Source organism: Lepisma saccharinum, chromosome 17, assembly GCF_977018435.1.
Source record: "Lepisma saccharinum chromosome 17, izLepSacc3.1, whole genome shotgun sequence".
Taxonomy (NCBI): domain Eukaryota; kingdom Metazoa; phylum Arthropoda; class Insecta; order Zygentoma; family Lepismatidae; genus Lepisma; species Lepisma saccharinum.
In genome coordinates, this window is record NC_139245.1 from 44,384,884 (window position 1) to 44,508,155 (window position 123,272).

Sequence of the window (123,272 nt, forward strand, 5' to 3'; positions counted from 1 at the left end):
TCAGAGCCTCTATCTAATACAAATTACGAATCAACTAATTTATTCTGTGACATTGTTACGAAATGCACCACAGCCACGGTCATACAATTTTTTGAGTCTTACACTGTGTGGCTAGTGGATAGCAACTTAAGCAGCTTGGATATATATGCTAACACCACCAAACATGGGCTCCCTAACGTACTCACGTGTGCATACAACGACAGAAATAAACATGTGAATACATTAGGCTTGTTAGGTTTTGTTTATTTCTGTTATTAAATGAATAGGTCAGTAGGTTAGGTAGGTAGCCGGTTATGTGGCTAGATTCACAGCATAATGTTGTATGGTGTTTACATAATTCAAATTCTAATTTTGCGATACAGAATGGAATGTTGCTTCATTAGAATTTCGATATCTTGAAGTGTATGAAAAAAAAAGTTACTGTTTGGCACAATTATTTTGTTTACAGTTCGTTTGCTAACTTAATTTTGTTGTTTATAATTGTCAGAATTTGTTTAAATATGGAAGATACAACATTCACCAAACTCAATACTTGGCAGATCAGCTCTCGTTTGGTTGCACAAGCTATCAAGAATAAAATTAGCCTATGAAAAAACCTTTAATACTATATCAAATGAACATAGCAGTCATAATCAAAGTTCTGTTTACATTGAAGTGCAATTATAAACAATACAGACATGGTACTGGCTTTAAAAAAACCCAGCCCTCTGAAAGTGACAGTATGCCATGACTACTAGTAGTGTCACAGTGCCCAAGCTATCAAGCTAGTGTTTATATAAGTATTTTTACCTATCTCATTATCCACTATAATGTGAGAAATTCTTGTTATGAAATACATGAAAAATCAGAAGAGATTTTGTTGTATACTTTAATTTTTTAATGCTGCTTATCAGGTTAGGTAGATTATATGCAAAACTAGCTTTTCCAATATTTCCAGCCATCAATCACCACATGAGTAACTTTTTCTGTGACAAAACTTAATTCCTAATTATATTACTCTCTTAATCACTTGTTAGATTACTCACTTAAGTTAATCACCTCTCTCTCTCTCTCTCTCTCTCTTATGTAGTCTTGTTTCTCATGAGGCTTGTGATGCCCTCCATATACTTTATTCATCATTTCTTCGTAATTAGGTAGGTAGAATTATAGATTATTGACAAAAATAAAAGGCTAAAATGTAATTATGATATTGCACAAGTTGCAGATGTTGTATATAACTTGACATGCTAAAAGAAAGATGAAACATGATTTTTTTCTGCGGAATGCCGAGAAATTTTCTAAAATAGTAGATGGCAACACTGATTTTCACTAATATTAACGATTTGGATGTTACAGAACATATTGAGCATTCACTAAAAATCTTTTTGCCAGTTCTGAGCAAATAATATATAGTAAAAGCAATTTCTTTTTGCCAAAATTCAATCGGTTTTACGGCATTCTCTGTGGTTACTTTTATAAAGAAACTGAATGGTGCTGATATGAAGAATGTAAATTCTTGATGTTGCATTGCAATTTTCTTCAAGGCTAAGATGTTTATGACTCCAACAATTAGTTTTTATGCAGATTTAGCAGTAATTCGGTATTTTCGGCTGATTTGAGATTAGGTCCTTTCGCAAGTATGATCATTTTTGGACAAAATTTGGATTTGAAGTTACAATAATCCAAAACTATGAAACAATACAAGTTTAAGTTTCAAGAGCTAAAAAAATGGTGATATTTAGTTGCTTTTATGCTAAAAATTCATTCAATCATCATTTCTTCATAATTAGGAAGGTTGAATTATAGATTATTGACATGTAACATATTTGAAACCATGTTGTGCTGTATGGGATACAAATATGTTACGGATACGTAACTCGTGAAACATTGTAACATTGCAGCAACATTGCGAAACATTACTGTGATGTTTCAGGTATGTTTCAGCAATGTAAAAATGTCCGCGAATCTAACATAACATTCGTAATGTTACAGAAACATGTCAGTGCAACATTACAGGAATGTGTCAATGTAACATTGCAGAAACATGTCAGTGTAACATTACAGATACATTTCCGTAAGGTTTTGTGATATTTCAGCTACGTTACAGTGATATAATTTTACATTACGGTTATATTGAATGGAATCAGTACTGTATTCACGAGTGAAATATTGAAGGGGGCCTATTGGAGTTAAGCCCCTTTATTTCAATATTTATTTGTAAATCATTTGCTGAAAATAAAATTCACAATGTTTGATACCTAATTAGGAATGATATTTAATTATATTTATTTTACCTCTCCTCAAATGACCACGTATCTCAATTGCTACAATTATTCTCGAGGGGGGGAAAAGTGCATAAAAGTACGAAATACACATTCATTCACACCAGATAACAGTTACAAGTAAAAAAAAAAGAAAAATACTCGTATTCGCCACCAAATCCTAAACTACCTTCAAATGTGTGTAAAGTTTTACATGCAATAATAAGCTCTCCATGGTTTGTTGCACCCTGTCACAAAGAAGGTGGGATTTGAGAGATGTGATCAGCATAATGCTCCCGTCCCCTCTACTAATAGATGAGAGGATGGAAGCATTTTAGTGTTCTATGATATTCATTCATGATTCTATGAGTCACGGTCATCTGAAAATTCTACTCTAATGTCATATCTGTGTGAATGAAAACATTCTTCCTGGACAGAATACATGTTCCACATGTATGGTTTTCAACCTATATGGTGTTTGAACTTTCAGAATTACACAGCAATATTCCAAATTAATTTCAAACATCACAAATTGAGCACATGTCTTCAAATATAACTTTCGGATACTAAAATTTACTATGTGACATTCTCACCTTTTACTTATCTCAAATAAAAATTCAAAATGAATGTAATAATATCCTATATACTTACATAATTGGAGAAATGTAGATACACTTTGACCACAAAATAAATTCAGTAAATGAACCAGTAACCAGAACTGGGAATTCACAAGTGCAAAGTGGAGACAAGCTAAACTTTAGCAATTTTTAGGCAGTAACAATACGAATAATATAATTGAATAATAACTAAAAATTTATAAATCAATGAAAAGTTTTGACATTCTCTATAATATTAAATGTGCAGTGTGTATCAGAGGTTCTGGTTACTAGTTAGGAAATTTAATTCTCTTAATGTTACTTGTGAGCAATTTCCATTGAATTATTACTTCAAAGATATAATTATATGTTCTCATTTCTATTATTTTTTAATCATTTATATTTCACCCATGTTTCACTTTCAACGTTGTTATGGTGGTTAGGATGGGTTGGTCAGTTTCAGAATACACTGAGAAATTGAATTAAGCTCCTTGTAATAAAGGGATTTCTGGTTCGAAACTCTGGTAGAGGCACATTGCAGTGATACGGATCACATTTTGAATTGTAGGTCTAGTCCCGATTAGCCTATTTGTGCATAAAGTGGACTTAAAACATCAATTCAAAGAACCAAATAAATATAAATAAGCATACTTTGATACATTTTTTTACACCAGCGAGTGATCAGACACTATCAATGTCACCATTGAACTCTGAAAATTGGACATGCATCACTTCAAAGAAAAATTATTATAAAAATAATATTTTTTCATAAAATATATTCTTATTTGTCTAAATTTGTCAAAATACAATTGCTTCTGTTCTGTTAAGAAGTATTTCATTGCAGGTTCTCCGCTATAACCTCTTGTTGGAGTGCAGTAACATCAATTTTTTCCTGAAAGGAAATAATGTCATAATATCAATTCTGGCCAGAATTTTCATTTCAAAAAAACAATATTTTGCACAAGTAAATTAAACATCTTAGCCTTGAAGAAAATTGCAAAGCAACATCAAGAATTCACATTCTTCATGTCAGCACCATTCAGTTTTTTTTTTTATAAAAGTAACCTTGGAGAATGCCGTAAAACCGATTGAATTTTGGCAAAAAAAATTGCTTTTACTTCATATTATTTGCTCAGAACTAGCAAAAAGATGTTTAGTGATGCTCAATATGTTATGTAACATCAAAGTCGTTAATATTAGTGAAAATCAGTGTTTCCATCTACTTTTTTAGAAAATTCCTCGGCATTCCGCAGAAAAAAATTCATGTTTCATCTTTCTTTTAACAAGCCAAGTTAAATACAATATTTGCAACTTGTGAAATCGTGCAGTATCATAATTTGATTTTAACCTTTTATTTTATTTTTGTCAATAATCCATAATTCTACCTACCTAATTAGGAAGAAATGATGATTGAATGGATTTTTAGCATAAAAACAACTAAATATTACCAATTTTTTACCTCTTGGAACTTAATAATAACAATTGAACCACAAATGACCTAAATCAAGTATATTAAACTTGTATTGTTTCATAGTTTTGAATTATTGTAACTTGAAATCCAAATTTTGTCTAAAAATGATCATTCTTGCGAAAGAAACTAATCTTAAATCAGCCATATAATACTTAATTACTGCTAAATCTGCATAAAAACTAACTGTTGGAATCATAAACATCATAGCCTTGAAGAAAATTTCAAAGCAACATCAAGAATTTACATTCTTCATGTCAGCACCATTCAGTTTTTTCATAAAGGTAACCTCGGAGAATGCCGTAAGACCGATTCAATTTTGGCAAGAAAAATTGATTTTACTTCATATTATTTGCTCAGAACTAGCATAAAGATTTTTAGTGAATGCTCAATATATCATGTAACATCCAAATCATTAATATTAGTGAAAATCAGTGTTTCCATCTACTTTTTTAGGAAATTCCTTGTCATTCCACAGAAAAAAAATTCATGTTTCATCTTTCTTTTAGCATGTCAAGTTAAATACAACATCTGCAACTTGTGCAATCGTGCAGCATCATAATTACATTTTAACCTTTTATTTTATTTTTGTCAATCTATAATTCTACCTACCTAATAACGAAAAAATTATGAATATAGTATATGGAGGGCAGCACAATCCTCGTGAGAAACAAAACTATACAAGACTACATGAGAGAGAAAGAGAGAGATGTTTAACATAAGTGAGTAACCTAACAAGTGATTAAAAGAGAAATATAATTAGGAATTTAATTTTGTCACACAAAAAATTACCCATGTGGTGATTGACGGCTGGAAATATTGGAAAAGCTAGCTTTGCACATTATCTACCTAACCTGATAAGCAGCATGAAAAATGAAATTATACAACAAAATCTCTTCTGATTTTTCATGTATTTCATAACAAGAATTTCTCACGTTAGAGTGGATAATGAGACAGGTCAAAATACTTATATAAACACTAGCTTGATAGCCTGACATAGCTAGTAATTTTTTTTAAAATATACACTGTCTAGTCATGGCACTGTGACACTACTAGTAGTCATGGCATTCTGTCACTTTGAGAGGGCTGTGTTTTTTTTTAAAGTCAGTATCATGTTTTTTTTATAATTACACTTCATTGTAAACAGAATTTTGATTATGACTGCTATGTTCATTTGAGCTATTATTAAAGGTTTTTCATAGGATAATTTTATTCTTGATAGCTTGTGCAACCAATCGAGAGCTGATCTAACAAGTATGACCGTGGCTGTGGTGCTGCCGTAGACTTTCATTACGTAACGATGTCACAGAACAAATTAGTTGATTCGTAATTTGTATTAGATAGAGGCTCTGAACGTAACAACTTACGTGGTATTCTACGCCTCTTCACTACGCACAGGGAAGTGAGAAACAACATTTTTTAAAAAGAGGACAAATTTTGTGCAAAATTTAGGGGGGAGTCATATACCGTAAACGAAAACTATATAACTATTTTTAACAGTATAAACATGCAGGGAAATACTTTGCGTCTAGACCATTCACTTTTTCACTACACACAACGCAGGCAACTTATTTCTCGCGATTATAGTTTCATGAGGTGGAGAAGTTCAGTGCTTCTTTACGTCCACATATTTTAATTAAACAAACAAAACAAAATACTTCTTTAAACACTGGCTTGAACTGCCTTGTTTCCACTCACTTTTTCACACACGTTACACAACACAGATTAAATATATAGCGTGCATAAGTATAACACAATTAAACACACTTTTGGCATTAATAATATTCAACTTACCGCTCAATAAACAACATTATTCTTCATAAGATGTGCACGACTCCCAGTCAGCGTTGAAGGTAACAACATGGCCGCCGCAGAAAATGCCCCGGATGGCCGCCACACATGCATGCGAGGACGGAATCCAAGGTTGCGGAAATGTCTCTGAAACATTTCTCAGAGATGTAAGAAAAATGAGACGTTGCAGAAACTAGACAATGAAACTATAACATTGCAATGTTTCAGAAACAAAACTGGGACTTCATGTGATGCTTTCTGTAACGTCAACGCGAAACCAGAATGTTAGAAACATAAATGAAAGATTGTAACATTTCTGAAAAATGTCTGAAACTTGGTGTGCTGTATGGGATGGGAGTGACTCTGAGAGTAGAATATTCCCAAGCCAGACATTCAAGAATGTTAGTCATTAGTGTCCGAAAAGTCACGCAACCCGGTGTTTACGACCGTATAACGGAATAGCGAAACGGAATGAGAAGAAACTCTTTCTGCCAAGAGAATGCCCTGTATAGGGTCAAGTGCCCATATTTCGGATACTTAATTTCAAATTAGATTTTCAGTACCTAAATGTAAACAAAATAAGACATAAATGTGTTGATAAACATTGAACATATATTTATTAATGTTTCTGAAAGTTATATTAACATTTATAAGAAATACTTGGTATATTTTATGAAACAAAGAATTGTATGCATATTTTTAGTCTGACAAAAAGGTTGCCTAATGTCGGATAGGGTACTTCCTAATTTCGGATAGGGTTACTAATGAGTATTTGGAAAGGGTGCACAATTTCGGATAGTCGAAATTAAGTACCCGTGTAGCATCCGAAATTAGGAAACCCAGTCGCATATTCAATATGGCGATTCTGTGCGTTCCCCCTCTGAAATAATGTGACTGAAACTACGTAATAATGTTTGCTGAATCTTTCAAGATTATATAAAATTTAGACAGAAGTGAGTAAATACTAAACTTCCAGTTGTAGGCCTTAAGTTTGGATGGTGAAATATTACATCAAAACTCCGGAAAAGTCAGAAATATCAGCCATGCACTAAAGAAACATTGCTCAAGGTCACGCACAAGGGTGAAACTTTGGGACGAAGTAGCGTATTAGTTGGCACTATCTGCACTTCGGCGCTGCTGTTCTAAGGTGGAAATTTCTTGGTATCCGAAATTAGGAACCTATCCGAAATATGGGCACTTGACACTATTGGGAAAATTTAGAGAGACAAACATATGTAAGAACATGCATGTTTTAATAACAAATAAGCAAAGTGTTGCCAAAGGCGGAAAAAAAATATTTGCAAATCGTGTATATTGATGCACAGAACTCACTGAGATAAATTATTGGAACATTTCACAATACCAACGAACAATTTGGATGGCCATCTATTGAATTTGACAGAAAAAGAACTTTGACGAAGTTTCAAAAACATTGCAGAAGGGAATAAATGGGCTGTTCCAAAAATCGATGTTTTCACAATATTACGAGGGACACTGGCAACACTGTTGGTGTCACGTGTCACTAACAGACGTGTTACCTCAGGCTATCACACTAAGGCACTTTTAACGACAAAGGAGAAAGTTGGTTATTCTCGAACATATGCAATAAATTACATACACCTTGCAACCCTGAAATGTGGGTATCCCTAAATGCTTCTCTTACGCAAGAATACGAGTATGACGATGTTCGGATATAGTCTTCAACAATAAACACTCTTTCCTGTGTAGAATATGGCATTTTAAAAACACACACACGACGTCAGCATAAGTACACACAATCTGGAATGCCGTTCGCGGCAAACAGCAACCACCTAAGGCACAGAAAACATAACAATTGATACACGTCAGGGACGTCGTTAGAGGGGGGCACGCGGTGGCACTGGCCCCGGCAAACGTCTGCGTGGCCCCGGGAAACTGTTCTGTATTTGCTGGAAATTTTACTTTGATGACAAATATTGCAAAATAATTCTTCAGTAAATTTTGTTTGCAGTTTGAAACACTTCTTCAATTTTCAGTAGCACGAACCAAAGCAAGGCATTTCTTTCTTATTTCCCTATTTCTTGCTTCTTGAACACGAACATTTGTATTGAGAGGGGATGCAGTTAATGGTTTTGTGGTCCGCCCCGGCCAGGGAAGTCTGAGACCTGTTGAAAATGCACTTTTCCTCCCTGCTGCACACCGGATCCAGGATCCCCCCAAAACCCGCACTTAATCTTCATCTGGCCCTGAACTGGCTCCATGTGCGCCGAAAGGACGACACAAACCGGAAGATTTAGCTACGGGTGGCTAGAACTTTCTACGCTAATTATGTTATGGTTCAGAAAAGATATCCCCATGCGTTTCAAATTCCAAGAACAGAATTCTATTGCTTATCCCTTTTTCGGCACGGGAATGAATGACATAGCGGTTCTTCTCACATGCGCTCAACCCTCCTGCTAATGACCTGCCCTGCAAGGAGGGAAATGCCACTTTCTGAAAATTCGGAGAAACATCGAAGCCAGGCACGTATCCAGAGGGGGGCTTAGGGGGCTCGAGCCCCCCGAAAGTTTTAGGTTTACACTAGATAAAAAGAGGTTTTTGATTTCTTGTGGTGTGAAATAAAATAATGTGACAATAATTTAAGGAGAGAAATAATTATCGAGGCAAGACGGAGAATGTTCCGTAACCCTGTTATTGATAATAGCACGTATCCAAGATGGGGCACAGGGGCTAGACCCTCTACCCAGGAAATTTTTCAGTTTACGTTACATAAAATTAGGTTTTTGGCTTCTTAAATAATGTGAAAATAATGTAAGTAGAGAAATAATTATCGAGGCAACACGGAGCATGTTTTATACCCCTGTTATAGTTAATGGCTCGACCCCCCCCTCCTCAGGAAATTTTTCAATTTACACTAGATAAAAATAGATTTTTGGCGTCTTGAATAATGTGAAGATAATAAATTTATAAATCTGAGAGAAATAATTATCGAGACAAAACGGAGAGTATTCTATAATCCTATTATTGTCAATAGCACGTATCCAAGGTGGGAATCAGGATGCTCGAGCCCCCCTTCAGGAATTTTTTTCTGTTTACACTAGATAAAACTAGGATTTTTTCTTCTTGAATAATGTGATGATAATTTGGGAGAAATAATTATCGAGACAAGATGGAGAATGTTCTATAACCCTGTTATTGTTAATAGCACGTATCCAAGCTGGGGTTGAGGTGGCTCGAGCCCCCCCAGGAATGTTTTTTATTTTACACTAGATAAAATCAGGTTTTTGGCTTTTTGAATAATGTAACGATGATTTAAGGAGATAGACAATTATCGAGGCAAGACGGAGAATGTTCTATAACCCTGTTGTTGATAATATTGCACGTACACTTTTCTTGTGCTTTCGGTGTTCTCGCAGCGCACTTGAGCACTATGTAGATACTTGTCAGCATTTGGAAGCTGCACAACAAAGGTAGCGCCACACTTAGGGCGATTCGTTGTAATTTCTAATCTCTGGAAGGCGGGAAGGGGTACGTTCTTGAATGAGAGAAGGAGTCAACTACTGGCGATATTAACGAATCGTTTTATCTGCGGAACGTTCTAGAATATAATGAGGATATAAATACGAGGATTCAATTTTTCGGTTGATCTGTACAAAGAATCGGTTAATGAGATTTCAGAGGTAAGTGTGACAATTAATACAGTCGTTGGTGATCAGATCAGTCAGCGTCCTCTGATTACTTTATAAGGTACATAGTGATTCGAAAATGAAGACATTGACGACAGCAGAATTTCCGGGGCTTCAGTGTAGTGCTAGTTCGGTTCGAGGGCCGAAGAGATCAAAGGTCTCTCTCTAAAGTGAATATTTCAGCAGTACCGGATATTGGAGTGGTTTATTAAAACAGAAATAAACTCCATAGATCAACTGAAAAGCAAAGTTTTGAGTGATGATTTAGTTTTGCCGAACTAAATTTCATATATGCAGTCCGAGAATTTCATGGTATAAAAAATACTTTTGTTTAAGCCTACTGGGTTCGAAACACATTCAAACACTACCATAAAGAGACAGCCGAAAATTTTATGAATGTCGAGAAGAGAAAGCAAGAAGATGTTGCAAATGTAGACATTTTAGGCGGAAATTGCAGGCTCTACCAGGACCCGAATCAGGGCTCTATCAACTGAGCCACCTAGCCATCCTTGACTTCAACCGATTTTTCGTTAAAATGTCTACATAGTACATGTCCTGTGTATATCAAATCGTAACAAGCACAGAAAATATAGGAGAGAGAGAAGAAAACTGAGGAGCATTATCACCGGTTGAGGATATTTTTTTCTATGGTCAACAAGAGCTACTACTTCGAGGTGACAATGACAGTGGCCTAATAAGGGAGATTTCACACCCTTTCGCCTGAGGATTTCACAAATCGAAATTAGGTTTGTGCGGCCTTTTGTATCGCTACGGTGTGAAACGTTGTTGTTGATTGGCCCATTCCAATCGACATGTATCGCGTGTCCCTTTGGTCTGAAACTTTCCTAAGTCTTGAAAATCCAAGTCACAAGGATGGAAAATTAGGGCCTTGTTAAGGTTAGGTGTGAAGGCAGGCAGACGACAGCACCCTAAAGGATCATATCCAAACCTGCAGAAAGAACGCATCTTACTTCAATCTACAATACGATGATAAAAACTTCTGGTGAGTTGATTTTAAAAGATGTCCGAGATAAAGAGAGGCGTGCCCAGGATTTTCGGAAGGGAGAGGGGGAATACTGGGTCAAATGGGGTTATTACCTCACCAAACCTCCCTTGGGCACGTCACTGGAGATAAATGAGTAAGCGGAGGGGTTTTCACTGTGCATTAATTGTTTCGTGATCCACCTGTATTCGAGAAGACTTCCTTTTTTTCATGCCGATATATGACAAGACAGCAGAAGCTGTGACAGGCATTTTTGAACACTTGTGAGTGCTAAGGCCTGAATGTGAACAATTTGGTGGGTTTCGGCTTTTATAAAAGCTGAAAAATGGGAGGACAAGACACGTTAGTGGTGTTCAGGCTCGAATCAGAGAGAAATATTCGAGAGCTGTCTGCGTCCAGTTCGCAGCCCACAATTTGAATCTCGCGTCGTCGAGTGGATTGTCCATCCCGTGCATGTGTAACAGCTTAGTCAAAACACTCAAAGACACCATAGATGTTTTTGTGTCTGATAAGATGAAATGGACAAACACACATACTGAGATGGTTCCGGCACACAATATTAATGCATGGAAACAGAGGAGTCGAGTGGTAAAAAATGTTCCGATTTCACGTTCTGATTAAAATGACAGCCTTACAGTGGCAACGATTTAAGAGATAGTTGTTCCCCATTTTTTATTTTTTTGCCTCAACATTATGACCTCTTAATGTTAAGCCTTGGCTACCAAGAGAAAGTAAACTTTCCTTGCAACACCCTCCGCACCCCCGCACCCCCCCGTTTTGGAACCCAATTGCCACCTCTGGTCTTAAACACACAATTGTGAGGTTCTTACTATACCCCTTAAAAAAATGGTGTTGAGCCCCCCCCCCCCCGAAAGGAATTCCTGGATACGTGCCTGATCGAAGCGGTCGGTTCATCTGTTGATTTGGTGGACAATTGATATCTGTCAGAGAGTTTGAAGTAGGATGTGTTGTCCGAGCGGTGGTAAACTTCTATAAACTCGAGAAGATATCATCACGAAGTATTTGTTATCTCGTTTTCCTACATCGCGAGTAAAATGTCGAATGAGAAGCTGCCAGATTGTCTTCCTCTGGAAACAATGGATCAGAATCGACTGATCGACCAAATATCCAACATATTGGCATTCTAAAAGAGATTCTGACTACCACGACTCCCAGAGTGGTTGATCTCATGTATAATGAAGAATAAACCACGTTTCAATTAAGGAAGGAAACTAGGTATGTAGCAATTGTTTTTACAGCCCTCTGCATGCTCTATAAGTATTATGTTACAAAATTTGTATATATATTTCTGACTTTCTGTAATTTTTCTTCGTTTAGCCTCTACCTGCAAATGCGGAAGCTGCTGCTGCTTAGGTTGCAAGGTTGGCAAGACATACAAATATAATTAAATCCTAGTCAAACAGCGAATAATACTTATAATATAATCATGAGTTATGGAGAAGCAAATAAGTTATCAAGCATTTTCTGTTTCTATTTGTTATGCAGTGGTTAACAAGGTGTACTACGATGCCAGGTGTCCTGGGTTCGAATCCCGAACTGCGCGTGTGTGTTCTTTATGATGGTCCTCTCATCAATTTCACATCACTCATTGTTATCTTCATCTTCACGATTAGCGAAAAAGTGTCAGCAAATCGAAGTTAAATAAACCAAATCATTCATTTATATATATTTCTATATTTCGCCGCTTTTCTACCTCTTGGGTTAAATGGGACGATGAGGATGAATGATGAGCCGAAGGAATGGCGATGGGACAGACATGATACAACCATACCTGTCCAAAGTCCGAACCTTGGACCTCTGGTTTCGTAGCGTGTTATACTCAGTGGAATTCTTAGGAAGAAAAACTGTAAAAGTGAAAAGGGTGAAAAGATGCAAAGTTGTACGATGCATAAAAGCCATGTTTAGTTCTTCTAAAAACCTTCCAATTATCGAGTTCGTGTTTTAAGTCCACTGTATTCACAGTAAGGCTAATCGGGACTGGACCTACAGTTTAAAGTGTGATCCGAACAACTATGTGCCTCCATCGGGAATCAAACCCGGAACCCCTTGATTACAAGGCGACGATGCTACCATGCGCCACCGAGGAGGCCCTTAATTCTTTTCTTTCCATGACTATATATATATATATATATACATATATATATATATATATAATATATATACACACACACACACACACATACATATATAATGTATGTATACATCATAGGCGTATATGGTGTATAAATAGTTTGTTAATTTATAATAGTTTGATAGAAAAAATCTTACGTTTGGGCCCCCCAAACTGATCAACCTAGCTACGTCCCTGATACACGTTCTTCTGTACCCACATTTCAGGGTTGCAAGGTGTATGTAATTTAACAGTTGGGCTGAAAAGTTCGTAGGCTGACTCATAGATGGCGTTACTAGAATTAAATCCATGTGATTTTTACTTAGTACTAACCTTCAAAAGATACGTGTATAAATTTCACAGCTGCCGGATAATTAGTTCGTGAGATATAGCATTGTGAGTGAAGCAGCTTTTGTTATTGTGAAAAAATGGATAAAAAAGAATTTCGTGTGTTAATAAAGCATTGCTTTTTGGCGAAAAAAAATACTTTTGAAGCCAAGGCTTGGCTTGATAAACATTATTCGGACTCTGCACCAGGAAAATCAACCGTTGAGAAGTGGTTTGCTAAATTTAAACGAGGCGAAATGAGCATCGAAGACGATGCACGCAGTGGACGCCCCAAAGAGGCTGTTACCGACGAAAACATCAAAAAAGTCCACAAAATTATTTTAAATGATCGTAAAGTGAAGTTGATCGACATAGCTGAGATTATTACATAGCGTTGTTGGAGCGTGTAAAGGATGAAATCACGAAAAAACGGCCCCATTTGAAGAAGAAAAAAGTGCTGTTTCATCAAGACAATGCACCGTGTCACAAATCAATGAAAACGATGGCAAAATTATATGAATTAGACTACGAATTGCTTCCCATCCACCATATTCTCCAGATCTGGCCCCCAGTGACTTTTTCCTGTTTGCAGACCTTAAAAGAATGCTCGCTGGAAAGAAATTTAGCACTGATGAAGAGGTAATCGCCGAAACTGAGGCCTATTTTGAGGCTAAAGAGAAATCGTACTATAAAAATGGCATCGAAAAATTGTATGACCGCTATAATCGTTGTATCGCCCTCGAAGGCAACTATATTGAATAATAAAATCGAATTTTGTCAAAAAATATTTTTTACTATGTTAGCCTACGAACTTTTCAGCCCAACTGTTATTGCATATGTTCGAGAATAACCAACTTTCTCCTTTGTCGTTAAAAGTGCCTTAGTGTGATAGCCTGAGGTAACACGTCTGTTAGTGACACGTGACACCAACAGTGTTGCCAGTGTCCCTCGTAATATTGTGAAAACATCGATTTTTGGAACAGCCCATTTATTCCCGTCTGCAATGTTTTTGAAACTTCGTCAAAGTTCTTTTTCTGTCAAATTCAATAGATGGCCATCCAAATTGTTCGTTGGTATTGTGAAATGTTGCAATAATTTACCTCAGTGAGTTCTGTGCCTCAATATACACGATTTGCAAATATTTTTTTTCCGCCTTTGGCAACAGTTTGCTTATTTGTTATTAAAACATGCATGTTCTTACATATGTTTGTCTCTCTAAATTTTCCCAATATACAGGGCATTCTCTTGGCAGAAAGAGTTTCTTCTCATTCCGTTTCGATATTCCGTTATACGGTCGTAAACACCGGGTTGCGTCACTTTTCGGACACACTGTAGTATGAGGATTTAGAATTCGTAGCATGATTAGACAATTTGCTACATCTATGAATTAGCTAAATCCACCAGAAGATATGAAAATATAGCTTAATTTTAGTCCAAATAGGCTATGGTATCAAACGAGGTCGTCCGTAGAAACAATCAACTTATTCTACTACAATACAATACAATATTACAATAATGATTTCTATTTGAGGTGTTAATGTATGTGCCAAAAGGAATATTTCTACTTATAAATTCAGTATTTTCCCCCTAAGTATCCTACTAAATTATATATTTAGAAGTAGTCCTTCGCTATACGTCTAGAAGTTGTTATTGTTCCATTTGATTAATTCTGTCTAAGATATGCTGATAGGCAATCGTTTCACTTCTGTAGTACAAGTATTTGATTCATTTATGTTTTGCTGCCTGAGAGGTATAAACGCAATTTATTGTTAATGTGGAGATCCTGTTAAATTGGCATTTTGGGTAGTCATTTTTCTATTACTTGTGATCTGTATGCAAGTAATTAAGGAAAATATTATTTTCGTAAGTCTCTGCCATCTATGTATCGGATTTCGAAATTACAAACACACACACACACACACACACACACACACACACACACACACACACACACACACACACACACACACACACACAGACAGAGGTTAAAATTGATTGCATTAAAAACAGAAAGTCTATAATGTAAATTCTTTAATGCATCAATTCCATAGAAAATATTTTTTAATATATATATAATTCAAAAATTTATACAATTTCAGGAAACAGACATTTATATCCAATAGATTTGCACAGCACATGATTTTTTAAAAAAGAAAAATCTATTTAGCAACAAGTATTTCTTAAAATGTAATGCACCTATTACAAAATACATTTTGCCAGCGGTTGTCCAAGATGGATAGTTCCCCTTAATTCAGCCAGATGTCGTCACGAGCACTTCGTATTCAGGGAAACCTAACTCTTCGCCTGCGTAAGATATGTAACAGACTCCATGGCTTGGATGAACCTGAAACATTAAAAGAACGAAAATTGTTTGATACGAAAAGGAACTGGTAAAAATCTTACATTAATGGTGATTTTAAAAATAATATATTATTTTCAGTTAGAATTGAAACCATGAACGGTGTCAGAAAATTATAATGCAAATATTGATTAATTAGGATAGACAAGCATAGTTGTCAGGTTTGTGTGGGAAGAAACACTTTCTACCCTCCCAAAATATCCGTAAGGGGAGTAGTCAGGAGTGTTTCGCCTCCAGGGTTTAATCATTTTTATTTTAAACCTATGGAGAAAATATTAATAAAATATTGATAAATTATCTTCCGCTAAAGTATCTGCTTCGACTAATAGATACATATATCAACGAGGTAACACTTCCAGAGATATAGGAGGCAGATCAGAACAAAATACCATAGCTGACGGACAATTTCATATCAATAAATGAGTGAACGAAATGAACTTCCTTTCAGGTGAAATTATTTCCACGGCAATTTTTTCATTTCTTTTTTTGTTCGCTAGCACACAACTCCTTTCTCTTTCCTGTTTTGTTATTTATCTATTGCTATCATGCTTTCTTTACTCCTGCGTATAGGCGTAACTTGGCGGGGACAAGAAGGGGGGGGGGGAGATTTATTAAAATTTACAAGTTAACTTCCTCAGACCTAAAAGGCAAAGTAATTAATATTTTTTTATCATTCGCAAATGGTAACAATTATTTAGCAAAATGGTCCTCTACACTATTTTTATGGGGAAGGAAACTTTTTGATTCCCCCACCAAAGTTAAACCCCAATTCCGATTCTGCCCGCCCCAAATTTAGGTCCTAAATTACGCCCATGCTCATGTGTGTCTTCCCCTTCCTCTCTCGCGCTCGAAACTATCACACTCTCAATCTTCAGCACATATATTTTCTTTCTCTTTCCCCTTCTTATCCGCCCGACCCTGTGGCCGAGTGGTTAGCACATCGCGCTGCGACGCCAAGGGTCCCGGGTTCGAATCCTGGTCGGGCTTGGTTGTTTGTGAATGTCCATTCATCAATTTCATCATTTCATCACTCATCCCCATCTTCGCAAATTAGCCAAGAGGCACAAAACGCGAAGTAAAATAAACTAATTCAATCAATCAATCAAACCCTTCTTATCCTTGCTTCAATTATTTTTCGCCCACCAGGTTTCAAGATTCAAAGTCAAGAAGAAAATAAAACTAGAAATTCACATAAAGCCGAATCGAATTAGATTTTCCCCATGATTATCCCACTGAAATTGTAGAAGGACTTCATGTACACCCTGTACATGCGCTGATTGCACCATTTCGCATACCTTGCCAACGGTAACTGTTCCCTCGTGAGGGACACGTCCAACAAACAGTGGTTCACCTTCCTCAGTCTTCCCAGAAGGCATTGCTCCTTCGGGGATCTCCCCATTTGAAGCAGCGACCCATTCGACTCTGCAACCACACAGCACCTACAAATGAAACAGAGCATTGTCAAAGATTAAGCATTTTTTCATAGAATCTCTCAAGAACAGCCCTAAGAAAATTTTCGTAATTGGGAGGGGAGGGAGCCAAAATCTTAGAGGTCAGGTCTTACGTCAGCAGGCACGTATCTAGAAATATATTTGGGGGGAGTGCGAAACAAGTGTCTCAATAATAATAATAATAATAATAAATGTAAATTAAAATTATTAAGTTATAATTAAATTAAATGCTAATTAAAATATGTAAAATTATTATTATATTTTTATTATTTCATGAATACATAAAGAGATTGTATAAGAATATAAACGTAATATCACATATATATTATCTAGCTTACGTGTACTTAAGATTGCCAAATTTTGCATAAGAAACAAGGAAAATTAATGTCAAATAGATAAAAAGTTGAATATTTATCGAATTATAAAAAAGGATGTGATCCAGTTGACGTAAAGTAATGTTCCTGATTAATATTTTATGCATATTATCATTAGTAGTAGTGTGCATAAATCTTCCTAAGCAGTATGATCCAAATAATAATAATAATAACCTTTGCATTCTAAGTTCATACAAAATAAATAACCATTTATTATAGTACAATCGAGTTTAGCATTATGCTGAAAAGTACATTTTCAATATTTTATTTTAGTACTTGGTAAGTCTTTCGGGAGGGGAGTCCGGACCCCACCCCCCCTAAATACGTCCTTGTACGTGAGACAGTATTAACGTCGTGGAAATATGGGCTAAGAAAGCCAGGAATTCAACTAAGATAAAGCAAGCTATATATTTTGAGAGATCTTACTTACAATATTTAATTTATTAATTAATACAAGATTGGATTAAAAGTAATTAATTCTTGGGCTGGAGTGTCTTCCTAAAAAAGGCTCTACCGGAAATGGCACAAATAACTACGTAAGAAACAGTGTAAAAAAAAATATAATGGCATGATGCAGTGGCGGCGATTGGGTTCCAAAACCAGGGGGGCAAGGTCCCTAAACTGGAGGGTGGGGGGCAAAGACATTTATTTCCCTTTGTAGATAAGTTTTAGCATAGTACGGTGGCAAAAGTGGAGTAAAGTGGGGGGGGGGGGCAAATTGCCCTCTCCTAATCGCCGCCACTGGCACGATGTGTATTATTCTGATTTAATTATATACATGTATATATGCATATACGTACATATCGAAATATTTTACGCCGGGGCTTTAGTGAATTTTGTAACTCACGTACTGGCAACAGTGCTCCCCCTTTTTAGTTTGAAACTGTTGTCTGCACAGGTTACAGTTTGTTCCCCGTGACACTTCCATTTTAGCCCAGTCAATGAAGGCCAAAAATGGCCAATGTCGGGAATAATTCCGTAAAAGCTGAATTTTGGTCAGTTGTTAGAACACTACTAGTAGCACAAAATCCCAAAAGTCCCCGCCCCTCCTCGCGGTGCTTCCCCCAGCCCCCCCCCCCGAACATTAATTTCACAGACTCTCAGTTATTGACCTATATCTCCGTATCGATCATCGTAGGCAGGTAATCTTTTTTTAGTTTTAATTCTCATTAGATGGGCTACAGAAACGATGCTGTTTAATTTTTCCATAATGTCGGTAGTTTTGCCGTAATTTAAAATATAATCTTCAAAAGGTGAATTTCTTCTAGTACTTTCATAAGTCGTTGCCTTATAACTTTTGAACAAATTAAATGACAAAAAATTGTTTCGAATAAAAGTTGTAGCCTAATTTATAAGCTTTAAAACTATATCAGTTTTAATATATTTTAATGAAAGGTGCGCCATAAAACGTGTGTCCAAATGGAGAACAACACCAAAAAAGTGTCTTTATCACAGTCCGGCGGTAAAGTCTGGAATCATTGACTTTTCGATAAAAGCATGATACTTGGTGTTGTTATACAACTTGAGACATGTTCAGTCGAGTAGCCAATCGCCATCTGCAAGCTGATGGCAGCCATCTTGAAAAGAGTCCGCCATATTGGATATTTTTTATTTGTTATATCTCGGTAACTGTTGTATCTGTCAACTTCCCGATTTTTCAGAAATGCTCCAAATAGTGTAAACTTTCATAATATATCAATAAATCTATTTTTGAAAAATAAAAATAGTGGTCTTTTAGAAAAACTCACTAGAATACTTTATGTGAATAATTCAGAGTTAAAAGTCTTAATAATTCTCAAACCATACATGTATATTTGGTAACGTTACGAAGGTTTGTTAGAAGACTTTTGATGAACTGAACCTTTAAAATACTATTTTTTGTGTTTATAAATTTACCTTAAATAACATTTCTAAGAGAAATACGAGATATACATATATAACCCAATTTCATTTCTGAAAATAAGAATGAAAAAACAACACATTTTCATTGTAACTGATGATACGAAAATAGTGAAAAATGTTTAGAAAATATTTTGCTATGAATTTTTCATCTTTGATCAGATCTCAAAATCGTATCCTTCCCATTAGCATAATGTAGTGGAGGCAAGATTTTTCCATTGAAAACTTGGAACGTAGAGTTCACTGTTAACTTGATTTCTCTCTAGTTATCATCCGCAAATACATACATACATTGTCATCCACTGGCGTATCCAAGGACCTCTGTCCCTTTGTACCCCTTAATCAGAAATCAGCAGAGCTGGGTTACAACAAAGTCCCTTACAAAGATACCAGTCCTTGACTATAAGTGCTGGAGGTTATTTCATGACACAGACATTTTCTTATTCTAACATCCTCATGTTGACAAATTTGGATCACAATATCCCATTAAAACCATGTCAAAACGAGTAAAATCGATTGGGATATTTTCCAATAACTACACATTTCTCTTCATAAACTTTTATCCTCTCGCATAATATCAATGAGACAAAGTTAAAATTAACAAAAAAGAGAGTAATTTTGCCTGTAGTATTGTATGGATGTGAAGGTTGGTCCAATGCATTGCATTAAAAGATGAACATAAATGAAGAGTATTTGAACATAAAATCCTTAGAAAAATATTTGGACCTAACAGGGATGAGGAGACAGGTGACTGGAGAAGGTTACATAATTTAGAATTGTATAATTTGTATTCATGTCCAGATAAGTATTATAAGAATAATTAAATCAACAAGACTTAGGTAGGCAGTTCACGTGGCCCGAGTTGGAGAGGAAAGAAGAGTTTAGAGGATTCTTGTTGGGAAACCTGATGGTAAGAGACCTGTAGGAAGACGAAGACTGAGGGATAACGTTGAGATGGACCAAGGAAATCAGTCAGGATGGAAAAGATTGGATTGATCTTGCCATGGGGAAGGCTTGTGTTGCTCCAGCCACAAACCCTCTGGTTTAGAAATTCTAGAGAGTGAGTTAGTTACTTGAGCTGAGAACGTTTCAGAGAACTTGCAAGTAAATAAACTACCTGTTGCTGACATGTTATGAACTAGATAAGTTGATAGGAATGAGTGGATACCCAAACTTCCACCCATTCACGTGATGTAACAGCACTGCTGTTTTTATTTGTTAATGACTAAATAAGTCCTAATGATGTGACATGGGTTTGACGTCACTCAAAAAACCGTAAATCTTGTGAAAACAATACAGTTCCAACTTTGGCATATTGATATTAAATATACGTACCGTACATATACAGTGCGTCTATTTCGATCTTCAGCCGAGAGATCGGGAGAACCGTGGCGCGCGGCGCTGACTGAGATGCCGACATTTGCGGCCTGTAATGCCCGCTTATTTTTATGGACATATCCAGACATTTATATAAATATTGCAATACGAGCACTAACCTGTGTTATTATTTATCATATGTAATTCATCCAAGTTCTGCCCTTATATACACAAATAAATACGCTTTAGAAACTATGTTAATGAAACATTTTAATCATAGTTTTGACCTGCTTAAGTTTATATCCTTGAAAGAGTTTTGTGTCGATGGGGATCGTTTGGAGGTTTCGAATGTGCAACACTGTATCAAGATTATGCTGCAGACGAAACCGTTAAAAGTGAATGGTTTTCGTGAGCTTCCTTGCAATCCGAAATCTCCGAGCTCGAGTTTTTTTTGTTCCTTCACGACTAGATGAAGACAGAGCTGTGAATATAGTGGCGAGGAATGTAAACCAAGAGCGTGTTAATTTCGTACTGTGCGCAAGAGTGTTATTCTTGGTTACTTGCAGTTACTTGTTTGTGTTATTGCAGTGTGTATGTGTGTTGTGTCAGTTAGACGATTGGAATGCCAGCCGCAAGGTTCACGTTAGAACAAAGATTTATTATGTATGACACGTGCATGAAAACAGACTCATGTCGAGACGTGTGTAGGCAATTTGTACAGAAATTCCCAGGCGTTTCAACTCCACACAGAGATACGGTTAGACATCTTGTCCTTAAATTACGAGAAACTGGATCGTTAAATTTTAAAACACCTAAGCAAAAACAACGGATTCTAACCGAAGCAAAACTCGATGATATTGGTGCAGCGTTAGAACGTTCTCCAAACAAACCTCTACACCGTGTTTCACAAGAGGTGGGTGTGTCAAAATCATCGGCACATACAGCCACTAAGCTACTAAAATTAAAACCGTAATCTTATAACACAGGTTAGTCCTCGTTTTGCAATATTTATATAAATGTCTGCATATGTCCATACAAATAAGCGGGCATTACAGGCCGCAAATGTCGGCATTTCCGTCAGCGCCGCCCTCCACGCTTCTCCCGATCTCTCCGCTGAAGATCGAAATGGACGCACGGTACATGTATTCAAAATATCGAACTCAGTTCAGTGGTTCCCGGTCAGACAACTATATGAAGACGATAGGAAAGTCATCATGTTGGGAGGCTACACCTTGAAATGACTGCCTTAAAATGCATGGCGTTGTTCTTACTGGAGGAGCATGGATATAAACTCTGGAGCAAACCAAAATTCTTTCTTATTTGGCACAAGGGATTCATTTAGTAAAGCTTGACATGTGAGGAAAACAGCACATGCCCATCAGACTAAAACGTATGTACTCTACAAACTGCATAAGGATGTATACCTTGTCCATTGTAACACAGAACCTGACTCAAGATATCTCAATTTGGAAGACTAGTGCATGCAAGAAACTAAAAATGCCCAAAACTGTCAGTGTAACAACTTAAATTGAGAGAGAACTTCACATTGTTCACCTGGGAAAGAGCCTTCGTGAAAAAAAAAAAACTTCTATTTATACATCAAAACTTTGTGCAATCTTCAGTGGGTTTTTCACACTCAAGACCATTACAACCAAGATCAGAGTACTATACTCTGTCCCAGGAATCTATGGAACAAGCGAACTTAAGTCTGCCCAAGAGGGGCTAGAACAACGAAATTTTGCGAGGAAACGGGATTGCGTGGACGGGCTAAAGGGACTGCAGTTATCAGCGGTTTGCATCAGCGTGTACAGCTTTGTCACTTTCTCCCCTTCTTTTCCATTATGTGCGGGATTGCTCCAGAGATTCCAAGGATATAGTATAGATGTTTGGTGTTGAATGGGAAATCTTGCCTGTATTATATTATCCAAATATGGAGGATTTGAAATTAAAACCTGATCAAAAAGGGAACCGATGTAATGAGAAATTCATTAAAAAATATTTTGTAGAACAAAGTCAGTATTTTCGTATCCTCAATTACAATTTCAAATAATAAAATAATTTAATAGAATTTCAATTACTTCTACTTTCATAAATCAAATTGGGTTGTACATAAATTTAAGGTTAAGGTAGATTTATAAACACAAAAAATTGTATTTTATGGGTTCAGCTCATCTAAAGTATTCTAACAAACCTTTCGTAACGTTACCAAATATACATGTATGGTTTTAGAATTATTAAGACTTTTAACTCTGAGTTATTCACAAAGTATTGCAGTGAATTTTTCTAAAATACCACTATTTTTATTTTTCAAAAATAGATTTATTGATATATTATGAAAGTTTACACTATTTGGAGCATTTCTGAAAAATCGGGAAGTTGACAGGTACAACAGTTCCCGAGATATAACAAATCAAAAATTTCCAATATGGCGGACTCTTTTCAAGATGGCGGCCATCAGCATGCAGATGGCGATTGGCTACTCGACTGAACATGTCTTAAGTTGTATAACAACACCAAGTATCATGCTTTTATCGAAAAGTCAATGATTCCGGACTTTACCGCCGAACTGTGATAGACGCTTTTTTGGTGCTGTACTCCATTTGGACACACGTTTTATGGCGCATCTTTCATTAAAATATATTAAAACTGATATAGTTTTAAAGCTTATAAATTAGGCTACAACTTTTATTCGAAACAATTTTTTGTCATTTAATTTGTTCAAAAGTTATAAGGCAACGACTTATGAAAGTACTAGAAAAAATTCACCTTTTGAAGATTATTTTTTAAATTACGGCAAAACTACAGACATCAAAAAATTAAACAGCATCGTTTTTGTAGCCTATCTAATTAGGGTTAAGACTACAAAAAGATTACCTGCCTACGATGATTGGTTATGGAGACATAGGTCAAGAACGGAGAGTCTGCGAAGGATCAGCTAAACGCCAAGTACGTTTTCCAATAATAGTGAATACTGTGATATTTAAGCATGCCACAAATTGCATTTTGAGTGCGTGTTACAGAATAACAACAGGCTGGAAACAGTTATCAGTTCACATTACAGTAACTGCAATTCTTATCACGCTGAATGCTATGATTTGAAGTGCCGTTTCAAGGTTTTCCAAACACCTAACACCGTTGTAAGGTTGATAAGCGGTTCGAATACATCACCGACGTTTGAAAGCACGTCTTCTAAAACCAGTTAGGCTTGAGTATATGGGGTTGTAGGCTAATAGGGACTAAACCTATAGATTAAAGCTGTATCCAAACCACAGTGCACGTGCCTCCACAGGAAATCGAACCCGGGACACCTTGATTGCAAGACAAAGATCGTACAGTGGGATCCATGAGTATTTGCCGTGCAAATTGTCCATCACCATGCTCGTGCACTTTATTTGACCCAATAAGAGCTTCAAGAATTAAAAGAAAACTCAAAACAAGCTGTTGACAACTTCTGCACCAGCATACATAGAATCAATCGCTTAAAAATGCATATGATGTAAGAGAAAAAATTATGAAAATAGTCATGGACAATTTGCAGAGCAATACTAGTGGATCCGACTTAACACTACGCTATTGGGGATATAGGCTAATCGGAAGTGTGAGTGTGATAACAAAGTGCAATATGTCTCCACGAGGTATCGAACCCAGCACATTTTGATTGAAACAATATCGAAACAAATATGTCTACATTAATTTCAAACTGGTTCTTCCCATATTGTGGTCGACCATCTTGTATGTCAATTGTCTTCAACCGTGGCGCATTCACCTCCCTGTGCCGTTCTCAACTGGTTTAATGTCGTGCGCCACATGATGGTACGAGCCGAGCCGTGTGAGAGGGTTTCTTAAACCAGAGTCTGACTAATGCCGTTCCCTTGGGCTTTTTTCTTGGTTATCTTCCACTCTGTCCAACGAAATTTTCTTGTTAGTTAATGCAGGGGAGAGGGAATTGCTTAATTGAAAACATCAATGGAATAAGCTGGGTACAATCTTCCTTTTCTCCTATGTTAGTGAAGTTTATTGCTGTCGTGAAAATGGAAGTGTTACATACAGTGTCAGACTCGAATTTACTGAGGAGGGGGGACCGTACAGCTCCGTGTACCCATGTTTTGAAAATGGTCACGAAATGTCAAAAATGAGATGTGAAAATGTTACAAAACAACTGTGGGGTAGGTGTCCGAGTGCATTATGTTGTAGACTTTCGATTATGTTTGAACTTTCCGGGTTCGAGTCTCGACCTTGGCATGGCTGTTCTTTGCGGCTGTTTCTTCAGTAATTTCATTTAATCATCACTCATCCTTATGATCGCAATAGCCAAAACTGTCAGAAAAGCGAGATAAAATAACAAAATTGATTGATTTTGCTTTATTTTACTTCGCCTTTCGTGCCACGTGAAGAAATTGAGGAATGGACACACTCAAACATCCATTACCAGGCCAGGATTCGAACCCGGGACCCCCGTATATATATAAAAAAACAATAACGTTGTCAGGAAGTTATAAAATTGTGTACAGAGGAGTCTCAAGATGTTAGCCCCAGGCCTGTACAGTGTTACTGCAGGTGTGATTTTTGCATGCCTAGTGGGTTGATGGGGTTCATAAGCCCCCGTCCTCTTGGCGAAAAAAAAAATCAAAGTAGGAAATAAGTAGAATCCACTGGAGTTAGAACCTAACAATAGACCCTTTAATTGACATTAATGGCTTTTTTATTCATTATCGAGGGGTGACGCTATTGTTATTTAATCCAGCGCCACGTGGCGACACGTGTCGGGGGTGGAGGAGGAGATGAGTCATCGATGACTCATGCACACGTGTGAGTTTGAAATTAATGGTTTTCCATTAGTGCACAAAAGATACTATTATGTATTCCGTTTTTGACCTAAGCTAACCTTTTGTTGTATATTATTAATGCGTTTCTGCCGGATATGAGTCACAGATGATTTATACTGACGTTGGAGTTTGGAATTAATGGTTTCTCCATTAAGGTAGAAAAGACACTATTATGGAGTTCGTTTTCGGACTATTCTAACACTATTGTTGTATTTTATTAATGCGTTTCTGCCGGATATGAGTCATGGGTGCTTTAGGCACACGTGGGAACTTGGAATTAATGGTTTTTCCATTAATGTACAAAACACATCCGGCCATTTTGGCGTCGGTGGTGAGTTATATTTGGTATAATTAAGGATCCGGATTTACCCGAATTCAACCGGTGTCGATGCGTTCGATCGGAGGTAGAAGATATTATAACACATGTTCGCTTTAAAGGCGAAGAAATTGAACGATGTATTCTATATGAAAACGAAGTATGCGAGCGGAATCCATGTTATTAATATTAACCTGTTACGGAAGAACCTGTTATGTGCTTGCATTGATCGGCTCCCTCAAACCGCGCGCGTTCATGGACACGCGCGGCAGGAAGAAAGGGTCGCCATTGTTACGGCCCCCTTCGTTTGGTGTTCTTCCGAAGTTGAATGGAAGGCAAGTGTCGCCAAATTTTTACACACGAGTATTGATTTTCTTTGAGGTTCCAATTTTATTTGGTGGAAGTAATCTACGCGGTATTTCTGCCGCCTTTCGTAACATTGCAAAGACTATTTGACCAAAACCGTAAGGAATTTGGCTGAACTAGGAACATTCAGTTCCAGTATCTACAAGTTAAAGTGGATGGCATCCACTATTTGCCCTTATTTCTGGGTTGCGAACCACAGCCCATTTGATTATTGGGTTATAAACATCAGGATTCATGTAAAATTGACCAGATGTTTTTACTGTTAGAGACAATATTTCGCATTTTTGTGTATTTTTACTCAGAAAACGCTATTTGAACGATTCAAGCAAGAGTTCGCATGGCAATTTAGACACACAAACTGTGTTTCTTCAACTTTAGTTGAAGTTTAGGTTTATTTTTAACTCTAATATCACAATTTCTTGTATTCAGGCAACATTTTTTATTAAATTTTGGACTCACAAAGACATTTTTCAACTTTTAACTTGCTATTTTAAAAGTTTATTTCCATTTTTTACTCTAATATCACAATTTCATCTATTCTGGCAGGAGTGTTTATTCCAGTTTAGACTTGCAAAGATAATTTTTTCAACTTCTTTTATTAATTTTTATATTTATTGCCTTTTGTATCTTATATTTTTTAATTCTTAACTTTGAGTTTTGTTCTTTATTTAAAAAATTTCTCTATCACTAAGGAAGAAGTACTTTTAAGTAAAACTGTACCCACAAACTTTATTATTACTATTATTATTAGTATTATTATTATTATTATTATTGTTGTTTTTGTTTTGATGTAGTTGTTGAATCTTGTTGTTGTTGTTAGGGTTTATTGACTTCCACTACGCTATTTTTGGTTTGGTTCGTAGGAAAGTTTGCTTATTTTAGAGTTTCCTAGGTATTTTCTTACTGTTAGGGTAGGTAAAGTTTCCTAAATATATGAGTAGGGTTCCATATATTCTTGTTCTTGCATGTTTTTCATATGATGTGATCACCACAACTCTCCAAGGGCTTTTACTGCATGTTTCCATTTTTATTGAGGCTTAGTGATTCCTAGAGCCACTTTATGCATGAGAGAAAGCTTGAAAATTTTGATCTCAGATAGCCGTCAACCTTATGTCAGAGTATTTTCGAGTATATTTTAGTCTTATTATGGCCCACTAGAATATCACGGCTTGCTTTTTTTTTAAGTATGTTGCGCAGTTATTGTATTTTTGCTTTTGCTTTCTAGATAAACTGTATGAAATGTTTAATATTTGTACTTTTTGCACTTATAAGAGGCCAAACTTTTACTGTAACTAAAATTATTATGTCTCTAGGCACTGAAACCCCTTTACCAAGAGTACTATAACTGCATGTTTATTAATATTGTTTCTTTCATCCCTCAAATATAACAATTTAACAATATAATGACTAATCACAGGACAAGTCGATGTTAGCAGATGACTACGTGGCTCTTAAGTCCACCTGCCAAACTTTTCTTACCATGCTATTTACCCTTATAGTCTTTTATTCGGGGTACATTTCAAGTACTACTTGACTTTTTGAGTGTTTGATTAACACCAGGGGTTATTTGTATCTGTTATGCTGTATTATTTGAGGCTTCTTTTTTATTCTACAATCACTATATGTCCATGAGAACTAAATTCCACTGACTGAAGCTTAAAGCTTACGCTCTGCAGCATGTTGAATGGTTAAGCACTGGTCAATATGAATTTTACAGAGGCTAGTAGGAGGCATAGGAACACATGCCAGAGCATTATTAGAGTGCAACCAGTTACACAGCCAATATTTGCTATTTCAAGTAACTACATGTACCAGAACATTTTACAGCCCAACACTAACTAGACTTCAATTTATACTATATTAGGGGCTAAATGTAGCAAGAACACTGATTGTACATATTTTTGAGAATCCAACTATATCAGGATTTTTTCTATGTAAGTATATTTTTATTGATTACTAACTTTAACAGACCAATCAGGAAGACAACAAAATTCACTAAACTTAGTACTATAGTGTAGGTGATTGCATGAAAAGTAGAAATTATAACATCCAGAAGATTTCGCTTTTTTTGCTTTTGTGACTAATCGTGACGCGGAGGATGAATGGATGGCCAAAAATCTTAAGGACTGGATGTATTTTACCACTACAGACGCCTATGTAGAAACACTAGAGTACTGTTAGCTTTCAAAATTGAGGATATACTGTACTGTTTCTTAAATATTTTGTACTTGGCACGTTACAGTTATATCCATTTCAGGACAAATATTGCTAAAACTCTCAAATTTACTGGTACAAGTTGATATTTCTGCTATCAGAGGAATTAACAACCCTATTTTACAAACAAATGGTATTGTTTACACTTTATTTACTTCAATCTGAGACTAATATTTTACAGTAATTGAATCATTCAGCCCTAGTCAATACTTTACTGCATCAGAAAGTTTGTTATTAATCTAATAAGTATGCTATTTTGGGATATTCTAATGCAAACGTTGTTTAATTCACTGGTTATAATGCAAACTTTTGCACAAATTCGATATATTCACTACCTTCAAACCAAACAATTGTACTTATTTAGCGCATTTTATTTATATTTCTTGTAATTAACTTATGTTTCTTATAATTAACAAACTAAACTAATTACTTTGGCATGTTAAAAACCTTATTTTTTACTATTTCCTATTCTATCAGGTTCTATATTGCTGTTTTTATCAATTATGTAAGACCACACTCTGGTAAATGCCTATATATTCTCTTTTATACACACGCACGCACGCTACACACACACACACACACACACACACCCCCACACACACACACACACACACACACACATTTACACACTTATACGAACATACATCTGACGTTTTTCAATATTTTGCTATGAAGTTTGCATCCACGCTATTCAAACAAGGGCAGGCAATGTAGTATTTATGAGTATTAGTAATCTCAAAGTGGTGTTTTTGGTGTCCAAGTTCAGATGAGAGTCTGCTATGTGCCTTTTGCAGGGGATTGCATGTGAAGTGTATGCATATTGAGCATTATTGAGTGTGTAGGCTTCCAAGTTTTGCTGTTATTTTCCTATAATTCTGCGAGACTGTAGAGAGTTCTCCCTTTTCAACCAGTTTTCTTTCATTGATTGGATACTTTTTGGGAACTTAGCAGTTTTTTATGTTATGAAGCAGATTGTTGTAGAATATTTTGCATGGTCATTTGTGATATTGAGTGCCTGCTGTAACGGAAGTAAGTATCTTTCCTTCTTGTGTTGATGTTCTCGTGTAGGTTTCCTATTTTCGGTCAAGTTGCAGTAGGGAACTTAGCAGTTTTTTATGTTATGAAGCAGATTGTTGTAGAATATTTTGCATGGTCTTTTGTGATATTGAGTGGGTGCTGTAATGGTAGTAAGTATCTTTCCTTTTTGTGTTGATGTTCTTGTGTAGGTTTCCTATTTTCGGTCAAGTTGCAGTACTTAGAATAATCGCTATTGTCTTATTGATCTACGAAGCTCCTTTGAATAATCATTTGCATGTGACCCTATACTCCACGCTGTACTTTGTTCTGGGAGCTATCTTTTGAAGCCTTGGCATTCTGCTAGTACAGTATTATTAGCGTAGAGGTAAATTAGTTCGTGAAAATATGTATTTTTCTGATTAACTATAGTCGCTTAGTTGTTCTAGCAGGTATAAGTAGTTACTGCTGATGTTGTTAATTTTCTATTCGCAGGGGCTATGTATGATGTAGCGTATTTGTGTTGGCTGTCCCTTTTATGCCTATGTTGTTGAGTTTCTCCATAAGCATGTCCTGTATTACTCTATTCTATGCCTTGTTGCTGCTAGATATCTGAGGTATGTTGCTGGTTCATATCTGATGTAGCTTGTTTGACTATCTATTATTTTTGCTATGGCTGTGGCTATTGATGTCCCTTTCTGAATTCCATGTTGGTTTCTGTTTATCCTTGTTGCTGCTTGTTATCTGAGTTAGGTTGTTTGACTTCAGGACTATCCTTTTTTAACTTTATTGTTGATTGCTGTCTTGTAATATTATTTACTATAGTAACAAAATTATTTTTAAAAATTGATATTTATCAACATACTTGTATATTTCTTGTTCAGTATTTGTCAAAGTTTAATTTATTTTGTCCGCTATCTTTAGCAAGTAACACTATTTTGAAATTTAATATATAAATTCATGAAAATTTACTGTAATTTTATATCAACTATCATATTTATTTTAACAACAATAACAAAATTGTACAAAAGTTCAAATAGCAGAAGAATTGTACTCTTAAATTATTAACTTTGAAAGAATAGTATTTTTAAAACATTAACTTTGTAAAAATTGTACTTTTAAAACATTCACTTTGAAAAAATTGTACTTTTAAATTATTAACTTTGAAAAATTGTACTTTTAAAACATTCACTTTGAAAAAAATTGTACTTTTACACCAGAAATAATCAAATATATGGGAAAGAAGGAGAAGTTCTGTTGCTCAGAATAATAAATGTGGGATGGAAGGAAAATAATTTTGTTACTATAGTAAATAATATTACAAGACAGCAATCAACAATAAAGTTAAAAAAGGATAGTCCTGAAGTCAAACAACCTAACTCAGATAACAAGCAGCAACAAGGATAAACAGAAACCAACATGGAATTCAGAAAGGGACATCAATAGCCACAGCCATAGCAAAAATAATAGATAGTCAAACAAGCTACATCAGATATGAACCAGCAACATACCTCAGATATCTAGCAGCAACAAGGCATAGAATAGAGTAATACAGGACATGCTTATGGAGAAACTCAACAACATAGGCATAAAAGGGACAGCCAACACAAATACGCTACATCATACATAGCCCCTGCGAATAGAAAATTAACAACATCAGCAGTAACTACTTATACCTGCTAGAACAACTAAGCGACTATAGTTAATCAGAAAAATACATATTTTCACGAACTAATTTACCTCTACGCTAATAATACTGTACTAGCAGAATGCCAAGGCTTCAAAAGATAGCTCCCAGAACAAAGTACAGCGTGGAGTATAGGGTCACATGCAAATGATTATTCAAAGGAGCTTCGTAGATCAATAAGACAATAGCGATTATTCTAAGTACTGCAACTTGACCGAAAATAGGAAACCTACACAAGAACATCAACACAAAAAGGAAAGATACTTACTACCATTACAGCACCCACTCAATATCACAAAAGACCATGCAAAATATTCTACAACAATCTGCTTCATAACATAAAAAACTGCTAAGTTCCCTACTGCAACTTGACCGAAAATAGGAAACCTACACGAGAACATCAACACAAGAAGGAAAGATACTTACTTCCGTTACAGCAGGCACTCAATATCACAAATGACCATGCAAAATATTCTACAACAATCTGCTTCATAACATAAAAAACTGCTAAGTTCCCAAAAAGTATCCAATCAATGAAAGAAAACTGGTTGAAAAGGGAGAACTCTCTACAGTCTCGCAGAATTATAGGAAAATAACAGCAAAACTTGGAAGCCTACACACTCAATAATGCTCAATATGCATACACTTCACATGCAATCCCCTGCAAAAGGCACATAGCAGACTCTCATCTGAACTTGGACACCAAAAACACCACTTTGAGATTACTAATACTCATAAATACTACATTGCCTGCCCTTGTTTGAATAGCGTGGATGTAAACTTCATAGCAAAATATTGAAAAACGTCAGATGTATGTTCGTATAAGTGTGTAAATGTGTGTGTGTGTGTGTGTGTGTGTGTGTGTGTGTGTAGCGTGCGTGCGTGTGTATAAAAGAGAATATATAGGCATTTACCAGAGTGTGGTCTTACATAATTGATAAAAACAGCAATATAGAACCTGATAGAATAGGAAATAGTAAAAAATAAGGTTTTTAACATGCCAAAGTAATTAGTTTAGTTTGTTAATTATAAGAAACATAAGTTAATTACAAGAAATATAAATAAAATGCGCTAAATAAGTACAATTGTTTGGTTTGAAGGTAGTGAATATATCGAATTTGTGCAAAAGTTTGCATTATAACCAGTGAATTAAACAACGTTTGCATTAGAATATCCCAAAATAGCATACTTATTAGATTAATAACAAACTTTCTGATGCAGTAAAGTATTGACTAGGGCTGAATGATTCAATTACTGTAAAATATTAGTCTCAGATTGAAGTAAATAAAGTGTAAACAATACCATTTGTTTGTAAAATAGGGTTGTTAATTCCTCTGATAGCAGAAATATCAACTTGTACCAGTAAATTTGAGAGTTTTAGCAATATTTGTCCTGAAATGGATATAACTGTAACGTGCCAAGTACAAAATATTTAAGAAACAGTACAGTATATCCTCAATTTTGAAAGCTAACAGTACTCTAGTGTTTCTACATAGGCGTCTGTAGTGGTAAAATACATCCAGTCCTTAAGATTTTTGGCCATCCATTCATCCTCCGCGTCACGATTAGTCACAAAAGCAAAAAAAGCGAAATCTTCTGGATGTTATAATTTCTACTTTTCATGCAATCACCTACACTATAGTACTAAGTTTAGTGAATTTTGTTGTCTTCCTGATTGGTCTGTTAAAGTTAGTAATCAATAAAAATATACTTACATAGAAAAAATCCTGATATAGTTGGATTCTCAAAAATATGTACAATCAGTGTTCTTGCTACATTTAGCCCCTAATATAGTATAAATTGAAGTCTAGTTAGTGTTGGGCTGTAAAATGTTCTGGTACATGTAGTTACTTGAAATAGCAAATATTGGCTGTGTAACTGGTTGCACTCTAATAATGCTCTGGCATGTGTTCCTATGCCTCCTACTAGCCTCTGTAAAATTCATATTGACCAGTGCTTAACCATTCAACATGCTGCAGAGCGTAAGCTTTAAGCTTCAGTCAGTGGAATTTAGTTCTCATGGACATATAGTGATTGTAGAATAAAAAAGAAGCCTCAAATAATACAGCATAACAGATACAAATAACCCCTGGTGTTAATCAAACACTCAAAAAGTCAAGTAGTACTTGAAATGTACCCCGAATAAAAGACTATAAGGGTAAATAGCATGGTAAGAAAAGTTTGGCAGGTGGACTTAAGAGCCACGTAGTCATCTGCTAACATCGACTTGTCCTGTGATTAGTCATTATATTGTTAAATTGTTATATTTGAGGGATGAAAGAAACAATATTAATAAACATGCAGTTATAGTACTCTTGGTAAAGGGGTTTCAGTGCCTAGAGACATAATAATTTTAGTTACAGTAAAAGTTTGGCCTCTTATAAGTGCAAAAAGTACAAATATTAAACATTTCATACAGTTTATCTAGAAAGCAAAAGCAAAAATACAATAACTGCGCAACATACTTAAAAAAAAAGCAAGCCGTGATATTCTAGTGGGCCATAATAAGACTAAAATATACTCGAAAATACTCTGACATAAGGTTGACGGCTATCTGAGATCAAAATTTTCAAGCTTTCTCTCATGCATAAAGTGGCTCTAGGAATCACTAAGCCTCAATAAAAATGGAAACATGCAGTAAAAGCCCTTGGAGAGTTGTGGTGATCACATCATATGAAAAACATGCAAGAACAAGAATATATGGAACCCTACTCATATATTTAGGAAACTTTACCTACCCTAACAGTAAGAAAATACCTAGGAAACTCTAAAATAAGCAAACTTTCCTACGAACCAAACCAAAAATAGCGTAGTGGAAGTCAATAAACCCTAACAACAACAACAAGATTCAACAACTACATCAAAACAAAAACAACAATAATAATAATAATAATAATAATACTAATAATAATAGTAATAATAAAGTTTGTGGGTACAGTTTTACTTAAAAGTACTTCTTCCTTAGTGATAGAGAAATTTTTTAAATAAAGAACAAAACTCAAAGTTAAGAATTAAAAAATATAAGATACAAAAGGCAATAAATATAAAAATTAATAAAAGAAGTTGAAAAAATTATCTTTGCAAGTCTAAACTGGAATAAACACTCCTGCCAGAATAGATGAAATTGTGATATTAGAGTAAAAAATGGAAATAAACTTTTAAAATAGCAAGTTAAAAGTTGAAAAATGTCTTTGTGAGTCCAAAATTTAATAAAAAATGTTGCCTGAATACAAGAAATTGTGATATTAGAGTTAAAAATAAACCTAAACTTCAACTAAAGTTGAAGAAACACAGTTTGTGTGTCTAAATTGCCATGCGAACTCTTGCTTGAATCGTTCAAATAGCGTTTTCTGAGTAAAAATACACAAAAATGCGAAATATTGTCTCTAACAGTAAAAACATCTGGTCAATTTTACATGAATCCTGATGTTTATAACCCAATAATCAAATGGGCTGTGGTTCGCAACCCAGAAATAAGGGCAAATAGTGGATGCCATCCACTTTAACTTGTAGATACTGGAACTGAATGTTCCTAGTTCAGCCAAATTCCTTACGGTTTTGGTCAAATAGTCTTTGCAATGTTACGAAAGGCGGCAGAAATACCGCGTAGATTACTTCCACCAAATAAAATTGGAACCTCAAAGAAAATCAATACTCGTGTGTAAAAATTTGGCGACACTTGCCTTCCATTCAACTTCGGAAGAACACCAAACGAAGGGGGCCGTAACAATGGCGACCCTTTCTTCCTGCCGCGCGTGTCCATGAACGCGCGCGGTTTGAGGGAGCCGATCAATGCAAGCACATAACAGGTTCTTCCGTAACAGGTTAATATTAATAACATGGATTCCGCTCGCATACTTCGTTTTCATATAGAATACATCGTTCAATTTCTTCGCCTTTAAAGCGAACATGTGTTATAATATCTTCTACCTCCGATCGAACGCATCGACACCGGTTGAATTCGGGTAAATCCGGATCCTTAATTATACCAAATATAACTCACCACCGACGCCAAAATGGCCGGATGTGTTTTGTACATTAATGGAAAAACCATTAATTCCAAGTTCCCACGTGTGCCTAAAGCACCCATGACTCATATCCGGCAGAAACGCATTAATAAAATACAACAATAGTGTTAGAATAGTCCGAAAACGAACTCCATAATAGTGTCTTTTCTACCTTAATGGAGAAACCATTAATTCCAAACTCCAACGTCAGTATAAATCATCTGTGACTCATATCCGGCAGAAACGCATTAATAATATACAACAAAAGGTTAGCTTAGGTCAAAAACGGAATACATAATAGTATCTTTTGTGCACTAATGGAAAACCATTAATTTCAAACTCACACGTGTGCATGAGTCATCGATGACTCATCTCCTCCTCCACCCCCGACACGTGTCGCCACGTGGCGCTGGATTAAATAACAATAGCGTCACCCCTCGATAATGAATAAAAAAGCCATTAATGTCAATTAAAGGGTCTATTGTTAGGTTCTAACTCCAGTGGATTCTACTGAAATAGAAAAGAATCCCTTTAACTAGTGACATGCATATTTAGTTTTAGACGAAAACACGAAATGTGAAATAACACATTGTAGTGTTAATTTTTTATGTTTTTGAAAGGTGTGAGATGCATGTTTTGTCACAACGTGATGCGAAATGAACTGCAAAATGGGAAATAAACTCTTAAACACGAATTTTAGGGTTTATTTACCGACGCGATTCTTTTTTTAGGTCTGAATTATCCTGCGAATTATGCAAATCACGGAAAATTTATTAATTCTGCTGTAAATATTTGAGAAGCAAAAATGGACTTATTTATACACGAAAAAATTTAATACTCTGATTAACTATATAAATGTGCTTTTAGAAGTGAAATGTTAATTTTGTGTAATAAGTATAGTTTTTAAATCAAATGTTGATTTTTTCACCATTTTAACATCGAAATGCTATTTGTATATACTGCTTTTGATCCGAAATATGCCAAGTTTCTGTACCGAAATCTTTTATTCACCATAAATATGTGGATCTACCTGTAGTGGACAATCTTATTACCACAGATAAATATCTATATCTTTATCTGTGGTATTGCCGTACAGTGGGATGCATGAGTATTACCGTGCAAATTGTCCACGACTATTTTCATTAAGTTTTCTCTTACATCCTGTGTGTTTTTAAGCGATGGATTCTTTATGTACGCTGGTGCAGAAGTTGTCAACAGCTTGTTTTGAGTTTTCTTTTAAGTCTTGAAGCTCTTATTGGGTCAAATAAAGTGCACGAACATGGTGATGGACAATTTGCACGGTAAGACTCGTGGATCCCACTGTACTAACGAGATTTGATTTCATGTTTTATGTCAACTTTATGCACAGTAAGGAAAATCGTGACTGGACCTACAGTTTAAAGTGGGATCCGAACCACTTGTGCCGCCACCGGGTAACGAACCCGGAACCCCTTGATTACAAGGCAGCGAGGAGTAACTAGGTTTGTGGACACGCTAATGGATAGAAATGCTTTCTTCATTCCTCACCTGGTACTCCTCCTTGGCGTGCTCGCCGCCTGCCCAGGCGATGTAGCACACCTTGTGGGCTGGAACTACTTTTCCCGGGATCACAGCTCCTTCGTGCCTCGCGCGGCCGATGTAAATCTCACAGTCGTGGTCCTGGCCTCCTACGATGGCGCCAGGTGGCAGTTCGCCGTAGCTAGCATCCACCCAACAGGCGGACTGGATAGGCTGCACGACGCCGATGTCGCCATCTGTTGAGAGGGAAAAGAACTAAGCATTCTGGGTAGGGCTGTTAAAGGGACAATATAAAATGCTTTTTCGAAACACGTGCATGTAGTAATACACAAGAATACATTTGGAGACAAATCTGAAAGAGCTCATATCTGGAACATCAAGCAATCAAAGTTAGGGTTGTGCGACTTTTAGCACACCCTGTATTTTATTATGGCACAATACATTTCAATGTAAGTTTTATCAGTTTATTTTAATGGAGAAGAAAAGGCAATATTTTAATAACACCTTCATATTCTTTACATGAACGATAAATGCAATCATTAACCATAACAACTTGTTATTTATCTGTTAAAATTTGATGCATCTTTTGAGAACTTTTCCGTCTTGCATACAATGAACTCTGATAACGCAGTTTCTAATAATGCAGTTTCAGTATCTTCAACATCATCCAGAAAATTCATGAAACGCTATAAAATCATATTTTGTAGTGGTAGACATTAAATAATGTTGAACATTATATATTCGAATTGATTACTCATATTTGGATTAGTAAGAAAATATGCAAATTTAAAGAGTTTAATTGCATTTCTCTGTACTTATAAACAAGATGCACAGTGTTTTATTTCCTTCCTTCTAATATTCGATATGAAAAATTCACAAAATTGCAGTATTCACAGAATTTTCCAATTTTAAAATAAAGACAAATCAACTAGTGAGGAAAAAGTATGGTTGAATTTGAAATTGCAAATATTATTAATAAAATAGGATATTAAAATAGTATGCAGCAGCATAAAACAAACCAGACAACACTAATGGGACAAGCGACATGCAAAAAAGAAATAATCTTACCTCAAAACAAAACCATCCATTATCTCCTCGAAAGCTAAAGAAAATTGTTTTCTTTAAAATCACATTCTTTCTTGTAATGTATTATTTATTCATGGGAAAAGGGGGCAACATACAAAGAACATTTTTTAAAGTTAGTATGACATGCACAGGATACTATTAACTTTATATGGTAAAAGATTACCGACATCAGACTGGCAGAGTATGCAAACAGTAATCTGAATGGAATGTCGACATCACAGAGAAATGTTTTACACTAGTCAAGTGTGATTAACTTTGCCATATATTGTAGTATGTGTTTATTATCTTCCATAATGTTAGAGAGCTAAAGCGATACGATTATTGTGTCTGTGTACATATTACATATATATGTGCATGTTCTAATTTACGATGTTAGGCACTTTGAACATACTAAGCTTTAAGCTCTCGCTATATTGCAAATTCAGGAACTCCACTATATTTTTAAAATGCTGATTAAAAAGCTGTTTTCATCTCAAAAAAGTTTTGCGCTATTGCTAAATGCCCGCTACTCCTATATAATTTCAGACCTACATATATGAATGCAAATAGCATTATATTTTGTTATGGCACATAATATGTTTCAACTTTTGAAATTTTAGACAGCACCGAAAGCAAAAGCATCACAATATTTCAAGAAGCTGATATTAAATTGCAGTCTGCTATGTTCCTTTAGTATCACCTCCATCCTATAAAGTGGAATTGTATTTGTGTGAAAATATACAAGATATTCTAGTCCCAAGTATACAATTTTATAGCTACAAAAATTAATTCAAGGCACAATGCCACTTATTCGTCTTTTTTCTCTTTCTCCTTCTTGTCCTTTTTATCTTTCTTCTTATCCTTCTTCTTCTTCTTCTTCTCCACCGAGTCCACTTCCTTCCCGGATTCATTGCCTTCCTTCTCGGAACCACTGCCCTCTGATGAAGACGACGATGAAGATGATTTTTCACCCGAATCTACATGCTTTTCTTCTGTTCCTTTTGAAATTGAATTTAGTGGAAACCAATTGTTAGAAATGGGGCATGATTGTTGAAGATAACAATGATCCCATTTCGGAAGCCATGCTGCAGAACGCTCAAAATTTAAAATAATTTTTGCTGCTGTGATTGCATTGTACGTTTTTTAAAGGAAAGTCCTGAGTTTGTCCAGAACTTCGTCTAACGTTGATTTGGTTTAAGTATGCTACAAAGTATGATATGAAGATAAATAGGGGTACGTATTTCGTAGTGAATATTATTGTCTTCTGTTCTAAGAATAGTAGAATTAACACCTTAGTATTTTAGGAATATCATACTGTACTGCCAATCTATATATTAACTAATTCCGAGAAAAAAAATCTGAAATTTTGAGCAACAAACTCAATCGTTGATTCCTGTCTCACATTTCAACTCCACGTGCTTGTATACAAAACGTTTTTCAGAAAATTTGATGTAATTTCACATTTCTAGAGAATGAAAACAGTGCAATATTTAATAGATGAAATCTGTAATAAATGAAATCCCAATACTCTCTATAGATTCTTCAAAGTGTTAATTTCATTGCAATGTTCTGACAATGAAAGTAAAAGATAGTGGACAGGTGACTTCGAATCATAGAATATTCAGTGTAAAAGTAGCTAAGATACACTTAAAAGTTTAGTAATCTAGGTTCAGTTACTTATTATTTTTTACTCTTTGCAAAGAAGTATATAAGTGTCATTTCGTGTCAACACGGCTTAGATGTAAATAACATGATTTGAATGGATTGTATTCTAATTTCATATAACTTTTCCTTCCTCGTCCTATTTTTAAAGCACTTTGATCTTTTTGTGCAGTGAAATTCTTTATTCTTGTTCACCAGACGTCTGATTATTCACTGCTTACTAGTTTCAGACAATATTAGCAAAATTGCCTCCAATAGAATACAGCTCACCGCTCACGAGAAGATACCCAAACGAGGGGAGACGGGGAGCGGGTGTGAAGGACCGGTCCATTTGCAGATTTTAGGGGTAGCAGAAAGCCTTCCGCTCCGGCTTTTCGAAGTGCGTGGGAGTTGATTTGCGTCAAGCACGCAGAGCGTGTGTCCGCAGCAACAGTTTGCTGCTTTTCTTTCAGTGGCCAGAATACTTTTGTATTGCTTATCCTGTGCATTATTTAGACTGTATTTCAAAGAATTTTAAAATAATATACGGCAACGACTTTAGGGTTACCAGATGACAAACTTTAAAAAAGAATACATTTTTAGATTGCAAAATGTTGTTAACTTTAGACGAAGACACACGTTTTGTGCTTACTGGTGTATGTACTATGCTCCTAATATTATACGGTTGTGAAGCTTGGTCTCTTACTTTAAAAAAATGGCATAAATTGACATTCTGCCTCGGAGTTTTTTTTCTTCCAGGCCTAAAGTCACGAAACCGTTTTTGTAAGACGTCACTAAAAACACATTTGCATTTTGGCATGGTTCAGATTGCTGATCGACAGAATTTCACTACTCCACTGCCATGGAACAACAAAAGTACGGCAGTTAAAAAATACTGTTTATTTCTGAATTCTGCCATGAAAGTCAAATCAAAGTAAGCCGCGGCGAATTGCATATTCTTACCTATTGTCAGAAACTTGCTGCTCACCAAGAGCCGCGGCAGATGTCACAAATGGTTTGAAATCAAAATCTCACTCGGCGCGGCGGTGACAACAGAAGAGACGCAAAGGTCCAACAATTTTTCTTTGTTGCAAGAAAAGTTTATTGTCTTTGCGCTTGCAACTGAGAGTGTTGTATTTCTTTACTTTGAAATTGAAAACGGAAACAATATTAATAATTGTTTACAAATAACATTTTGTTACTAATCTTATAAGCAGCTGTCTATACCCCAAAAAATAGGATATTTCCAAATTTTCTTAAAACCTGCCCGGAGCATTTTTAGTACCCGAAAAACAGGATTTGTCCGGGTAAAAGAGAACTTCTGGTAACCCTAAACGACTTGAGTCTCTGCACCGGTTACAGCGAGCCCACATGTGTTTTTCACTCAGGGTGCACACCCCCGACCCTAATAGTGGAGTCGCCTGCTGCTACGTCACTTCACTTCCGTCAGGGATCTTCTCCTGAGCGGTCAGCTGTACTTTGAGATTACTCCAAGTATTGCTGCATTAAACTGGGCAATTATCGTGTTGTGAGCTCTTATAACTCACATTAGTTTTAGTTAGGAATTGACAATATATAAGTTCCTCCGAGTCAAATATCAATAATGTTTTTCACTTGCATCTTGCAGTTTCAATACGACATTACTCCATTGTACATTAATAAATATGTCACTGTATTATATGCAGAGTTCGGTAAATTGACTAGCAGTGATTTATTTATCCACAATTTCTTCCACGGTTTAATTAATGGTCATGTTTGACTGTCACACCACTCTAAAAGTTGTTTTTACACCCCTCTCTCTTCAGATCCAGGTCCCATCTGGGTAATCATTGGTTTTCATGTGTCCCGCCCGAGTACTTATAAAATTGAAATTAGAATGTTATGCATCATCTTTAGTGTAAGCAAATTGTAATATCATATAATTACCGGCTGTTCAATGTTCAAGATTGCTGTCATGAGTCGGCAAGACAACAGAAAAACTTATAACATTTGTGGCAAGACTGTAGTGCCGAACGTCAAGTTAGCAGTCTGTGAAGTGAGTTGAGATCGAAGCTGTGCTGAGATATATCGTAGCCCTACCTAATTTGTGTACAAAGCAACGCAATTTAATTTGTTATAGTCTTTCTATTCTGTGTTAGTTTAAAACAATTACAGGGACATGTTTTGCTGGGCTAAATTTGGATATAATACAAATACAAATAATATAATATATGTGTGTGTCTAGGTAGTATTGTATATCCCAAAGTACAATAGCTAGAAAAGATTAAACAGCATGTGATGAATAGGCAAAGTTTTCTGAATAAATAATTTGAGGTTTCTTTAAATATTAAAATGAATTTTCCTCTAAGCCACGGGAAATTGGAGGGGGCATATGGAAGTTTTGGAAGGGCCAGTGAGCCACGTCCCTGAGCTACTTACAGACTGTGTCCCGCAAGTACATTTGTTTATGTTGATGATGAAGCGCGAACACTAACTCTCCATGCAAGAAAGTTTGGACACCCCTGCTCTAGACTAAAAAAATGTGTGGTTGAAAGTTTTGAAAATTCCTGCTCTAGACTAAAGATTATGTGGTTGATGTTGAATGATATGATCTATCCGTGTTAATTTTATTGGAAGATTCACACAACATGAGTCTAACTACATTAGAAGTTAGTCTGAAAGCTCAGTATGGTTACAGCGTGCAAGAAGGGACAACTCCTACCTTTGACCTTCCACTGTCCCTGTGCGCCCCATGCGGTCCTCACGCCGAAATGGGTGATGCCGAAGGGTGCAGGGTCGTCCCAGAACAAGAAGGGCTCGTCCTCGCCCCCTCGGGTCACCGACAACCTCCCGTTCTTCCACCTGAAGATGAACCTTCTGAGTTCGCCGTCGCACATTATGCCGGGGGTCTCGGCTTGTGCCTTGTCGGGTTTCTCCCTCTTGTAGCGGATGGCGGAGCGGGCGTTCTCCCAGCCGCCCAGGAAGATCTCGTACATGGGGTCGGTCTCCTCGGGGGCGGAGGTCAGGGCCACGTGGGCGTCGTGGGCGCAGGAGACCTCCACCTGGAGCAGCCCGGCCGTCACAGGGAGGAACGTGTACTCCAGGCTGTCGTCTGTGGCCAGCTCGTCACCATCTGAGGGTGAAACGAAACATCAGTTACAACCATCGGATGAATATGAACCTACTATAGAACACACATGGTTGACTTTCTGGATTCAATTTTGAAGCAAACTGCCACTATAGTCGTCGATCGTTTTAAATGTCCTTTTTCCCAATCTGAGAGCCGACTGGATGCCCCAAATACAAATATACAACTCGAAGGAGAGGGACACGTTCAACTGGAGACAATATCGCGAACTGGACGAGACTGTCCCAAGGTAAAAAGGTAATTAACACACCTTCCAAAATACCGTGAAGGCACATGGGGGGGATGAGGAGGTAGGACCCCACATATTCACAATCTCCACCATTTGCGGAGGTGATGCGATCAGCATCACGCTCTGGTCGCCTTTACCTGTCAGGCTTACCACCTCCCTCACCATTTATGAGAGATTGGGTGAACCCAGAGTCGCTTCATCCAGGGACATTGCTAATAAATTCCACACCTGAAATCACTCACGTCCCGCGTGACAGTAGATGCCCTACAATACATCAACGTGGCTCCTCATTCTTTAACTTAGCATTCATCAAATAAAGATTGCTTTACATCAGGTATAGACTTAACAAAAGTCCCTTGCCTTCATAACATGCCCAACAATGGAGAAGAGTGTGTAATCCAATCATTGTTAAACTTCTTCAACCATTCTAACACGACTAACCGACACTTCGTATTTCAAAACATGAACTTGGAAAGAAAAAACAGGACTTATACTAACATGGTCATATTGTGGATATGTAATGTTTGTTCTACGCTGAATGACGTGTACCAGTACTTGCGTAACAGCCCATCTCTTTACTGAAATGTCAAGGCGTTGACGTCACCAGATATTTCAACATTCTTAAGCAATTAACGGTTCTTGTACAATTGCTTGGGAAAGCCTCTTCTGGAACAGTTTCTTCGTTCGGTGAAAACATTAGTAAAATTTTCATTATTGGAAGAACCTACTGAGAATGTAATTGGAGTCCCTGTTATTGTGTGGTGAGCGAGAAATAAATATGAACATATGAACAAGAGGTGGCTGTTTGATTAGACGCACCGTTTCAACTCCAGCAGTTTCCTTCCTTTCAACTATAACTCAAAACATCAATACAAATCAATGGAGAAACAGGCTGTTTGTCCACCATTTAAGAGTAAATTTGGAATTTGAACTGTTGAGTCATAACAAGCAGTAACTGAAGTGGTGATAGGAAAGTGTGTTCGGTGTTATGCTAACATAACCTCTCTTTCTGTGTCGTGCAACACGTGTGGTTCAAAGGTGTCAAAATGCAACTAGTGCTACCGGCAACTGTTAAGTCTGCATTGTTACACAGTTTATAACCACTGAGTAGCGCTGAGTAGCTACGAATGAAATCTCTAGTAGAGTCATCGTGTACATAGGTAATAGTTTGAGCTGTATTTTTGACACTGAATTTGTAACTATGTACGATCACCAGCAAAGATTTAACAGCAAATTATCCATCGCTATTGATTAAAACAGAATGAACGACCATAATGATGGACAATTTGCCTACTATTATATTTGCCGCCGACTGTACAAAAACTTATATCCTACTTCCTACATATGTCAAAGTGGTAAGGGCAGTCACATGAATCTAATGCCCTTTACATTTTATGATTTTTTTTTTCATCGTATCACAATAAATATTGCAGTTTGAATAGAATTAGTATAATTATCACCTAGTTCTGCAGTATGGCTTCCGAACCTGGGAAATATTTTTGAAGAACGGCAACGTTCATATTGATATCTGGCTTTGGTTATCTGTTAAATAGACAACAATACGTAAGAGCAGATGAAAGGACTAACACAGAGCTTACAACAAAAGCACACAGTCTCCGAGTCATTTCCTTACTAAATTTGAGTCTACAAAGCGTGAATCACTGGGCAGTATGATATCAGTGAGAACTTTGCCTTTCGTCTTTTAAAATATCAAAGCAGCATATTAATTACTGATACAAATTAATTATATTTATAAGCATTGTAAAATACATAATAGAAAACTAGCTATACTAGTACACACATCAGACATGGCATAAGAACTAAGCATGACCAGACACTTAAAAATTTGACTACGATTTCAGAAATCCAGAATAATTGGCCATCCTTAGTGAAAAGAAACTTATAAAAAGTATAACTAAGGTGACCGGTTTTTAAAACAACAAAATGGGACATTTTCATATTTTCCTAAAGGAAAAGCGGAACGGGAAAATGTACATATTTTAATATAAAAACTGTTTCGTCATAAATACTTATGTTTGAAAACTAATTAATTAAACAAATAAATAAAAATACTGTTAAAACAACTAACATAACGTGCTGATATGCACTGCACTCCAACGAAGCATTCCTTTAGAATTAGAAGTAATTAATTGGTATTTTGCCGATGAATGAATCTTCTTCAGTTCATCCTTCTTTCCAAATAACATTTTGTAAATGTTTACACATATTAATCAACATAGCTTTCAAAATTTGTACTAAAAGAGCGTTCTTGTCACTTCATGTACGAAAACACTCGCTGAGTAGTGGCATTACTATCGGATTAGAAATTATAGATACTAGAGTTTAGACTGCAATTAAAAATTAACCTGTAGACCTACAACAAAACTAGTTACATCAAAATAACTTATTCAATTTTGCGTTAATTTATGCTAAGCTTCTTTTTTTAGTATGCCTTATATTTTTAGCGTTGTGAGAACGAAAAACTTGATTTTTTTTTTTAGTTTTGCAAGCGTTTGCTCATTTTGAAATTCTATAAATCAAAAACTGGTTCTCCAATCGTGATGAAATTTTGGTATGGTGCAGGCAGAAAGGTTTTTAAACAAATCTTAATTTTCAGAGTTTTAAAATTTGTCAAAAAAACCTTTATCATCAATTTTGCGAAACAACATTTCCTTAGTATTGCGTAGTCCTACGAATACAATATTGGTCTTATTTGGAAGTTCTTTGAATCTGTTCTTAAAATCCATTATCGTTGTCAAATCACATTGAGAAAAGATTTTATACATATTTTTAATTCAGCAGATTAAAGATGAGCCGCGAAACGTGGCAACACGGCACACAGCGATATTAGTTAAACCGTGGAAACTGCATGCTGGCTGGCACTGCGAGCGGTGTTGCCACGCGTACAGCTTTACTTCGCTGAATAAAACTCTGTATAAGATCTATAGATAGTAGTTCCAGGTGAACAGCTTAAGAAAATTTGAATACGTCACATTGTTGACATTGAAATTTTACCCAACAATGCCATAGTTCATAGTTTACCCCACATTTGAACACTACGACAACCTAATATATGCAAGTCGGTTTACAAAGCTATGTCATAGAAGAACCTTACAGGAAATAGTATTCTTGTGGAAGTTGTTAAACCACGAAGTAGATGCTGAACATCTACTCTTGTCAGATTAATTTTCGAATCCCATCGTCGAAAACTAGACTCAAGAATGTAGTTTTTCTTATAAAGAAGGCTAGATCGGAAATTAAAAAGAAATCTCTATTGTGGAGAATGTGCACCAGTTACAATAAATTGGTAATCAAGAATAACACCATTGACATATTTTCTATGAACCTAAGGGACTTCAGTAAAGCCACTATTAACGCAATGACCTAAGTTTAAACACAATTTCCTAGTGAAATTATGTGATAAAGTGTATACATATAGGAAATAATTTTAAATGTATTTTTATATGTGGATATATATGGATGTGCGTGTATGTATGTATGTATATATATACATACATACATACACGCACACACATATATATCCACATATAAAAATACATACATATTTCTATCTATATTACAGAAATATATGTAATTATATTCACTATGTATCCTTCAGGTGGGTTCTGTAATAAGGTATGTACCTGTTGAGTTCAATAAATAAATAAATAGTAGAGAAGGTGTTTGTATTGTTGCAGTAATTCTATGCCGATAATTCATTGTCACAAAAAAAGGTACATTTTGGCGTCTCGTTTTTCGTTCCAAGAAAATCGGGACAGATACAAAATAATACAGGACGTCTAGTCACCTTGTAACATGCAATAGAAACGCAATAAACTATTGCTTTGCATAAGCCATGTAAACACAATTCTGGACTGTAATTTTTTAATTCTATGAGCATATAATTGCTGCAACTTCATAAACACAAAAAATGAAGTAATCGAATGAATCACTTCGAGTTACCCTGATTAAGAAATTTACGGTCGAGGTCAAAGTTGACTAAGACTAACAATCCATAAATACACAGCAGTGTGAAATTAACAATTGAGATAAGTTGTCTCAATAATTTTCTCCAGTGTCTACAGTGTGAATCATTTAGGATAATTTCACCTCAGAAAAACTTGTTGATTTAAAAGGAACAAAAAACTTTTCAAATCCTTTCACATTCGATTAATTTCACTTCGTTATTAGATATCTACGGGTTTAGACTTCTTCCTAGTACTGCAAGGAAGCGAGACCGACGACGTGTGCTTTGTCTTGAGATTCACGTGCCGAGCCAGGGTATTTGAGCATTCTGGTCGCTTGCCAGCTGCAGTCTCGATAAGACTCGCTTCATGGCAGCTTCCGATTACGGAGTCCTAGCGTCGGGGAAGGAAATTGCCGAGTAATAAGTTTGCAGGTTATTATGACTGGCAAATCTTTGTTTTACCTGTAGTTGGTTGCAAGGGTGCCCGCAGGACTTTTTTCAGGGTGGGCAGCAGTTTTCAAAGTGGGGGAAACGTGTAGTGATGCTTTCCATAATCTCAAAGCATCTCCCCTCCCAATCGTATAAGTTGCATATGGTCGTCCCACCCATTGCATTTTCCCCATGTTGATCCAAACAAGCATTCTCTCCCCCCTCCTCCCTTCTAGGAACATCCACTTCAAGCACTGGGGGCAGAGTTAGATTTTATATCTTGCCCTTCAGTTATAAAAAACTCATTTTATCATTTTATTTATTTATATTATTTTAGAAACTATAAAACTGAAATTGAATTTAAAACACCTTTGATAAATAAACAATCCATGTATTTAGGAAAGCAGTGATAAAAGTACTTCTGGGGCCTTCCCGATGGGGTAGTTGTAACATCGTCGCCTTGTAATCAAGAGATCCCGGGCTCGATACCTGGTGGAGGCACATAGTGGTTCGGACCACAGTTTAAACTGTAGGCCCAGTCCCGATTAGTTCTTCTGTGCATAAAGTAGACTTAAAAACAAACCCAAAAGTACCTCTGACTGAGAATAGGACAAAGTCTCTGCAAGTGCCATTGGAATCAGCACACTTGCATGGAAATGATATAAAGTTCACATGGCATATTTGAATGAGAAGTGAATAACTTGATTTGCGTGATGGAGGTGTAAGGGGTGGTCCGTACTGAGGATGCCCAAATGTGAGCCTCACTTCCACATAGTACACTCCGGACTGTATTTTGTAGACTACAGAGGATATGGACCCACGAGCCTCACTTAACGCACCAAACTCCAACACCTTGGTCAAGCCCCGTATTTAGTCTTCTGACGTCAAGTATGCTTTCGTTGTTAGGATAAATGTAGTGTATTTATGCTAAGAGATTTAAACCTAACCACGAAAGCATTCCGCGCGTATGGCAGATGAAATACGGCGCTTGACCAAGAAGGTGTTTGAGTTTAGTGCGATGAGTCCTACCACTGGACTCTCAGCCAGCATAATTCTCTGTGGGTGTGGAGTTCGTGTTGTATAGTCTCTAAATGTTTACGATTGTCCCTTCATCCATCACATGAACAAGCATCCTCATATTCGCGATTCGCCAAAAGTAGCAGAAAAAATAGATTGATTGATTGATTGATTTTACTTCGCTTTTTGTGCCACTTTTGACCAATTTGCGAAGATGGGGATGGGTGATGACATGATTACATTGATGAATGAACACTCGCAAAACATCCATGCCCAGGCCAGAATTCGAACCCGGGACACCTGGCATCGTAGCGCGATGTGCTAACCACTCCGCCACAAGGGCCGGCAATAGCAGAAAAGAGAATTAAAACAAAGCAAATCATGCTTCATAGGGAGGACGTTGAGGCTATTACACACAGAACTAGTGTTGCCCACGAGACGAGACTTTGGCCTGTCTCGTCTCGTGGAAATGCTGTGAAATGCTGTCTCGTCTCGAAAATATTCGTTTGTCTCGGGACACATGATCAATCTCGTCTCGTCTCGAATTTTTAAAAGCCTGTCCCGTCTCGTCCCGTGGGCAACACTACATAGAACTCAAAACGTGTCAAGTAGCACATATATTTTGACTTCAATATCACATTAACGTGCATGAACTGCAAATGATGGATGCACTTTTTGGTGTGACAAAATACACAGAAATACATAAAGAAGCACTTATCAGCTGGTGTTCCGTGTGATGCACTAAAATGCATCATTTGGGAAGATAAACGAGTTCATTTCAAAGATAACAAAATTATATATTTAGCTGTGTCAGTTGATGCATTAAATGTGAAATTTTGTTATCTTTGAAGTGATCTCGTTTGATCTTCCCTGATGCATTTTAGTGCATCACACTGAACACCAGCTGATAAAAGTGCTCCTTTATGCATTTGTGTATTTTGTCACCAAAAGTGCATCATTTGCAGTTTATGCACCATAATGTATTATGGAGTCAAAATATATGTGTCAATTGACATGCTTTGGGTTCTGTGTATAAATCAAAGGTATGACCTTGAATGGAGTTAAATAACCCTGTCTCGTGTATATAATGTGTAATAAGACCGTTAAAACAGTGTAGCTGGATAAGACAAGGTCCTCTGGAAAGCCGCTGAGGCGAGTCTCTGAAATCTCAGATCGACTTACTCTGCACAGGTGGTCGTCTCAAGGCGCAATCGATGCGAAAAAAGGCATCGCCAACCAGAACCAGTACTGCGCTCTCAGTGTTGCCAAAATCAAAGAGTACAATTTCCCTTTTTACAAGTTCAAAATTTCCCTCTGTCTATTTTTCCTTCCTTAGAAAAATGTAAATCTGCTATCACAAATTCTGCCTCATCAGCTATTACAGTATTATTGTTAGTGAACCCACAGAAAGCACCACAGAAATACACTGAGTGATTGAATGAATGAGTTTGAAGGCCACTTCTATGTACTAATTAAAACTGGACCTACAGTTTAAAGTGGGAGCTGAACCACTATGTTCCTCCGGGACCACTTAATTACAAGGCGACGACGTGACCACTACGCCATCGGGGAGGCCGATTGAATGAATGAAAATAACACAAATTGAAGATTACTGATATAAAATTCTCCATTTTAGGAAAATATACAAAACATGAAAATTAATAATAATAGTTACTATGAGGTTTATACTAGTGGTGTAATAATTTCAAAGGTTGGATAAATGGGAGGTACTAACTGTTCCAAAGCCAAGTATAAATTATTACGCTTTTTGATAGGAATAATTTACTTGGCTAAAGAAGTTTTCTATCGAAAAAAATACCATGGCTGATGTTAAATTATTAACACCTATTACGTAGTTACCCTAATTAATGCAATTTTAATGAATTTTAGTTTTAAAATATACAGTAAAACCTTGTTAATACGGACCTCGATAAGCCGCACTTCGCTTAATCCGGACAGGCAAGAGGAGGGAAAAAAAGCAGAATGCAAGGTTTTAAATGTGGCTAGAAGTTAACAAGAGAACTTCCCAAAGAAAAGACAGTGAACCACTTATGAAATTCTGTTTACCGCAGACTTTGTACTGTACAGTATAGTGTATTTAGGCCTAAATACACCATAATAAACTTGTTTTGTTGCTATGTACCGAGTTTTAATACACTTTCTACTGTTCTTTTAGGTTATTTCAGTTAATCCGGACTTTCGTTAAACCGGTCAACTTATCTCCCCATTAGTCCGGATTAACGAGGTTTTACTGTATTTATGGTGGACTCAACTGCAATTTATAACATCAATCTTTATTCACGATAGAATAATCAAAATAAAATATGAAAATAGTTGCGCGGTTTTGATAAAGTAACAACCAGATTGCTCAAATTTACAGGTAGAATATTGAAAGCTTCAAAACTTCCCTGTAATTTTGATATTTTTTTGCGAAATTTCTCCTTTCTCTTTTGACTTGTTTCATCTGAATTTCCCTTGGGTGTGGCAACACTGCACTCTGCGTGAAATCGTTGACTTTGTCCCTCTAAGGCCAAGGTCAGACGAAGCTTAGAGGCACCGTCATCGAGAGGGTTGCTGATGCTTTATTCCTACTTTTTATTTCTTCTCTCAGCGAGATTAAATATCTTTTTTTCGCTCTCTTCTTTCTTTCTGTTGATGTACTTTGAGCAGTCATTTTGAGTTGTGTATTTGTCACATTACCCATCCTCATCTTCGCAATTAGCTAAGAGTGGCAGAAAACCGAAGTAAAATGAAGCAAATCAACCAACGTATTTTGCATCGCATTCTTTCAATAACTGTTACTAGAAGATACACCTGGATACGGCGGTGGACAGTTTGGGTATATGAACTTGCACCCACAAAGCAGGCAGGTCATCACTCACAGTTTCATCCTTCAGTGACTTATATACACACACCCCAACACACACCCCTAAAAACTTTTCACAAAGGGTAAATTCATAGTAATTTTGGTTCAAAATTGACCCTTAGCCCCGAAGCATTTCCTTTAACATTTTTGGTAGCATAAATGCTATGTAAATGCTTCCAAATCTTACAGATAATACTTTACACGGAAGCATTTCGTGGAACATTTCGGCTAGCTTTTTCGATTACAATGTATAATATATACAGCATGAAAGGCACGTCAAGTTACACCATCTATGGTAAGCGCACGGTGTTTACAATTGAAACAACTGGAATATTCTTCCATTCGTGTACAGTAATCTCTATAGAGTATGTATTTAAGCAGCGCCATTGCTTTGTACCTAAAACCATTTAATACGAAACGTTATTCCTCTTGGTTGAATAGTTATAGTCTTTTTAAAATGTGAAGTGATACATTGTTTACATCTCACGCGGCGGCCATTAAACCTGCACTCGTGACCTAGAGGTCGCTTCTGATTGGTTATGCTACGAAAAATGCTAGCTCCGATTCTATCAAGTGAGAAACCCATGAAATATACCATGGCATAAATTCTAAGAAAAATGCTCTCGTCTAAAGCAGACCTTACTCTGGATAAAACCCTGTCACCCTTGCTTCAACTTACCTTCTACAATCCATCTCCCCTCCGCGCCCCAACCTGTCCGTATCCCGTAGTAGCCAATGGGGAACGGTTCGGGGTCCTTGAAGCTGAGGAAGGGGGAGTCCTGGCCGCCGAAGCCCACGCTGATGACGCCTTCGTCCCACCTGATCCAGAACCTCTTGTACTCGTCGTCCGTGAGGATGCCAGGGGTCTCCGCCGACGCCTTGTCGGGCTTCGTCCTGTTCTTGCGGATGGCGGACCTCGAGTTGTTCCAGCCCCCGATGAACACCTCGTACATGGGGTCGCTCTCCCCTGGGCTGGTGGTGAGCGCCAAATGGGCATCGTTCTTGGCTTTCACCTGGAAGTGGAGAGCGCCTGACGTCAAAGGCAGAAAGGTGTATTCGAGCTTGTCCTCCGTTTGCAATTCTGGAACGAGAGAGAACAATTATCTTTTCAGTACAGTGTTAAAATTATACTATTCCTAAACGACAAATATAAACACAGGGTTATTAAATTAGGCGGGTGGCAGAAGTTGCCAATAAAAGCAGGCAAGTTGTCTATCATGATTTTTTCTTGCGAAAAGAGTACTTCCGGTTCTTATAAATCCAGATATTTGGAAGAAAGAAAAAATAGATGTCGATAGAAATTTGCGGAAAGCTGTTGGTAGGGTATGGGTTTGTCACTGGATGGTTTTTAACAAGGGCCTCTCCCTTACTATCCACCTCTCTTTATTTCTATCTAAGTTCGCTTTTGTACAGTCACAGACACTGCCGGGTTGTAACTATTCCAGTGAAAGTCAATGTATTCATTACAACCCGGCAGTGTCCGTGACTGTACACTAACCAGCAATAAAAATGAAACACTTAGATCCTGAAATACTTGCATGTCTGCAAGGAGTTATGTGTGTTATATTACTCTTGGGCTATGAGGGGATTTTAATAGAAGATATTTACTGGCAAATTCTACCAGTATAACGCCATGCAGGGAAGAGTATATCAGGACCTAGGTGTTCCATTTCTATTGCTGGCGACACTGCGTTCCTAAGAACTGATTAAATAGATTATGGAACACATACACATGCCTATCCAAGGTCGAACTCCAGACCCCCTTGCACCAATATGCAAACTACTCTATTCTTGATTAGAGTACCCAACATTTTCAATAGGGTAAGGGAGGGGTTCAAAATTATCATAAATTTTAACATTCTACAACATTTTAGAAGGGGCCTCCACGACGGCGTCCCGTTGCGATTAAGGAGTCCCGGGTTCGATACCTGGTGGAAGCGCATATTCGTTCGGATCCTACTTTAAACTGTAGGTTCAGTCCCGATTAGTCTTAATGTGCATAAAGTGGGCTTAAAATCAATAAATCAATCACGTAAACAAGATTTTTGGAGGGTGCTGAACAAACATTTTGCGACAGGAACTACAAACAAGCTACATTAAATGAATCAACGAACCATGATGTCGGTACAACGGGGTGTGGGTTTGAGCCCTGCACAGCTCAGACCTACTTGTTCTTAGAACAAGGTGGAAAGGAGCAGAGAGTAAGCAGATAACAATGTTACCAGATGCACGAAGGCGAATCCCCGGTGCACGCATCGCCATATTTGTTGAAGCGTGGGGGACGGGGAGCGAAACCCACTCTGACGGCTTTTGTGTTGAATCATCGACTGGAACCTTCGCTCTCAGGCATTCGGGAGGCGTATCCCGTTTAATTCCAGACAATGTCTTTCGTCCGAGTCTTTAGAGGCAGACCGATTTAGCGAGAGCGGCCAAAGGTTCTCTTCTTCCATTCAAAACGGCTGCCGTTTACATTGGCACATCGAGGAATATTTGTATACAGTAGGTAGAGCTACGTATAGACCCATTGCTAATTCCGTCTATATTACAAAATATAGACACTATCACAACATGAAATATTATAATACCCCCATCAGGAATAAAATTACACAATGAATCTATCATAATAATAACGATAACAGCAACATATTAATAACATTAATAGCAATTGTGAAAATTACCTGATTACCACAAGGCCCATTAAAAACAAGTAAGTAATTTACAAATGACAGCCAACACGACCATATTATAACCCGTGGCTCGACAGCCCGACAAGCCTACCTAAACTCTGTACCAGCTAACTGTAGACCAGGCGAACGACAACAAGTCTCTGCGCAAGTAGCGACGCGAGACGGCTCCACCAATGAACAGTGAGAGAAACGGGATTGTGTAATGGGCGTCGGGAGTTACCTGATTTCCTCCTAAGCGTTGCAAACTTTTGAGGAGGATAACACCGAACGCACATGGCAAACGGACCGTATTTTTGTCTCCTGGTCCGTACGATTGGTTTAAGAATTTCTTAGGGAAATATTAGGGATAAAACTGCAACAGCAAATTTTCACAAGCCATGCATTTAGCGTACGGACTAAGGTCTGGACCGTACGTCCGTACATGTACGGTCAGGACCGTACGGTTGGCAACACTGCGCTATCACCACTCGATTTTTCTCATCCTCCTCTGCCGATATGCGCGGCCCTGCTCTACAGTTAGCTGGGACATGGTATAGAGGTGTGGAGATCTTCAACCGGCAATGGGGTGACGTGGGGTCAGCACGTCGAACCCCCAGCCGTTATAGGAGTTTTCCGAGACCGGGTTACGCTACTCACTCGTAGCTCCCCAATTTCCTCACGATGGTGGGTTGCCACAGGTCATATACACAGGCCGAGAACCCAGATTTAACCCAGGTGGATATTACCTCTAATTAAAAGAGCGAATACAACCTTAGTTTAGCCTCCCCGTAGTGGTAGCGTCGTCGCCTTGTAATCAAAGGGTCCCGGGTTCGATACCCGGTGGAGGCACATAGTGGTTCGGATCACACTTTAAACTGTAGGTCCAGTCCCGATTAGCCCTAATGTACATAAAGTGAACTTAAAACACCAAATCAAGAAAACAGACTTAGCCAGCTCCATTAACATCTCCTACTGATGAAACAGTCATTACTTGTGTTTTCTATTGTGTGCCACCCGTGACACCAAAAAACAATTAACTTCTCCTTTAACTATTACATTTCCCCTTCAACTCCCCTAGAATATTCAAAGGTCAATTACCTTCTACCTTAATTGATTTTTCATCATTCACAATTCACAGAAATAAAAATAAATTTCTTAATAAATGAAGACACAATTGTTCACTCATAGATATAAATCTTGGAAAGTATTCTAATGATATTTATGTTTTATCAACAGTGTTTACTTTCATAATTCATTACACAGACACTAAGAAAAATGTTGCTTAACTATCAGAATAGTTTTTTAATATGAAAAATGTAGTCTCCGCGTCCCACCCGTGAAGATGGAATGCTCCAAGGTATAACAATTAGATCAAGTTTTCCATGTTTGTGGACCATGGAAACTGATGTAGCTAGGGAATTTAAGGAAAGGTTGTTTTCATCCCAAAGCTACGGTAAGTGTGTTATACTTGAATTTTCGTATTTCAAAATTTGAGAGTCAGAATTTAAGCAAAGTAGGAATTTGCGGTAAGAATTGACAATATAGAGAAAGCCTGTAATTTTGTTAATTTTCGGTATACTAACTAATTTTGGCCTCCTAATCACTAATCTGTTGTAAAAAACCGAGGGTCACGTCTGGAAATTGTACATTTTGATGAAACATTGTTCGTTAGCCCCAAAAACCATCCACGGGTAGCCCCACAAACCATTGACGTTAGCCCCAAAAACCATCCTCAGGTAGCCCCACGAACCATTCGCACGAGGTTAGGTTAGGTTCCATTAGCACTCATTTCACCCCTAAATTCATCAAAAAATAGGGTTCCTACTAAAATTGAACATCATAAATCATTTTCTTGTAAAAAACGGCGTGGTTGGAAACAATGACAGGAAATTACATTTTCGTTCGTAAAACTACGCATATACACCTATATATATAAAAAAATTCAATCGGCTTTTTTCTAAGATTCCAGACGTGACCGCCGTTGTTTTACAACAGTTTCGTGAATAGGATGACAAAATTAGTTAGTATACCGAAAATTAACAAAATTGGAGACTTTCTCTATATTGTCAATTCGCTCCGAATTTGCTTATAATGATGGAAAAACAATAATTTTTCAATTATTAAAAATTTGAAAATGACAAAAGTAAATATTGCTTTTCCCAATTTAGTGTCACTGTGTAAGGTATATTGCAACATTCTATACAATTGATTAAGAAAAAGGGACGATATTTTCGATAATCTGATCCCCCTGCAGGCTGGTTTCAGGTCCAAGTACAGCATGATAGATAATGCTCTTGTCTTGAACACACCGATTCAAAGCAAATTGAGAAAGAGGGAAATTATACTGCTGTTTTGTTGATTTTGAAAATGCTTTTGACTATCAATAGGCAAATGCTATGGGGGAAGTTATGGCACATGGGGGCCTCGGCTACCGTGCTCAATACGCTTGTAGGTACGTATGTACAGAGGGGTCAAATTCTGTGTCAAATGTGGGCAGCACGAAAATACGGTCGTCGTCAAACATGGTTGCATTCTTTCACCATTACTATTTATTTTATTTATTAATGATATTGCTAGCTACGTGGGAGAAGTGAGTGCAGAAGCACCGGAACGAGAATCCGTAGTTTTCACGGTTCAACGGACATTGCTGTGTGCCGTATTGCAAAGTTCAGCGTACAGCTTTCATCCGTTGAATAAAAATTTGTATAAAATCGGTTTCGCTATGTGAATCGACAATGACAATGGATTTTAAGAACAGATGCAAACAGCCTCAAAATAAGACCAATATTGTATTTATAGGGCTACCCAATACTAAGAAAAAGTTGTTTCGCAAAATTGAAGAAAACTGTTCCTTTGACAAATATTGAAAACTTGAAAATTAAGAATTGTGTTTAAATCCTTTCTGCCTCCACTGTACTAAATTTCACAACGATCGGACAAACCGTTTTTGATTTACAGAATTTCGAAGATATCGATAGTTTGGAAAAAAAACTGCCCTTTTTTTGGTTCTCGCGACGATAATAAATATAAGACCTACTCGAAAAAAGTTTTGGTTGGCACAGATTAACGAAAAAGCTAAATTTTGATGTAACTTTTTTTTTATGTAGGTCTACTGGTTAATTTTTAATTGGAGTCCAAACTCCAGTATCTATAATTTTTAATCCGACAGTAGGCATCACGCTGAGTATGGCAGGGGAGTGGACAAGGCACATCGAGGGCAGAAAGAATGCCATCCATGTATGTACATTTAATAGGACCACATGCGAAAAGAAACTCACTAATCTCTGATACTGTGAGACACTTAATGCAATGATATCTAAGAACTATGGACAACTCGCTGCTGCATCCGTGTCAGCACGGAGAAAAGCTCAGTCATTATTTTTACAAGACTACTACAATTCCAACCAAAAGCATACGTATTACGTGAATTTGTGTATATATCCTGTTTAACGGAGCTTTGAGACGTAAGCGACACGTGGCTCTTGAAAACCAACCTTTAGAAGTAAATGCAAGTGTCGCTCGTCTCCTGGCCTGTCTCAGACCCTCAGTAATCCATTCAAGCGTTTCATCTGAAGCACGACAAAAATCTAAACATGTCACTTGCATGTTGCTCGGACTATAGCTACTGTTTTCTCAATGGTGTGTATCGTGCCGCTTCGGTGTGTTATTTTTGCATGCACGGTGAATGTTTTGCTTTATACTGAAGGAGACTCTGTCGCTTGTCATCTGTAACTTCAGTCTGAAAGCTCCTTAATTGGCACGCATCATGTAGCCTCGGTCTTGTTTGTGCATGCGTGGTGGATGTTTGCTTGGACTGAAGGGGCCCTTGTCACTTCAATGTGACACCCTCCACTGTCATGTGTTGCTTCGTTCTGAATGTTCTCTATACTTAACAATGTTGTTAGCTTCTTCAGAGATAATATCTAATTTAGCCTGTAAATCACAAGAGAACAAATTACAAGTACTCTTGATGGAAAAAGGCTGGCTTTTTGATAGAAGGTTCCTTTAATAATCATGAATAACCCCCTGGAGTGGAATAAAGTAATGATGTTGCCTGGTAATAAGAGGAGGTCTCAGGTTGAATCCTCTGTGGAGGCAGTGCGCTTCGGATCTCATTTCAAACTGAGTCCAGTCCAAACACCTTTAATAGATTACCTTTCGCCATTTGCGCCGTCCTATTTGCTTCTACTTCAGTTTCAGTGCCAGTGTTTTTCAACCGCCGCGTCGCAAATGATCCGTTGCACCCAGAGGTTGACGACTATTTTTTAAATCCAATTTTATATTTGACAGCAAGTCTATAGATAATTGAACTATGATTATGCCATACTTGATATATTAATATTAATTAAGGTTGCATATTAATTTTCATATAAACTTTAAAGATCAGAAATGTATTTATTAGTGAAATTGATGGGATCAGGGCATCGACATGTAAGAAATAAATTTACTGGGGTGTGGTGCACTGCAACAAGCAGCCAAAATACATCACTAGTTACTCCGTGACCAGGTTTAGCGGCCATTTAACCAAATTATACATGATGTACTGGAAAGCCAGAATACAAATATATATTTTACTGAACACAAAATTTAGTGTAAAGAGATTTGATACTAGATTTTGAAAAGGTAGAGCAGCACTCTTTTTTTTTGCTTCATATACATATTCGTATAACAAAATTCAAACATTGAAAATGATATACTATTAGGTTCCATTAAAAACAATAAAAAACTACTCTAGTTATGTGAATCTGTTTATACTACATAAGCCTATCGAAATTTGAAGATAACACTAGGAAAGAACCGCCCATTCAAAAAAGCCAGCTTTCTTGATAACTCTGTTTATGTCTAGCTACGAATTTCACATTGTAAATTGTATTTCATATTTAGAAATGAGTGTCTATTTAACAGTAGGGAGATAAACTAAAACCACGGAACAGGAAAAATACTGACAACTCCTGTATTTTCATTGATTTGAGAGACTTTCGTGAAAAGAGCCGAAAAAAACACAACCAAAAAAGACGCGGTTCAAAATACTTCAGGCTGTACAAAACAAGACTGAGGATTATTACTGCGGCAGACAGATATACTCCAAACGTTGATATTAGAGATGCTCTAGACGATTTCATGCGTCGAATCAAACTAAAGATCTGGGCACTTCAGCCAACCATTTCAATCAGACCATTAGTGAAATTGCAAAATCCATGGGCGACAAATGTAAGCTGCCAAGAATGGACGACTAATAAAAGAACATCTAAAACTATCTAGAACTGTTACATCTTATCCTCCATGGGAGGAAAAACAAGGAAATTCCATTAATACTAATTCTTTACATGGTAATTGTTATCAGGACTGTGATTGTTGCATTTACAAAGGTCATTTCATTCCATGGCAACATCATGTGTTTGTTGAATAACAGTGTCATAGTTTTCTGTTGCACATTGTTCGAATGTGTTGATGTTAGACGTTGCTAGGATGCATACTTATTTTGTTGTATTGACATAAATACACATACTTACGACGTGCTAAAATCAGCGGCAAATTAACACTGGACGGTGAAGGAGAATGAGCCTAAAAATTTTAATCCGAAATGTTTTCCCATACTGATATCGACGGTATTAGTTTCACATAAGAACAGTGCAGGTCGAATTATCAATTATTCGACAGCAATGTAAGTTTAATAGATATAATATGTATAGCTTATTTACTCTAGTTATACAAGGATTAATTATACATTAATTTCACAAATTATAATATTACACAATTATAATAAAATGTAAAATTGTTGCATACGTTAGGATTCGATGGGCAATGTCGTTTCATTCAAAATATGGAGAGAAAAATGGCTGCTTGGCATTGCAGTCATTTAGTTATGTGAACAATGGATTATCACTGTGGAAAAGTGAAAGATCCAAAGCAGTAAGAATCTGAAGTATTTACTGGGGTCGACATAGATTAGTTTATTGCTTGAGGGTCCTCTAATGTATTTCTCAAATCTAGTATCTCAATTGCGGAGGGTCGAGGAGGGATTTTAACATTAGGTTAAATATATTTAATTGTATTCCGTTGCAAATTTGGAAATTGAATTTTAGAATGGGGGGATTCAAACATTGAATGTTGAGGCTCCTTGTTTTTGTTTGTGGTGCACGTGGGTGTCTTCCGGTCGTGTCCGGGGACCTTAGCAAGGCGATCCTGCTATGGAATGGAGGGAGCTCTGCTCTCTCCCCTCACTTGAAACGCGGGTGGTAGCGGTGGACTTGCAAGGACGGTACAGCGATGCGTACGTGCTGTAGCGGGAAATTTAAATCGGGTCAAAATTTTAATTTAGATTTAAGGGCCCAAGTATCGGATCGTGCTGCATCTCAGGAATGCTCCACATTGCAATGGAATCCCTACACACGCCATCCAGGTTAATGATTATACATCGGAGTAGTTTACTTAGTATCAATCAAGACAATGCGGCTACGTGTAGTTTGTGTGTCTTGACACAGGAGAACGGTTAGTTCTACTCATTATAATCATTAAAATGGATAAAGTGTATTGTGAAGACGAGATCAAAGCAGAATAAGTTTTTCTTTTTCTAATTCTTAGTTTTGGCATCTGACGTAACCTGTTATTAGCATTAAGGATATTTTGCTTTCGATCTCATTCCGAAATCTCTAAAATTTAATTTAAAGTCTGCCCTGACTTGATAGGTGATGACACTTTTTAAAAGCAGTGCAGAAGCAGTACGTACGCACACATAGGAAAATGATGTGGGGGTCTTTCCCTCAGAGTTTTCACTATATTTGGGCCTGATTGTTTGTTCGTATTAATACTAAATTAATAAGTTTGTTTCCAAGTAATCTTAATACAGTGGCGGGAACTGTGGTGGGTTTTAGTTATACCTAAACTATCGAATTTGTAAATTATTATTGGCTTACAGAATCTACTTACATGCAATTAATTTCTATACAATGGCAAACATTTTACCATACAATATCCGAACAATGTGAAGTCTTTTCGTAAATTTATTATATTGTCTGTTATTAACGATTTTGATTTGTTACAGGATGCTTTGAAGGATTTTGTGCTGTATTCGGTTTAAAAAGTGTGGTGCATCTTGTCGCACAAAGTGCAAAATGGATATACAGAATTTTTTTTTGCGAAATGGTTATTGCAGAAACTGATATTTTCCAATAGGATTTGATGTTCAACTTTGCATACATTGATTCGAGTTTAAATTCAACTTTTTGACAAATATTTTTGTAGTATTAAAAAAGATACTGTTAAATTGACAGTAAAACCTTGGTAGTAATAATCTTGCAACTACTCATTAAGTGTTTACAAGAATTTTTCACAAGCTTCCTACGTAAAGAGTGTTAATATCATGTTTTTGCAGGAGCCGTGGCAACACTTCATTGGAACCATGAAGCAAACTAAAATAGGTAATTATTATTGGCTTACAGAATCTACTTACATGCAATTAATTTCTATACAATGGCAAACATTTTACCATACAATATCCGAACAATGTGAAATCTTTTCGTAAATTTATTATATTGTCTGTTATTAACGATTTTGATTTGTTACAGGATGCTTTGAAGGATTTTGTGCTGTATTCGGTTTAAAAAGTGTGGTGCATCTTGTCGCACAAAGTGCAAAATGGATATACAGAATTTTTTTTGCGAAATGGTTATTGCAGAAACTGATATTTTCCAATAGGATTTGATGTTCAACTTTGCATACATTGATTCGAGTTTAAATTCAACTTTTTGACAAATATTTTTGTAGTATTAAAAAAGATACTGTTAAATTGACAGTAAAACCTTTGTAGTAATAATCTTGCAACTACTCATTAAGTGTTTACAAGAATTTTTCACAAGCTTCCTACGTAAAGAGTGTTAATATCATGTTTTTGCAGGAGCCGTGGCAACACTTCATTGGAACCATGAAGCAAACTAAAATAGGTAAGTTTATGTTCTCAAGACTTTTCAATCGAAATTGAACGCATGTAACAAGAATATTCTAATATATGTTTTCTGTGATTTCTACAAAAATATATGATAGTGTAGACAAAAGAGTATATATTTTTGGCATTTATCTAATGAAATCTAGATTCTTTGAATGGCAGCATTTTGCGGCTGTCAAATTATTTGAGGGGGTACAAGGGGTGCAATTCCTATCAAATCAGAACTGTATCCCCTTCGAAATGTTGGTAGAACTGTGTCGCTTGTCGTCTGTAACTTTAGTCTGAAAGCTCCTTCTTTGGCACGCATCATGTAGCCTCGGTCTTGTTTGTGCAACGTGGTGGATGTTTGCTTAGACTGAAGGGGCCCTTGTCACTTCAATGTGACACCCTTTACTGTCATGTGTTGCTTCGTTCTGAATGTTCTCTATACTTAACAAGGTTGTTAGGTACTTCATCAGAGATTAATATCTAATTTAGCCTGTAAATCACAAGAGAACAAATTACAAGTACTGTTGATGGAAAAAGGCTGAATTTTTGATAGAAGGCTCCTTTTATAATCATGAATAACCTTTCTGGAGTGGAATAAAGTAATGCTATTGCCTTGTAATAAGAGGAGGTCTGCGGTTGAATCCTCTGTGGAGGCAGTGCGCTTCGGATCTCATTTCAAACCGTGAGTCCAGTCCACATATCTTTAATAGATTATTTTTCGCCATTTGCGCAGTCTTATTTGCTTCTACTTCAGTTTTAGTGCCAGTGTTTTTCAACCGCCGCATCGCAAACTATCCATTGCACCCAGGGTTTGACGACTATTTTATTTTAATCTAATTTTATATTTGACAGCAAGTCTATACATAATTGAACTATGATTATGCCATACTTGATATATTAATATTAATTAAGGTTGCATATTAATTTCAATATAATCTTTAAAGATCAGAAATGTATTTATGAGTGAAATTGTTGGGATCAGGGCACAGACATGTAAGAAATAAATTTACTAGGGTGTGGTGTCACAAAGGTTGAGAATAAATGCAGCAAGCAGCCAAAATATATCACTAGTTACTCCGTGACCAGGTTTAGCAGCCATTTAACCAAATTATACGTGATGTACTGGAAAGCCAGAATATAAATATATATTTTACTGAACACAAAATTTAGTGTAAAGAAATTTGATCTTAGATTTTCAAAAGGTGGAGCAGTATTTTCTTTTGTGCTTCATATACAGGGAGGTTATTTCAGTCGTTCACCGTCAGACCGTCGGCCGTCGAGCGCCTCCTTCATGCAACAGTTCCCGGCAAATTGACTTACAGGAAGTCCGTAACAGAAACCGCTTGCTTTGTAATGTTTCCACTTTTCACAATTACAGTTACAATTACAATTGAAATAAGCACGTACCTTGTCGCAAGGATGCTGGAAAAGGTGTATTCCCAAATACAAATATTCCTGGCACCTTATTTCTGACATCTAATCTTGGATTAGACATCGCTATTTTATCCTCAGTTTGACAGAAATGGAAGAGAGCATCCCGGCAAATAAAGCAAACCGAAAGCGTAAAATGATATTTAAAAGTAATAATAATGATGATCACTAACCTCCTGTGTTATAAGAGATGTTTCAACAGCAATACAACACGTTTCTTAGGTTCAAGAGATCCTGTCTCTCGTAATTGCCTGACCACTTTTCTGCAAGAATTCGTTTTCACGTAATTATCGTACATAAAAACTCTTTGTTCAAGACTATATTTGTTTAGCGGCATAACTAATGAATGAATAACAATTAACACACAATAAAGCACTAGCACTGAATAAATGAATAAAACAGTATAAAAAACACGCGTACGCGTAAACGCAAACAGAAGTGTGCATGAGGGTACGGTACACTCACTACGTCTGGTAGCCGACAGTGTTGCTAACCATTTTTCGGCAATGTCCCTACAACTGACCAAATGTCCCTACGCCAAGTAAAGCGACTAAAAAAAAACCACCTCATGAGCATGCAAAACAGAAGATAAAATATACACATTTACTTACCAAATCTTTCTGCTCGGTGCTTCCACAATTAATGAAGGAGCGAATTTACAATACAGGACCCCTCCCTGATTTTTGTAATATTTCGCATACTCACTAATTGAGGCCTCCTAATCACGAATTTGAGTTAAAATTTGGGGGTCACGTGTAGAAATTGCAAAATAAGTGAAATTGAGTGGTCCGCGATCGGCACGATTGCTCATTGTTTACTGGAAGATTTTGTGTTTCCAATACTTAAAAACTAAATATACATTCCTGATATTACTACGACCCCAAATTTTAACTATGTTTGCCTATCCTATCCTAACCTAACCTTACCTGAATGGTTCGTGGGGCTATTCGTCAAACGTTTGTGGGGCTACCTGTGCATGGTTTTTCGACCCCAAATTTTTAACTATGTTTGCCTTGCCTAACCTAACTTAACCTAAACTTACCGAGAATGGTCAGTGGGGCTATACGTGAATAGTTTTGGGTTAATTGTGATTACGAACCGATAAAAAAAATCTTATTTTCGTAGCACTTTAACGGCAAACGTTCATCATCGAAGATGCCATTTTCGTATTCTGAACTTTTACGATCGATGCACTATTACCAAACTTACCTGTAATCAAATCAGTCCACACTCCACATGTTCTTCTACATCGTGATTGTCGCTGTCACATGTAAGCACCTTCTTTCGGCAATATACCGAAATCCATAAGTTTATTAATTAGCCCACGGCCATCCTCCTGCACACTCCACCTAACAATCTGTACAACATTAACAACATTTTTACTGTTCTCTTCCGCCATTCTTACACGATCCATGCTCTCCAAGTATGAAATCAACAGTGTGGCAACGCTGTAGACATCGTAACTAATTGCGAACGTCGTCAATTGTTCATATCAACAAATATGGCTACCATACTTGTATACTGAGAATCATTGCGAGAATGAAAAAGCTTATTTTACAACTTATACACGTTAATGACCCAATTTTTTTTACCTCACCCCAACATGTTAACTTGAGATAAATCATCACGACTAATTATTTCGTGAGTATAAGACGTAGCATAGAAATTACAGAATGGTCCGGTATTGTAAATTCTTGCCTTAATGAATAATAAGAGTGTGCGGGACAGAATTTTTTGGGTCGGGACGAAAAAATTTGCTTTTCACTTAAAGTGATTGTTTTGGCATTTCTAGAATAAAAACTTACAATTTCCGATAAGTTACAGAAACTTACAATGCAGAAAACGTCGAAAATTAACGACTTCTTAAAGTGACCATTCGGTAGCTATTTCCCGACTGTTTGGGATCCCGAAAAGTCGGGAAGTCATTTCCCGAAGTCGGTATCGGGACGGGAATTTTTTTTCCCGATCCCGGTCCTGACTTTTCGGGATCCCGCACACCCCTAATGAATAACGTTGAGTCGTTTACTGTTGATTATGTTATTTGAAGTCATACATGCTGCTGCTGCCAAGAGAGTGATGTTGGTTGGTGATGCTGTATTTCCTTCAGTCTTAAACAATTCTGGTCCCATTTTATTTATCTTTTTATTTGTTTTTGTATCACTTAACATTGAAAATATTCTTTCCGTTTCCGCGTTAGAATGTGGCAATGTTAGCACTATTTTCGCGAGAGTGAAAATGTTTTCAAAAAATAACTTGCCTTGAAAGTTCTTGGTAACCGATAACATGTTTCAAAATTCTGATGGAGATTTGTTGGTTAGTTCTTTTTTCTCCTCCTCGCTAAAGTATCCAGATAAACTAATCCATTCATTCCAAACCGAGCACGAAGAAAGTGCAACTGACTGGCGAGTAAGCTTTGCACAATAAAATGTTGTTTTCCAAGATTGAAAAAAGTCCCTACGTTTTCCCTTATTTGGTAAAATCTGTCCCTACGCGGGCGAAATATAGTGAAAGTCCCTATGCGTAGGGACATGTCCCTACGGTTGGCATCACTGGCGACAGGTGTCGCGTTTGTTCAGTATGAAGCGCCTTCTCGCGGCTGACAACTCCCCCGACCCCCGATAAGCTGCCGGCGCTGTCGCGACAACTGAGGATAAAGTAGCGATGTCTAATCTAGGATTAGATGTCAGAAATAAGGTGCCAGAAATATTTGTATTTGGGAGGACACCTTTTCCAGCATCCTTGCGACAAGGTACGTGCTTATTTCAATTGTAATTGTAACTGTAATTGTGAAAAGTGGAAACATTACAAAGCAAGCGGTTTCTGTTACGGACTTCCTATAAGTCAATTTGCCGGGAACTGTTGCATGAAGGAGGCGCTCGACGGCCGACGGTCTGACGGTGAACGACTGAAATAACCTCCCTGTACATGTTCGGATAACAAAATTCAAACATTGAACATCATATACTAACTAACTAACTAACTAACTAACTCTCTAGCCTTCTTAAACCCGAAGGTTCATGGCTGCAGCAACACAGGCCTTCCATCTGTTCCTATCTTGAGCAAGTTCTATATACTCTTTTCCATCCCTACCGATTTCCTTTAGGTCCATCTCAACGTTGTCCCTCCATCTTCGTCTTGGCCTTCCTACAGGTCTCTTACCATCTGGTTTCCCAACAAGAATCCTGTAAACTCCTCTTTCCTCTCCCATTCGTGCCACATGTCCTGCCCACCTAAGTCTTCTTGATTTAATTATTCTAATAATATCTGGACATGAGTACAAATTATGTAGTTCTAAATTATGTAACCTTCTCCACTCACCTGTCTCCTCATCCCTTTTAGGTCCAAAGATTTTCCTAAGGATTTTATTTTCAAATACTCTCAATTTATGTTCCTCTTTCAATGTAAGGGACCAAGTTTCACACCCATATAATACTACAGGCAAAATTACTGTTTTGTATATTTTAACCTTTAGTTTCTTAGATATTAAACGAGAAGACAAAAGTTTATGAAGAGAGAAGTAACATGCATTTCCTGAATTAAGCCTACTTTTTATTTCCTCTTTAATATAATTTTCATTTGTTAATATTACTCCTAAGTATTTGAATTTGGAAACTGGTTCAAACGAGTTGTTATCAATAATTAGATTTTGATTATTACCTAACACTTGGTTTCGGCCTGTAAGCATATATTTAGTTTTCTCTTTGTTAACTTCCAAACCTATCTCTTTAGCAGTTTTGAAAAATATTTTAGCATTATTCTTAATTGTATTCACATCATCCCCCAGTAAGTCTACATCATCTGCATATGCTAACAACTGAGTCACACCATTTAATTTTAGTCCTTCTTTAGTTTCTTTTACCTTCCTTACAGCATATTCTAAGGCAAAATTAAAGAGCAATGGAGATAATGCATCTCCTTGTTTTAACCCATCATGAATTGTAAATTTGTCAGACATATTATTACCCACACGAATTTTACTTTCTGTTTCACTGGTGCATATTTTTATCATACTAACAAGCTTCTTAGGTATTCCAAACTCTACTAATATATTATATAATTTATCTCTTTTGACCGAATCATATGCTTTTTTGAAATCAATGAATAGCTGATGGACATTTTGATTATATTCCCACTTTTTTTCAAGTGTCTGTCTGATGTGAAAAATTTGATCTGTAGTTGATCTGTTACGTTTAAATCCACATTGATAATCACCTATAATTTCATTAGCATATGGGGTTAGTCTTGTTAAAATAATGTTAGACAATATTTTGTATGTTGTTGAGAGTAGAGAAATTCCACGGTAATTATTGCAGTTCATTTTATCACCTTTTTTAAACACAGGAACAATTATGGATTCTTTCCACTGTTGAGGGATTTCTTCTTTATTCCATATTAAACAAATTAATTTATGAATTTGACATATTAATGAATTTCCACCATATTTAATTAACTCAGCTGGTATTAAATCAATGCCAGGTGCTTTGTTATTCTTTAGCCTTTTAATAGCATCTTTAACTTCCGTCAAGTTAGGTTCTGGAACTAAAGGTTCTGCTGTGTGGACTTCATTTACTTCTGATTTATCTCCTACATGGACATTTAAAAGGTCATTAAAGTAGTTCTTCCATCTATTTAGAATATCGCATGGGTCAGCTAGAAAATCACCGTCTTTATCTTTTATCAAGTTTACTTTAGGTTGCCACCCCTTTCTAAATTCATTTACACCTTTATATAAATCTGATATTTTTATTTTTGCTGTTTGTTTCAATTTCGTCAATTTTGCTTTTCAAGTAATCTCTTTTTTTACTTCTAAACGTGCGGTTAACTTCTCGCTTTATTCTATTATAATTGCTTAGATTTGTATCATCCGAGTTATTTAACCATCTAAGTCTAGCCTGATTTCTTATTTCTATTAGATTATGACATTCATTATCAAACCACGGCTTACTTTTTCTTGGTTTATGGTATCCTATACTTTCTTTAGCTGCTGATTTTATTGCATTACGTATGTGCTCCCAATTCTTATTTACGTCTGTTTCATTTATATTTTCATCATCATTTAAATCCTGCAAAACATCAAATCTATTTGACAGTTTAATTTGGTAATCTTTCTTAATTCTTTCATCAACAAACTTTCCTGTATCAAATTTTATAACTTTTAGATTTTGTTGCTTATGATTTATCACTGAGAGTCTTTCTCTTAATTTAGCAATTACTAAATAATGGTCACTGGCACAGTCAGCACCTCTATGTGTACGAACGTCAATTATACTAGTATGCCTTCTCTTATCAATGAGAATATGATCTATCTGATTATGAGTTTTACCATCTGGAGAAGACCAGGTATATTTATGGATATCTTTATGTTTAAAAGTGGTACTTTTCACAATTAAATTCTTTGAGGTTGCAAAAGTAATCAATCTTATACCATTATCATTACTTAATTCATGAAGACTTTCTTTACCAATCGTGGGTTTAAATGTCTCTTCTTTGCCAATCTGTGCATTACAGTCACCTAACAGAATTTTCATATCATACTGAGAAAATTTATCAAAGACCTGTTCTAACTCTGTATAAAAATCATCTTTATTATTATCATCTTTATCTTCCGTTGGTGCATGTATGTTTATTAAAATAATTTTACACCACCTACCCTGTAAAACTGCATATGATATCCTATCATTAATAAATTCTACTGTTTTAAGAGCCGAGATAATTCTATTATTTATGAAAAAGCCTGTTCCAAAATTATGATTTTCAGTACCACCATAGAAAAAAGTATAATTTTTAGTTTTACAATTCCCTTCTCCTGGCCACCTAACTTCCTGGCCAGCTACTACATCTAATTTATACTTCACTATCTCATTAACTGTACACTGAAATGCCCCAGGCCGGTAAAGGCTCAGAACATTCCAGGTGCCTAATTTAATATCCTTATTCCTAATGAAGATCTTATCCTTAGTCCAGGGACCTCCCAAAGTAGTCCCCACCCGGAGATCCGAACGGGGGACTATTTTACCTCCGGAATATTTTACCTTGGGAACATCCATGGCCTTATATTTCTGTTTCTTGACATGTCTTTTTACAGTGCAGAGTTGTCAGCTCTACGCCTAACCCCCAATATGAATGGAGGAACTACTACACAAGACAAACACAAACATATTAGACAGCACAATTACTACACAAGACGAACACAAACACATCAGACAGCATAACTACTACACAATTAGGTTCTATTAAAAACACATACAAAACTACTCTAGTTATGTGAATCTGTTTATACTACATAAGCCTATCGAAATATGAAGATAACACTAGGAAAGAACCTCCCATTCAAAAAAGCCAGCTTTCTTGAAAACACTGTTTATGTCTAACTACGAATCTCCTATTGTAAATTGTATTTTATATTTAGAAATTAGTGTATTTAACAGTAGCGAGATAAACGAAATCCACGGAACAGGAAAAATACTGGCAACTCTTGTATTTTCATTGATTTGAGAGACTTTGGTGAAAAGAGCCGAAAAAAGCACAACCAAAAAAGACGCGGTTCAAAATACTTCAGGCTGTACAAAACAAGACTGAGGATTATTACTGCGGCAGACAGATATACTCCAAACGTTGATATTAGAGATGCTCTAGACGATTTCATGCGTCGAATCAAACTAAAGATCTGGGCACTTCAGCCAACCATTTCAATCAGACCATTAGTGAAATTGCAAAATCCATGGGCGACAAATGTAAGCTGCCAAGAATGGACGACTAATAAAAGAACATCTAAAACTATCTAGAACTGTTACATCTTATCCTCCATGGGAGGAAAAACAAGGAAATTCCATTAATACTAATTCTTTACATGGTAATTGTTATCAGGACTGTGATTGTTGCATTTACAAAGGTCATTTCATTCCATGGCAACATCATGTGTTTGTTGAATAACAGTGTCATAGTTTTCTGTTGCACATTGTTCGAATGTGTTGATGTTAGACGTTGCTAGGATGCATACTTATTTTGTTGTATTGACATAAATACACATACTTACGACGTGCTAAAATCAGCGGCAAATTAACACTGGACGGTGAAGGAGAATGAGCCTAAAAATTTTAATCCGAAATGTTTTCCCATACTGATATCGACGGTATTAGTTTCACATAAGAACAGTGCAGGTCGAATTATCAATTATTCGACAGCAATGTAAGTTTAATAGATATAATATGTATAGCTTATTTACTCTAGTTATACAAGGATTAATTATACATTAATTTCACAAATTATAATATTACACAATTATAATAAAATGTAAAATTGTTGCATACGTTAGGATTCGATGGGCAATGTCGTTTCATTCAAAATATGGAGAGAAAAATGGCTGCTTGGCATTGCAGTCATTTAGTTATGTGAACAATGGATTATCACTGTGGAAAAGTGAAAGATCCAAAGCAGTAAGAATCTGAAGTATTTACTGGGGTCGACATAGATTAGTTTATTGCTTGAGGGTCCTCTAATGTATTTCTCAAATCTAGTATCTCAATTGCGGAGGGTCGAGGAGGGATTTTAACATTAGGTTAAATATATTTAATTGTATTCCGTTGCAAATTTGGAAATTGAATTTTAGAATGGGGGGATTCAAACATTGAATGTTGAGGCTCCTTGTTTTTGTTTGTGGTGCACGTGGGTGTCTTCCGGTCGTGTCCGGGGACCTTAGCAAGGCGATCCTGCTATGGAATGGAGGGAGCTCTGCTCTCTCCCCTCACTTGAAACGCGGGTGGTAGCGGTGGACTTGCAAGGACGGTACAGCGATGCGTACGTGCTGTAGCGGGAAATTTAAATCGGGTCAAAATTTTAATTTAGATTTAAGGGCCCAAGTATCGGATCGTGCTGCATCTCAGGAATGCTCCACATTGCAATGGAATCCCTACACACGCCATCCAGGTTAATGATTATACATCGGAGTAGTTTACTTAGTATCAATCAAGACAATGCGGCTACGTGTAGTTTGTGTGTCTTGACACAGGAGAACGGTTAGTTCTACTCATTATAATCATTAAAATGGATAAAGTGTATTGTGAAGACGAGATCAAAGCAGAATAAGTTTTTCTTTTTCTAATTCTTAGTTTTGGCATCTGACGTAACCTGTTATTAGCATTAAGGATATTTTGCTTTCGATCTCATTCCGAAATCTCTAAAATTTAATTTAAAGTCTGCCCTGACTTGATAGGTGATGACACTTTTTAAAAGCAGTGCAGAAGCAGTACGTACGCACACATAGGAAAATGATGTGGGGGTCTTTCCCTCAGAGTTTTCACTATATTTGGGCCTGATTGTTTGTTCGTATTAATACTAAATTAATAAGTTTGTTTCCAAGTAATCTTAATACAGTGGCGGGAACTGTGGTGGGTTTTAGTTATACCTAAACTATCGAATTTGTAAATTATTATTGGCTTACAGAATCTACTTACATGCAATTAATTTCTATACAATGGCAAACATTTTACCATACAATATCCGAACAATGTGAAGTCTTTTCGTAAATTTATTATATTGTCTGTTATTAACGATTTTGATTTGTTACAGGATGCTTTGAAGGATTTTGTGCTGTATTCGGTTTAAAAAGTGTGGTGCATCTTGTCGCACAAAGTGCAAAATGGATATACAGAATTTTTTTTTGCGAAATGGTTATTGCAGAAACTGATATTTTCCAATAGGATTTGATGTTCAACTTTGCATACATTGATTCGAGTTTAAATTCAACTTTTTGACAAATATTTTTGTAGTATTAAAAAAGATACTGTTAAATTGACAGTAAAACCTTTGTAGTAATAATCTTGCAACTACTCATTAAGTGTTTACAAGAATTTTTCACAAGCTTCCTACGTAAAGAGTGTTAATATCATGTTTTTGCAGGAGCCGTGGCAACACTTCATTGGAACCATGAAGCAAACTAAAATAGGTAAGTTTATGTTCTCAAGACTTTTCAATCGAAATTGAACGCATGTAACAAGAATATTCTAATATATGTTTTCTGTGATTTCTACAAAAATATATGATAGTGTAGACAAAAGAGTATATATTTTTGGCATTTATCTAATGAAATCTAGATTCTTTGAATGGCAGCATTTTGCGGCTGTCAAATTATTTGAGGGGGTACAAGGGGTGCAATTCCTATCAAATCAGAACTGTATCCCCTTCGAAATGTTGGTAGAACTGTGTCGCTTGTCGTCTGTAACTTTAGTCTGAAAGCTCCTTCTTTGGCACGCATCATGTAGCCTCGGTCTTGTTTGTGCAACGTGGTGGATGTTTGCTTAGACTGAAGGGGCCCTTGTCACTTCAATGTGACACCCTTTACTGTCATGTGTTGCTTCGTTCTGAATGTTCTCTATACTTAACAAGGTTGTTAGGTACTTCATCAGAGATTAATATCTAATTTAGCCTGTAAATCACAAGAGAACAAATTACAAGTACTGTTGATGGAAAAAGGCTGAATTTTTGATAGAAGGCTCCTTTTATAATCATGAATAACCTTTCTGGAGTGGAATAAAGTAATGCTATTGCCTTGTAATAAGAGGAGGTCTGCGGTTGAATCCTCTGTGGAGGCAGTGCGCTTCGGATCTCATTTCAAACCGTGAGTCCAGTCCACATATCTTTAATAGATTATTTTTCGCCATTTGCGCAGTCTTATTTGCTTCTACTTCAGTTTTAGTGCCAGTGTTTTTCAACCGCCGCATCGCAAACTATCCATTGCACCCAGGGTTTGACGACTATTTTATTTTAATCTAATTTTATATTTGACAGCAAGTCTATACATAATTGAACTATGATTATGCCATACTTGATATATTAATATTAATTAAGGTTGCATATTAATTTCAATATAATCTTTAAAGATCAGAAATGTATTTATGAGTGAAATTGTTGGGATCAGGGCACAGACATGTAAGAAATAAATTTACTAGGGTGTGGTGTCACAAAGGTTGAGAATAAATGCAGCAAGCAGCCAAAATATATCACTAGTTACTCCGTGACCAGGTTTAGCAGCCATTTAACCAAATTATACGTGATGTACTGGAAAGCCAGAATATAAATATATATTTTACTGAACACAAAATTTAGTGTAAAGAAATTTGATCTTAGATTTTCAAAAGGTGGAGCAGTATTTTCTTTTGTGCTTCATATACATGTTCGGATAACAAAATTCAAACATTGAAAATCATATACTATTAGGTTCTATTAAAAACACATACAAAACTACTCTAGTTATGTGAATCTGTTTATACTACATAAGCCTATCGAAATATGAAGATAACACTAGGAAAGAACCTCCCATTCAAAAAAGCCAGCTTTCTTGAAAACACTGTTTATGTCTAACTACGAATCTCCTATTGTAAATTGTATTTTATATTTAGAAATTAGTGTATTTAACAGTAGCGAGATAAACGAAATCCACGGAACAGGAAAAATACTGGCAACTCTTGTATTTTCATTGATTTGAGAGACTTTGGTGAAAAGAGCCGAAAAAAGCACAACCAAAAAAGACGCGGTTCAAAATACTTCAGGCTGTACAAAACAAGACTGAGGATTATTACTGCGGCAGACAGATATACTCCAAACGTTGATATTAGAGATGCTCTAGACGATTTCATGCGTCGAATCAAACTAAAGATCTGGGCACTTCAGCCAACCATTTCAATCAGACCATTAGTGAAATTGCAAAATCCATGGGCGACAAATGTAAGCTGCCAAGAATGGACGACTAATAAAAGAACATCTAAAACTATCTAGAACTGTTACATCTTATCCTCCATGGGAGGAAAAACAAGGAAATTCCATTAATACTAATTCTTTACATGGTAATTGTTATCAGGACTGTGATTGTTGCATTTACAAAGGTCATTTCATTCCATGGCAACATCATGTGTTTGTTGAATAACAGTGTCATAGTTTTCTGTTGCACATTGTTCGAATGTGTTGATGTTAGACGTTGCTAGGATGCATACTTATTTTGTTGTATTGACATAAATACACATACTTACGACGTGCTAAAATCAGCGGCAAATTAACACTGGACGGTGAAGGAGAATGAGCCTAAAAATTTTAATCCGAAATGTTTTCCCATACTGATATCGACGGTATTAGTTTCACATAAGAACAGTGCAGGTCGAATTATCAATTATTCGACAGCAATGTAAGTTTAATAGATATAATATGTATAGCTTATTTACTCTAGTTATACAAGGATTAATTATACATTAATTTCACAAATTATAATATTACACAATTATAATAAAATGTAAAATTGTTGCATACGTTAGGATTCGATGGGCAATGTCGTTTCATTCAAAATATGGAGAGAAAAATGGCTGCTTGGCATTGCAGTCATTTAGTTATGTGAACAATGGATTATCACTGTGGAAAAGTGAAAGATCCAAAGCAGTAAGAATCTGAAGTATTTACTGGGGTCGACATAGATTAGTTTATTGCTTGAGGGTCCTCTAATGTATTTCTCAAATCTAGTATCTCAATTGCGGAGGGTCGAGGAGGGATTTTAACATTAGGTTAAATATATTTAATTGTATTCCGTTGCAAATTTGGAAATTGAATTTTAGAATGGGGGGATTCAAACATTGAATGTTGAGGCTCCTTGTTTTTGTTTGTGGTGCACGTGGGTGTCTTCCGGTCGTGTCCGGGGACCTTAGCAAGGCGATCCTGCTATGGAATGGAGGGAGCTCTGCTCTCTCCCCTCACTTGAAACGCGGGTGGTAGCGGTGGACTTGCAAGGACGGTACAGCGATGCGTACGTGCTGTAGCGGGAAATTTAAATCGGGTCAAAATTTTAATTTAGATTTAAGGGCCCAAGTATCGGATCGTGCTGCATCTCAGGAATGCTCCACATTGCAATGGAATCCCTACACACGCCATCCAGGTTAATGATTATACATCGGAGTAGTTTACTTAGTATCAATCAAGACAATGCGGCTACGTGTAGTTTGTGTGTCTTGACACAGGAGAACGGTTAGTTCTACTCATTATAATCATTAAAATGGATAAAGTGTATTGTGAAGACGAGATCAAAGCAGAATAAGTTTTTCTTTTTCTAATTCTTAGTTTTGGCATCTGACGTAACCTGTTATTAGCATTAAGGATATTTTGCTTTCGATCTCATTCCGAAATCTCTAAAATTTAATTTAAAGTCTGCCCTGACTTGATAGGTGATGACACTTTTTAAAAGCAGTGCAGAAGCAGTACGTACGCACACATAGGAAAATGATGTGGGGGTCTTTCCCTCAGAGTTTTCACTATATTTGGGCCTGATTGTTTGTTCGTATTAATACTAAATTAATAAGTTTGTTTCCAAGTAATCTTAATACAGTGGCGGGAACTGTGGTGGGTTTTAGTTATACCTAAACTATCGAATTTGTAAATTATTATTGGCTTACAGAATCTACTTACATGCAATTAATTTCTATACAATGGCAAACATTTTACCATACAATATCCGAACAATGTGAAGTCTTTTCGTAAATTTATTATATTGTCTGTTATTAACGATTTTGATTTGTTACAGGATGCTTTGAAGGATTTTGTGCTGTATTCGGTTTAAAAAGTGTGGTGCATCTTGTCGCACAAAGTGCAAAATGGATATACAGAATTTTTTTTTGCGAAATGGTTATTGCAGAAACTGATATTTTCCAATAGGATTTGATGTTCAACTTTGCATACATTGATTCGAGTTTAAATTCAACTTTTTGACAAATATTTTTGTAGTATTAAAAAAGATACTGTTAAATTGACAGTAAAACCTTTGTAGTAATAATCTTGCAACTACTCATTAAGTGTTTACAAGAATTTTTCACAAGCTTCCTACGTAAAGAGTGTTAATATCATGTTTTTGCAGGAGCCGTGGCAACACTTCATTGGAACCATGAAGCAAACTAAAATAGGTAAGTTTATGTTCTCAAGACTTTTCAATCGAAATTGAACGCATGTAACAAGAATATTCTAATATATGTTTTCTGTGATTTCTACAAAAATATATGATAGTGTAGACAAAAGAGTATATATTTTTGGCATTTATCTAATGAAATCTAGATTCTTTGAATGGCAGCATTTTGCGGCTGTCAAATTATTTGAGGGGGTACAAGGGGTGCAATTCCTATCAAATCAGAACTGTATCCCCTTCGAAATGTTGGTAGAACTGTGTCGCTTGTCGTCTGTAACTTTAGTCTGAAAGCTCCTTCTTTGGCACGCATCATGTAGCCTCGGTCTTGTTTGTGCAACGTGGTGGATGTTTGCTTAGACTGAAGGGGCCCTTGTCACTTCAATGTGACACCCTTTACTGTCATGTGTTGCTTCGTTCTGAATGTTCTCTATACTTAACAAGGTTGTTAGGTACTTCATCAGAGATTAATATCTAATTTAGCCTGTAAATCACAAGAGAACAAATTACAAGTACTGTTGATGGAAAAAGGCTGAATTTTTGATAGAAGGCTCCTTTTATAATCATGAATAACCTTTCTGGAGTGGAATAAAGTAATGCTATTGCCTTGTAATAAGAGGAGGTCTGCGGTTGAATCCTCTGTGGAGGCAGTGCGCTTCGGATCTCATTTCAAACCGTGAGTCCAGTCCACATATCTTTAATAGATTATTTTTCGCCATTTGCGCAGTCTTATTTGCTTCTACTTCAGTTTTAGTGCCAGTGTTTTTCAACCGCCGCATCGCAAACTATCCATTGCACCCAGGGTTTGACGACTATTTTATTTTAATCTAATTTTATATTTGACAGCAAGTCTATACATAATTGAACTATGATTATGCCATACTTGATATATTAATATTAATTAAGGTTGCATATTAATTTCAATATAATCTTTAAAGATCAGAAATGTATTTATGAGTGAAATTGTTGGGATCAGGGCACAGACATGTAAGAAATAAATTTACTAGGGTGTGGTGTCACAAAGGTTGAGAATAAATGCAGCAAGCAGCCAAAATATATCACTAGTTACTCCGTGACCAGGTTTAGCAGCCATTTAACCAAATTATACGTGATGTACTGGAAAGCCAGAATATAAATATATATTTTACTGAACACAAAATTTAGTGTAAAGAAATTTGATCTTAGATTTTCAAAAGGTGGAGCAGTATTTTCTTTTGTGCTTCATATACATGTTCGGATAACAAAATTCAAACATTGAAAATCATATACTATTAGGTTCTATTAAAAACACATACAAAACTACTCTAGTTATGTGAATCTGTTTATACTACATAAGCCTATCGAAATATGAAGATAACACTAGGAAAGAACCTCCCATTCAAAAAAGCCAGCTTTCTTGAAAACACTGTTTATGTCTAACTACGAATCTCCTATTGTAAATTGTATTTTATATTTAGAAATTAGTGTATTTAACAGTAGCGAGATAAACGAAATCCACGGAACAGGAAAAATACTGGCAACTCTTGTATTTTCATTGATTTGAGAGACTTTGGTGAAAAGAGCCGAAAAAAGCACAACCAAAAAAGACGCGGTTCAAAATACTTCAGGCTGTACAAAACAAGACTGAGGATTATTACTGCGGCAGACAGATATACTCCAAACGTTGATATTAGAGATGCTCTAGACGATTTCTTGCGTCGAATCAAACTTAAGATCTGGGCACTTCAGCCAACCATTTCAATCAGACCATTTGTGAAATTGCAAAATCCATGGGCCACAAATGTAAGCTGCCTAGAATGGACGACTAATAAAAGAACATCTAAAACTATCTAGAAGTGTTATATCTTATCCTCCATGGGAGGAAAAACAAGGAAATTCCATTAATACTAATTCTTTACATGGTAATTATTATCAGGACTGCGATTGTTGCATTTACAAAGGTCATTTCATTCCATGGCAACATCATGTGTTTGTTGAATAACAGTGTCATAGTTTTCTGTTGCACATTGTTCGAATGTGTTGATGTTAGACGTTGCTAGGATGCATACTTATTTTGTTGTATTGACATAAATACACATACTTACGACGTGCTAAAATCAGCGGCAAATTAACACTGGACGGTGAAGGAGAATGAGCCTAAAAATTTTAATCCGAAATGTTTTCCCATACTGATATCGACGGTATTAGTTTCACATAAGAACAGTGCAGGTCGAATTATCAATTATTCGACAGCAATGTAAGTTTAATAGATATAATATGTATAGCTTATTTACTCTAGTTATACAAGGATTAATTATACATTAATTTCACAAATTATAATATTACACAATTATAATAAAATGTAAAATTGTTGCATACGTTAGGATTCGATGGGCAATGACGTTTCATTCAAAATATGGAGAGAAAAATGGCTGCTTGGCATTGCAGTCATTTAGTTATGTGAACAATGGATTATCACTGTGGAAAAGTGAAAGATCCAAAGCAGTAAGAATCTGAAGTATTTACTGGGGTCGACATAGATTAGTTTATTGCTTGAGGGTCCTCTAATGTATTTCTCAAATCTAGTATCTCAATTGCGGAGGGTCGAGGAGGGATTTTAACATTAGGTTAAATATATTTAATTGTATTCCGTTGCAAATTTGGAAATTGAATTTTAGAATGGGGGGATTCAAACATTGAATGTTGAGACTCCTTGTTTTTGTTTGTGGTGCACGTGGGTGTCTTCCGGTCGTGTCCGGGGACCTTAGCAAGGCGATCCTGCTATGGAATGGAGGGAGCTCTGCTCTCTCCCCTCACTTGAAACGCGGGTGGTAGCGGTGGACTTGCAAGGACGGTACAGCGATGCGTACGTGCTGTAGCGGGAAATTTAAATCGGGTCAAAATTTTAATTTAGATTTAAGGGCCCAAGTATCGGATCGTGCTGCATCTCAGGAATGCTCCACATTGCAATGGAATCCCTACACACGCCATCCAGGTTAATGATTATACATCGGAGTAGTTTACTTAGTATCAATCAAGATAATGCGGCTACGTGTAGTTTGTGTGTCTTGACACAGGAGAACGGTTAGTTCTACTCATTATAATCATTAAAAAGGATAATGTGTATTGTGAAGACGAGATCAAAGCAGAATAAGTTTTTCTTTTTCTAATTCTTAGTTTTGGCATCTGACGTAACCTGTTATTAGAATTAAGGATATTTTGCTTTCGATCTCATTCCGAAATCTCTAAAATTTAATTTAAGGTCTGCCCTGACTTGATAAATGATGACACTTTTTAAAAGCAGTGCAGAAGCAGTACGTACGCACACATAGGAAAATGATGCGGGGGTCTTTCCCTCAGAGTTTTCACTATATTTGGGCCTGATTGTTTGTTCGTATTAATACTAAATTAATAAGTTTGTTTCCAAGTAATCTTAATACAGTGGCGGGAACTGTGGTGGGTTTTAGTTATACCTAAACTATCGAATTTGTAAATTATTATTGGCTTACAGAATCTACTTACATGCAATTAATTTCTATACAATGGCAAACATTTTACCATACAATATCCGAACAATGTGAAATCTTTTCGTAAATTTATTATATTGTCTGTTATTAACGATTTTGATTTGTTACAGGATGCTTTGAAGGATTTTGTGCTGTATTTGGTTTAAAAAGTGTGGTGTATCTTGTCGCACAAAGTGCAAGGTGGATATACAGATTTTTCGTTTTTTTTTTGTTGTTTTTTTGCGAAATGGTTATTGCAGAAACTGATATTTTCCAGTAGGATTTGATGTTCAAGTTTGCATACATTGGTTCGAGTGTGCAGAGTTTCAATTTCAACTTTTTGACAAATATTTTTGTAGTATAATAAACGATACCGTTAAGTTGACAGTAAAACCTTTGTAGTAATAATCTTGCAACTACTCATTAAGTGTTTACAAGAATTTTTCACAATATAAACTTAAATATCTTCCTACGTAAAGAGTGTTAATAGCATGTTTTGCAGGTGCTCTGACCGTGACTGGTGCAGGCTATTGCAATCATGAAGCAAACGAAAATAGATAAGTTAATGTTCAAGACTTTTCAATCGAAATTGAACGCATGCAACAAGAAAGTTCTAATATATGTTTTCTGCGAGTTCTACAAAAATATATGATAATGTAGACAAAATAGTATATTTTTTTTGGCATTTATCTAATGAAATCGAGATTCTTTGAATGGCAGCATCTTGCGCCTGTCAAATTATTTGACGGGGTACAATTCCGATCAAAGGATTAGGTCAGAACTGTATCCCCTTACAAATGTTGGAACAACATCTACGTCACTAAACACAACTCTCATCAGTGTGGAGTAAAATTAGATGATTCATTCCTTGCACGACATAATTTCACAGAAAGCAGGGAATAATATAAGGGACTCTTCAAAGAACATATCTAACTTCCGATACCATCAACAACTGTATTATTATGGAATTTTAACAGCGAAAGTAAATAGTAAATTTATTTTAAAAAGTGGGAATTATAGAAAGATAGTTAAAATAGTTCCGAAATGGACTTTGAAGGAAGTGTCGGTAGAGGCAGAATAAAAAGCTGGTTGTTCTCATTTGCAAGTAATGTAAGTTTTCGAGCTGTGCCAAAATGTAACGAAATAATGTTAATGGACATGATGAAAATATGAGAACATAGAAGGTCTTGACATCTTGGAGCCCCCAAAAATAGTGATGAACTTATAATCACGATGAGAAACTTCAGACGAAGGTTCACCTACTGCTTTAATAGATGGTCCTCGAATTCCTTGTAAGTTCTAAACTTTTCAAATAAGCGAACATTCTTACTAGTTTCCCTTCCTCCAATAATATTGTGATGGACTTTTCCCAGCATCCACCCCAAGGTTTATTTTTTTTTTCTTATTTTGGAAAGTTAGCGTGGGTCGTGGGAACTCTCATGGACGTCACCCCTATTTTTGACCACCTCCTTCGCACAGCATGTTGCTGTCACAGTACGTGAATTTACCACCATGCGACTTTCACGGTCGAGGGACAGAATGCAGCAGCCAGTCTAGAAAGCTGAAAAAAATGTAACAATAGAGCTAGGTCTCCCCAACGAAATGCGCGCCTGGACGTCAGTGTTGCCAGGCATGTCAAAATTTCACCGGCATAAGTATGTAAAGGTATCACTTTGTCTTTTCCTCTTTCAACTTTCTAAATCTAGTGATTTTCTTCCATGCTAGATGGCTCCACACCCTCCATTCTAGGGGGGGTCTCTTCCGATTCGAGTCGCACCATATTTTCAGACATTCTCACGTCAAGCCTTTCCTCTGTCCATCTGTGCGATCATATATTTGTCTCTCGAATATTTACAAGCCTGTCACCATTTCGAAAACATCCCTTGCGTAAATTTCAGAATTAAGCTCAATGGAGAACTATTTACCTTCATAAATTTCGAACCTAGGCATGTTTCTGTCGACTTTAGTAAAAGGGTGAGTTATATATAACGTTGTAAACTTGCGAGGTCACACACCCTCCATTCCATGTTCATTGTCAATAGTGCGTCAGTAGTGCATAATGGAGAAGAAAGTGCAGGCTCCTGATTGGTCAGGGGAGCACAATAGTGCAAAATAGTGTTTCCAGGAGTGTGGAGAGTCCTGGGACAGACAGTCTAAGTTTTAACGGTGAAGAAGTAAGGAGGCAAAGTGGTCGCTCTTGAAAAGTTCTTTGATTCTTTGCCTTGTACGCATATGAGAGCAGTGCGGATCTGTTGACGCTCGGGCGTGTGAACGTGGAAGTGTTAAAACAGCGCCAAGTACGAACTACGTATGTGTGCAGCGCTGATTTGTTGACGCTCGGACGCGTGAACGGGCAAGTGTTGAAGCACCGTCAAGTACGGCGAGTCCAACGTTAAGATGCCTGCCGAACAGCTTATACAGTAATCAAGCGCTCTGAAATGGACTGAACCGGAGACGACCAAGGAACCCACCAGTGGTTGTAGCTGCTCTACTGAAGAACCGCCATCATTTCATCTATTATCCCCCCCCCCATCCATATCTCTTCAAACGTGACGTCAGGACCATATTAGAAGACTGGGCCCCAACGATGAACTCAGTGCGCGCTTATATATATTTTTCTTTCTAATGTGCATCGGCAGACAAGGTAATGTGCAAACTGTAGTGTAGTACGCGTACTGCATGCATTATGTAATTGGCCAAATAATTTCAACTCTTTATTGCTAATTTAGTTTGTGACAGTGTGTGTAAATTTTATCAATATGTTTATAGGTCTTGATTCTTGGATCAGTTTTGGTCACCTTGCATAGTTAGCCAAACTAATAGAAATTAAAATTATGGAAATAATAATGATTGTGTTTGCATCTCGATTTACCTCCTCATGTTAAGTTTCAGCTACATATGTTGTGTTACAAGGAGCCAGTTGAGGTTGTATGTGTAGCTAGCCGTGGATTTAATTTTTTGATTTGTTTTGTTTTGTGGCCCAACTGGTTCCCGGAGGCACTGTTGCCTTCATGATGTGGTGGCTCCCTATTTCTACCGGTAGGCAGTCATTACAGCGTGGCCCCCAACTAATGGGCAATATCTGTTAAATCAGCTAAGAAACCCTGTTTATTGAATTTTGGATGTCATAAATTAATAATTGTAATCCTTGATTCATTTTTTTCAACTAATTATTTAAATTATCATGGAAGTAATATCAGCAATAAAAGGAAATCGAGATGCAAAGGCTTGAAACATGCCCGTAGAATATCTTTCTGAAAACGGAAATTATTGCGCACGTGAGATTGGTTTTGAGATGGTGACAGGGCTAGCCGCTAGCAGCGTTTTTCTCGTTTCTCTGTTATTTCTTTTCTCTTTCTGCCCATTAAGCTATGTTATCTGCTAGCGTCGATTGTATTTTTTTTTTTTTGCATTATCTTTTACATTTCATGCTGTAATTTTTCTACATCCTTTTTGATACGCCACTCTCCCCCTCCCCCTCTCAAAGTGTTATATCTTGATATACGTGTGCCGTTCATTTTTTTTCTCGTTCTCTTTCACATATTGGCCTCCCATATTTAGTAGTAGTAGTGTTTGTTTTGTTGTTGCAATTGAGCGTTTTTGTCATAACCGACCATGAATTCGAGGTATAATTTTCGCGAGCATACTAGGCTGGCTAGCTTCATTGGTTCTGTTGAAGAGTCGGGCGATCGGGAAGGTGAAAGGCGAGACCTCGCCGATCGTGGGGACGTCACTGAGACTCCAGAGATGCAGGGAGGAAGCGAAGCTAATATGACAACCATCGCGGGTGAGATGACAACGGTCGGCAACGCTCAGATGTTTGCGATGCTACAGTCCATCATGGGGAAGCTAGATGTCCTTCAGACAGATATTCGAGACCTGGAAAGAAGACAGAATGAAAAAATGGACCGAAGATTCGAAGAACTTGAACGCAAGATGCAGAGGTCGAACGAGGATCTAAAACGAGAGATGCAGAGGGACCTCAAAAGGGTGAATACCGTGCTAGGGAAGGCGATCGATGAAGTGTCAGACAGAACCGAATCATTAGAGCAGCGGACGGAAACTGTTGAAGAGAGCCTGCATAATATCAGGGCTGAATTTGCGGAATCCATGGATCAGGTCCAGGAGACCCGGATGCAAGAAATATCCGAGAACTTGCGAGACACCCTGTCTCAACATCTTGAAGCCACCATCGAACGAAGAGATAGCAGAGTGCGGGAGACCATCAATGAGGAGATTCAAGCTCTCAGAGCGCAGATCTCAAGCACAGCCTCGTCAGAGACACGCAGAGTCGATACGCTGGAAAGCAACGGCGACCGACGCGACAACCCTTCCCCCGCTTCAGTGTGTGGTGCTGGGATAGCAGCGGCAAATGTGTATCTGCAGAGGGACCTGTTGCTACCCAAGTTCGACGCCAAAAATCAGGATGAATTAAAAGCTTGCACCTATATCCAAGAGATGGAAACTTATATGGATCTCGCGCAGATTCCGGAGAACCAGAAGATCAAGGTCGTCGGGTTGTCCCTTCGAGGAAGTGCGCTAGCATGGTTCAACATCGATAAGCGCAATTTCACGGATTTTCAGGTTTTCAAAGAGCGGTTTATGGCACAGTTTTTGGGTGAAGAGAAACTCATAAAAATGAAGGCCGAACTTTACACAAGCAGGTACGCGCCGGGAGACGGGAAGACCCTTGCAGAATATTTCATGGACCTGGTGCAGCGAAATGCGGTGTTGCCGGATCCTCTCTCTGAACAAACATTGGTGCAAGTGGCTCTGAAGCAGTACCCAGCATATGTTAGGAGAGCAGTTATAGGACTCAAAATTACAACATGTAACGAGCTACTTAACGTGCTTAGGGAGGTTCAAGAAACATCTTACACGCCGACGCAAAACTTGGCTTCTGTGCAGAATCGCAACCGCAGGCAAGTAAATACTTTTGAGACTCGCGGTCGGTCCTCTCGCGCCGGTGCAAGCAGCAGGGGATTCAGATCGGATGACAACCCTTCGCGGTCACTCAGGTTCGACCCTCAACCACACGGCCGACAGCCACCTCGAGGCAACGCCCCCCGTCGGGACAGAGGCGACAGACGGCAGCAAGGTTACAATGACTCTTACAATAATGGACCGACCAGGGATGATGCGGAAGAAAGGCAACAGATGAACGTCAATTCAATAATGGAAGCAAGGCAAGACGACGTGGATCGAAGGCGAAGCAGAGATTGACAGCCAGAACGGGAAAGGGGAGAAAGGAGTGAAAGTATGACGTCATCTCCCCGACCCCAGGAAAACGAAGTAGGCAACGAAAACAGGAATTTTGATTACCAAGGTGACTACAGTGACGAAGGAGAGTGTGAAACACATGTGAAGAGTTTCGTGGAAGAAAATGCGCACGTGAATACGTTATTTGATAAGGTTTTTGATGAAAATAATCAAGATGCTCTTAACAAGCCCCGCCCCTTGCCCCTTGTAAATGTCCTCGTAGAGAGAAAAATGTGTGAAGCGCTATTAGATTCCGGGGCTAGCCACAGCTGCCTGAGCGAGGAGATATGGCTATCCCTATTGGAGGAAAACGCCAATCTGCCACAATTAAGCGTTGGATGCTTGAAAATCATTTCAGCGTTCGGTTCCAGGGCCTCAAAGATTGTCACGCAGACTTATCTGCCTGTATCGTTTGGAGGTGTGACGGTAGACGTCAATTTCCTTGTTGTTAGGAACCTGGTTAAACCTGTAATTCTGGGGAACGACTTTTTAGAGGACAACCACGCCCACCTGGACTTCCACAACAAGACGATGAGATTGAGATGCAGCGGCCTGTACACAGAAATAAAATTTGTCTCCGCCGAGTGCGAAAGTATTGAACAAGATGCGAACCACATTACTGTTGGCTACGAGTGCGAAGGACCCATATGTCGGTGCGATGGCGACGTAATGGCACCGCTCCTTCCAGTGAAACAATTGGAACCATGTGGAGAGGGATGTCGTGAGCCGGAATGCAGTTTTCGCATCAAGGTAGCGAATCCGTTTGTTGTGACGGGGGACAGCTGTCAACCAACCCCCCCGGCTACGATGGTCGCAGCGGCACAAGTTGTAGAAGCCAGAGAAAAGAATCGCAGTGTTGCCAGAGCCTACGAGAAGAAAGCAAAAGGGCAGGAGACAAGAGCGTCGATGCAGGATATTCGGAAGCACGTTGATGCCACGCCCAATCTCTCCGAAGAGCAGAAGGAAAAATTGATGGCAGTCTTACTCGATTTTCGAGATATATTCGATGAAAAGCCAGGTTTAGTGAAGGGATACGAACACACACTGGAGCTCACAGATGATTCGCCTTTTTCACAGAAAGTCTATCCAGTCCCGTATGCATACAGAGAGGAGGTAAGAACACAGATTAGGCAATGGCTGGACTGGGGCATAATAAAACAGCAAACTACTGCATACGTGAGCCCGCTTGTGTGTGTCAGGAAAAAAGACTCACAGCGAAGTATACGTCCGTGTCTCGACGCGCGACTTTTAAATTTGCGTATAAGATCAGAGCACGATCAGCCACCTCCAGTGCTAGAAGTACTACAGAAATTCGAGGGCAAGAAGTATATTACATGCGCTGACCTCACGAGTTTCTTTCTTCAAATAAAATTAAGAGAAAGTGATCAGAAGTATGTGGGATTCGTTTTTGACGGCATCTCATATACTTTCACCAGAGTGAGCTTCGGCTTAAAGACAGCCATGTCGAGTGCGGTGAGAGTACTCAGATACGTGATGGGACATGAAATGGACGATTTTCTGTCGTGGTATGTCGACGACTTGCAAATTGCAAGCAACGACTTCGATCAGCACCTGGAACACCTGCGCGCCGTTTTTATTAAACTTAGAGATGCTGGCCTAACACTAAAGTTAAAGAAGTGTAAATTCGCACGGCAAGAAGTATCCATTCTCGGATGCAAAGTCAGTCCGCAGGGGATAAAAATGGACGCCGAAAAGTTGGCACCAATCCACAATTTTCCCAGGCCGAAGAACGTCAGACAGCTTCGCTCGTTTCTGGGTCACCTTAACTATTACAGAATATTCCATGTGAAGCACGCCGAGCTTATCTCGCCGCTGTTAGAATTGTTGAAGAAGGGAACCTCGTTCAAGTGGCTACAAAGGCACGAAGAAGCGTTCACGAAGATCAAAGAGACGTTTGGAGAAGAGGTAATGTTGCACCACCCAGATCCAGAAAGTACATTTTATCTGGAAACAGACGCGAGTGACAAAGCTATCTGTGCGATACTGTACCAGCTTAAAGAAGGTGATGTACGAGTTATAACGTGCCACAGTAGAGTGTTAAGCGACTGTGAGAAGATGTACAGCATCACGGAGAAGGAGCTCACCGCCATCTTGTACGGCATACAAAAGAATTCTGTGTACCTGAATGGAGCGCGGTTTGTGATTCGCACAGACCATAAGGCACTGAAATTTCTCTTTACGTGCCGCCTCACGAATCCGAAGATAGCCAGGTGGTTACTGCTACTTCAGTCATTTGACTTTACTATTGAATACATAAAGGGCAACACTAACCTCGCTGATCATCTATCTCGGTATCCTAGCAGTGGGAAGATAGAGGAAAGCTGTGGAACAAAGGAACCGTGTGAGGTCATAGCGGCCATACATTTCAGGCCTCCAAGGATCTGAAAAGGAGGATGCAGGACCTTCCGAAGCTGCAACGAGAAGACGATGTGCTAGGGCCAATAGTTCGATCCCTAGAGGGACACCAAGAAGAGGAGAGAGAAGGAAATTCTCGTTATGTGATAAAAGATGACATCTTGTGCAAAAAGGAAAACGGAGTGTTCAAGATTTGCATTCCGAAGTGCCTAACGGATGGCATAATGGATTTTTATCACAAGAGAGGCCACTACGGACAACAGAAAACTCACGTTGCAATCTCCGAATTTTTCACTTGGAAGAAGATGAGAGCAAGCATCAAGAAGCACGTGAATGCATGTGATCTCTGCCTGCGGACGAAATATTCTAACCAGGAGATGAAAGGACCGATGCACCCAGTGGTGGCAAATGACGTTGGCGAAATTATATCAGCTGATCTATACGGTCCACTACCGAAGGCGAGATACGGTCTCCAGTACTGCCTGGTACTTCTGTGCGTTTTCTCCAAGTTTGTGATGGTTTATCCGTTGAAGAAAGCCACAACAAACGCAGTCCTAAATAAGATTGTGAATGACTTTTTAGTACTTTGTCCGAATGCAAAGACGTTCCTCACAGACAAAGGGACTCAGTTCACGGGGAAGAGATGGAAGCAGGAATTGAATGATAGGGGAATCGAAGTGCGATTCATTAGTGCCAAGAACCCTAGAGCTAACCCTGTGGAGAGAACCATGAGGGAGATAGGGAGGCTTTTTCGCATTAGCTTAAAGGACAAACACCGTGAGTGGCCGCAACACATTCCGGACATCACAAAGTGCATGAATCTGGCCGTGCACAGTTCGACGGGATACGCTCCCTACGAGCTATTTCTCAACAGAAACCCGGAGGAGGAAATAAGGAGAATATTCAATATCCCTCGACTAAACGACGATTCCAGTCGCGAGGTAAAGCTAATGAGAGCCAGGGAAAATCTAGAAAAAGCTGCGGCTGCTAGAAAGAAACAGCACGACAAAGGACACTTGACAACATTCAACGAAGGAGACTATGTTCTAAAAAGGTCCTTTGCGACCTCAAATGTAGACAAAGCGATCTACAGAAAATTTGTGCATCTCTTTGAAGGTCCGTTCGTGGTGGTGAAGGAAGTAGGGCCCAATGCATACCTCTTGTCCAACCCACGAAGCAACAAGGAGATTGGTGTTTACAACACCACCAACCTACGCCGGTACACTGCAACACTGGAATAGCACAGTGAGGCTGATGATGGAATTTAAATGTAATTTAGTGATTTTAGTGTTTCTCTATTGTATTATTAGTATTAGTATTATTGTCATTATTATTATTATTATTATTATTATTATTTTTATTATTATCATCATTAGTGTTGTTATAATGGTATTGTGCATCATGTTTAAAGTGTCAATTGTAAATAATAATGAAAAAGGCATTCGCCAGCAATTGCTGAAAAGAAAAGGGAAGAGGATAAGAAGATTATAAATGTATATATTTTTTCGGAATATTGGAAAAAGGAAGACATCAGGTTATGGCTGTGCGGCGAACAAGAGGGGTCCTTTTGTAGAAAAGGAAACGGTCGACCAGTTGTAGGAAGGAAACCTTGGCTGAAGGTCGCCTGCGAATGTATGAATGACCACAGGTCGTTTGCGACCCTTCCAGGGACGGTTTGAAAGGAAAGGAAGTGGAAAGACCTCTTCCGGATTCAGAAGGGAATCTTTATTTATTTATTTTTTTTATGTACTTGTCTATTCTTTGTATTTGTGAATATTTAAGTACTACTATTTTTATGGTTACATGCATACATTTATTTTTGTTTCTGTATATTGTCTGTTCATAAGGATTATATTTTGTAAGTTCTCCCCAGTAAATTTTTATATTTTTTTTCGGCGTACTGTGAGGGGGTGAACAGGCACATGCCCCAAATAATTTACTGTATCGAATATTCAGATTATTCAGATTTTCATCGTGATTAATCCGAAGGGGGGGGTTCTGTGATGGACTTTTCCCAGCATCCACCCCAAGGTTTATTTATTTTTTTTTCTTATTTTGGAAAGTTAGCGTGGGTCGTGGGAACTCTCATGGACGTCACCCCTATTTTTGACCACCTCCTTCGCACAGCATGTTGCTGTCACAGTACGTGAATTTACCACCATGCGACTTTCACGGTCGAGGGACAGAATGCAGCAGCCAGTCTAGAAAGCTGAAAAAAATGTAACAATAGAGCTAGGTCTCCCCAACGAAATGCGCGCCTGGACGTCAGTGTTGCCAGGCATGTCAAAATTTCACCGGCATAAGTATGTAAAGGTATCACTTTGTCTTTTCCTCTTTCAACTTTCTAAATCTAGTGATTTTCTTCCATGCTAGATGGCTCCACACCCTCCATTCTAGGGGGGGTCTCTTCCGATTCGAGTCGCACCATATTTTCAGACATTCTCACGTCAAGCCTTTCCTCTGTCCATCTGTGCGATCATATATTTGTCTCTCGAATATTTACAAGCCTGTCACCATTTCGAAAACATCCCTTGCGTAAATTTCAGAATTAAGCTCAATGGAGAACTATTTACCTTCATAAATTTCGAACCTAGGCATGTTTCTGTCGACTTTAGTAAAAGGGTGAGTTATATATAACGTTGTAAACTTGCGAGGTCACACACCCTCCATTCCATGTTCATTGTCAATAGTGCGTCAGTAGTGCATAATGGAGAAGAAAGTGCAGGCTCCTGATTGGTCAGGGGAGCACAATAGTGCAAAATAGTGTTTCCAGGAGTGTGGAGAGTCCTGGGACAGACAGTCTAAGTTTTAACGGTGAAGAAGTAAGGAGGCAAAGTGGTCGCTCTTGAAAAGTTCTTTGATTCTTTGCCTTGTACGCATATGAGAGCAGTGCGGATCTGTTGACGCTCGGGCGTGTGAACGTGGAAGTGTTAAAACAGCGCCAAGTACGAACTACGTATGTGTGCAGCGCTGATTTGTTGACGCTCGGACGCGTGAACGGGCAAGTGTTGAAGCACCGTCAAGTACGGCGAGTCCAACGTTAAGATGCCTGCCGAACAGCTTATACAGTAATCAAGCGCTCTGAAATGGACTGAACCGGAGACGACCAAGGAACCCACCAGTGGTTGTAGCTGCTCTACTGAAGAACCGCCATCATTTCATCTATTATCCCCCCCCCCATCCATATCTCTTCAAACGTGACGTCAGGACCATATTAGAAGACTGGGCCCCAACGATGAACTCAGTGCGCGCTTATATATATTTTTCTTTCTAATGTGCATCGGCAGACAAGGTAATGTGCAAACTGTAGTGTAGTACGCGTACTGCATGCATTATGTAATTGGCCAAATAATTTCAACTCTTTATTGCTAATTTAGTTTGTGACAGTGTGTGTAAATTTTATCAATATGTTTATAGGTCTTGATTCTTGGATCAGTTTTGGTCACCTTGCATAGTTAGCCAAACTAATAGAAATTAAAATTATGGAAATAATAATGATTGTGTTTGCATCTCGATTTACCTCCTCATGTTAAGTTTCAGCTACATATGTTGTGTTACAAGGAGCCAGTTGAGGTTGTATGTGTAGCTAGCCGTGGATTTAATTTTTTGATTTGTTTTGTTTTGTGGCCCAACTGGTTCCCGGAGGCACTGTTGCCTTCATGATGTGGTGGCTCCCTATTTCTACCGGTAGGCAGTCATTACAATATATGCCGATATTCTCAAAACATTAAGAGTATTGAGGAACGCAAAACGTGGACGAAAGTCAAACATCGGTGAGTCAAAATATAAAATTAACCACGAACAAAAGAGGATAAAGATCAAGTGCGAGTTTAACCACCAAACGTTTTGGAACGGAATCCCGCCGTAGGCATTTCTGTCCCTTTGTTGTTCTCCCTTGATCCATTTTATCCATCGTCTTGGTATTGCCACGATTAGGCTAAACAAGTCATTAAAGCGACCTAAAGTAAGGAACATTCTGAAAGTTGGAAACACTTACGACAAAAAGTTTCACTTGGTTGCAACGACGAGAATAAAATGTAGTCAGCCATCGGAACCATTACATCATCGACGTGAATTACGTTTCTTTTAAGCTCCGCCCCCGTCTGCCCCCTCCGTTCACCTTCACCTGTCCAGCCATAGAGGAAAAGTACTTCCCGTTTGTTCTTCTGTGGGAAGAAGAGCTTAGGATCTCCTTTCCTCGAAACACGCTTCTGTGTAATTTACTCCATGCAAGCACAGCGAACTTTCACTTCGTAGGAGGCAACACTTATTATGCTTTACAGTCTGCGACGATACGGTTTTGTGTATACTTCTTACAAGTGAATTTACGAAATAAAAAGAGAACTAGCAAAGTCACTTCTGAATACATGTCTGAATAAGCAGCATAGTCAAGCCGTTTTGATCGATTGATTGATTTGGTTTATTTTACTTCGCATTTCTGCCACTTCTGGCTAATCGCGAAAATGAGGATGAGTGATATGATGAAGTAACACACAAAGAACACCAATGCCAAGGCCGGGATTCGAACCCTTGTGGTCGTAGCGCATTGTGCTAACCACTCGGCCACGGAGGTCGGTTGTCGACCATAGTAGATCATTAGCATAATACAGTCATCTACCTACTCAAAACACTTCATATGCAAAAGTAGTTGAGTTTAGGTGGAGCTTTCCAATCTGTTTTTTGGGGGGGTCTTTTATACGTACCTTTTATATACAGGGTGGCCCCATAAGTAGGTATACCAGTGACTTTATTCATCAACAATTACAACAACAAGTTATGATAGTACTACGACTGTGTACTTTCAACTCACCAGCCATCCTTCATAGTATCAAGATATCTGAAAAGGATAATGAACTTACAAACAACAATGCCAGGCCGACAGTGGCATACGTACTTGTGGGCCACCCTGTATATATTTTCTGGTAGGGTTTTGAAGTCACGGTAGTCTAGTCTGTCTCTGGTTCTTTTCCCGTGGATGATCCCAGGTAGGCATAGGCATAGGCGTGACAAGAGTTCCAAGTATCTACGGCGGTTCATTTCCTGCACAATTTGACTACCTCGATTCGCTCTCTAGCAAATTAGTTGTTTTTAAGACTGACGCATTCTATTCGTTAGCCTAGTTGTGTTACACCTGTGTGGTCGCAGAATAGATTGGTCACATTGCAAATGATTACATTTTGTGTAGTTTTTTGAATCTGCTGTACGAAATCATGTGTATGTGTAAATTAGTCTGAACAACAGAAGGAAAATAAAGGGTGAGGGGAAGAGAGAACTTTTGGGCCACGGAAGCTGGAATTCTTCTAATACAGTGATTTTCGGTGGGTCCAGACACACACTATATACGCCCCTGTTTAGTACCCATCAATCCAATAAAACAGTGAGATGAACGACTGAACGAAAGACTTTTACCCCGCTTAATTAGAGGGTCTGCGCACGATTATTGATGTGGGTTTTACACAGCCTGTAATAATATGGGTACCTGATGACACCCATGGAGGGTTAAAGTCGGACGGAGCGTGGTGCTGATCGCAGGCGAAGACTTTACCCTTGAATGATGCTGGTGTTGCTTTCCCTGATGCGTATTGTATTTCATGTTGTGTAAATTAGTACAAAAGCGTTGTAAATATGCGACATTTGTTTTTCATCATTATGTAGAATTAAGGGAGAGTTCACACCGAAGAAACACGCGACACGCAACACGAAACACGTGTCGCTTGGAAGCCAACACTCAGTAATGAATGCAACCTTTCGAACCGAAGAGACACGGCAAGATGCACGTGTCGCTTACGTGCCTCTCGGACTGTGCCGTTTTCTCAATACCGTGCATCGTTTTGCTTCAGTTTATTGTTCGCGCATGCGCAGCGAATGCTTCATTCCAACGAGCTGTATTTAGACTCTAGAAGAGAGCCCAACCTGCGTTATCTTTGATCCTCTAATTTGTTGATATAATAAAGTATCGATATGTACAATGTTTTAACAATGTTTTAAGATTTAAACACAACGTTCATTTCGCTTTATCAAGTTCTTTTGTTGCAGTTATCTATCGGCAGTAATTTGCCTTCAACATCGTGTAAAGAGGACGTGTTTTGGCCATTTACCTGACTGCTTATATTTTAAAAAGTCAGCTTATGGAGGCTGATAGTCCAAAATATATTAGTCAACATGGTAAAGTACTCTAGTGTATTCTCTTTCAACCGCCGGGCCGCGACCCGATACCGTGCCCTCGTATCAACTATACTGAGCACCGAAATGTTCTGCTGAAACTGGTTGACAACTATCATAATCCCAATATCATATTTGAGTTGTGAGTTTTCGTCTTTAAGTCCATTTTATGCACAAATAGACTAATCAGAACTGGATCTGCCCGGTACCTAATCGAACCCGGGATCACTTAATTACAAGGAGACGACGTTACCACTTTGTCTTCCATATGTTTATATTTGTCAACAATCCTACACACGTAATCAAACTATTATTACTCTTATGATTATGCTAGAATTTATTTATCAATATTTAAGTTCATAGGTACATGTTAATTCATGCAAAAAATCTTCAATACTGTAAATATTTACGAGGAAAATTCTTCGGCTAAGGGCATTGACTTAAAAAAAAATACCGTGACATGGTTTCACGAAGGTTGAAAACCATTTCTCTAGTGTTTAGGTATTTGCTATACAGGCTGAAAAGTCTAGCATATACAGTTTGAGGTCAGTGCATATTATTTCTCAGTTATCTCCCAAGTTTCAAAAACTTGCACAAATTTTACAACGCAATTTACATGTAATAATGTCTCTTGTTAAGTTATTTTCGGGTGACTAATAAACTGATTAATGCAATTATATCGGTACCATCATGCAAACTGAGCAAAGAAACCAGTGTCGCTTGCAGCGTGCATCTCGTCTCTTCGGTGTGAAACACTCGTGTCGCGTGTTGCATGTTGCGTGTCGCGTGTTTCTTCGGTGTGAATTCTCCCTAAGTCGCTCTAAATTAATGAATATGTCTTCCGTTAGAAACAATTAATGCGGTAAGAAAATTAACATTCAAAACACAATGAAGAATTCACAGATGACATACATTGTGCAGGTCCTCGTAATCTGCAACGTCTACCGTGAATTCTCCCAGGTACGCCCACAGTCGCATCCTGCAATCCACCACTTCCATACTTACACGGCATAGTTCCTTTCCAGGCGATTCGAGTTTGTGGGATCACCCGTTGTCCTTGAAAGTTCAGTGGGTTATAACTCACAAGGACGCGTGACATTTACCGCAAGTAATAACTCGCAAGATTCGGTACTTTCTTCATCTTTATCTTCGTTACGGTGTGGAATACAAAGAGCTAGTTTGCGGAATCAAAAAATTTCTTAGGTAGAATATAGGGTTGGTAAATGTCGAGGAACCCATAAATTCTAATTGGTTTTATTGGGTTCCGGAACATTTTCCTCGAACAATTTAAATTCGGTCCAAGTTGCGTATTGTTTCATTAAAAATAGGTTCCTGGACCGTATTTAAATTCATCCGAAAGAAAAAGGTTCCTGGACCGTATTTAAATTCATCCGAAAAAAAAAGGTTCCTGGACCGTATTTAAATTCATCCGAAAAAAAAAGGTTCCTGGACCGTATTTAAATTCATCCGAAAGAAAAAGGTTCCTGGACCGTATTTAAATTCATCCGAAAAAAAAAGGTTCCTGGACCGTATTTAAATTCATCCGAAAAAAAAAGGTTCCTGGACCGTATTTAAATTCATCCGAAAAAAAAAAAAGGTTCCTGGAGCGTATTTAAATTCATCCGAAAAAAAAAAAAAAAAGGTTCCTGGACCGTATTTAAATTCATCAGGAAAAAAAAGGTTCCTGGACCGTATTTAAATTCATCAGGAAAAAAAAGGTTCCTGGACCGTATTTAAATTCATCCGAAAAAAAAAAAGGTTCCTGGACCGTATTTAAATTCATCCGAAAAAAAAAGGTTCCTGGACCGTATTTAAATTCATCAGGAAAAAAAAAGGTTCCTGGACCGTATTTAAATTCATCAGGAAAAAAAGGTTCCTGGACCGTATTAAAATTCATCAGAAAAAAATGTTCCTGGATAGTATTTAAATTCATCAGAAAAAAGGTTCCTGGATAGTATTTAAATTCATCAGAAAAAAAAAAGGTTCCTGGATAGTATTTAAATTCATCAGAAAAAAAGGTTCCTGGATAGTATTTAAATTCATCAGAAAAAAAATGTTCCTGGATAGTATTTAAATTCATCAGAAAAAAAAGGTTCCTGGACCGTATTAAAATTCATCCGAAAAAAAAAAAAGGTTCCTGGACCGTATTTAAATTCATCCGAAAAAAAAAAAAGGTTCCTGGACAGTATTTAAATTCATCAGAAAAAAAGGTTCCTGGATAGTATTTAAATTCACCGGAAAAAAAGGGTTCCTGGACCAAATTTAATTCTTTCAAGATAAAAAGTTTTTTTATGGTCCAGAGCCCATTTAGGCTTTGATCTTTCTCTCTCGGACAGGAATCGAATTTATTTACAATTCCTAGACCTTTGATAAACTTATTATAAAGTAGAATGTAAAAGTATCTTAATTGTATCGAAATATGGATAAATATTTCTGCACTTTAAAAATTCGAACTGCTCAAATTGCATTGCTAAAACTATCAAGTGAACTCCCTCTATTTTTCAAAATATTTTACCAGTGTTTGTTTATGTGGTTTTATATTATTACTCGATCAGAAATAACTCACATTCATTAATGTCGAATATGAATTTATACTCCTGAGTCAAGGTGGGAGTACATACTGAAGTTGTGGGGTACTGTCCGGGGTATTCAACGAACACTAATGATGACGTCACGTATCTTTAACTTTGTGAAGAATAATATCATACACTTTTCTTCAATCTATTTCCTATTTAAGTATTCATTAAATTGCAATTATACTTGGAAAGCTTTAATTAAAAAAAAATAATACACTCTACAATTGTATTTCAAATTTAATTTAATGTTTTTTTAAAAAAATATTTTTTTATCTTTCTCGACTTATTAGGTATTATAATCAACTTATAAAATCTAAAGTAGAAATAGTTAAGTGGAAGAAAAGTCCTGTGCCTAATTCTCCATTCAAAATAAGTAATACATATGTTTTAAACTTATGCATGTAAAATTACGCTGGGAAAATATGCACTACAAAGATCAAATGTGATAATTGTGTAAACAGTTAAATGTCCTCATTGTACGACAAATAATGAATGCTAAACTTTCGAAAGCAAAGTAACAAACTGTCAGGCCTTACTTTTAGAAGCAAAGTATTAGAAACTGCATCACGTTACTTTTAGAAGCAAAGTATTAGAAACTGCATTACGTTACTTTTGGAAGCAAAGTAACGGAAAATGTAACAAGTTTGCTTTTGGAAGCAAAGTAACTGAAACTGTAACAAGTTTGCTTTTGGAAGCAAAGTAACTGAAACTGTAACAAGTTTGCTTTTGGAAGCAAAGTAACTGAAACTGTAACAAGTTTCCTTTTGGAAGCAAAGTAACTGAAACTGTAACAAGTTTGCTTTTGGAAGCAAAGTAACTGAAACTGTAACAAGTTTACTTTTGGAAGCAAAGAAACTGAAACTGTAACAAGTTTACTTTTGGAAGCAAAGTAACTGAAACTGTAACAAGTTTACTTTTGGAAGCAAAGAAACTGAAACTGTAACAAGTTTGCTTTTGGAAGCAAAGTAACTGAAACTGTAACAAGTTTACTTTTGGAAGCAAAGTAACTGAAACTGTAACAAGTTTACTTTTGGATGCAAAGTAACTGAAACTGTAACAAGTTTACTTTTGGAAGCAAAGTAACTGAAACTGTAACAAGTTTACTTTTAGAAGCAAAGTATTAGAAACTGCATTACGTTACTTTTGGAAGCAAAGTAACGGAAAATGTAACAAGTTTGCTTTTGGAAGCAAAGTAACTGAAACTGTAACAAGTTTGCTTTTGGAAGCAAAGTAACTGAAACTGTAACAAGTTTGCTTTTGGAAGCAAAGTAACTGAAACTGTAACAAGTTTGCTTTTGGAAGCAAAGTAACTGAAACTGTAACAAGTTTGCTTTTGGAAGCAAAGTAACTGAAACTGTAACAAGTTTGCTTTTGGAAGCAAAGTAACTGAAACTGTAACAAGTTTCCTTTTGGAAGCAAAGTAACTGAAACTGTAACAAGTTTACTTTTGGAAGCAAAGAAACTGAAACTGTAACAAGTTTACTTTTGGAAGCAAAGTAACTGAAACTGTAACAAGTTTACTTTTAGAAGCAAAGTATTAGAAACTGCATTACGTTACTTTTGGAAGCAAAGTAACGGAAAATGTAACAAGTTTGCTTTTGGAAGCAAAGTAACTGAAACTGTAACAAGTTTGCTTTTGGAAGCAAAGTAACTGAAACTGTAACAAGTTTGCTTTTGGAAGCAAAGTAACTGAAACTGTAACAAGTTTGCTTTTGGAAGCAAAGTAACTGAAACTGTAACAAGTTTGCTTTTGGAAGCAAAGTAACTGAAACTGTAACAAGTTTGCTTTTGGAAGCAAAGTAACTGAAACTGTAACAAGTTTCCTTTTGGAAGCAAAGTAACTGAAACTGTAACAAGTTTACTTTTGGAAGCAAAGAAACTGAAACTGTAACAAGTTTACTTTTGGAAGCAAAGTAACTGAAACTGTAACAAGTTTACTTTTGGAAGCAAAGTAACTGAAACTGTAACAAGTTTACTTTTGGAAGCAAAGTAACTGAAACTGTAACAAGTTTACTTTTGGAAGCAAAGTAACTGAAACTGTAAAAAGTTTGCTTTTGGAAGCAAAGTAACTGAAACTGTAACAAGTTTACTTTTGGAAGCAAAGTAACTGAAACTGTAACAAGTTTACTTTTGGAAGCAAAGTAACTGAAACTGTAACAAGTTTACTTTTGGAAGCAAAGTAACTGAAACTGTAACAAGTTTGCTTTTGGAAGCAAAGTAACTGAAACTGTAACAAGTTTGCTTTTGGAAGCAAAGTATTAGAAACTGCATCACGTTACTTTTAGAAGCAAAGTATTAGAAACTGTCACACGTTACTTTTGGAAGCAAAGTATTAGAAACTGTCACACGTTACTTTTGGAAGCAAAGTAACGGAAAATGTAACAACTTTGCTTTTGAAAGCAAAAGAAACAAACTGTAACAAGTTTGCTTTTGGAAGCAAAGTAACTGAAACTGTAACAAGTTTGCTTTTGGAAGCAAAGTAACTGAAACTGTAACAAGTTTACTTTTAGAAGCAAAGTATTAGAAATTGTCACACGTTACTTTTGGAAGCAAAGTAACGGAAAATGTAACAACTTTGCTTTTGAAAGCAAAAGAAACAAACTGTAACAAGTTTGCTTTTGGAAGCAAAGTAACTGAAACTGTAACAAGTTTGCTTTTGGAAGCAAAGTAACTGAAACTGTAACAAGTTTGCTTTTGGAAGCAAAGTAACTGAAACTGTAACAAGTTTGCTTTTGGAAGCAAAGTAACTGAAACTGTAACAAGTTTACTTTTAGAAGCAAAGTATTAGAAACTGCATCACGTTACTTTTAGAAGCAAAGTATTAGAAACTGTCACACGTTACTTTTGGAAGCAAAGTAACGGAAAATGTAACAAGTTTGCTTTTGGAAGCAAAGTAAAGGAAACTGTCACACATTACTTTTGGAAGCAAAGTAACAAACTGTATCGCGTTACTTTTGGAAGCAACTTAACTGAAACTCTATCGCGTTACTTTTGGAAGCAACGTAACGGAAACTGTATCGCGTTACTTTTGGAAGCAACGTAACGGAAACTGTATCGCGTTACTTTTGGAAGCAACTTAACGGAAACTGTATCGCGTTACTTTTATTGTATTCACATATTTTGTTGCTTGAATTATTATTTTTGTAACTGTATGATTGGATGAAAAAAAAACGAAGTAAGGCAATAAACCATGTAAATGTAAAAAATAATCCAAATAATAAAACTTTCTATTTTAGTTTTCCATTCTTTCTACAAAGTTCATCCACCTTCGTTTGTAATCAAGACAAGTCAGAAAGCTTCCAAACATGGTCAGGGAAGGATATGCAACACGACAAGCCAGATTCCTTCAGTGTTGCCAGCTATGAAGTTTTACTTCCTCCCTCATTCTCTCAATGTCAACTTCGCTATTGTATTTTCATATATCTTACGTTGTTATCCTACTTCATTGGATTAATCGCGACGATGAGAATGATTTATTAATTAAGATTACCGAGTTTCTATTCTAGTTGCTTAGTTAAAATATATTTTCAGATTTCGTATTGTATCACTTTTTTGTTATTTAGCGCCGATGCCCTGGATTTCTAATTTTGGTTAATCGCGACGATGAGGATGAGTGATTAGATGAAAACTATTAACACTCGCAACGGTTGCCCAGGCAGAGACTTTCACGAGTTTTGAGATTTTGTTTAGAGTCCACTTTTTGTACAGTCACGGACACTTCTGGGTTGTACAATCCAATTAACTTACAATGGAATCTTTACAACCCAGAAGTGTCCGTGACTGTACAAGCAGTGAGCACTGGGACGTGCGCATACCCTCGAATGTATGCGGATGGAGGTTAGGATACATTTGGGGTTTTCCCCCTTATTGTAGTTTGTTCACAAGCAGCTAGCGTTCGTTGCACAGTGCGTATCGTACAGGGCCGACGCTAATAATTTTGCCGCCCAGAGCAGTGGTGGCAGATGCCGCTCCATTTCGAACGCCCCCCACCCCCTCGTCATTAAGCAGAAAACTGAAAATTTAAAATCAATATATTATTCCTAAGTAAAACATCAAACTATAAAATATATTATGAGACTTGTTACCCTATTTTAAAAGGATATCTCGCTCGGTCATAGTTAAACTTTAAAAAATGGGACACCAATTTTATGTTATTATATTTTATGAAAACTCTCTCTCTCTTAAACGTACCTTAAATGTAACAAGTATCAGGAAATAAATGAAGGCTTCACTTCATACGTTTGCCGTTGTAGGTCTGTGATATACGATTGGATTTGTAAAAGAATTACATAATATTTCCGGATCGCTCGCGTGTGGGATCTAAGGTCTGAATTCTTTCTTGCGTTGACCCCGCATAAAGCGGTTCTGGGGTTCACCCATCCTCATATTAATGGGTACCTGGGGGCAACCCTGGGAGATAAAGGCGGCCGGAGAGTGGTGCTAATCACATCACCTCTAAAATGGCAGAGATCGTGAATGTGACTGGCCCTACACCCACATCCCCTAAATGTGCCTTCATGACATGGTGCTATATGCACAGGGAACTTCACCTTTGCATGTAATATTTTTCGTATAATGCTATTTTGCATAAAATGGAAACAAGTGTGTTTCAGACCTGATTAACCGAAGATAGTATTTTTATTAGCTTTAATTTCCAAAGAAAAACTTCGTTCGCCACTTGCCACGGTTACCGACAAAGTTAATAAATTCGAAGTTCTACACTCACATTAGGTGCAAAATTATAACCTTTTATCAGTTTAAGGTCTCGTTTGGTATAATAATGTTTTATTATAGCCGAAAGCACTTTTAGTTCATCTTTTAATTCAGTAGCCTTCCTGTGTTAACATTCCGGCAAGTTTTCTATACTTTTCAGACAATAGATCTTTATGCTTACCAATATCATAAAATAAATTGAAAATTCACTATGACGTTTAAGCTGCTCAAATCTATCTCTTAGAGCTAAAATAATCGTCTAGGACCTGGTAATAAAAATCAACTTTGTACCGTTCTTGTGGTTCTTCAACAGTTTAGTCATATTGAAACAACTGCTTCTTTCGATTTCGGCTCTGTACAGTGTTTCCTATCTTTGGATCATCTATATCTAAATTCGATGCCAATTCTTTCTCATCAACCGGGACTCACAGGCCCCCGATGCTTCCACGAGTGGAGGGAGGGAGGCCCTGTCAGGCTCCCAAGTGGCGTCTAAGAAACTTTGAAAGTTTTCATCACTCCTGCTTCTTTCAAAACTCTGATATATTTGCAAGAAATCTAACACATCGTAGATTAATGTTTTGAAGACATTTGCTCATCACATTACGTGGAGTGAAAAGTCATACCAGTGAGCATAGGAATGTAAAGCCATACAACTGGCTTGCAATACACTGAGCCTCATGTGCGACCATTTGGACAGTTTTATTGTCGCCAATTATTTGAAGGGGTGCATCAGATACCTCTCCCACTTGATATCTCAACGGAGTTAAGGCATCGAATCTGCTTTTCCACCTTGTGACACTGAGTGGTTTTCAAGTGAGACTACTGATATGTTCCTTCAAAATGGGGATTGGCATATATTAACTTGCAAGTTACATAATATTATAACTTTCAAGTTTTCAATAGGCTTATTTTTTTCTTCTCTTCAAATTTTGCCAAGGGGTCCTAAGTGAACCCATGGTTGGATACTGGGTGGTTCGGATCCTAGTTGAAACTGTAGGTACAGTCCCATTTGGCCTATGTGTGCATAAAGTGGACTTAAAATCCACCCCAAGGGTCGTAAGTGTGAATGCTGCATTGAGGTTTTGTGTTTTTCAGCAACACATTTAATCGATTCACTATTGATTCTCGCCGGCCTACGGGGCGGATTGGTTAGCACTACAACGCCAGGGGTCTCAGGTTCGAATCCCTGAATGGTAAGTGTTCCTTCATAAATTCCATCATATAATCCTCATCGTCGCGATTAGCCAAAAGTGGCATAAATGCGATCAAATCTGAATTGCTATTCATTCCCATCGTTGCGATTAACCCAGAGGAAGACAAAAGCGACGTAACGCTAGACAAAAGTCCCCAATACGCAAAATGTACTCTCATATCTTCACACGAGATTAATTTAGAAGACTCGAGCCTAAAATCAACCTTCTAAACTCCCCGACACCACTGATTTCGAGTGCATTTTTCCAAAACCTGCGACATCGTGAGAAATGATTCGAGCATGCCCTTCTATTTGCGTGCTTTCTCCTGAAGACTTCATCGTTATAAATAACCTCAGACGTCGAGTCACGCTTCTGGCTCGCACTCAAAGTCATCGGTTTTTACTTTTCTCCCCTGATTCGCTCGATCATGGTCAAGGTCGGGACAGTTTACATTATCAAAGTCCTGTCGTCAACCGTAACTCCAGATTTACCAGTTTCTTGCTTTTCAAAAACATATTTTTACAGCTTGCTTTATCGAGAAAAAGTTCGGATTATATCCTGGTGCATGACCACCGAGTGTTTGGGAGAGTGACGCTAGTCCGCTCTGAAATAATCTCATTTCAGATATCACACCGAATTAGAAAGGAAATGGGAACTAAACAGACTAGGAGACGGAGAGAGAGAGTGGGGGGATAGAGAAAGAGAGAGAGAGGGGGGATAGAGAAAGAGAGAGCGAAAGAAAAAGAGAGAGTGGATAGAGAGAGAGGGCGGATAGAGAGAGGTATAGAGAAAGAGAGAGGGTAATAGAGAAAGAGAGAAAAGGGGATAGACAAAGAGGGAGAGGGGGATAGATAAAGAGAGAGAGGGGGATAGAGAAAGAGAGAGAGGGGGATAGATAAAGAGAGAGAGGGGGATAGATAAAGAGAGAGAGGGGGATAGAGAAAAATAGATAGGGGGATAGAGAAAGAGAGAGAGGGGGATGGAGAAAGAGAGAGAGGGGGATAGAGAAAGAGAGAGAGGGGATAGAGAAAGAGAGAGAGGGGATAGAGAAAGAGAGAGAGGGGGATAGAGAAAGAGAGAGGGGGATAGAGAAAGATAGAGGGGGGATAGAGAAAGATAGAGGGGGGATAGAGAAAGAGACAGAGGGGGATACAGAAAGAGAGAGAGGGGATAGAGAAAAAGAGGAGAAAGATAAACAGATAGAGAAAAAATTAAAAGGAAGAACAAAACAAAAAAGAGGAACAAGCAGAATGAAAGAACAAAGGAGAAAAATATACAGAAAAACCAAATAAAAATGACAAGAACAAAGGAGAAACAGGAACAACGAGAATAAGAGAAAGCATAAAACAATAGAAAGAAAACAAGACACAGGGAAACCAATTAATGAACAAAAGAGAAACATGAAGAAAGTGGGAAGAAAACAAAGATGACAGAGAGAGAGAAGGAAAGATAAACAAGAAATATAGAAAGCAATGAAAAGAGAAAGAGAGAAACAGTAAGAAAATAGTAAGAGAAAACACGGAAGACAGAAGAAAAATAAACATAAGAATGAAAAAGTGATAGAGAAATAAAGAAAGAAAGCGAAAACTGGAAAAGCAGAGATAGACAAAGAGTGCATCTGATAATTCTGCTGAGGGAATTGCTTTTGTTATGTCATCCATGCTGCCACAATTCATCCCAATCGTGTCGACAACGTGAAGTTACCTTAAATAGTCCAACATATAAAATGTAAAAGCCTAAAAATTGACCTGCATTTGAAAGAAAAGTACTAAGTTTACAAACTTTTCTCTTATTTAACTTTCCTTCATTCTCAAAATAAATTAATTCTGCAGAAGTGGTAAAGTACTTCGGGCTTCGAACTCCAGGCCTCTAGTTCTCAATCCGCTATTCTGACTGCTCGGTCAACGCTCGCCTGGTGAGACCGAAATATAAAACCCTCAAAAAAACTTCGTGAAATGCAGACTTCCGAGTACGAGAAGCATATGGTTCCTTCAGCCAGTTCTCACGTCCTTTTTAACTTAACAAAACATTAGCGTGGCTGCTTCACATGCGCTTACGTCATGGAACAAAAATAAAAAGCTTGTACGCGAGATATCCGAGGTCAACGCCTTTACTTCTTTGACCTTGAGCAGGGGAGCTGCTGCACGACTTGTAGTGTCCACCTTTAGGTCGTATGCAGTAGACAGACAAGGGTTTGATTCAATGAATGGATGCATATATGCAGAAAGAAAGAATGTGAGGGGTGGAGGAAGAGAAACCAGCAGGAAGAAGGATAAGAAAGATGGGAAAAGAAGGGTAAGGAAGAAGGGGGAGAAAAGAGGAAAGAAAGCAGGAGAAAGAGAACATAAAAAACGGGGAAAAGCAAGAAAAAGAAATAACATAAAACAGTGAAATTGGGCAATTGAAAGACAAACGAATAATGATTTCTTGTTAGTGTCTCTTTTGGTAGATACGAGAATGAGTGAAGATTGATTTGCTTTATTTTACTTCACTTTTCAGCCATTTTGACTAATCGCGAAGATGAGGATTAATGATGAAAAGATGAAATTGATAAAAGGACAATGACATACATGGACAGAACAACAAGCCCCACACGAGATTATACTGGCTGTCAGTCAAGACGTCAGAGCCTCGTTAGTCTGCAAGGAGAACAAATTACATTATCAAAGTCCTGTCGTCAACTGTAACTCCAGATTTACCACAGCTTGTTTTATCGAGAACACTCATGCCCAAGGCGGGACTCGAACCTGAGAACTTCGGGATGAGATCGAAAGCCGACAACGTATCACGTTTGGGTATAGAGTCGGTTACTAACGTACGAGTATCAAGGAGAAAGGAACAATACATAGAAATGACCGAGGAGAAAATAAAGAAAACAGAATGAATATAAAATAGTTCAGGAGTACCTCCATGATTGCATAATGACAACGTCCTAGCCTTGTAATCAAAGGGGTCGCGGGTGCGAAAGCCCTGTAGAGGCACATAGTGGTTCGGATTCCACTGTAAACTGTAGGGCCAGTCCCGATTAACCTCTATGCATAAAGTGGACTTACAAAACTCAGGTTCATTTAAGGGAACCACAAATGCTAACCTTCGAAGATTCGGGTAACGAATAATCATGGATTCAGAGAACATATTTACAATTCGAGTATTTTCAGAATAATACAGGGTGTAAGAATCGGGTGGCTCTGCTTCAATTAATGACTTTCACGAAACCGAATTTCATTTAACTTAGGAAATCGAAATGTGACATGTGCTGTCAACTTCGGCTAATTGGAAAACGACAAATTGCAATATTTTTAGAACACCAGGAATTTTTAAAATCTACAAAACTGTCTTAACATAACACATTACTAGAACTTTGGAAAACTGGACGCAAATAGTCGCCATCAGTGGCGTGCCCAGGATTTTTGAAAGGGAGGGGTCATGTACACTTTTTCTGGTAGTCATCCCTCATTTTGTCATCTTTTTCTACCTTTGACGTTCTTTTTTTTTTTTTTAGGAATACTGGGCCAAAGGGGGGGGGGGTTATAACCTTCCGACTCCCCGCTTGAGCACGCCACTATAGTCGCCATGTTGAACTTTGTTTACTTTCGAAGTTAGAAATTTTAAAATTATGATAGGTTACACCAATGCGTAGGCAAATTATTGAAATTCTAGAAAACCACATATTATGAATTATAAAAAAATAATTTCCAAGCCAACAGAGGTTACCAAAGAAAATAAATTTGAAATAAAATAAGCAACTACACGCAGAACGTCTCAATTTACAAGTACTGTAAGTGAACACTAAAAGTGCATAGACTGGTTTTGGGGCATCAAAATTAACACTAAAAATGCATCTAAATGTACATTTAACGTCTGTTTCCTATGATGCACTAAAAATGCATCTATTGAGAAGATCAGACACTACAATTTGAACCAAACCAAAATTACGCTTTAACTGCGCCATGCTCGGTTTCATAGACTGTCACAACAAACCTAGTTTTAAAAAATCCCATCATGACATTAACATGAAGAAAAATTTCTGGTAAAAAACTTGTAATGAAAACACCTAGGTACTTACGCCAGTAGCGATACATTTTTCTAGAAGGGAACAGAAATCACGAACTGGATGAAGACAGCAAATGTAGACTTCACAATGCTCTGGGAACGATGCAGCAACTGAGGTCTTTAGCAAAAAGATCCTGAAGCATTAGGACACTTTTGAGCGACGCCTCTTAACATATGAGTCGTCTTGTTACGAATAAGGTGCTAACTAACCTCCAAGAATTCTTTCTTCTAGAGACTCACGTATTAACATGCTCTGAAGGACAAGAATTTACGACATGTTTGCTTACGCAAGAAACTAAGAGTTTTGGTCTAGACCAGGAGAACATCCTGAGCCTCCATGATGACGTATTGGCAACGCTTAACAATCAATGAGTCCAGGGTTCGAACCCCAATGGAGTTACATTGCACAAGGTTTGAAAACCATTTTAAACTGCACCATTGACGAACATTATTTGTCATCAAAATTTTAAGAACAACTGTCAACTTACTTTTGCCCCAACAACATTAACCTACACTAATCTTAGTAATTGCTTCTGCACTTACACATCATATAGCGCATACCTATGACCGATCACCAGTGACTGATTAGGGTGGGTGCTATTGATGCTGCCCATTCCTGAAATAGGCCCAGATGAAAACAGACGAGAATTTTCCGAAAGCTGAACAGTTTTCTTTTGCTATATTACCCTGAAAATAAATCTTAGAATAAAATTTGGAGCCCCAATTTCGGACGCCTAGACACAGCGTTACTTATTATACAGTTACTATTATTCTTTGCGCTGTGACGTAACTATAACATCATTGTGTTTATTGTTCACCGAAGATTTCAAGCATCAGGCCCAATTTCGTCTTAATCCGACCCTGCCTATCACATCCACAATGCACCAATAATGACTTACTACATATCTTTACTTCACAGTCAACATACCAATTCAGGGGCGCCAACTTGTCAAAATTATTGGGGGGGCTCTTATCACAGAAATAAATGAATGAATGACTGACTCACTCCCTCCCTTTTTTAAAAATAAAAATTACGTCTTCGTATAGCAATTTTTAAACAGCTATTATATTCCTCATGCAAATGAAATGTAACATGAAAAACGTGTGTCTGCTCATTTGTTTTTTAGATAACAATTAACATTTTTATTTAAAAGTAGGCTATGTATTTCCATTAAGAGGCCAACAGAACAGTTTTATGCCGGCCTCGGTAGCCGACTTGTAAAGAAAGGACATGTGACGGGTGCAAAGAACCTGAGTGTTGACGTACCCATAAAAATAGCGAATATTTACAATATTTAACAATTTTATTAAATTATTTACATAAATGATAACACAAATCGCAAGCAAATAGTTTTATTTTTTGTTCTTGCTACAATATTTTATTTTTTAAATTTAATTTTGAAATAATAAATAAACACATAGCACGCCGTGCTTTAGCAATAATGCCTATGATCATAGCCGTTCCCGCTTTCGCAATACAGACTTTTCATAAGCTTTCCTTGCGTACTTTACTGCAAGCCAGTGTTAAATAAACTCAAAAACTTTATTTAAATTATTTTCCCCTTATTCTTTGGACTAGAGGAAGAGATTTCGAGGATAACTAAATATCGTACATATCAATATTGCCTGAAAGTCGTGTTTACGATCTCAAATTGTTCAGAATTCATTACACAACATACTGGTATAATTGTCATATCACCTCGTTATTTTGAAACTCTTTAACAATACTCATAATTATATACTTAGTATATAGTAGTAAGTCATGTGTTTTGCTGTCTCCGCTATTCATAGCCCCCCACCCCAAAGTTGATGGTTTAGCGGTCTCAGCCCCCCAAATTTGATGGTCTAGAACATTTCAAATGTGTATTTTAAGTTAAGTTCATGTCGCACAATTCAGAGTAAACTTTACAAGAGAAGCAAAATAATACATTAGATCTTCTTAAGCAAAATTATTTGTGGGGCTCTGCCCCCACGTCATTAACATTGGGGTGGGGGTTCGAGGCCCCCCCCCTAGCCCCATGGAGTCTGCGCCTATGTACCAATTCAATGTATTATTCTTTAAATCCTTGTATTATCTTTATTGCATTATTGTGACCATTCTCTTTCTTTATATTAATTCATTGCATCTGTGACAAGGGTTGGTTGTAATATGGCCCATGAGGCCTGCTATAGAGCGTCCACAAGGAAAAGAATCTTCGGTCAAACAAAAGTCTCCGCGCATCTTCCCCTTCATCGGTGGGAGTATGATGTACAGGAGTCGCGGGTCTGCACAGGCTCTTTTGTCTGTGGTTTCGCTATAAAATAAAGACCAATCTATTTTCTGTTGGTCCAATCCCTATCAGCCAATGTCCTCGATGTCGTAGTGGTAACTTTGTCGCCTTGTAATCACGAGGTTTCGCGTTCGGTCCCGAGTGGAGGCACATTGCTCTGTTCGGAACTCACTTAACGTCGGCTCGGCTAGCTGAGGATAAAGTGGGCATACTTTAGGAACATTCTACAGCAGTTACTGGACCTACAGTTTAAAGTAGGATCCGAACCACTATGTGCCTTCACGGGTATTCAACGTGAGACCTCTCGATTACAAGACTATGACTACTCCATCGGAAACAAGTATGACATTTATGCTTACATCTAAATGAAGGTAACGGTACAAGGTAAAGCTATCCCCTGTACATTGAGCAGTGTAACTTCAGTCTACCTCCCCCCCTCTCTCTCTCTCGTGTGTGTGTGGGTGTGTCCCACTTATCTTACTTTCTCTATGTCCCGTCCTGGGCAAGGGTGTTCTTTGCGAGTATTCTCTCAAATTTCATAACTTATCCTCATCTTCGCGATTAGCCCAGTGTAGTAAAATAAACCAAATCGATCAATCAATTCCAAGTTTCGACATCGAGACGAGACATTCGATCGCCTTTGGTTTACACTGGTGGCTTCAATTTAATTCATTTACATATAATTTTATTATTTAAAGCCATTTACAGGTATTTTTTTTAATACTGATTCAGTCGCATTCACTCTCACAATGAACTGTTGCATTAAATTAAATATATATTTTACGACATATTAAGATAACAAAATAGTTATAATTTTAATATATTTTGAAAAATAATAGACATTTCATCTGCATAAATAAACTGTTCGAATGCAATTCAATTATTATAATTTTATAAATGTATCGAATTTTATCTCTGGCGTGACCAAAATCACTCCTTAGCCCCCCTCCCTTTCCTCTCTGAAAATTAATATTAATATCAGCGTGAAATTATATTTCACGCATATAATTTCATTTTAGTCACAGTAATTTGCGTTCATTACTGTAAAGAAGTGAAAATTACACAAAAGTTAGACTCGTACGGTACAGGAAAACGAACACTTCAGTGTGTTGTTTTGGGAGACATTCCGTTCTGAGTCCCCTTTGGTCACATACAAACAAGGGCGCCCGCAAGATATTTTCCAAGGGGGGGGGGAGGCTTGCCCTTTAGTTATATACATTTCTATATATATACACACACCCATCTTATTTGAAAATAAGATCCTTAGGAAAATCTTTGGACCTAAAAGGGATGAGGAGACAGGTGAGTGGAGAAGGTTACATAATTTAGAACTACATAATTTGTATTCATGTCCAGATATTATTAAAATAATTAAATCAAGAAGACTTAGGTGGGCAGGCCATGTGGCACGAATGGGAGAGGAAAGAGGAGTTTACAGGATTCTTGTTGGGAAACCTGATGGTAAGAGACCTCTAGGAAGGCCAAGACGAAGATGGAGGGACAACGTTGAGATGGACCTAAGGGAAATCGGTAGGGATAGAAAAGAGTATATAGAACTTGCTCAAGATAGGGAAAGATGGAAGGCCTGTGTTGCTGCAGCCATGAACCTTCGGGTTTAAGAAGGCTAGGGAGTTATACACACACCCATATTATGATGATGTGCGACCTGGCTCTGCATCACTCGAAACTCTTGCTGTGGAAGTTGTTGACTTCTAGTCACATTTAAAACCTTGCATTCTTTTTTTTTTTTTGGCCTGTCCGGATTAAGCGAAGTCCGGCTTATCGGGGTCCGGCGTAACGAGGTTTTACTGTAGTTCGCGTAACGAGGTTTTACTGTAGTTCTTAGTCTTTTTGTAGTTGATGAATAGTTCTTAGTCTTTTTGTACTTTTTCACGATGGTCGCAAATGTTTTCTTTCCTTCGGGAAATTGAGATTTGTTTTTTTTTTTTGGTCCTGAACGTAGGAGTTATAAAAATTTCCCTTTCCAATCCCGCCCCGATCAAACATTTTCTGTCCCGCACACCCCTGGTTAGGCAGTCAAAACTATTCTAATGTATTTCGTGAAAACGTTATTTTTGTTATTTTGTAGAATTTCAAAATTCGCTCTTTTATAAGACTTTAATACGAAATTCATGGTTACCTCTGACGTCTTGCATGCTTTATGGAAAGAACGAGTGAAGACTGACAAAAATATCGTGGTAAAACACATGACTAAGGAGCGGAAGTTGATGAAATGTCATCTTTTTTCAGACATCTCTGACACGATGCCCATTTAAAATACACAATATTACACTTAGTGTGGAACTCAAAAAAGGTAATTTTAAAGTGATTTTTTTTTTGCATTTTTTTGCCAATTTTTAGGTGATTTTATCCGATTTTCGGCATTTTTCGCAATATTCGGGGTATTGTTTCGTCATATTTTGTCACTTCTTTCATTTCGGTAATATTCTCGAGTCTTAACACTAAGGTGAACATAGGCCTATATATACGTATCTCGCAGGATTGCAATATATGAGCTTTTCATTAAATTGTTTTAAAATTATTCTGTTGTTTCCATTGAAAATCCTCATTGCGTATTTTAATTGAATGTGCAAGTACTATCATTTGTTGCCTCTTTTTAAAAGCAAGATTGTATTTTGTTTAATTTCCTATTCATTTCAATTTTTAACCTGAAACTAACAAATTTAATGGTCATTTTTTTGCATTTTTTACGTAATTTCCCCCCATTTTTTAGGACATTTTATAGGTACCTATATTTTTTAGGTCACCATCTTCCGCTCCCTACACATGACACTAAACATGCTGCAGTAGGGGGCGTGAATATACCGGCCACGTCTCAGCAAACGTGTTATTGAATAGCGCTGGAAATCGGCGCGATTCCACCTATCCTATGCTTCAGGTATCATTTACCCAACACAATAAATACAGAACACGGATGCACCTTTGAGAATACAAACGAGAGTGCGACTCACCTTTAGCCATTGTGAACGAGGTCTTCTTTCGGTCCTGATTTCACAAACAAATCTGGTCGACTGGCTGATCTCGTAGCCGGCTATTGCACCGTCTTCAACCGTCGGGCGCGCATGCGCAGAACGTGTAGACAGAGGAATGCAGGCGGAACGAGTGACTTTTTTACACGTGGTTCTGTGATTCTTTTTCACGTGGGAGGGTGGGCGTATGCCTGTTTGTTGGAGGATACGGATGAATAACAATTTGCATTGAAGCGCTTTACTGTAGCCAACTCTTCCTTCTCAGAACTAGCTATTTTTACGGTTACCAGATGACAAACTTTAAAGAAAGAGGACAATCTTGGATTTTATAATCTAAAAAAAGGAGGACATTTTTAAATGCATCACTTCGATTGATTGATTGAATTGCTTTGTTTTACTTCGCTTCTTTTTTTCGCTAATTTGCGAAGATAAGGATGAGTGATGATATGATGAAATTGATGGATGAACACTCACAAACATCCATGCCCAGGCCAGGATTCGAACCCGGGACCCCTGGCGTCGTAGCGCGATGTGCCAACCACTCTGCCACGGGGGCCGGCAAATGCAACACTTCGAACACAAGTTTTGTGGTGAGCTTGTAGATCACACACCCCTGTAAAATAATTTTACACCGTTTCAGTATAACTAAAAGTAGTCCTAATTATAGGCAAATGTATGAACATTCTAATATTTATTTGCTATGCCAGTAGTATTATACGGGTTGTGAAACTTGGTCTCTAACTTTAAAAGAAGAACATACATTGAGTTTTTGAAAGTAAAGAACTTAGGCGAATATTTGGATCTAAACTAGATGAAGAGACACGGGAATGGAACTGCATAAACTAGATTCATTGTTTGTTGCAAGAAAAGTTTCTTGCAACTGAGTGTTGTATTTCCTTACTTTGAAACAACACGGAAACAATATTAACAATTATTTACAAACTAACTAACTAACTCCCTAGCCTTCTTAAACCCGAAGGTTCATGGCTGCAGCAACACAGGCCTTCCATCTGTCCCTATCTTGAGCAAGTTCTATATACTCTTTTCCATCCCTACCGATTTCCCTTAGGTCCATCTCGACGTTGTCCCTCCATCTTCGTCTTGGCCTTCCTACAGGTCTCTTACCATCAGGTTTCCCAACAAGAATCCTAAAAACTCCTCTTTCCTCTCCCATTCGTGCCACATGGCCTGCCCACCTAAGTCTTCTTGATTTAATTATTCTAATAATGTCTGGACATGAATACAAATTATGTAGTTCTAAATTATGTAACCTTCTCCACTCACCTGTCTCTTAATCCCTTTTAGGTCCAAAGATTTTCCTAAGGATCTTATTTTCAAATACTCTCAATTTATGTTCCTCTTTCAATGTAAGGGACCAAGTTTCACACCCATATAATACTACAGGCAAAATTACTGTTTTGTATATTTTAACTTTTAGTTTCTTAGATATTAAACGAGAAGACAAAAGTTTATGAAGAGAGAAGTAACATGCATTTCCTGAATTAAGCCTACTTTTTATTTCCTCTTTAATATAATTTTCATTTGTTAATATTACTCCTAAGTATTTGAATTTGGAAACTGGTTCAAACGAGTTGTTATCAATAATTAGATTTTGATTATTACCTAACACTTGGTTTCGGTCTGTAAGCATATATTTAGTTTTCTCTTTGTTAACTTCCAAACGTATCTCTTTTGCAGTTTTGAAAAATATTTTAGCATTATTGTTAATTGTATTCACATCAACCCCCAGTAAGTCTACATCATCTGCATATGCTAACAACTGAGTCACACCATTTAATTTTAGTCCTTCTTTAGTTTCTTTTACCTTCCTAACAGCATATTCTAAGGCAAAATTAAAGAGCAATGGAGGAGATAATGCATCTCCTTGTTTTAACCCATCATGAATTGTAAATTTGTCAGACACAATAATACCCACACGAATTTTACTTTCTGTTTCACTGGTGCATACTTTTATCATATTAACAAGCTTCTTAGGTATTCCAAACTCTACTAATATATTGTATAATTTATCTCTTTTGACTTAATCATGTGCTTTTTGAAATCAAAGAATAGCTGATGGGACACTTTGATTATATTCCCACTTTTTCTCAAGTGTCTGTCTGATGAGAAAAATTTGATCTGTAGTTGATCTGTTACATTTAAATCCACATTGATAACACTTATAATTTTATTAGCATATGGGGTTAGTCTTGTTAAAAGAATGTTAGATAATATTTTATATGTTGTTGAGAGTAGAGAAATTCCACGGTAATTATTGCAGTTCATTTTATCACCCTTTTTAAACACAGGAACAATTATGGATTCTTTCCACTGTTGAGGGATTTCTTCTTTATTCCATATTAAACAAATTAATTTATGAATTTGACATATTAATGAATTTCCACCATATTTAATTAACTCAGCTGGTATTAAATCAATGCCAGGTGCTTTGTTATACTTTAGCCTTTTAATAGCATCCTTAACTTCAGTCATGTTAGGTTCTGGAACTAAAGGTTCTGCTGTGTGGACTTCATTTACTTCTGATTTATCTCCTACATGGACATTTAAAAGGTCATTAAAGTAGTTCTTCCATCTATTTAGAATATCGCTTGGGTCAGCTAGAAAATCACCGTCTTTATCTTTTATCAAGTTTACTTTAGGTTGCCACCCCTTTCTAAACTCATTTACACCTTTATATAAATCTCTGATATTTTTATTTTTGCTGTTTGTTTCAATTTCGTTAATTTTGCTTTTCAAGTAATCTCTTTTTTTACTTCTAAACGTGTGGTTAACTTCTCGCTTTATTCTATTATAATTGTTTAGATTTGTATCATCAGAGTTATTTAACCACCTAAGTCTAGCCTGATTTCTTATTTCTATTAGATTATGACATTCATTATCAAACCATGGCTTACTTTTTCTCGGTTTATGGTATCCTATACTTTCTCTATCTGCTGATTCTATTGCATTACGTATGTGCTCCCAATTCTTATTTACGTCTGTTACATTTATATTTTCATCATCATTTAAATCCTGCAAGACATCAAATCTATTTGACAGTTTAATTTGGTAATCTTTCTTAATTCTTTCATCAGCAAATTTTCCTGTATCAAATTTTAGAACTTTTAGATTTTGTTGCTTATGATTTATCACTGAGAGTCTTTCTCTTAATTTAGCAATTACTAAATAATGGTCACTGGCACAGTCAGCACCTCTATGTGTACGAACGTCAATTATACTAGTATGCCTTCTCTTATCAATGAGAATATGATCTATCTGATTATGAGTTTTACCATCTGGAGAAGACCAGGTATATTTATGGATATCTTTATGTTTAAAAGTAGTACTTTTCACAATTAAATTCTTTGAGGTTGCAAAAGTAATCAATCTTATACCATTATCATTACTTAATTCATGAAGGCTTTCTTTACCAATCGTGGGTTTAAATGTCTATTCTTTGCCAATCTGTGCATTACAGTCACCTAACAGAATTTTCATATCATACCGAGAAAATTTATCAAAGACCTGTTCTAACTCTGTATAAAAATCATCTTTAGTATTATCATCTTTATCTTCCGTTGATGCATGTATGTTTATTAAAATAATTTTACACCACCTACCCTGTAAAACTGCATATGATATCCTATCATTAATAAATTCTACTGTTTTAAGAGCCGAGATAATTCTATTATTTATGAAGAAGCCTGTTCCAAAATTTTGATTTTCAGTACCACCATAGAAAAAAGTATAATTTTTAGTTTTACAATTCCCTTCTCCTGGCCACCTAACTTCCTGGACAGCAACTACATCTAATTTATACTTAACTATCTCATTAACTGTACACTGAAATGGCCCAGGCCGGTAAAGGCTCAGAACATTCCAGGTGCCTAATTTAATATTCTTATTCCTAATGTAGATCTTATCCTTAGTCCAGGGACCTCCCAAAGGTCCAATTATTTACAAGTATAAAATTTTGTTACGAATCTTGAAGTTAAAGCAGTTATCTATACCCCAAATAAGAGGACATATCCCCATTTCCCTAAATACCCGCCTGGACCATTTTTAGGACCCGAAAAAGATGATGTGTCCGGGTAAAATAGGACGTCTGGTAACCTTGTTATTTTGGTTTCATTTCAGGGGTTTATCCAAAATTGTCCATCGAGGGATGGGGCGGGGAGAGAAATGTTCAATTCAATGGGTTTTATTCTTCGGCGTAATAGCTCGCATGATCATGCAGTAAAATTATAAAACAGCCAACGACCTTGGCGGAGAGTTTAAAGCAGCGCCCTACGTCGCCAGGGTTTGAATCCCGGCTTGGGAATAGGTATTTTTTCCAGGGTTGTTAAATTGATTGATTGATTTAGTTTATTTTACTTCGCGTTTTGTGCCTCTTGGCTAATTTGCGAAGATGAGGATGAGTGATGAAAGGATGAAATTGATGAAGGGACATTCACAAACAACCAAGCCCGACCGGGATTCGAACCCGGGACCCTTGGCTTCGCAGCGCGATGTGCTAACCGCTCGGCCACAGGGTTGGGCAGGGTTGTTAAAGGACCAGGAATTTTAAATAAATCCAATTCCGGTCCCGGAGAGAAGATCAGCAAGCGTAAATGGGTTCTGGACCGTAAAGAACCTTTTTATCTGTGAAGTATTTAAATTCGGTCCAGGAACCTTTTTTTCCGGAAGAATTTAAATTCGGTCCAGAAACCTTTTTCTCCGGATCAATTTAAATACGGTCCAGAAACCTTTTTTTTAATGAAACAATATGCAACTTGGACCGAATTTAAATTGTGCGAGAAAAAAGATTCCGCTCCTGCACCGGAACCCAATAGAACCCATTAGAATGTATGGGTCCCTGGACCTTTAACAAACCTGGTTTATGTGATTGTCCTTTCATCAATTTCATCATATCATTACTCATCCTCATCTTCGTGATTGGCGAAAAGTGGCAGAAAAGCAAATAAATTAAACGAAATCAATCAATTATGAATACAATAACAATAAAAACTTATCTAATCTATTACAACTACACAAAGAAAGAGGTAAAATATATAAGGTGCGTGTGTGCAAATAAATGACATAAAGAAATATAATAAATATAGCTACTATTACTTATTTCAATCCAGTTGAAGATAAAACAGTTTCTAATATTTGTAAGGAAATTCAGTCTTAATCGAATGTGGTCTTTCTTATTTTGCTTCTGATCATCAACCAGTGAATCATATACGAGTATTATGTTACGAAAGCGTTTGTACTTCTGTATTTTTACTCCGTTTGGGATTGCATTCTAACGCCGGCTTTAGACGAAAGCATTTCCTTTAATATTTTTGCTAGCAACGCTATGTAAATGCTTCCAAAAATCTTACAGCAAATGGTTCTTTACACGAAAGCATAACATGTAATATTTCGGTTAGCTTTTGTGATTACAATGTGTAATATATACAGCACGAAATGCACGTCGAGTTACATCATGTATGGTACGTTCACGGTGTCTACAATTGAAACAACTCAAATATTCTTTCATTCGTGTTACAGTTAACGCTAAAGAGTATGTATTTAAGCAGCGCCATTGATTTGTACCTAAAACCATTTAATACGAAACGTTATTCCTCTCGGTTGAATAGTTATCGTATTTTAAAAATGTGAAGTGATACATTGTTTACATCTCACGCGGCCGCCATTAAACCTGCACTCGTGACCTAGAGGTCACTTCTGATTGGTAATGCTACGGAAATAGGACTGATCCCACCCTTCAGAAATGCCATGAAATATTTCATGGCATCTGAAACGTCATAAGATTTTTCACTTTACATGGTAGCATTTTGGGCGTCATAAATGTTCAGATAAAATGCTAAGAAAAATGCTTTCGTCTAGAGCAGGCTTAAGTTTCAGGTGCCGTAATGGCAAAGCTGATGTTCGAAATGAACAGGAGTCGTTATTTGGGACGGTGAAAGTTTTTCGGAGGTAGCAACATTGCCTCATTAAAATGACACACGTATGTACAGTGTTACAACCATCCGAGCAATAAGCGATGACGTCATTTCCACAGTTTCTTTATCACATGCTGCTGAAACGTCAGTAAGCTATTGGTCTCGAAAACAGTTCCTACCGACTACTTGATACATAATTCATATCATTTAGGAGCCAAGGACTGTGAGATAAATCCGAAGGATTCTCCAAAGCATCACAAGCTGCAGGTCAGAAGATCACGAATGGAGTGACTCATCTCACAATCTCTCTCTCTCTCTCTCTTAATGAAAGATGTTTTAACTATTCAGGCATATTAAGGTAATTAATAGAGCACATGCAAGCTTATAGGTATATATTTCGTGCAGCACCAGGAGTGGAAAATATTAGCTTCGGGGGGGTGTTGGTCGAGCCTCGGTGTAGGCGGGGCGACGTTTTCGTTCGTTTGTTTGCCGGTCCCCGTGGCAGAGTGGTTAGCTCATCGCGCTACGACGACAGGGATTCCGGGTTCGAATCCCGACCTGGGCATAGATGTTTGTGAGTGTCCATTAATAAATTTCATCATATCATCACTCATCCCCATCTTCGCAAATTATCCATAAGTGGCACAAAAAAACGAAGTAAAATAAAGCAATTCAATCAAAATAGTTTTTTGTTTAAGTCTATTTTACGCACAGACAGGCTAATTGAGACTGGACATACAGCTTAAAGTGGGATCCGCACCACTGTGCAATGCGCCCCCACCGGGTATTGAACCAGGAACACCTTGATTGCAAGGCGACGACATCGGGATGATAGATGAAGCGACGCTCCTATGGATTAAATTTGATTTAATAATTGGTCTATTATAATTCGCATTTCTGCCACTTTTTGGCTAATCGCGAAGATGAGGATGAGTGATATGAAATTGAAGAAAGGAAACGTAAAGAACGTCCATGCTCAGGCCGGGATTCGAACCGAAGGTCCCTGTCATCTTAGCACGTATCTACTCCGCCACAGAGGCTGGCTATGGTTTAATATTGTGACAATGAGACAACTGGGAGTTTTGAGTCTCGTAATAATAGTTTTAATAACACATATAGAGAGTATCACCGCACAAACATTCACAGCGTCAAAAAGGGAAGCAATTTTTCTTAAAGTTTTTCTGTTTGCCGCCTATTTACAACACTAGAATTCTATAAAAATAAAATTGTATCCTGAATATATGCAATATTTCACCGCTAATGGATTAACTTTTTAATTATTATATCGAAAGTAAATGACTTATCTAGAAATATGTGTAAAGGGGTTACTCCTTGGAATGCACCCAAAGTTCAACCTCTCTTCCACGTAATACACTCTGAACGTGAACCGAATTCTTGGAGACTAACTAGGCACTGGCGCCTGGGCTAGCATCCAGGATAATCCTATCTGGGAATTGTATTGTGTTCATCCATCTCATTGTATCACCATTCATCCCCATCGTCGCGTTTAGACACAAGTGGCAGAAAAGCGACGCAAAATTACCTCATTCAACTAATCAATCATGTACTGTATGAAGAAGTTCGCAAAATAAAGTAAAATTTGAATTATAAAAGGTGTCAGTCATATCATACCAAAGTTAGTTCTCGATGTGGAGGAGGCACAATGCACAGTGGTTCGGATACCACATTAAACTGTAGGTCTAGTCTCGTTTAGCCTATCTGTGCATAAAGTGGCCTTAAAACCCAACTCAAACGAATCGAAGTGGGGGAAAGTAAGGGTGGATGCTACTACCTCCAGTTAAGTACATTTATAATTCTCCCCCACCCTCTCTCATAGGACTTTCACGAGCACCCCCCCACCTATATTACAGTGTCTCCATGGTGACCCATACAAGTCTTACTTCCAAATTCGGCCAAGTATCCCCAAGTGAGGAATCTCCACTTCCAGAACTGACCACACCCTCGAACGTGACAGTGTGTCTCGTCTTTGCAAGGCTCGTTCTCGTCTGGATTCTTACAAGACCGTCTCGGTACCATCTCTAACCAAGTGTAATAATTATAACGATAATGACAACGATAATAACAATAGTAATAGTAAAAATCTGTTTGCAGAAAGGACCTCAGTCCACACAGAATGAATGGACTGACTGAGATCTGTCGATTAATATATTATTGATATTCAGTGGCGGCAATCAGGGGGGCGTGGGCAGGGGGCGCTTGCCCCCCACTTTTTGCCACTTTTGCCCCCATATTATGTTAACCTTATGTACCAAGAGAAAGTAAACTGGCCTTGCCCTCCCTGTTTTGGAACCCATTTACCGCCACTGTTTATAATATGTGTTTAGCTTATATCTACCGAAGTTTCTTTTTTAATGGACACTGTCCCCAGCATAAGATTGTGACGAACCCACCCCCCTCCCACTCCCTCTGTCTTCAGTGTGGATATTACGGATATTCACATGGTACAACCGCAGACAGACACCGATCAAATACATTCATGTAATCAAAGGGTCCCGGGTTCGATACCCGGTGGAGGCACATAGCGGTTCGGATCCCACCTTAAACTGTAAGTCCAGTCCCGATTAGCCTTACTGTGTATAAAGTGGACTTAAAACACCAACTCAACCAACAAATACATTAGGGTGACCAGATATTTGTTAACCAAAAAGAGTAGGCTATAGTGTATAGGTTGAAGGTGCGCATGCATTTTGCTCTTTCACGGGGTCCGCAAAAATCCCGCGCGACTTCTTGACAGTCTAATTATCCTGGAAATTATGCAAAATTAAAACTACCTTTTTATTTTACACTAAATTTGCACGAAAAACTATATTTTGAGACTACATAATATCTATTTTAATATTCTGATGCAATTCTTGAATATTCTAAAGCAAATTTCTTGGTATGTTGGAGGAGAATATTTACACACCAATATTGATCAATATTTTGAACAAATTTTAATCATTGCAATTTTCAAGTATCGTTATCGGTATCGGTGGGAATCGGTAAGAGTATCGGTATCGGTTCAAAGTGGTATCGGCTCAGCCCTAATCATTATCATTAAATTCCAATGAATTTGAAATATGTTTTGCTTGTTGATGGAATATGAAAATAACTCTTGAAATTGTTCATAGGAAATTCTTGAGTCAAGGAGTAAATACTTCAGTTTGTTGACATCTTGACGTTTTCCGTTCTGTGGATTTTAAGGCATTTTTACGCGTAAAATAATGAATGAAATTAAATATCAAGGAAAAGAGTATATTTGGAGATTTTTGCAAATTGAAAAGAGTATAGAGTATATGAACCTCTAAAAGAGTATACTACTCTTAAAAAGAGTATGTCTGGTCACCCTAATTAGAATCGCCCCACCTCCACACACACACGCCGTGTTTCAATGTGTCAGACTCACACGACCTTGCTTCAACAACCCGTGACTAATGTTAAATCGAAGCAGAAGGTAAATGACGTCAACAAAGAGAAGCAAAATGCAGAATAATTGCATTGGATGTCGTCAACTATGGCGAAGTTGAGGCTGCAAAGCCGTATGTAGCAAGCATGATTGACAATGTAATTTATTCGTTACGTTTTTTACGTAAATTACGCGTAATTTACTTCGCGTAGAAAACCAGTCTTTTACGCATATGTAAAAAACTAATTTTCTTTCGAAAAATAGTAATATAAAAACTACTTTAATTATACTACATTTTAAACTTTAATTGTCAAATATTTCAGCACAAAATCGTTATTTTCTGAAGATTGTTTATTCAGGTACCTCACGCCCTCACTAACAGATTTTTAAAAATACATCTGTTGAGAAACCTGTTGATATATATGTCTTGCACTAGTACTTCTATTTATAACATAACATAACGATTATCGAAAATTTATTTGGATTGGATTTCAAAGTTTTAGTAACAGATTGAAATTCCTTTTTCATGCTCATACTTTTGCATAGGCTAACTACAATGTGAATGTGAATATACCAGTTTGTAAATTCCAATATAAGATCACATACAAATTAGGAAGGAAAGTTTTTAAAGCCTTTTTTTGTTTTCTGCCACTGTTTTATTCTAGTCTTTACGTACTTTACGTTTTATACGTATTTTACACGTTTTATACGCGTAATTTACGTGTCATGTAAAAAATCTTTTTACGCGTAATTGCACAACCCTGGTAGCAAGACATCGTGGGATCAAATCATTGGCAAGGCACAATGAGGTCTCGTTTTGCTCGTTACCTCTAAGTCTATTTCATAAATTTATTCAATTCTCATCGCCACGATTAACTTAGACTAGACTGATTGACTGAAAAGAAAGTATGACACTATTGGTTCTTCACGCTCTCTCTCTCTCTCTCTCTCTCTGTGTCTCCCTCTCTGTCTGTCTGTCTCTCTCTCTCTCTCTGTCTGTCTTTCTCTCTCTCTCTCTGTCTCTCTGTCTCTCTCTTTCTCTGTCTGTCTCTCTCTCTGTTTCTCTCTCTCTCTCTCTCTCTCTCTCACTCTCTGTCTCTCTATATGTCAATCTCTCTCTCTCTCTCTCTCTATGTGTATGTGTGTGTGTATCTCTCTTTCTCTGTCTCTCTCTCTCTGTTTCTGTCTCTCTGTCTCTGTCTCTCTCGCTCTCGTTCTCTCTCTCTCTTTCTATCTCTCTCTCTCTCACTCTCTGTCTCTCTGTATGTCTCTCTCTCTTTCTATCTCTCTCTCTCTCACTCTCTGTCTCTCTGTATGTCTCTCTCTCTCTTTCTATCTCTCTCACTCTCTGTCTCTCTGTATGTCTCTCTCTCTCACTCTCTGTCTCTCTGTATGTCTCTCTCTCTCTTTCTATCTCTCTCTCTCTGTATGTCTCTCTCTCTCTTTCTATCTCTCTCTCTCTCTCTCTCTCTCTCTCTCTCTCTCTCTCTCTCTGTGTGTGTGTGTGTGTGTGTGTGTGTGTGTGTGTGTGTGTGTGTGTGTGTGTGTGTGTGTACCTCTCTTTCTCTGTCTCTCTCTCTCTGTTTCTGTATCTCTGTCCCTCTCTCTCTGTCTGTCTCTCTCTCTCTGTCTGTCTCTCTCTCGTTCTCTCTCTCTATCTGTCTCTCTCTCTCTCTCTCTATCTCGTTCTCTCTCTGTCTCTCGTTCTCTCTCTCTCTCTCTCTCTCTCTCTCTCTCTCTCTCTCTCACGGAATGTAAGGAGTGATCTTTCTGTAGGAAACCAAATGTCGATCTCACTTCTACGTAGGACACTCAGGACTGCATTTTGCAGACTAACGAGGCTCTGGCGTTTGGACTCACAGCTAGTATATTCCACTGTGAGGCTTATGTTGTATTCTATCCAAGTGTGTTTGTGATTTTTCCTTCATCCATCTCATCGATCATCATTCATCCTCATCTTCGAGATTAACCGAAAGTGAAAAAAAAGCGAAGCAAATTAAATAAAATCAGTCAACTCTCTCTCTTTCTCTGTGGGGGGAGAGGGGGGGCTGGCGACGCCTTTAAATGTAATTCCAAACATAAACCCCACTGCCTTTAAAACCGTAATCCCAGAATATTTTTCTTTTACTTGAAATAGTTGACCAATTGATTGGGCATATTTTACCTCGCTTTTCTGCTACTTTTGGCTAATCGCGAAGATGATAATGAAACTGGTGAAGGGACGGTCACAAAGAACACCCATGCCAAGGCCGGGATTCAAGCCAGGGACCCCTGGCGTCGGAACGCGCTATCCTAATCACTACGCCACAGAGGCCGACAATAAGTGGCCAAGTAACATATAGCAAATGCAAGCACAGTTAGGAAAAGGATTTCACCAAACACTGCAGCTTCGAAGCTTTTATCGTAGTTAAGGTTCAACGTGGTGGCAGGCACACGCATTAAATAAAACACAATCTCGACGAGTTGTTGAAATGTCGATTCTACGAACAGCTCATTGTTCACCGCTGAGTATTGTTATGTTATTAATAAATAACATTTCCACACGACTCAACTTCACATCTCTCTCTTTCTCCACATATCCTTAACGGCAGTCGTGCCAACATCAACCGTGAATAGTGAAAAAAAACCGCCGGTATACATGGCCGAGTGGTTAGTATAACACGTACCAACGCCAGAGGTCCAGGGATTCAATCCCGACGTTCTTTGCGAGTATCCCCGTCATCAGTTTCATCAATCATCATCATCATCTTCATCTTCGCGTATAGCCAAAAAGTGGCAGAAAAAGCGAAGTACAATAAACCAAATCAATCAATCCATCAAGTTTAGAAAATCAATTTAACTTCTGTATTTATTTCTTGCCATTATTAAACAGTCAGTGTAAGTCTGCTCCCGTGGCGGAGTGATTATCATAGCACGCTACGACACCAAGGGCCACAGGTTCGAATCCCTGCCTGGGCATGGGTGTTGTGTCCCCCTTCATCAATTTCATCA

General features: G+C 37.4%; 1 protein-coding gene across 2 annotated transcripts; it reads right to left on the reverse strand.

Annotated features, from left to right (window-relative positions):
- Nucleotides 1-15,249: 15,249 nt before the first annotated feature.
- LOC146001711 (uncharacterized) lies at nucleotides 15,250-111,025 on the reverse strand. 2 transcript variants are annotated; one of them, XM_083139376.1, is made up of 6 exons: nucleotides 110,928-111,025; nucleotides 51,590-51,991; nucleotides 41,977-42,387; nucleotides 36,579-36,805; nucleotides 16,876-17,019; nucleotides 15,250-15,565 (listed from the first exon to the last, which is right to left on the reverse strand). In XM_083139376.1, the coding sequence occupies exons 1-6, from the start codon at nucleotides 110,935-110,937 to the stop codon at nucleotides 15,473-15,475; spliced, it is 1,287 nt and encodes a 428-aa protein (XP_082995502.1). In that variant the 5' UTR covers nucleotides 110,938-111,025; the 3' UTR covers nucleotides 15,250-15,472. The 2 variants fall into 2 exon arrangements, with proteins under 2 accessions (XP_082995502.1, XP_082995501.1); XM_083139375.1 differs by lacking the exon at nucleotides 110,928-111,025 and adding an exon at nucleotides 105,699-105,825.
- Between the last annotated feature and the right edge of the window lie 12,247 nt (nucleotides 111,026-123,272).

Excerpts from the sequence above, each read along its gene's own strand:
- LOC146001711 (XM_083139375.1), bottom strand. Across the intron at positions 17,020-36,578 it reads ACGCCAAGGAGGAGTACCAG|GTGCTGTGTGGTTGCAGAGT; the intron begins GTGAGGAATGAA and ends TTTCATTTGTAG. Across the intron at positions 15,566-16,875 it reads GAACAGTTACCGTTGGCAAG|GTTCATCCAAGCCATGGAGT; the intron begins GTATGCGAAATG and ends TTAATGTTTCAG.